The 139,796-nt window shown below is 39.3% G+C and overlaps 1 protein-coding gene and 1 long non-coding RNA gene across 10 annotated transcripts in view; one reads left to right on the forward strand and one right to left on the reverse strand.

Annotated features, from left to right (window-relative positions):
* The window catches only part of LOC110389401, a 13,928-nt gene extending 1,037 nt beyond the window's left edge, over positions 1 to 12,891 (reverse strand). The window contains exons 1-5 of one of the 2 annotated variants that reach the window (XR_002433198.1): positions 12,820 to 12,891; positions 11,762 to 11,801; positions 9,264 to 9,317; positions 2,585 to 2,624; positions 1 to 1,810 (exon numbers count right to left, since the gene is read on the reverse strand). The exon at positions 1 to 1,810 is cut by the window's left edge and continues 1,037 nt beyond it. This is a non-coding gene — a long non-coding RNA (uncharacterized LOC110389401). Of the gene's footprint in view, positions 1,811 to 2,584; positions 2,625 to 9,263; positions 9,318 to 11,761; positions 12,729 to 12,819 lie in introns of those variants that run through there. The other variant, XR_002433197.1, reaches the window with a different exon arrangement.
* PJA2 (praja ring finger ubiquitin ligase 2) lies at positions 65,860 to 106,496 on the forward strand. Of its 8 annotated transcripts, none has more exons than XM_021379741.1 (9): positions 65,863 to 66,129; positions 84,081 to 84,293; positions 85,705 to 86,752; positions 89,377 to 89,559; positions 91,023 to 91,208; positions 92,831 to 92,939; positions 101,759 to 101,873; positions 102,170 to 102,285; positions 103,621 to 106,496. In XM_021379741.1, exons 2-9 carry the CDS (start codon positions 84,095 to 84,097, stop codon positions 103,726 to 103,728), a joined length of 2,064 nt encoding a protein of 687 aa, XP_021235416.1. In that variant the 5' UTR covers positions 65,863 to 66,129; positions 84,081 to 84,094; the 3' UTR covers positions 103,729 to 106,496. The 8 variants fall into 8 exon arrangements, 6 of the variants coding, with proteins under 6 accessions (XP_021235421.1, XP_021235416.1, XP_021235419.1 ...); XM_021379744.1 differs by lacking the exon at positions 65,863 to 66,129 and adding an exon at positions 66,136 to 66,219; XM_021379743.1 differs by lacking the exon at positions 65,863 to 66,129 and adding an exon at positions 67,633 to 67,770.

Genomic DNA, 139,796 nt, shown 5'->3' on the forward strand with positions numbered 1-139,796 from the left:
CGGGATCAGGTCAGAGAACTAGTACTATACTCCTGTTTGTTATCCAGCATCAGGAATCTTCAGCTAAAATATGGTAGTACATTCCTACCTGTCTTTAACACTTACTTCTGAAGCAGTTAAATACTTAAAATTAAATGACAAATTTGTAAGAATTTGAATGTGCCACAGATGTATTGTATGTTAGGAAATGAGCTTTGCTTGGACTTTACAAAAGATACTTCTAATTTTTTAAAAGTCTTATGTTGTCTGTACTATTTGACATGTTTTACAGCTGTGAGGGATCTTTCATTGAAATGAAAATCTTTCGATCTTGGCCAAACAAATGCAAATTCCCATGGGATGGTATGAAGACTGGAGCATCCTGGTTACGTGCATCTGGTAACATAAGGATAATGTTATTCTCTTTGGGAATATATATATTTTTAGCTTTTATTCTTTGGAAAAAGATTTATTTTTACAGCTTTATTACTCCAAAGAATGATTCGTTTTCTTCCCTGACTATTTTTACCACATTTCACTGCCTTTACGTAAACCAAAATATTTAAAATGCCTTCCATTAACATCAGGAGTAGCAAATAAGAAGACTTTTTTTTTTTAATTAACTTAAATACAGGATGGTTGAAGTCAGATCATCTGAAAGAATCAACCACATCTAATATTTTTCAGTTTCAGCCTGCTTGTAAAACAGAAGGCTTTTATTCTTCTGCCCTTTAAGGCTAGTCCTCCAAGCAGCAGAAAGACCAGACAGTATTGTTTTAATGAAGATAAGATTGTATTTCTATTCGTTTAAATTTCTGCTACCCTGCCATTTAAATTAAGGAGTACCTGCTGACAAGGAACATTTCTCATATTTAAAAATATCTGAGTTAGATGATACCAAAGCAGATGAGCAACTCAGAGAGAAGAAGGACAGACTGAGCTTTTCTTTCACGGATTAGCAGAAATGGATCAACTTTTTTGTCTGACTCAACACTTCAAATAATGACTTGTAAGCAGGCCAACAAAACACTGACGATTGGCTCCATGAGTGAGCAAAGGTTTGTTTGTCTGTCTAGAAGAGCAAAGTTGCCGGCAGACAATGCAAGGTGTAGGCTGGGTGCCTGTGGAGGGAGCTGAGAGGGGTGGTTTCTTTCCCCCTTGCCCCTGACAGGCCAGCCTTGTTGTCCAAAACTCCAGCAAATGGATTAATGGAGAGCTGGGCCCTTTGCAGCAGGGCCAGTGAGCTGAGGCAGCCTGGGAGAGGGACAAGAGCCTTTGTGAGGGCCAGGGAAGAGACGCAGAGCACGGGAGCAGGAGGAGGCTGTAAGACCTGCCTTAAATTGTGGTAGCTGGCCTGTGTCACTTTGTCCTAGGACATGGAACACTGGCTGCGTAGCAGCAGTGTTTGTCACGAGGATGAGTTATCTTCATGTTTGTCAAGAGGTCTTCAGACTTTCTTTGTCATTGGAAGGTACTCACATAAATCAAATATTCTTTAATAGGTTAACTGGAGTTGACACAGATGATTATCTAGTGCATAGCAAAGTTAGACTTGGTTCAACAGAGGACTCTAAAAGTTATCATACAAACAATACAACTGCTGAGTGCAGTGGCTTTCTTCTAGCTCACCAGCAAATATGAAGATTGCAGATTCAGGAGTTACTTAGAAATTATGGTGAGCACACCAGAAATATTCCAACCTTTTGCTAGATCAAGCTATTTAATCATCTTCGTAAAATCAAGTCCTTTGTGGAGGTTTGAGAGCAAATCAATCACTTGGTGCTGCTGGAAGAGGTTGTGCAGTTTCAAACAAATCCAGAAATTGCTTGAACTGGTAAAAAAAAACAAAATAGATACTTAAGCTCCTCAGTTCCAGTTTTCTGAAACTCAGTTTTCTGTTTATACCTAGCTTTAATGTTGTAGGTGGGACATGACTTTGACCCATGTTCTTCCTGTGTTTTCAGAAGAACTATGGAGACCAGAAAGCAAGCATGTGAAACTGCAAAAGTACAGTCTTAATTACCATCAATCTCTTCTAAAGTGTCCATTCCAAGTCCTGAAACTTGTATTATTTTAGTCCATACAAACTAGGATTGTTCTGAGGACCTTTTTTGTTTCATTATCTTACGTGTCTCCATGCTAAGCTGAATGAGACACTTTATCAGCCTCCAAGCCTAATCCATCCGATAATTTTTGAACGGTTGGGTCTCTCTATTTTACTGGTCTAGCCTAATTTAGCATTAGCAGCAAACTTAGGTACATTACTACCTTCAAGGCTATTTATGTCCACAAAGAAACCGGCAATAAAATAATAATGAGATAGAATAAAAGCAATGAAATTCATTTACAGCTGAAGTGTACCTTGTATATTCTACAAAAAAAAGAAGTAAAATACAATATTTTATAAAGCTGCTCAAGTGGCACTTTGTGGTGGTTAATTTAAAAAGGCATGTGGTACATTTCAATCTTGTTTGTGGTACTCCTTACTCTTATTTTTTTCTCTCACGTGTCTGGAAAGCCATGTTTTCCTAACAGACTGTATAGCTTTTTTATGATGACATCTAAGAGGTCCAGTTAAAAAAAAAATAAAAAAGACTATATCCACCTCTTCACAGCATTTATTTTCCTTTGCCTGCATGGTAGACCTGAAAGGAAAAAGCAGTGGAAATTAGACAAGATGCAGAGAGAAAAGGTCAAAATGAAAGAGCATTCAGGGAGATAAATGTTATTAAAGATGAATATGTTTTCATCTTGAAGAATGGATCCCAAACTGAGCCATGTTTCTATGAAAAAGGAAACCTTCCAGGTAGGGGATGGGTATTCAGAGAAATAGCTGTAACACCTCACACCTGAAGTGACTGACCTCTTGTGTTATAAATGCCTTAGTCTCTGTACACTCTTTAGGAAAAAAAAAAAGTGTGTAGAAATATTCTTCCGTGAGAATAAATTTTATGCCTAAGCATCTTCTGTCAAAAGCAGCTTTTCACACAGTTTCTTTTAAAATAGATGTCATAAAACAAGCAAACAAGTTAAACTTGAATTTAACCATCTATCTTTTGACTTTTTTGATTCCTTTTTTTAAAATGTTTATGATGACTGAAAATGAACTCCTCAGCACACTGCTTCTTGCCCAGTACATCATTTTCCATAGTATCTCTGTGCCAGATGATATTTATGACTGCTCTCCCTCACTTTTCTGTCTGCCAGTGGAAGTGGGGATGCCCCCACAGCTGCACCCTTGCTACAGCTTTTCTTCACTTCTCCTCAGCTTGAGACATTGCAGGGGTGAGTGGCCTTACTTTGAAATCAACAGGCAAGATTGGCAAGACCTAATTCAGCTTTTTCTTCCTTTCTGTGTTGTGTTCTAATTTTTGTTGACTATGATGATGCTCTTAAGTACAGAAACAAGTGCCTTAATGAAGTACAGATAGACATTTTTCACTAAATCGGAAAGATAATTAAAGTATTCAAGCACAACTGTGATACATCTTTTTTCCCCTTCAGGAATTTGTAATGAGTGTTCATTAATAAATTACTGCCTAGTGGTACATGAACAGATGTGCCAGTGCGGACTGCTGTATCTGCATAGAATATAATCACATTCCACACAGATTTCAAAATCCACATTAGTACATCCCTGCTCAGATCTGAAGCTTTTTTTTTATGTTGGGTGTTTAGACTATGTTATTGTTTCTATTATTTTCCAAAAACTGTAGTCAAGTCCCCAGGCTTGTTGTTTTCTTGGCTTTCACAGTTTTAATTAAATGAAGTAACTACTGTAGCCCACCTATAGCTCTTTGTAATGGATCGTTTTCACCATACTCCACCTTGCATTTGGGGAGTGTCCTATGCTACAACCTTCCTAACTGTTTGTCTTTGCTCTTTCCTAAAATTAAGCTCATAAAAAATCCATGCTGTTGCCTCCACAGAATAATACAAAACTGTAAATGATTATTCAATTTGATTTTCTCCTCTCTCTGTTTGGTGGACAGAAGAGAGGATTTAAACTTTAATATGTTATGTAGTGAGATACAAAACAAACAAACAAAAACAAACAAGAAACCCCTCACTGAATTAGCTGTTTGAGTACAGAAGTAAAAATATATATACATTTCCAAGTTTCTGTGAGCGTGTGCTACAGCACTTCTTTCTAAGTGGAATCCTAAGGAATTAATATTAAAAATAGAAATCAGAAATATAAATCATTTGCCAATATGAAGTTGGGACCCAAATACCACTTTGCAATAGTGAACCATAGTTTTTATATCTTTTCTAAAACCCCAAATAATCTACAATTAAATGTTTTCCTAAGTATGACAGATATATTTTCACCGCCTGTAGAAATAAAGGAATATTTATATTAAATGAGTCTCATTCTGTTGTTGTTGTTTTATCCTACAATCCACAATATCCACAAATAAATTCTTTTTTTTTTGAAAAAAATCCAACAAGTGAGTGCATTCATTGTTTAAATTTATGTTTGTACATCTTTTCTACTAAATGATGCTAGTACTTGCTCTGAGTCCAATAGATAAAAAATTCAGATAAACTTACATTTTGAGGGTGATGTTCTGGGAAATTTAAAGGTCTTATTTACAAAGGTCCTTTTATTGCACAGAAACAGCATGAAAAGTAGTAAGGGACATAAATTTTGCAGGCATTGTTCTGCAAAAATTTATTCCTGATATTAGCACTGTATAATGCATTTTTCAGACTGCTAGCAAGATGGCAATTATCTACCTCTGTTTCTTAACTTCCCTTATCTCGTATACCTTAAAATTATCTGATATTCATATTTTAAATCAGCAATTGTTACTTCAAGATAGCCGCTAAACAGATGTGCAATAAACATTAACCTATGCAACAATTTTCTTCTGTACTCTCCAATTACTCAAATTATTCATATTGATTTTTTAAGTTATTCAGCTTGTTCTTACGTGTGGTAATTTGTTGAATCAATTTTGGTTTAATTTCCTATTAAAGCCACATAAATCTTCTATGTGCTTCTTTGCCTCAATGATATTGACTCCGTGCAAACAGTTCAGGGGCTTTAGACATTTTTCAATATTCATCAATTTAAATATAATCCATTTTTTTTCTTTGGATCTGTATTTCTGGGACATGAAATTGAGGAGAAAACCTATTTAAGATTCAGGATATTTCTTTCATTTCAAGTATTGATGGAACTGATTTAGGCACTTGAACAAATGAGAAAGCATGAAGTTCATTGTTCTCAGTATATTGGATGTCATGCTTCTGTTGTTCTTGCACTAAATTTAATCTCACTAGAAAAACAGTGAGAAAGCCATTTTTTGCATCCTTTTAACTTTACAGTGGAGTGCTGTTAATCTTTCATCTTGACGGATTACAAAAGGACTGGCTAAACTGTTTCAGTTCTCAAATACAGTCTATTACTTGATCCCTCAAATTTCAGGCTGTTTGATATCCCTCATAAATTCCACGTTCTTTTCCTTTGGTTGTATGTCTCTCCTCCATGGCAAGCTCTAGGAAGACAGAAGTAGCATCCTTTGTAGGCTGATAGAGTCATCAGAAATGCACAAACAGATTTGTTCATTTCCCCGTAGATCTCCATAATCTGTAAGTGCTGACGGAAGGCAAGGACGTATCTCCTTGTTATGTGCAAAGACAGGCTGTGGAAATTCCTGGAGTTTGACCACATCATCATGAGCATGGCATGTACAGTGTCATTAAACTATGAGAGCAGCCTGTGCTTCCTAAATCATTTTCTCTAAGAAGACCATGAGCTGGTTAGCAATCTTACTTGGGCGGCATCCATCCTACAATTCAAAACAGTGAGTGACTCCTAGTTCTTTCACTGAGCTTGAGCCTGACACCTACATACTTCAGTGCGTACAGTGAGAAAGCAGAACTGCATTCAGACAGATCAGGATTGATTCTGCTTCACTACAGCTCGCTGATTCTCTGAAACTTTCCTTTGATTTTTTGTAAGTTATTACTTATCCTCTGCAGCTTCCTTTGAAGATCATGGAATATCAGCAATAAAAAAATTGGTTGAGTATGAATTCTCAAGAAAAAAAATGATCTTTCAGAAAGTTGAGGTGCTACTCCTGACTTCACAGAGATGCAAAAATTTAATCGGTGATTTTGATGGCTCAGGGAAGATGTTCCTCTAATTATATCTGAATTTCCCTGAATTATATCTCAATAAAGGTGAAAACTGATTTAAAAGATATAAAGAATTCATAGTTATTAATAAAAAGATCATATGGAGCTCAGCTTTTGTGGGTTTTTTTTTTCTTCTTCTGAGCACTTAAAATCTTCTAAGCACTATGTAAACAACTGATACTCGTATACTTCATTTCCCTGAACTATGCCGCCTCCCCAAAGGATGTAGAAAGTCCTATCCATGTGAAGACAAGAATTTTTGAAAACTGAACACTTTTCTTATTATTTACATTTCAAAAACAAGGGACTTAATTTAAATAGCTAGTACTCCTAATTATTAAAGATTTTTTGAATTCCTTTTTAAATTCATGGAAAGTTTTTTTCTGCATGATATTGTGTTGAAGTGCTACAAGCTGAAGTTCGTGCTGTATGAAGGAGGTCTTTCAAACATTTGTTCTGTAGGTCTGAAAATTGAGCACATAAACCAACCTTTCTTTTTCTACCTTTTAAATGTGTGCAATCCCACATTGTTTGTAATGACAGGTTGCTTCCAGAACTTCCATATTGCTGTGATCCTTGATTCACAGAATGGTGGAGGTTGGTGGGAAGCTCAGGGTCCATACAGCCCTTCCCCTGCTCCACCAGGGACACTCAGAGCACGGTGACCAGGACCATATCCAGGAGGCTGTTGGAGATCCCCACAACCTCTCTGGGCGGCCTGTGCCAGTGCTCCATTACCCACACAGCACAGAAGTGCTTCCTGGTGCTCAAAGGAAACCTCCTGTGTCCATGTTTGTGCCCACAGTGTCTTGTCCTGGCCCGGCTGTTGCTGAACAGGGCCTGGCTCCATCCTCTTTGCACCTTCCCTTAAGGCACTGATAAACATTGATGAGGTTCCCCCCAAACCTTATTTGTTCCAGGCTGAACAACCCCATATCTCTCAGCCTCTCCTCACAGGAGACACACTCAGGTTCCTTCATCCAAAGATGATGATCTTTGTAGCCCTCTGTTGAAATCTTCCTCATATGTCCATGTGTCTCCTGTACTGGGGGGCCCAGAACTGAACACAGTACACAAAGCTGAATGGAGTGGATTCCCTCAGTGAATCCCAGTAGCAGTGTGAGGTGTGGCTTCCTTTTACAGAGTTCTGTTGATTCTTCCTCAATTTGTTGGATACATTCACGCAGCAATTTTACTCTTTAGATATATTTTTATCATTTGTCCCCTATAAGTAATGCTGTTTAGGTCTATAGCTCACCAGCTCTCTGCTAGAATCTTAAAGTTTGCAGAACATTAACTACTGTTCAGTCCTTCAGTACACAGGCAGTTTTAATCAAGATACTACACTTACATGTCTGGCAAATACTTGTGCCCCTATCAAACCCAGTGGGTGAATACAACCTAGTCCTAGCAGTTGGTTATTGTTCAGTGTAGTCCACTTTTCCTATATGTTCTGTAACGTCATCTACCAGCCAATGCCCATTGCTAGTTTTGCCTATTGTTTCTCAACTTCATTTACAACCTGTCTTATGTTCTCATCCTGAACTCGAGTAATCACAATTCTTTTTTTTTTTTTAATCCATTATTGGATTATTAAATCTATTTGCCATTCAGGCATGCAAAATTTTCTATTGTTTTGTTTTGTATTTGTGGTTGCATTGCACCTTCATTATGGAGTTTTTAATTTTTATCTCGCAAAGATTTTTCTTCCTATTTTGTCCTAACAAATCTCATTTTTATGTAACTGTCACTTTGAAAAAAATGTAAGATTTTTTTGCCTTTGTAGATTCTGCAATGGACATCAAGTGCAAGAATCCTATTATCATTGTGATGTCGTGCAGTCACATAAACTTGGTTTTGCATGCTGCTCAGGACCAACTGAGGTGTTGCTTTGCCTGATGATGTTCCCCATCTAACTCCTCTGCAAAGCAGTTGTTTGTTGTTTTCAGCCTCAGCTTCATAATCTGATAGGCCATCCATTCAAACTACATAGGAGTAATTGCAGTCTGCTGTTTCCCTTGTGTTTCCTGGCCTCCCAGTCTCTTTGCTGTCACTCAGGATGTCAGTCATCTATCAAGCTTATTGTCACGTCCTCTTTTCCACTCTACCTCTGGGCAGGCTTATCAAGACCTATGAGATGGACTGATGCCAGATTGTTGGCAGCAGTGTTGATAGCCTAGGTGCAGCTAAATAGGGGCTGTCAGTAGATGTTCTCACAGCACTACTTATTGTTGTCTGTTAAATTTAAACAAAACAAATGCTCTTTTGAGGGGACAAGGAACAGATAAATGAGAGGGTAAACAGTGTAGAAAAGGAGTAATTTTCTGTCAAATAGGTGCTGTGCTAACGCCCATGGACTACTTTGATCACATACTCTTAAGATGATTATTTTTAAGAGGCACATAATATGGGGACTGTCCTGGTTGCTTGTTCATTATGTTTCAGTAGTTTCACATGACTACTTCATGACTAAATTTATATTACCCTGTTTCATAACTAACCACATTTATAGAAAGCCCAAGGAGGACAAAATTTTTACAAACATTAGCACCTGTTTCCCCACAACAAGTCTGCAGCTGGTTAACAAAGTTTCAATTCTTAGCTGGATTGTCAACTCTGTCTATTTCAGAAAGGATGTCTTTTAATTCCTGGAGCTAAAGAATTAGTGCACTGTAAATTAGTCAATTGCTTTCATAACTCTTGGTATATGATGTTCAGAGTAAGAATATACCCAAGATGTCACGTGATAAATCTCTTACAAAATGTTAATACCTGTATACAAAAAAATTAGACTAGCCTTCTTGCTCTCTCTCTCTGTACATAAATGGATACATTGCCCACATACGCCATGTGGTATTGTTTGAATTAAAAATTAGTATCTGAATTTCATAAACTCTGATTTTGCCTACATATACCTGCTGATAGTCATAATTGATCACAGAAATAAAATGGCTGAAAATGAGACTAAATTAAATTCATTTTATGTTTGACAAAAAATAAGCATGAAATAATCTCTTCAATTCTATTATGTTTTAATATGATTTTTTTCCACATTAAAATAAACACGAATGAGAACCTAGTCTTCATGTCAGAGTCAGCTATATTTCTATGCCTGAACAACTGATTAATAATATTACCTGATTAACAGCATCCGACAAATATACAGCTGATAGATACAGATAGGTAGATGCCTAAATAAATAATAAGTAAAATACAATGTTTTATTTATTAAAAAATGACTATACTCAACATCCACTTTAAACTCTTATTTTTAACTGGAGGCATAACAAAAAAAAATCTTAATAAGCATTATTGACATTCTTTAACTTTGGAATAAGTGAATTATTTTGACATACGGATTTGCTTTCATTCTTTTTCAGTGTTATCTATATGGATATTATGCTGAAATAACCAGATCTTTTCAATTTTGTAAATTAAAAACAAAGCATTTGAGAGTAGAATTGCTTATTACAAAAAGTGAAGACCTGTAGGATAAAATGTAACATAAGAGTAAATTTCCAGATGAAATTTGAGACAAATTTGCCAAAGTTTTACCTCTCTGCCAAGTTTGCTAATCTAGAAAATTTCTCCAGAAAACTGAAAAAGAGAAATCAAATAAAATCAAACAAAAGACTAAGATAAAACTTGTAACATTAGTGGATATGTTGTCTTATCAACTGTTTTTGCATGGAGAAAAAAAATGTTGTGTTTCTTTCAGACTACATAAAATCTGTTATGTTGCAATACAAAGCAATTGTCCACTTTTCCATTTTGATTGTTAATATATTACAGCACTGACATTTACAAATAAATTGTTTAGTAATTCTGTGAAATAAGTGTGTTTTTCTTATGTTTTATATCATGCTTTGTACTGGATACAGGGATTTATGATTTCAACCCTTGTAAAAAGAAAAATCATGTCAAAAAACATTTTGTAGTTGAGACTGTAATGCCATAGTTACATTTCTCCACTTAATTTACAAATTCAGTGAAATTAAATAACTTGTTCATCAGCTTGTCCACCTAAATATCCACTCTGCATTTAAATGTTAATTTAATGTAATGTTACGGATAGCTGGAGTTATCTCAGTATGCTTTAGGGACTGCTTGTACTATTTTCTCAGTTGGAGTTACCTAGAATAATGTGCTGTAGAGCAGCATTTTTTGTTGCAGTAAGGGACTACTGCACGTGCAATGGCCACACAATCAAACACTAAACATAATGATAATGAACATCCATGGGTAAGGACAATGTACATTCAAAATGCTCCGACTAATCAGATGCCAAAGAGACATGACACAGTGGGAAATTAAGCACATAATGAAAATTCTATCTATCTAGTTCTCTGTGCAATAAATAAAAGAGGCAAATAGATTCCTGAACTTATTTGATGTATTTTGCAAGCAAATTATTGAAGTCTACATACAGCTATGTAGATTTTGTTGGGGGCGGAGGAATCAGAGTTTTTAATGCAACCAAAGTTTGAAGTTTAAATTAGTACTTCCGTTCCTTTTCAGTTTGTAAGATTTGACTCAGGAGAAAAAAATCAAATGCAAAAATATCCGAAACTGTCTATGACACAGAATTTCCACCATGATCTTGAGCACGTGTAAGAAAATTTAAAAATGTTTTATGGTTCTTTACTTGGTCTACGCAGGAGTTACATGAGAATATACGTAAATAAATATTATTTAAACATTTTAAAATCCATATATGAAGTAGATGTAAATAAGTGCCAAACTGAGAGGTTAGGCAAAATGTAGGGGTGGACATTAAAATCAGAGAAATTGCAAGACCAATTGTTCTCATTGCTTATAACACAGTTTCACAGCTTCAGGTTAAAAGAGCGGCGCTTTCCTTCTGCTCAGCTAAACATCAGCCACTGCAGACTGGCATGTATAAAGTAAATGTTACGGGTTAACACCTTGCCTTAACTACACTGAAGATTTTTAATGGATCTCTAGCCCAGTGAAGAAATAGCTAGCTAAAGGCAAAGTACCCAAATAGCACACAGTTAATAATAGCCTACAGTAAATTTACTCTGAGAAACTAAATGTATACTCCAACACAGTTACTTAATCAATGCCAGGGAAAGTAAACCACCTCTGACAAGTCAAACGCCCATGGGTATTTTCACCACACTCTGAAATGGAAGTAGAAGGCGGATAGGGTCTTATGCCCCATTGTCTGACACCTTTGCAATAAGTATTTTGGAGGGATTTCTCTGGGATTGGGCTGGAGTTGCAAAGAGCTGAGCCTGTGTTTCCCAGAGCTATTCTGGAGTTTTCTGTGCCTCCAAATGTCTCTGCTCACACTGAAGCCTATCCTGTTTGCTCCACTTCCTTTCTTTGTCATTCCTCAGAAAATGTCTTCTCCTTAAGTCAGACATCTCAGTAATTGCTGGTACCTGAAACACATCCAGCTCCACACATTGTGTGTCTAACATTACTAATTCCTAGGGAGGCCTGTAGCCTCAATGCTGAAGCCTCTGCAGAAGCCACCTGTTAAATATATTTATTATAAATATAATAGATATATAATATATAAATATTTATATAATATATATAATACAATAGATATATAATAATAATATATATTAGATATATTTCTTTCTCTCTATATATATATATATACCTGTAGTTGGCTTATTCCATTCACATTCTGCTGTAAGTTGCTATGCAAGACAAAAAAATGCATCTGTTACTTCTTGCTTAGAGGAAGTCAGGACACTGTATTTACCCAGAGGGAAAGCAAAGACCTAGCTCGCCATCTGTAATGAAAATCACATCCAAGGGGAGTTTAATTCTAATAAATGCAGTCATTAGCTGTTTTGATGATGTTTTGATGGGATCTGGTCACCTTGCAAATGGGAAAGTTCAGTAGGCTGCTTACCAGAGTAAATAAAAGTAACATTAGAATTTCCCAGAGAGTAGGATGGAATTTTTGAGAATATCTGTAACGCAACGATGAAGCAAGACTTCTTTTAAAGAGCTAGATTGAGCTGTCAGCCAAAATCTAACAGTCTAACAGCAAGGGATTTGACTGAAACAAATAACAGAAGAAAAAAGAAAAAAAAAAAGGTGTTCAAGAAATGATGAAATTCCATGAAATTCTGTTATTGCACAATGAGGCAAAAGGGCAAGATCTGGTAACACAACTGTGCTGCTGCATGATGTTGATCTTTTTCTTACTTCTTCAGCGTGTGCTGAGTCCATAATCACAGAATCATGGAATCACAGGAGACAAAGCATTTTCTCTATCTGTGTTTTCCCTTGGTTACAACTATAATCAGCCATTTTAAATCTGAAATATATTAGGATTTTTGGGGGTCTTCAGAAAGCCTTGCAAAAGTAAGACATGACATGTATTCAGTATATATTTCTCTGCATAATTCTAATGGCAGGAACAAAATCTTACAGCGAAAGAACCAGAGTGGAAGAATTTACATCATTTTAATCATGATTTAAATCAGTAAGCAGGAAATCTTGCTTTAATGAACATTATTATCTTGTTTTTCATGAGTAATTTTTGGTTTCTTTTACAAAGGAAAACTGATTCTCATTAGCTGGAAAAATTATCGTACAGATTGTTTACAGATAATATGGACTTCACAGTTAATATGAAAATTTATACTACTGAAAAGGATCTGTAATGTTTGTCAAAGCAACTCCACAATTTAACATGAATTTTACCTGCTTTTATATGTTCTACTTCTCTGCTTTCCTGATGAAGTACTTAACTTTTCTTTGCTTATGTCTATTTCTGTAGAAATTACAGAAACACTGTAAATGAGGTGGAATTTTTCTTTTTTCTTTTTTTTAAAAGAAGCATTAAGTGAATTAATTAATCATTGGAAAGACAATTTTAAACAATCTGTGCAGCATAACACAGGTACCTAATAGTTCATATTTTGAATTGATGTGATGAAAATAAATTATTAAGTATATTTAGGGAACTGAAACTGTCATTATTCCCACTCAGTTTTTTCAAACCAGCTTGCCTTATCTTTTTCTGCTTTCATCATATAGGTGAGGAAAGGAAAAAGATCCGCCTGCTTTTTAAATTCCCAGTAGCTTTCATAATTGTGGAACTAGTCTTAAGGCTGAACTGTATGAATAAATTAAAATGAGAAAAGTATTTTCTCAGCATCTTCAGAAGAAGCTATTTATAACCAGAAAGGTCTGGAAAGATATACATATTTTGTAACTCTCAGGTTAGAATCAGTGGAAAGGATACTTTTTGCCTTGTTTCTTGCTTGACTTTGTGACTAATTTAAGAAATAACTTTCTGATTTACCATTTTCTGATAAGACAGTCTATGTCAAATTCTACAAAGATTTGCATGAATCAGAAACCTGAATTATTCAACAGCATTGAGAGCTGTATTCCTGCTATTCTGAAAATGTTCTTACTAATGTTAGAGAAAATAGTGGCTGATATGCCATCACGAATGCCATATTATAAAGCACAGCATGTTCTGCATCATGTTCTTTTTCCTCTAATGCTGTGTATTTACCTGAAACCTGCAAGATGGTGGTATTGTAAAATAATTTCCTGTTCACATTTGTTTCAGTTTAATAACAACTGTAGACTGCCTGGTTTAACCAGCTGATTTTAGACAACTAGACAACCACTAAATATATAGCTGTGGCTGTAGCACATAGAACGGTGCATTAAAATGATTTACTTATTTTAAAGCCATAATAAATGAATTAACAAAGAAAATGATTCAAGGAGTTGACCAGTGGCCCATGCATCAGGCTGTACTGCAGCATTCATGCAAGATATAGCTTTGGTAATGTGTCTCTGCAGCTGACTCCAACCACTTTTTTTATTTTAAGAGTATTGTGATCTGACTGCTGTGACTAGCACACACTTTGCTACATTATGAACGTAAGGTGTTTTCACACAGTTCAAAGATCAGTTGCAAAGTTCAGTAGTCAGTCTTCATGGCTGGCTTCCAAGTAACTGTAGAAATGCTCTTATCTCTGGGAACACCTGATACAGTGCAGCAATTTTTCATTGGAAAATGGGTTCTACTCTCATCTCTCACAAACTGAAAGCTGATATGGTCATCAGAAAATGTCTTTTTGAGTCACTGTTTAATCAAAAAGTAAAAGTTTATTCTATAAATTTAGTTTGACAAGGACAAGAAGGCAATCAGAAAAAGTCAATATGGATTTGCCAAGGGAAAATCAAGCTTGATCGGGCTGATTGTTTCTTACAATGAACTGACCGACCATATGAGAGAGTGGAGAGTGATAGTTATAATGCGGCTTTAATTTGGTAAGACTTTTGATCCTGCCTTCCACAGCATTCCCATTCAGAAGCTGAGATAAGATAGACTGGGTATACAGGTTGTCAGATAGACAAGAATCTTAAGGAAGTAACGTGACATCCAGCTGGAACACCTACTCAGCCTTGTATAGTGAGGTGTATATTGTTCAACACCTTAATCTTTGATGTGGGTAACACAAGAGAACTCATCCACAGAAAATTTGTGGATCATTCTATATCAGACAGAGTGTTTGGCACAACAAATAGTAGTGCTTCAGTCCAGAGGGACCTAAGAAATGTAAAGACTGGATGAACAATAGATTGGTTCTACCACAAGAAGGTCAAAATCTGGAACAGAAAAATCCCTTCCATCCATCAAGACTGGAACAAACCGGATGAGTAGAAATCCAGCTGGAAAAGACAGCAGAGTATGTGCCAACAGTGTACTTTAATCACAAAGGAAGGAAAATGCAGCCACAATCTAGAAGAGCCTGATACAGTATCACAGAGTCATAAAATCATAGAACAGCTTGGGTTGGAAGGGAAGTATCCAATCTCAATCTCCCCTCTTTTTAGTTTAAAACCATTCCCTCTTGACCTATATCTATCAGACCATCTAAGTCACTCTCCCATTCGTAAGCTCCTTTAAGCACTGAAAGTGAGTTCTCCACAGATCCTTCTCCAGGCTGAACAAACTGGCCTCCTTCAACCTTTCTTTACAAGAGAGGTGCTGTAGCCCTCTGATAATCTTTGAGAGCCTTCTCTGGACCTACTCCATAAGTTCTATCTCTCCCTTGTGCTGGGGACCCCAGAGCTGGTTACAGTATTCCAGAGGAGGCCTTATGAGGGTAGAGGATAGGGGAACAGTTATATTTGTCTCCCTGATGGCCATTCCTCTTTTGATGTAGCCCAGACAGCTGGCCTTCTGGGCTGCAAGTGGCCTGACCATTCGTGTCCAGCTTTTCATTCACCAGAACCCCCAAGTCCTTCTCCACAGGGCTGTTTTCAATGAGTTCTTCTCTCAGCCTGTTTACATACCTGAGATTGGGCTTGACCCAATTGCAGTACCTTGCATTTGGCTTTGCTGACTCTCATTATGTTCACATGGGCCCATTTTTCAAGCTTGTGAAGGCCCCTTTGGATGGCATCCCTTCCTTCTACTGTAACAACTTCACCACTCAGCTTAGTGCTATCAGCAAACTTCCTGAGGATGCACTCTATCCCATTATCCAGGTCATTAGAATAAGTTATCTTCTTCAACCTGGGTAAGGGAAGGCTGTTCCTAGAATACGGTGTCCAGTTTTCAGCCCTGTGTACAATCAAGCTGTTGAGAAACTGGAAGAAATCTGTCAGAGGGCTACCAAGATGGATAACATCTTGTGGCATTTGAGGAGCAGTAGTGATAACAGGGCTTGTTTAGCCTAGCAAGGACGGTAAGAGGCTATTTAATATATTCCTATAACTACCTGAGCAGATGCTTTCAAGATGAGAGAGCCAAATTCTTCTTGTAGAAACGAGGAGAAACATGGGGTAACAATCCTGTTTTCATTAGGAAGTTCAGATTGGGCATGAGGTTTAACTTCAGTAATACCCAGTGAGACTGTGGAAAGCTCATTCTCAAAGTTTTCAAAATTTACCTGGGAAAAGCCACAGATGGCACAACTCTTGTATTCCCATGATCCTGCTTCAAGCAGAAGAGGAGGCCAGATGACATCCGTAAGTCCCTTTCTTTGAGTCTGTGATTCCCCCAAACTCTGCTTTCAGAACAGGCTCTTTAAAAGCTGATAAGGGATACAATCTTCTTCAGTTATCTCTCTGCTTCTGTACCAACCTGGTGGGCACTATTACCATTTTCAATCTGTTTTTCATGAAATTTTCAAACTGAAAGTTTTACGTACTTACAGATTAAACAACTGGAAGTACCAAACCAGTTATATTAAAAGGTGTTATATTTAGTCTCCCAGAATTAAACATTGCATAATGTCAGGTTAAAAAAACAACAACAACAAACAACCAACAACAAAAAAACACAGGAATATGAAAAAATATATCTATTTGTAATTATTGGGACAGTATTTTATTTGGAAGAGTTAATGAAAACCATACCATAATATGCTCATAAGTATTATCTTAAGAATGTAGTTGAACAGAAGACACAAAATCTTGGATGTAATGGTAGGAAGAAATTTGTATCACTTGTAACTAGCCAGAAATAATTTGGAGTTGTTTTGAAATTTGAAGTTTTAATCACAATATCTAAAATACATTCATTATCACTCAATTGATGATATTGCGAGACTTGGAAAATATTGAGTTGCTTTTTCAAAATTTGGATAAAGCCAAGATTCCTCCTGCAAACAATGATTTCTGAATATACAGTGATTATCTTTTTGAAATAAGTGTCTCTCTGGAGAGTCGATATCATTTTCGTAATATTTTGTACTTTTTAATAGGATACAATGTAAACTAACAAAAACATAGTATATAAGGAGGCCCCACCTCAAGTACTGTATCAAGTACTGTACAGTATTGGGCCCTTCACTGCAAGAAAGACACTGAGGCCCTGGAGCGCGTTCAGAGGAAGGCGACGAAGCTGGTGAGGGGTCTGGAGCACAGGCCTTATGAGGAGCGGCTGAAGGAGCTGGGGTTGTTCAGTCTGGAGAAGAGGAGGCTCAGGGGAGACCTCATTGCTCTCTACAACTACCTGAAGGGAGGTTGTAGTGAGCTGGGGGTCAGCCTCTTCTCTCCTGTAACTAGTGACAGGACGAGAGGGAATGTCCTCAAGCTGTGCCAGGGGAGATTTAGGCTGGACATTAGGAAGTACTACTTTTCTGAAAGAGTGGTCAGGCGCTGGAATGGGCTGCCCAGGGAGGTGGTGGAGTCACCGTCCCTGGAGGTGTTCAAGAAACATTTAGATATAGCGTTGGGAGACATAGTTTAGTGGGGTTGTTGGTGGTAGGTGGATGGTTGGACTAGGTGATCTTGTAGGTCTTTTCCAACCTAGCTAATTCTATGATTCTATGATAATACTCATAAAAAAAATAAATTAAAAATAACATCCTGTGCCTGGGATCTTATAGGGTAAGAAACATAAATTCTGTTCCAGTAAGTTCTATTTTTCTGATCACAGGAAATCTTAAAAAAAATCCTGTTGAGGGAATGCTGCTGTAGATCCTAAGGAAAGGAAAGCACTCAATTTGTAATTCTGACCTTATTAATCAACAGTGCACTGGAGCTGCCCAGTGCAGTGGCATTCATACATAATGAGAAATGGGGAAATCATTCTCAGCAGACACACAGTGTGAAGAGTTCTGGACTATTTTAAAAGCTCCCTAATGAGGATCAGGGACTTTTGAGTCCCCTTGCAGAGCTTCTATTCTCCTTTGTTTAATTGTGCTAGTTCAGAGTACAGTTAACTTCCTTCCTCAGCCACTGTTTTACAAAGGCATGGGTAAATCCGACTGAAGTAACTTCTAATTTGGTCTGTTTCACTGGTGTGTTCTCTGGAACTGAGCTAGCAAGGGACAAATCCTGCTTTAGGATCACTAGCATTTGTACCTGGATACTCATCTCTGAGTAAACTCCACAGAATACTTCAGTATGAAGAGATACACTCTCCTAATGATATTTTCAGGAATAAATCTGGACAGATTTGCGGATTTTTCATTCAAAGTATTAACCATCTCAGCATAAGATGATGTAATATGTTGCATGATACTTTTACATGGGGAAATGCTAATTGCTACCATCATTCACAGCTGGATACAGCTGATGGGTAGGCAGAATGGAATAAGAAAGAGCAGAAATTCATTTTTATGTACTGATGACCTCTGGGCCACGTGAATAAACTGGATACATGTTCAGCATGTGATTGGGAATGCTTATTTGGGGAGAATTACAACCAGAAGAATTCAGACAGAAGGGTTCCTGGTAAAGCTGCAGTTATTCAAATTAAGTATATCTGACTACAACCAAATTGCATTAATTTTTACAAGTAGCTAATCCCAGCTAATTGAAAATATACATGAAGTATAGATAAATAACTTTAAGTGTTACTTAAATGTTTGTGAAGTTCTACAGAAAAACTCTTTTCGCACATACAGATATACATACAAGTACATATAAATCTGACAGCATAAATTGGTTCTAAAGCTAGGATCTGCATTCATTTTGAATGATGAGTTTAGTCAAGTAATAAAGTAAGTAACCGCATCATTCAGGCCCGGAAGAACAGCCAGTACTGGCCTTTTTCGCGAGGTACGCGGCTCTGGCTCGGACAGGGAACGACCACGGCCGGCGAACGGGAACGCTGTCACGGAGTAACTGCCGCGTGCCGCTGTCCTCCGCGTAGCAGCGGCATTCTGACGTCAGAGGGGCGGAGCCAGAGGCAGCAGCGGGACCACCCTCAGTATAAGTCCTGCAACTAGGGGGCGGAGCGACCCAGGAGCGGCGCGAGCAGGAGGGGCAAACAGGGCGTGGGGCGGGTGAACAGGGAGAGCGAAGTGGGCAGGGTATCTCTGTCCACGCGGGAAACCGACTCACCTACCAGCTGCCTCCCAGACAACAAATCTAGCCGCGGTCTCCAGTAGGCAGAAAGATCTGGTAAGAAAGAATGAGGCAGCTCAGATGGAGTGCCCACCTAAAAATGTGGTTGTTCAAGTCTCTGGCAGAGAGTGCCTGAGTCTGTGGATTGCCGGTGAAGGGTGGCAGGGATTCCACCTGCGTGAGGTGTGGGCAGGTGGATGATCTGCTCAGCCTCATGGTAGAGCTCAAGGAGGAGGTAGAGAGATTAAGGAGTGTCAGAGAGTGCAAGCAGGAGGTAGGTTGGTGGAGTAACTCTCTGTTAAACTTGCAAGAAAGACACACCACACCACACAACCACCACCACCACCACCATCTCACAAGTGGAGAGGTCCCAGAGGATTGGAGGCTTGCCAGTGTGACTCCCATCCACAAGAAGGGTCAGAAAGAGAATCCAGGAAACTGCAGGACTGTCAGCCTGACCTCGGTGCCAGGAAAGGTTACGGAGCAGATCATCTTGAGTGAGATCATATGGCATATGCAGGACAACCAGGGAATCAAGTCTAGCCAGCATGGGATCGTGAAAGGTAGGTCCCACTTGACTGCTCTGATCTCCACCTATGATCAAGACTTCAGCGAACCCTTCAACACTGTCTCCCACAGTGTTCTCCTGGAAATGCTGGCAGCTCATGTCTGGGACAGATACATTCCTTGCTGGCTGAAGAACTGTATGGATGCCTGGGCCAGAGAGTGGTGGGGAATGGAGTTAAATCCAGCCTGCAACTGGTCATGAGTCGTGTTCCTCAGGGGTTGGTATTGAGGCCTGTCCTGTTTGATGACCTGGAAGAAGGCACTGAGAACACCCTCAGTAAGTTTGCAGACAACACCAAGTTGGCAGGAAGAAGGCCCTACAGAGTGATCTGGACAGGCTGGGTGAAGTTCAACAAGACCAAGTCAGGGTCCTGCACTTTGGCCGCAACAACCCCAGGCAGCACTATAGGCTTCAGGAAACAGACGTGGGGGTACTGGTTGATGCTTGGCTGAACATGAGCCAGCAGTGTGCCCAGGTGGCCAAGAAGGCTAGTGGCATCCTAGCTTGTATCAGAAATGGTATTGCCAGCAGGAGCAGGGAAGTGATCATCCCTCTGTACTCAGCCCTGGCGAGGCCACAGCTGGAGTACTGTGTTCAGTTTTAGGCCTCTCACTACCAGAAAGACATTGAAGTCCTGGAGAATGTTCAGAGAAGGGCAACAAAGCTGGTGAAGGATCTGGAGCACAGGTCTTATGAAGAGCGGCTGAAGGAGCTGGGATTGTTCAGTCTGGAGAAGAGGACCCTGAAGGGTGACCTTATCACTCTCTACAACTACCTGAAGGGAGGCTGTGGTGAGGTGGGAATCAACCTCTTCTCCCATGTAACTAACGATAGAACTAGAGGGAATGGCCTCAAGAACTAGGGGAGATTCAGGTTGGATGTTACAAAATATTTCTTCTCTGAGAGAGTCGTCAGGTGCTGGAACTGGCTGCCCAGGGAGGTGATGGAGTCACTGTCCCTGGAGGTGTTCAAGAAACATTTAGACGTTATACTGAGGGACATGGTGTAGTGGGAAATACTGGTGATACGTGCACGGTTGGACTGGATGATCATCGGTGTCTTTTCCAACCTTGGTGATTCTATGATTCTATGTCCAAGTGTGGTGTGTTGACCAGACCCACCACAGCTGAGAATACGTGAACAATAGCACTCAGTCCTTTTGGACAACACCAAGATGTGTTGTGTTGTCGACACATAGGAGGGAAGGGATGCCATCCAGGGGGACTTGTCAGGCTTGAAATGTCTGTTGGCACAAACCTCATGAAGCTCTACAAGGCCAAGTGCAAGGTCCTGCACGTGGATCAGGGCAATCCCAAGCACAAATACACTCTGGGCAGGGAATGGTTTGAGAGCAGCTCTGTGAATAAAGACTCGGGCGTTTGTTGATGAAAAACTCAACATAAGCCAGCAATGTGTGTACTCGCAGCCCAGAAAGCCAGTCATATCCTGGACTGCAACAAGAGAGGACTGGCCAGTAGGGAGAGGGAGGTAAATTTCTTTCTCTGCTCTGCCCTCATGAGGCTCCACCTGATGTACTGTGTTCAGCTCTGGGGCCCTCAGTGTAAGAAGGAAATAGACCTGCATAATATATGCATAATACATGCATAATAATGAAGTAACATTAGAAACAAAGTTAATCTCTGGTCAAGATACAAAAATCATGCTTGTGCGTAGGTAAGTAGTACATAGGCAGGAGGTAAATGGCTTTAAAAAAAATTGAAGAACAGGATATAAGAAAGGCAGTAAGATGGTGTTATTAGTATAAATTAATTACTGGCTGGGATTTTTCAGCAATCTTCTGAAACCAAAAAGTGTATTAAAAATGAATTAAAAAAAAAGAAGAAGCCTGGTAATGAACTGAACTTTAAAAAAGTAAATTTAGGAGATCTTTCACAAGCAGATATTAAAAAAAAAGTAGGAGATAAAAGATTAGTTGCTATCTTGGACAAAAGCTAGGAAGGAAAATGACTATGAATTGACAAAGTAACTACGACAAAAAGATAAAAACAAATGTATATGTATTTATGGTTTTGTTTGGTATATAGACAATGAAGTAACTAATTAATTTAGCTACAGCAGAAAAGGCCACAAGGAACTTTACAGGGACTCATGAAGTGGACTGGAAATAATGGAGGGAATTCAGTGATGATAAATGCTGCAGTAATGCACACTGAAGGGGAAAAATGAGCCGCTTGTACATCTTAGGTATAAATTAACTGCATTAGCTCACAAGGACATGGTAATTACTCTGGACAACATTACAATGAGAAGCTGCAAATGGAGAAATGAAAAGATGGAAACAAACACAAGAAGAGGTGGTAAATAAAATTATGGAGAAATTATCTTCAGCTAAAAAGACTGGGAAAGATGTTCACTTGAAATGGTTTATTGTAAGCTGATTGATAACCACAAACAAAAAAACCCTTTTATTTACATCATGTACTTCAGTAATTTTCCTGAATATTTGGTCATTCTTATTAAATCGTACAAACATTAAAACATGCTGATTTGAAGAAAGATCTTTTATGTTAGCCTCTTTCTTTTCTAAAAATGACACCTTATACTTATTTAATTAAGTAATCTATAGCTTCATTTATATTTGTTTACACTTATTTTTTACTATAGAAAATGTTCAACAGTTTATTCATTTCTATTACATTTGTATGTTCTTCATTATTTCCTTTTTTTAAATTACATTCACTGATTTGGATCACAATGCATTTTGACAGAAATAGGAGTTCAGTTGGAATGTACAAAGGGACACTTAAAGTCATTCTAAGAAAAACTGCTGGAAATTGGTACATTCTAAAAATGTAATTTTTTCTAAAAATGTAATTGGTACATTCTAAAAATTCTAAAATCCTTCAAAAGGATTGAAGAAGGGGCAACCACTGAATTCCTGCTTCTTTTTTGAAGGGAAAACTATGATAGTGCTGATTTCTAAATGGGAATTTGTGCCTTACGAGTTTGATTGCCTCTCATGATGAAATGGCCAGTGCTGTGTAAAGGTGGAGAGCCATGGATGTCATTTATCCTGGCTTTTTGTCCTGTTTCCCATAGAATTTTCCTAGCCGAACTGTAGTCTAGGGAGGCCATCAATGAAGAAAATCACAAAGTTTTGCACTTAAATTGGAATAACCCAGTGCAAAACCACTTGGGGCTGGCTAGAGAGCAGCTTTCAGAAGGATTTGGTGGGCAAATTGAGTAGGAGTTAGCAGTGTGCCCTCACAGCTAGTGTGTGAACAGCACATCCTATAGTCTTTTATTCATTCATCATCTATTAGCAAAAAACTAGAAGTCTGGGCTTCTTCAATTTCCAATCTATTTTAAGGTTTTGAAAAACTACTCAAGGTGAGGGAAAAAAAAAAAAAAAAGAGAATTCACTATTACCTATGAATTAGTTCACTGCAGCAAAGGTCTGGGCAAAATATTTTCCTCATACAAAAGATTTGATTTTTGTCAAATATCCACATACGCAGCAATGGAAAGACTGAGAAGAAATGTAGGTACTTGAGCAAGGTATTAAACTGGGATACATTCATACGTCTTGCTGTGATTTCAGAAACTGTTTCCCAGCTTTCTGATTCTGTACATAGTTATGCAGCCTTTTCTATCTGAGGAAGGTCATAGAGGTAGCATATAACTTGATTATTAAAATAAATCATCAAGGTTGTAGTCATTCCAGGCCTTAATTTTGTCATATTTTTGCATTTTGTTTTGAATTCTCATTCTTTTAGAATGTATCCATTTATTTTAAATAAACATATTGGCAGCTATTTGGTTTACTTTCAGTGCATTTACTATGAAACAGGATGCTGGGAAATTAGAAGAGAGTCGGCAGAGGGGGAAGGTGAATTAGTATTGGTATGTAAAATCCTAGATGTGAGCAGAAATGCAAATTTTATCTGCAAGGAAGGCAGGGGGAGCTGTGGGGGGGGGAGGGGGGGGGAGCATCAATGGACTCCACAGTCTTCTCTGCTCCTACCTTCACTGACAAAGAGAGTCCAATGTACTCCTTCCTTCTCTTATCCACCAGTCCTGCCCATGCACCCACGATCAGCCAAGATCCTGTCGTTTGCACTGTTCTGCTGTCATGACAGGGAGAGTACCCTGTGTCCTTCTCAGTACAGGGATAAAATTCATTTGATAGTTTTGCTGTTATTTGCATTTTCTTTTAAATATTAGGTCTGTATCTCTTGTCAAGCGTACGTACTGTAGGAGAAGCCCATTCTGAGTCTATGGCTGAAGGTGCTCAGCATTTGCTAGTGCATCGTGCTGTTAGTCTGCTGATCTTTTTCTTTCATCAGGAAGCTTTAAATTCGATTAAGTAAACTCGTGATCTCTGCAACTGTATTTCCATTATCATCCATCTGTGAAGGAAAGGATGAATGACACCAGTAGCCAGCAGTCAAATTATCAGTTTTGTGGTTGTATGTTAGCAATCATATAATTGATTATACTGTTTTGTTCATATCTTTTTACTCTTAACAGTGTCAGTGGCAGACTGTGATTGTATGCAGTTTGACTCAGACAGGGTGATAGGCTCTCTGTTTTTGCCTAGCCATTAAATGTGAGTTAAAACTGCAGTTCGTACGTCTAATATTGCCTCCAAGACTGGCAAGCATGAGGTATTTCAGTGCAGAAGAGCCTTCTTCTGAGCCTGTATGAAATAAATTACCTTCCCAAGGGTTTCATGCTAATGTCTTGCAGTCAGATACTAATTTAAATCTCAAAAAAGCAATTTTTTTAACCTTTCCAATGTTTGTTAGCAATCATTTGTACAACTGTGTTATAGACATGATTTGTGTAGAAGTGCCTAAAACTTCTACATAACCTTCCCATCTCATGGCAATGACTCCTAATCCCTATTTACAGCATGCTGTCTTATCTGCAACCTTGTGTCATTGTATTGTCTACATCTTGTGATACAACATTACATGGACATTCACCTTTGAAGTATTTTCATGATGCATACTCTCTCATTCTCTGTGCATCTTCATGCTTTGTCACTTCATGTTCCCATCACAGAATGGAGAAGATAGACAGAGAAAGGGAAAAATGCCAAAAACTAGAGAAAAACGCAGAATATTAAAAAGGTCACAACAATATGGCACACTATTTTAATTCACAAAATCTTAGGCAGTCCAAGTGCTTCCTGACACCTAAATCTAATGACAAATACTGTAATAAGAAACATAAATGGTAAAATTACTCCATTCACTTGACAAAGATTATGAAATCAGGAAGAGGTGCAAAAATAATCAGTACTTTTTGTCTAATTTTATTGATGTAGTGGTCTTTAGACATATTGTTTAGAATGAATAAAAAACAGATCTAAGTCAGCCATTAACTATAGTGAAAGAAAATGGAGAGAGATCTTCCTTAAATTGATTATTCTATTTTTAAAATAAAAATCATTCAGGAGCTGGATTACTGCTAAATCATTTTCTGCTTATTTCAGTATAACTTTCTTTCTGGCGTATCATATTGTATTAACTTCCTTCTTTCCAGGAACTGCTCCACTGGTGCAAGAATCACATTTAACTTAAGAAGGCAAAATATATCAGAAGTTATTAAAAGTTTTTTACGCTGCCTCCTAGTCTACTGCCAGACTGTTCTTTACTCTCCTAAATACACTAGAGAGTACATTTTTATTTGTACCAATCATTTTTACCCACTTTTGAAAACTGCATCAAGCAAGATTTTTGTTAATAACAATGACAACATCAACACAATCTATTTGTTGGAATGGAACTTTGCTAGTATAGTATATCATAAGTAGAAATTGTGTGATCTTTCAAGCAATCCGAGTGCAGTAGTTGCTGGCACTGAGCTGGTTAAGAACTCTTCAGAAATGTAGCTAAGCCTTGCCATAGGCCTACCATAATCACTTCTTTGACTTTGTTAGCTCCTGGATGCATGAATTTTGCCATTGTTTTAAGTGACGTTCATAATCCTTGCTTATAAGGCAAAACTCTGTTGACAGTGAAGAGTCCATCCATGTACGTTCCATATTTTCAGGTGCTCCAGACACATGCCTGTAGCATTTGGCCAGTCATGCTCTCTGAAGAGCATGCTGAGTTCTTGGAGTCCTTGGGTCTCCTTTCACAGAACGTAACAGGACAGGACTACTTCTGCCTGAAAATAGAGCATACAAGTTTTGAAATGTATGCATCTGCTCAGTGAAGTGCATAGATATAGGTAGATTCCCTTCCAAGGGAGACTGGAATCTTTATGTAATGTTGGGAAGATAGAGCAGTAACCTTCATTTCTCAGCTGCCCTTTAAAATAGCTTTCATTGTAACAGCACATATTAAAATGTGTCAGAAGGATTTGTCATCTTCTTCCTGGTTGTGGTTCTCTGTGTACTTAGTAAGTAAGCATTGCTGGGCATTTGAAATGTGATTTTAATTTTTCTAGTTGTAACCTTCCTCTTACAACTCAAATAATCGTCCTATCTTCAAGTCTTTTTTTTCCTTTTTTTTTTTTTTTTTGGAAGATCCTCGGGGTAGTCCCGTTGTTCAAGACAAACTGGATACCAGATCCAATAGCCAAGAGTTAAGTGATGTGGACAAGAACCAGGAAGAAACATCAGCTGCTAAAAGTAAATACTTGTGCCTTCTCAAGCCATTTGTTCTACAGCTATATTATGAGATGTTGCTTCTTTCAGTACTGTGGTGTGTCCATTGAGCACCAATTTTCCATGGCAAAGTGTGTGGACTTTGCCGTGCCATTCTTCCGAGCCGGCAAGAAAGCCCCCAAAATACAGGCGTATGACATCGAAGAATCAGAACACTGGTGTAGGGTACATATAACCCAGGATCATATTTCAAGAGTGCCCAGTCACTGTAAGCTTAGCGATTCCAAAATTACTTTCTGATCTCTTGTTTTATGTAAATTTTCCTGTTACAGTGGTCTTTTCAAATTACTGTCATCCTACCTGTGTCTTCACCTACTTCTCTGTGCACTGCACAGAGTAGATGGTATCAAAATAAAAAGGAGTCATGTGGGTCTGGGTCACTATTTTATTAAAACAACAGCAACAAAAACAACAGCAAACACTGAATCTTTTTTTTTTGCAGTTAGTTATTTGTGTCCTGGAGCTGGCTGTATGAGAGGAAATCAGCCTAGTCCTGATGACTGGATTATTATTAGAAGAACACGAGGTGCATCTTTTGTTTGCTGGGGCCCACGCTTGTTTTATCAGCACTGTCATAACTGCTGGTTTCTGATTGAGGAAATAAAATTATGATTCTATGGCCACCCCCAGGACCAAAAGACAGAGAATCCAGCATGGGTAGGGATAGCAAGCCCAGCTGTCTTCTCAATAATAGAGACTTTTTATTTTCTCTCAGAAGCAGAATGAGAGGTTGCTGTTGGCCTCCAGCCCCCTGAGCTGCACTCTGGCTGTCAGTGGGGTGTCGGTCTAGTGCTGCACTGGGGCTGCCTCTTGCAGGGTGTGGGCAAGTCCTGGAAGTGCTGTGGGCCTTCCTTTTCAATGCGTTCTGGGGACCCCCAGGCTAGCAGTCTCTGCCCTGAGCAGAGGGGTCTCCCCAGCAACATTGTCCCAACTTTGTCCATAGATGGGCAGGTCCAGTCTGATGCCTGCTCTGTGGCCCCAGGAGAGCTGAGTTCGGAAAGCTGCTCCCCTCACTGGTGCTACAGTGAGCAGGTGGTGTCACAAAATGCAAAAGAGAGAGAGAGGCCACAGTCACTCACTGTCCCCTAGGCAGGCAGCAGAGATAACCCAGACTCTCACAAAAACCCTCCCAACACCTGCTCCCCACTGGCTGCACTGGGGCCAAGTCCCTGAACTGCCCACTTCTGCTGCTACAAGTACACCCTGCATGGCTCCAGCTGCCTGAGCCAGGCAGGGCAGGGGAAACGCTGGTGTTGCTGTAGGATGGGCAACAAGAACTGCAGCACCAAGCCCCATAGCACAGCCTAATCAAGGCTTCATTCAGTGGTCCAAGTCTTGCAGGGATTCTCAAATGGAGTTCAAGCATGAGTCCACATTTGACTGTGCCAGAGTCCAAATTTACACAGCAAGGGTCTGTGAGGTCACAGCCATCTCTCACTGATGTAGCAACCCCTTGGTCAGTGACCTCAGTCCTTGGCTGCATGTATTCAGACACCAGCCTGGGCCTCCCTCACCTTCTATCATACAGTGATTTTTCTTTGCAAATATGATATATTTGGGAAAATAAAAATTGCACATCTACCAACTCCACAATAATCCATACTCCATGAACTGTTAACACTTTCTGAAACTTAGAGACATAACTTTTTTGAATATTCTTGTTTGGATGCAACACAAATTGGTGGCAATCTCTATGTCAGGTGTTCTTTTTGAATACCAAGCGCTCATATCACTCTATGGGACTTGCAGGGGGTCGGACTAGATGTTCTCCAAAGGTTCTTTCTAACCCCTATGATCCTGTGATCATACTGTGATCCTGTGAACCTGTTAAAAGGAAATAAGGACACAAATTGCTTTCATATCACTGGTTGAAGTTTTACAAGCTTGGACTGAGAATGCTTATGATCTTTTCCCTAGCCTTGCTGATTCCTCTGTTTTAAATGTTTCTCAAGCTGAGTGACAAGGCTGACTCTCCTTGATTCTTATATAACTTAAGAAGTTTTTGAGAGATAGTGTCCCCCTCTGCTTTTACACTGGAAATGCACAGGGCTTTCCACCTCATAAAACAGTTTTTCTTCTTTTTATGTATTTAGCTGTAACACAAACATAGCAATGCTGTGACTTCTAACCAATTGATGTGTTGATGTCTCTCACACCTTGTCTCTCACATATGACAATCAATGGAATAAAGTCACTAGGTAATCTATATCCTCTTCATCTGAAAAAGGAAGCAAGAAAAATCTGCTGCTGCTAATTTATCTCACAGGGATTCCCTGGCATGAAGGTACACACCTTGTTCAACTCTCATTCTTAACAGGCCATTGGCCACATGGGAGCCATCAATAATCACAAAATAAAAAATAATTGGGGCAGTATGAGAGTACAGGAGATCTCCAGTCCAGTTGCTCACAGTAGGTTCAGCTCTGAAGTCAAAACTGTTGCCCCTGACTTCTGCCCGCTGGATATTGACAGTCTGTAAGGATAGACTGCATAACCTCTCTGGGTGATCTGTGCCACTACTTGAATGTGTTTATGAGGAAAAATCATTTCCCTTACGTGCAGGCTGAACCTCTATTGTTCTAATTTATGTTCACTGTCTTGTCTTCCCACCGTGCTTTTGCTGCTCCATCTTCTCAACTATCTCTTTGCAGGTGTTGGTTGTTGTTTAGTCCCCCCCTGAAAGCCTTCTATTCTTGATGCTGAATGAACCCAGTTTCTTTTGCCTCTTTACATGGGGCATGTGCTCCAGCTTCTGTTTATCTTGGTGGCTCTCTGTTGGAATGACTGTATTTGATTAAATTTTTTCTTAAATTTAGGGGCACAGAATTACTGAATTTCACGAGGTTTGTGTTCGCCAGTTCCTCCAGGCTGTCTGCTCAGGTCTCTATTCAATGGCAGCTCTGCAGTCCTATCTATCTCCCCAACTCTCCAAAGCAAAGGCTATGAAAAACACAGCCAGGAAAGCTGGCCATTTTTATTACTGCAAATAGCAGCGCTTTATAGAGAAGCTCATAACTCATGTTCATTTCCACTTGATGAGGACTAATAAACTTGTTCAGTGCACTGCATCCCCCATACAGAATTGCATAAATTCTCCCTGGTCCTATACACACATGACATGGAACCCACTCTGTCATATTGTTATTAATCGGTACGCACTGCAATTTTGTCAATAAAGTAAACTTACTCCTAATTTGTCAGTAAGAATTTAATATCAAGCGCTTTGCCCTACCATAGCCTTAAAAAACTACAAGCTTGAATGTGAGCATGGGGAATAGATATGCATTGTTTAATGGTTATTTATGTGAAGCATCTCATATAAATCAGTGAAAGTATTAACATAATTGAAGAGATTACAATCTAGTTCTGGAATGTTATTATATTTGCAAAATATTGCGCACAACTTAAGAGTATGTTACAAGTACTAAGGAGTAATGGTCTAAGCTGGAATCACATATTCTGTTGTACTTTGAGATTTTGAAACAGAACGCTTGTTTGTTTTTCTATTTCTAATTCATATGATTCCATTTAAACAAATTCAGTCATTTGAAATGGACAGGCTGGACTTCAGTTATTCTGTTCTGCAAAGCAAGCCACAATCATTTTAGATAAGTGAACACATAAATATGCATGTACATTCAAGAACACAGTTTCATGAGCTGGAGACACCTAAACTCAGTTTTGACAAGAAAATCCACATACCAAAAAGCAAAGGCATATAAGATCTGTGAAGCACCAGTAGCAATATTTTAGGTAAAACAAAACCAAAACAACAAAAATAATCTAACTAAAATAAACAAATATTTATCACCTCCCTCCAAAATAAGTGACACGTAGAATAATCTTCCATCTCCACCTCCTCTTCTCATGCAGTTTCATGGTCAGGCATCAGCACTTGCTGCAACTCTCTCTTCACCATACATGAACAGTAAAGGCCTGGCCAGCTCCCCCAGCTGTGATAGTCTTGTTTTTTTTTGTTGGTTTTTTTTTTGTTTTGTTTTTTCTTTTTTTAAAATTCTGTAGCTCTTACCTCCAACATGGATGATGTTTCTCCTTCCCTTCTAACATACATTTCTACTGAGTTGCAATGATTCTTTTTCTCTTTCTGACCTTCACAAGGTTTAAAATTCTTCTTGCTATGTCCCTGTCCGTTTCTGATATATTTTTTGCCACTCTGTTATTACAGTAGTGTCACAATGCATGTAGTGGCCTCTTATCACCTGACCAGCTCTGACAGAAACCTCTGTGTGCTGTGTGAGGCAATCACAACAACCAGTTCAGCCTCAAGCTTTGGTCAGCAGGGTCCATGGAGAGGTGCACAGAGAGAGACAGACAGCTCTCGGTTCACCTCTTACCGTCTCAAAGAAGAAGACCACAGAGGATAAAGAGAGGACAAGAAAGCTGGCCTGGTGTCTTTGTGGAGCCAAGGGCAAAGGATAAGAGGAATGTCAGTATTTGCCCTCTGACAGCCTCTGACCAGAGCTGCCTCCCCTAAGGCAGAAACACACAGTATGGTGCAGGCTGCAGCTGTCAGCACAGACAGAATTTAGGAGAATTGGATACGTAGAGAACCTAGAGGAGAAACAGCATTAACCCCGTTTTCCTAATCCAGACAAGATTTTCTCAGACTTCCTTGTACAGTTTACAGCTGTGACTGTGTCCTTCCTCTGTCCCTCCTCTTCTTTCTCTGTCCCAAATGCTTGAACACAGTTTGCTTTAAGAATGACAATCCCTCCTTATCACAGGGCTAAACTGATACTTCAGTATTTTGTCAAATCCAGTCAAGACATTAATCCCTAATTTTACAGAGTTCATAATATTGAAGCCAGCTTCTCCTTCAGAGAATAATGTTGCATCAGTGGAGTCTTCCAGTCTTTACGGCAACAAACGCAAGCTTCCCTTCTTATTTATAAAGTTTCTCCTTCCTCTCCTGGCAACTGATAGACATATGCTACTACTGCCAAGCTGCTCAAAGAGATTGACTCAATGTTTTTGATATACAACACAGTGTGATTGTGTTGCATTGTTCTTAGAACATTTCATTTTGATGGATAGGCCATATCATTTTAGTTCTTCCCTTCAGCCTCCACACCAACAAAAACAGAAACTCTAGCTGGGCAAAAGTTTCTAGCTCCTTACAAACTACTGTAATGCAATAGAAATAGCAGCAATGACAGCACAGTACCAAAGTCCTAGGCTGCTGCAAGTGAGGACTTGCTCAAATGCAACATCCATGGGCACAGAAACAAAGAAAAGACTCTGCACACCTTCAGAAGACCTCAAGTACAGAGAAATCTCCAGCAAGATGCCCTTGCCTCCACTGCCAACCCTTAAATGAGGTCTGGGAAGGAGTGGATCCTGGGTCCACCCCTTCCGGTCACTCACGTGCATTACTTGCACCTCATCTCCCCTGGTTGGCCCTGCCTTCCCACCAGGTGCTCAATCACTGGTTCAGGCCGTGACTTAGCATTTCCACTGCAACTACTGTGAGGAAAGAGAACTCATGAAGCAGAAATCTCTTCTGTGCAAGCAGAAGAACTGCAGAAATTGAGCAACTATCTAATAAGAAGCAGTTTGCATTTTGTCCTTTGCAAAGTTACAACATCCAAATTCTTTTCTTCTTTTTTAGTTTTACCTTAAATTGCGGAGTTTGTTTAGTTAACAAGGAGAAAAGGTAAATACAGCTTTAAATGTAAAAGTATTCTTAAGACGTTTTAGACTTGCAGGGAAGCAGGTGCCATAATCCTAAATTCTTCTAATGCCAATATAAGATAATGGTTAACAACTCAGAATAAGGTATTTGTCATCATCAGTGAGTGTGTTATGGAAATACCTGCATAATATACTCCATATCAAACAATGGATTACAGGTAGCTGCTACAGGACGGAGTTTCTTTCTATAAATAACTAGGGCCTTCAACAAATTGTTTTTAGAATAGTTCATGTTATGCTTTTTTGGAGTCCAGTCTTCATACAACATATCTGTTAGGAAACTCTAGTAAACTGCCTTTGAGATACAACAGAATAGCTTTTTATTTTTTTTAACAGCTTCAGAAAGGATTTATCAAGTAGTGAATGCTTCATTTAGTAGGGCAGAATTTACTCTCTGACTGAAATGACCAGTTGCTCAAATGTACTTACCAACTGATGCATAACAGCGAAAGAAAACAAGCAAAACAACTTCAAATGATCAAAAAGAAGCATGTTTATGTAAGAAATCATTATGTAACTACCTGTTTTCACTGTAATAGGAAGCAAAATACCATAGACCATCTGTATGCATAAAATATTTCCACCTACATGGCATAATGCTTTGATAATCCTTTGCACGCTCCTTTTTGGTTTGAAATGTAAGTATGATCTAACTGCTGTGCTTTTACTTTAATTTCAGTGAGGTTTTTGTCTTGAGCAATTTGACTTCACTGTCATTTCTTCTAAGGAAACACATTTAAATAAATGTTCTCTTTGGGGATCACAAATATCCCAAATATGGGAGTAATGGCTTTTGTATGCTCTATCTGTTTTATCGATGAATTTAAGCCTATTCTTAGGATACTTCTTGTATAAGTCCACTAGAAAAGTTTGCGAGGAGGTGGTACTCGTTTTGACAGAGATACATGGTGAGATGCAATAACCCCTTCACATCTCAGGGTCCAAACATTAAGTATTTTACACATGCCTGCATTCTCCTCACAGGATAATAAAAGACTTGGTTCACTAGCTACTGTTTAAGTGTAGGAATGCATCACTTTTGAGATTTGGGAGTCCTCAGATTTGCCTAGTAACAGAACAAAGTGTTTCTTCCTTTTCCTCAGACTTCCTTCCTGCTTTGTGACAGTCAAATATTTCTTGAAAAAAGAAAAAGTTTCTAGCTATAATCTTGATAAGGCTGTCATCTGAATTCCATCATACAGAGGTGACAGCCCTCATGCGATGTCCATAAACCCAAACAGTCTTAAGGCATAGCAGCAGGAACATACAGCACAGATACAGACTTTGTCCTAAAGCTAGTCACTAGTCTCCAGCAGCACTTAGTCTTCTTTCCCTTTTTGGCAAAATGACAGGGTTCATTTTAAAGAAGGAAGTAATTTATGAGAAGTTTCCAGAAAAAATATAAGCAGAAGGTGGAGAGTAAAGGTGTGATTCTATGGGAAAAGGAATTGGATTTTGGTGTTGTTTTCTTTATTTTTCCCAAAGTAATCTTAAATAATCAATTTTCAGCAGGTACTCATATGATAAGAATTATAGAATTGAGCAATCAAATCAATGCATACCTAGTAGGCGCTTCAACATAAATGCCCACCTTGCACATGACATCTTCAGTTGCTTATTTTGCAAGAACAGTTCTTCGTGTGGTTTTGTACATACATCTGCTGCTGACAGACTCCAAGACTGACCAGTGCTTTGTTTCTATTTGTGCAAGCATACGAATAGTAATCCCCACTCCAAATAATCTTTGCATTTTATCAAAAGCCAAATGAAAGGCTTTAATTTGAGTTTACAATTACTGCAAAATGTGTATCATCCAGTTTAAAACAGCAGATCAGGAAGTAAAATCTTTATCTTATTTTAATAATCATTTTTAATAATCTTCAAAAAATGCAGTTTACTTGCGTTCCTATTTTTATTAATGGTATGGTCAGATCTGTGCTTCTCTTCACAGTGAGCAGTACATTAATCCACAAGCAGCTTCAGTGATATCAGTGTGATTTCTCATCCTATCTAGCTTCAGTGCAGCAAAGCAAAAACATCATAGGTTTTTCCTGTGCCTAGAGTTATGAAGCTGTGATGTGAGCCTCTGAAAGTAATTGTAAACAAATAAAAGTTATCACTCATAGTAACTAACATCTGGAAAATGTTTTCAAGACATTTACTTTACTAGTCCAGAGTAAGGAAGTATGGGTAGAATTTGAGAAGACTTTCAGCAGTTAGGGGCATACATACTAAACTGGACCCTTTGACTCATAAGATCCAGTCTTCTGAACAAGACCAAAGAGACATCAGTGGTAAAAATCTTTCCCAAATGCAGCCAAATACCTTTTCAAAAGGATGTGGCCCTTGTAACATGACCATGCATCTAACTTTGAGGATGACTATGGAGGTGCGACAATGTAATGAGGAACTGAGGTCTCCTAATACCTTTTGTTGCAGTAATTTAAACTATCTTCAGAAAGTCTAGCTTTCCCAAGATTGAGTTAAAATAGACTAATTAACTGCAGCACACTCTGAAGTGCTGTGTTTGGGCTGAGGTGAGTTCAAACAGACTATGAGAACATAAAATGAGTCATAATGAATTAGACCAAGTATCATGTCCTTTTGACCCAGGATTCTGTCCCAGGGCTGAATCCTAGACTCCGATATGTAGGGAAGAACACAACAAGATAGTGATAATTTCCAAGAACAGGTCCCTGCCTCCAGTGCTTTGAAGGTCAGGAAAGGCTTCCAGGGCATGAGATCCTCCCATGCAGAATCAAACATCTGAAGGTTAGGTCCAAACCTAAATAATTAAACAGCACTGTTGAACTGAATTTTAATATTTTTTATAAAATAAGATAAAAAACTAGTGGAAAGCATCTTTCCACCTATCAAGAAAAGAGTTTTGTTGTCTGCAGATTTACCCTTACATAAGGTGATATCCTTGGGTAACAATCATCAGAAACACAGTTGAAAGATTCTGAACTTTAAAATTTTAGTAGGAGTCTTTAGATTGTAAGTGTAGGGTAAATCACATGTTTAGATATACTGAGTCATATTCAACTCAGTGTTATGTTCTTGAAATCCCATGGATTAATTTAGCACAGACTTAGTGTGATTTTTAGAAAAGTTCACCAAGAGAGAAATTGCTTCAAGTTGGATGACATGTTTAAGGCCTTTATTGTTTCTGATAAATCACTTTACTGCCAAAGCATTTGAAAAGTTCACAGCTCTTCTGTCTCCAAGGTGCAGTATATTTATCCTTCAATCCTTCGTTGGACTTTGAGATACAAAAGTTTTTCAGGGTCATACTCAAAAACATGGTTATAAAATTACTCATGTTCTAAAAAGTTTATAGGATTATTTCTGAAGGGGTTTTTTTTTGTGTAAACTAAAAATAAACACATTAACTGAATCGAGACTCAGAAGCCTTATACCATGTTACTGTTGACGGAGCAGACAAAACACTTGAGTGTGAATGAGCACTGCAGACCCATACATACCAAGCAAACATTTGTGCTTCTGTATGATTCTCTCTTGGTATGCAGACATACGTATACAAATATTTAAACATACGTAGTTTGGCATCTATATGCATCAATATCCACATATGTAGTAATATTGAGTATATGTATCATTTCAATAGAAAAAACATTTCTATTATTACCTGGCCTGTTCATAAAACAAGAAATGATAAAAAGCCGTGGCTGACTGTCATCCAAACTTCACTTTTATTTCCCTCACTTTTTTATGAGCTCTCAAGAAATACATTCCATAATATGCATTACTATAAATACACATGGCACATCTAGATGTTTCATATCTTTATTAAAATAATCTGTGGTATTTACCTAAAGCAGTTACTCTTCCATAAGCGTATCAGAAGCTAAGGAGAAAAAAATATATTTTAGCAATGTCTTTAATTTCAGATACAGTTGTTAATCTTGTCTGCTTTCCAATCAGATTTGAAAACTGTTACAAGCAAGTTTAAATACCTTTGTAATAAACGTGATTAATTTTCTTCAGAGACTTACCCATAAGAATTCAAAACAGTACTGTGAGCCTATAGCACATAACAATCACTGGGACTTACTTGGTAGTAGGGCTATTCAAAGCACAGCATAATAAAGGACTTAATGAATAATGGAGAACTGCTAAACACATGAGTCTTCATCTTTACTTGGAAGTATTTCTAATATTATGGTCTACAAATATAATAGCAGAAAAGTATAACAAGTACACTGGAGCACTTTTTATTATGCTTGAGAAAACCATTTTTTCAAACAGAGAACACCTCAACAACTAAATCGCCTCTTCAGAAAACAAGAAAAGCAAGTTTTTCCATTGCTGTTTACATCCAGTATTCATGCATTGTTGGTTACAGAAATTTTCATACCCTTTATGAAAAACGTTGTGTTTTACAGAATTTGAACATATGAGTATTTTCCAGTGACCAAAGTTATCTCTGTGGATACAGTCATGTGTGCATACACACACTTTTGTGTGCACACCCCCAGGCATACATACATACATAAACATGCAAAGCACCACCTTTGTTCTCCCTTTTGTATTCTCTCCACCCACCCACCCCAGAAAGGAACTCCTCCCATGGTCATTGATGCTTACGCTAGTGTAGGGAGTAGTTACTATCTAGCTGCCAGAAATTCATGACTCACAGCAGCAACTTCTTCTATCTACTGGAAAGAAAACTGGTTACATCATTTGTTGAGACTATCACTGGAAGAGACTTCACTCAGAGGAATTGCAGATGTTCAAAATGTGCCATTCCTCATTACTGCAGTGTTGCCAGTCTGATGAATGTAAAATACCCTGTCACATTTATCACCCCAAACCCATACTCTGTATCCAGAATGGCTCTCAAGTCTTGCGTGGCACACTGTTTCAGAACATGGTGCTTTCCACACCTTTCCACATGGTGCTTCAGGAGTTCCAGTATCTGTACAACACTGAAAGAACTAAGAGAACTTGGCTACAAGTTTAAAGCCTGATAAACATGTGATACATATTGATCTATCAGTCATGCAGTGATACTGTCTTCATTTCTTCCTTGCACACAAAGCTCTTAAAATATCCAGCACAAGTACCCAAAGTACCTGGTAAAGGGAAAAAAAAAAAAAAAAAAAAAAAAAAAAACTGGCTAGTGCAGATTCCATATGGTAAAAGAAGAAGAGAGAGGTGAGGCTGGAGAGAAGAAAGGAGGGTATGAGAGAGGGCAGACAAGAAAGGAAGGGGTAAATATTTGCATGGAAATTGGCAGGTGCAGTCTTGAACTTCTACACTTTTCTCTCTTCTCTTCTGTAAATGGAAGGAGAATCAAAAGGTAGCTGAAGTGTATCTTAGGAAAAGAGAAAAAAAATTCAGGACAACAAGGCTCAGTGCAGCTGGAGAAGAAGTACAGATGGATTAGAGGTAGGGATAGGAGAAGAGCAATGTAAGACTCATGGGGTGTGCCTGTGCACTAGAAAGACATAATACAATACATAAATGTATAATAAAGAAGGTGTGTTAAACATATAATAAATAGTACAGTGGCAAATACTTAATACCCATTTATTTAGCCTTTGAGTGTGAAAATGTTGTTTTTTTCATTTTCATGGAATTTGAGTACTTTGTAAAGTAAAGTGAGACTTGGATTAGAATCTTTCAGCAGATTTTCTAAAAAAACATTCCAGGTAGTTTCAATAGTGTGCTCATGTTTGCTCAGACAGCTGCTAGATTTACTAGATTTGCATGTGCAAATATTTGAGTTATGTGCACATTCATGGAAAAGTAGTCATTCAAACTGGTATTAAATTATGGTAGAGAATTATAACTGTCAGCCAACTGGTTAGAGGGCTGGGCAATCACCAACAGCATGAATTTTCACAAGTGCTGGATTCTACATGTGGGATGGGACTGCCCTGGCTATATGTACAGACTGGAAGAAAAGAGGCTGGAGAGCAGCCCCCTGGAAAGAGATCTGCGGGTCTTGGTCAGCAGTAAGTTGAACATGAGCCAGCAGAGTGCCCTGGCAGCCCAAAGATCCAACCATAACCTGGGGTGCTCCAGGCCCAGCACTGCCACTAGGCAACGGGAGGGGTGGTCCGCTCTGCTTTGTGCTGTGCAGCCTCACCTCCAGCACTGCATGCAGGCTTGGGTGTCACAGTACAAAAAGGATATAAAATTACCAGAGTCTCTAAAGGAGGGCTACAAAGATGGAGAAGTGTCTAGAGGGGAAAATATATTAGGTCCCTGGGTCTGTTCAGCCCAGAGCAGTGCAGGCAGTGGAGGCCTCATGGCTGCTGCAGCTCCTCACAGGGAGCGGAGGGACAGCGCTGAGCTCTGCTCTCCGGCGACAGCGACAGAGCCCGAGGGAATGGCATGGAGCTGTGTCAGGGGAGGGGCAGGTGGGGGTCAGGGAAAGGTTCTTCATCAGAGGACGGTGGGCATGGAACAGGCTGCCCAGGGCAGTGGGCACAGCCCAGGTGCCAGAGTTCAGGGAACATCTGAACAGTGTTCCAAGATACAGGTTTCAAAATTTGAGTATTGCTGTGTGGAGCCAGGAGCTAAACTCAACGATCTCAAGCTCTTCTTTCAGAACATGACTTAAATACCTAGTTTGCTAGCAAAAATCCTTAAGATTTATAGATATATTGCTTTGACTATCTAACAGTAAAAGTGGGGGGCCTTTTTAATCTGCTATATGTTTTTTAACCATTTTTTTTTGTCTAACAATAAATCCATATCAAGATATTTATTGATGTGGTTTGGGAGGGTATTTTGAAAAAATAGAAGAACACCAAACAACCAACCAAAAAATAATGACAAAAAAGAACAACTTTACCTAAAGTACAGGATTTGTAATATTGCAAATAAAAAAATAGAGAACTAGTTTTGGCACTACACATAAAAGCATAAGCTATGATGTGCAAATAATACTGTGTTAACTAACCACATAGGAGATCTCTATGTTTTACAACACCTATGTGACTAATAGACAGTTTGTGCTGGTTTATCTCTGATTTAAATGGCCAAATGGCTTTATGATACCAATGTTGGTTAGTTTTTAGGAACATGTCTGCAAGTACAGTAAAGTGACAGGCTCTCACTGCTCATGACATCATTAATGTCAATACAGTTTTTTTCAGCCTTTTCATCCATCAGTCCAGATAGTGCCTGCACAGTAATTGACTGCAGTTAGACACAGCAATAATTCTACAGACAAACAGTGCAAGTGTCCATCTGTGTTTTACAGGCACAATGCTCATAATTCAGCAAGAATATCTGAATAAATTTTAAGTCTCCTAGGACTTTATGAGGAAAGGAGTATAGGGAGATCTTACATCCCATATTATACTAACAGTTAACATTGAAAAAGTAAAAATAAAACAGGCTACCAGACACACAATCCATTCTTCAAGTCCAAAAGAGAAACAGTATGCTTCTTTTCAGGCTGGGAGACTGCTATAAATTCTTTCAACTAATTATGCCAGTTGTAAAACCAGAGAAGAAAGGAAAAAAAAAATGGAAAGGGAAAATAAAAAAAGAAAAAGAAAAAGGAAAAAGAAAAAGAGGAAAGGGAAAAGGTAAAGGAGAATGGAAAAGGAAGAAGAAAAAGAAAAAAAGAAGAAGAAGGATGAGCTTGCAAAAAAAGTTTATTATTAACAAGGGAAAAGATGCAATGGTCATTAGTATTTGGAGATGGCAGGAGAGAGATGTCTCTTTTACCTGGGCCCTGATAAGAGTGAGCAATCAGCTGCTGATGACTTGGAGGAGACATTCTAAGGTATGACAAAGCAAAGGGTTCCACTGAGTTGGTAATTTTCAGCCTGATATAATTAGAATATTTTATTTTCCAGGCTACAGTGACTCACTGGTTTCAGCACAGTGTCATAGTTGAGTTACCCATGACAGAAGTGTATTCCAGTACAGTTTTCTTTTCAACTTGTGAGTGGTAAATTACTGTTTCAGCTTCCCCTCATGAAGCAGATCATCTTCCACAGACACATCCAGTAAGCTGTTTTCCTTAGGTATAATGTAACCAGAGATTTGCCCACACCTACCTCTTTCTTTTCTCTATACCCATTATTTCAGTCCAGATGGAAAACTTTCAAAAAACAATCCCACTGCTTTCCTCCCAGGACCATCACTGACATCCGATCTATCCCTTATTCAGCAAATGTGAGTAAGGAGACAAAAGACTTCACTACGTTTACTCAGTTAAATGACCCTTGGAGCAAGTGTTGATCTGCATGCTTATCAGTCATGATTGCTAATGCCATTTAGAAAAGTTTATTATCACCGTAATCATCATCATTTTCTTTAAATATTTTGGACTCTGTCAGCGACATCTGTCCACACAGAAAATGCCCAAACTCAGTGGCAATTTTCTTTCTTTTAATTTAGTTTTCACAATGTTCAGTCAATATTGCAAAGTTTTCTAAATAGCACTTCTGCTTTTCAGAGTGGATGATATGTGTAGCTCTTGTTCTTTACTGTCCCCAGTGCTTGTATTGTTACTTGAACAACCATTCAAAAGCAAGTTCTTAATTACTTTTTTTTCTACAGAAGGAGGATAAGCAATATAGTGAATAAATATACTTCTTGTGTAAGCAGAAGTAGCTGGAATTAACTGCTTATCAGCAACACTGTACCTGAGTCCTATTTCCACAAAATCTTGGTTCTTGGCAAAGCACTTAAACAGATTTTAATCCTGCTGTCTCAGTTTAGCACTTGCGTAAGTACTTTGTTGGTTCATGGCCACTATTTAATGTACTTTGCAGGAACTAGCTTTTAGATAGATCTATTGGGTGAAAGAGGTGTGGGAGGGGAATGGGGGTGTTAAAATGTAGGATGTTGGCACACACATCTGTTTTTTTCCAGATGCAAAGAAGCAAACCTCAAGAAATGTAATATTGAAAGTGAGAAAACTTCAAAGTCTTTAAAAAAAGTTGTGGGCTTTTTTTTTTCATATTATCCCTATGAGACAGCACTGGTAAGAAAAAATAACTTTTAATCTTTTTAAATAGTATATCACCAGATGTCTGTCCTTTCTCAACTGTTCAGTATCCATATGGTAGACTTTCTTATGTGTATTTGTCCATATACAAAAGCAATCTCATTGCATATTCTGGACTATCAAAACATGACAAAAAAATGAATGTGCCCTTTTCTGTGCTCTCTTCCCTTTAAATCTTTCTCCTCGAAATAACATAAGATAATTCCAACTGTATATTCATGGACTGGCTCCACAAGTTAATCACCAGCATTCTGGATCATTGTAAATGAAACTTAAAGGCCAGACCAATCTACTGAGCCACAAGAGGAGTCATTTATTTTATAATGTATGAGATACCTAAATATACAGTCCTTCCTGTGTAATAGCAGAAAGTTTTCTGATGCAATTTAGCTTCAGCAGGCTCTGTAGTTGTTGAAAAACTTATGTAATATAATGATGAAGTACATTTAGTATATGTATGTAATTTGCAGAATATCCAGAAAAGATGGACTATTTTGTCTGAAGATAATGATGCCCAGTATAATCACTCTACATTCAGGAATATAAAGGGAATACTAAACTAAAAATGGATTATCATATCCATACATATATTTCACAGAATGGATAAAAGCTCAGGGAATCAGTGCAAGTTTTGATATTATTCTTGCTATGATAAATATCTGTCTATAACTCAAATTAATCTGTATCTCTTTCCTACAGCTGACATGGTCCAAATTGTTGCTTGCACTTATCATATTCTGCAGCCCAATGCAATTCTGAGATGGTACATTTTGAGTTATGTTTACAAATTGGAGGCAGAAGCTGACACCCTGACTTTGAACAGTTTGACATTCCTTTGGAAAATGAGAAAAAGCTCTTCGTGCTGTGATACAGCCAAGACAGATTTTGAAATGCTGACTGACAGCTTTTGTGACTCACTGGGAAGTCTGCAGAGCCAGTGCGGAGATTATGCCACACAACACTGGTCTTAACTGTGCTTTCACCTCAATCTGGCAAGCAATGCAAGATTAAGCAGAACAAGTGGCATCCAAAAAGAAACGCGCACAGAAAATTATGCAAAGCCAAATCTCACTCAGCAGTGGTAATACCGCTGTTCTCCAGAGATTGCTGCTTCTCCATTGTGCACAGAAAGTACACAATATAAATAGCCATTCTCCAGGAATTTGTGGGTTGAAGACAGTGTGTAATGCTTTGTTCAAACTAACAATCAAGGCAGCGGCTAAGGCACCTAGTCAAAAGTATCTTCCCAAGAATATCTACTATCTTGATTCTCACAAACTGTTCCAAAAAGATACATTCCAAAATATGAAGTAGTGTTGAGCCAGTGATTACTGGCTTCTATCACCTAATCATAATGTGCAGCTGCACAGAATAACAGTGAAATTATCCATGCAATAACATATTTCCTGGAAAATGTATGCATAATCCTTCACAACAAATCTGTGCATGACTGGTCAGTCTCCAAACAGGCAAGTTTTACAGGAGCAGAAACAATTGTTTATACCTTAATATCTGATAAAATATAATGTCTTCTTTCAAAGGAAAGGACTACACTGACATATTCTGTTTAACAAGGCAGAGAGGCTATGGCAGCACTGACTAAAGAAATAAAGATCAATAAAAGTGACACTACTACTCAAAAACGAATGTGACTTCCTAGTAGTACAAAATGGTTTGCAATAGGCACTATAAAATATAATTGAAAGTTCTGTGTATGCCTATATTAGAGGTTTAATTCTTTGGAAAATGCTATAGTGATTCTAAATGGCAATTCATGTTTCAAAGGTGCCTAAGTTAATAATTGTTCAGTGGTGATTATATAAAAATTCATACTATATTTAAGAAGATTTAAGAAGTAATGAGTATTGGTTTAAGAGAAACAGAAAGTAACAGTTATGGAAATCCTCATTACAAGTTATCCTGTGCACAGCTTTGAAAGCATATGCCACCGCACACTGATTATATGCAAGGTGATTTTCCTATTCTTATTAAGTAAGTACACCTACTTTTACAATGTTTACTACTACTGCTCCACAGCTACAACTACCACTGAAAATAATAACACCAGGTAAGAAGGCGAGTTTAATTTAAATAAACATTTTTTTGTTTTCTGTCATGGTACTTCTATCATTCTAGCAATTTATTGAAAGAAATAGCATAGCTAATTGATCCCATCACAATCCAATCCTGTTAGCCTCTGATCTTAATTGTATATATCAGTGCAACAAAGAGCAGGAATCCTATTTGAAATGTTGACTTCTGAGAATCTGAAGGCAGAACAAGAGCTGATAAATAATGCAAATTCCTCAAAAAACATTAGGTGTTATTATGAATGGAAATCTGTTCCATCTACTGTAATGAAGTGATCACGTATGGTCTTATTTTAAAAAAGATAATTGTCAAACAGTGAATCTAGAAAGTGCGCTCTTTGTGCTATTTCTACTGTCAGAAGAATTTAGCAAGTGGGAACTCAAAATGAGATAATGAAAGCATTAGTTAAAATTACATTACTTAAATAAGAAATGAGGCTAGTTCTCTTGTGTATGGCCAGAGCTTACAATGAGATGAAAAAAAGCCCTGAGGGATCAAGCTTATGGCTGGCTTTTGCTTCCAAAGGGACCAGAAGCACATCTAGCACAGTGCCATGCCCTGGTGGCCCTTGGTGCCCTGCAGCAGGGATGCTGCTCAGACACTTTGGCCCCTTCCCAATCTCATCTCCATCCCCTCTTCGTTCAGCAGCCTGTGGGATTTTGGAGATCAGAGGATAAGAATGGAAAGCCAGCAAAAAATGCCTAGGAGGCAGGCAGTCTCTTCACAGACTAATTATCTCTAGTGAAAAATATTTGCTTTATTTTATTAGAAGAAGATTAAAGACCAGGGCTTTAATTTTATGATTCAGATGTCTGAAGTACATTCAATGTTTATTCTGAAAATGTGAGGAAGCTCACAGATTTTGTAGAATGCTTTCTCCTTTCTAGGAAAAAATGCAGTGAGGATGGTGAATATTATATGGTGTTGAGGGTCTCAGACTCCTGGATGTCTTTACCAAGATTCAGAAAGCCATGGATTTGTCCACAGTTCCTCAGCTAACCTGTAGGTCTTTATCATTGCATAATAACACTAGCAGTGGTTCTAATCCTGGTTAATAATACATACCTGCTGTGAACACTAACATGGTATCTCAATGATAATTCACTTTAAAAGGAAGATTTTGCAGGAGGTCTGCAGTATACAATTTAATTATATTAAGATTAGTTTACAGTCAGCCTTACTGATACTACTGACAGTCTCGCTATGTCAGCAAAGTGTTTGAATATCTGCTTCAATTAACTTGTAGTCACAGGCCAAAATAATCAAGAACTTTCTAGATAAATTGCATGTTCCCAGTGGAATAATGGTTAATACATTTACTTGATAGCATAATTAAGAGGAAATGCAGGGAAAGGGAGGTTATCTGCTGGGAACTTTGGTTTCACCTAATTTTCATCTACATCAAGTTTATGGTTTACTATCGTACGACTGCTCTTTGACAAACCATTACAACAAGAGCTTTATGCTGGTGTCTTCACATCCTTTCCTTCTTTCTTTGTAAGATAGCATTTTGCTCTAAAAACACATGCCTGTCCTACATCCCTTTGTGATATACAAAAAACGGAAATGGAAGGGGAAAAGGAAAGGAAGTGGAGGGGAGAAAAGTTGTGCAGGAGTGGAGTAGAACTCCCTTTACTGCTAGTAACACAAACAAGTAAAAGCTGAGCCCATTGTTTGCCCCCAGGAATGAGCCCAGAATCCATCATTATGCATGAACATCCTATATTGCACATGGGACAATGTGGGACAAATGGATGAGGCCCTGATCAGGGTACCACCACCAGCTGCTCTATAGGCAACCCTGTGTCACTAATGCAAATGAAATCTTGTCCTTCAGAGGTGTTACCTCCTGCTACAGCTAGCTCCTGAAGGAGCCTGAAGATCCTTTTTGAAATCTCTTAGCAGAGCTTTCATCTTTTCTAAGCACAGCCTTATGACACACATGTCATTGCATGCTCATGCTGTGTATGTGTAGATGTGTGTGCTGAGAGAGGATTTTGCTATGGGCCTTTTATAGGACCACCACTGGCAGAGTTTATCCTACACATTTGTCCATTACAAAAGAAGGAGCATAGGAGAAACCCTCTTGAGAGAAAACACCTGAGGACATGTTTCCATCCAAGGTCTCCAAACACTTCATTCACAGGACAGTGCACATTCTGTCTCCTTTTCTTGTGCATGAGGGCACAACTTAAGCAGCTTACTGTTCTAACCACAGGAGTCTGTACATGGCAAGCTCTTAAGAAAGGCATAAAATGTGTGTTTATATCCTTTGTGGCAGAGAACAAAAATTAATATGAAAACAGAAGGGAACATGATGGCTTATTTCAAAACAGTACTCTGAAACAGGCTCTGAGCATTTGTCCTGGCTCAGCTGTGTAAAGGGTAGCCCCAAGTATGTCATGGCACAGCTTTGGGCATTGGTGAAACAGTCTGAATGGCATTTTGACTCATCCAGGATCAGGTGGCAAGTTAGGATCAGTTTTCAAAATCCGTACTGTAGATCAAGGTACTTATAACCCCCTCTAAGTGTTACTTTAGGCACACAAATCTCCTGAATCCACCCTGCCTCAAGGCCCAGCTGGTTCTCTGTTGTCCACCACAGCTCCACAAGGGTTTTGGAATCTCGGTTCACTAGGTGGAGCAGCAAAGAAGTTAAATTGATCGGTGACATTTCTTACCCACACAGAGCCTGCTCACAGCACTGTTTTGTGGAAACCTTCAAGAATGAGTGTTTCAACTCCAAGTTTCATCATATAGAGCTTTGCTGGCCTGAGGAAAGTGTATACATAGTCAATGGTAGGGTGAATTTTCTTAGTAGTGCAGAAGAGCAAGTCCATGTAGTTAGATAAAACAGCTGTTCAGCTGGAAAATCAAGTGAAAAAATACTAGTCTCTAGGCCCAACTAATTTGATGAAATGTACAGCTGAGAAAGATGGGAGACATTTTGAAGGTACAAACATTGTAATCTGAGCTTAATACATTCCCCAAGAGTTTGAGACAGTGATTCTGACATAACTGTTTTCAAGCTTTTAATATGATACATTATTTATAAGATATCATTGAAATGTTTTTAAATGGCTGTTTGGAAACCTTGGTGATGTCACATATTTGATAATGACAGTGCAGTAATTACAAGTGATTCTCTTCCCATCAGAGATTATGAATGATCAAAACGTACAAAGAAAAGCAATTTCTCAAAATTCAAAAGGAAAAAAGATTTATTTTCAAACTGCATTACTTCTTCAGATTCTTTCAGACAAGACTCTAGTGCTTTATGACTGCCAGAGTGGAATTACTGAAATATTGCAGGTTTTGAAATATATTTCCCTGAATGTTTCAGAAACAACTTATAAAAGAAACTGGCAACCTTTCTTGAAGCAATAAAGTGAAGCTATGAAGTTCTGGGCCCAAACTACTGTTTTGTGAAAATCATGATCTAAAAACCTTATCCTGTTCAAGGTCTCCCTAAATCAGCCACTCCCTCTGACATAGAAAACCATCATTTTACCTAATAGGCAGTATAAGGAGGGGAAAAATTATCTCTGTTATTGCATGCATACAATTATATGATATCATCCATGTATATTAATAAAATAATAAAGTTAAAGCAAAACATAGTTTTGAAACAATCATTGAAGTCTAGCAGAAATATTGAGAAACAGATTAAATCCAAGTTTCCCGTGCATGTTCAGATGCTTTTATAAAATTAACTTTATATAAACACAAATCAGTTTTTAAGTGACAGATAGTTAATGAAGGCCAGCCAGACAACTTCTATAATTCACAATAACGAGTATGGTAATGAGCTTGCCTTACAGTCTGAACAGCTGAGTGATGCATAGTACCTACCTGAAGTAACAATGCATTTGGAATGTTTGGTATTTATGAAAAACGTTGTGTTTCCACAAAATAATAATAATAATGTGATAGATTTGATTAAGCTGAATGAAAAGATCCTCAATGTTTTTTGCAAATATTATAAATAAATATAACCTCAATTAATAGGAAGCAAATAGAATTAAAATGAATTTACAGAAATTGAAACATGAAGTTAGTCCCATTAATGCTTCCAATACTGAACAGATTTTCCTTAACTGAATTTTTTGACTGGCTTTGCTAGTAGCTACAGACTGCTACTGATTATGTGAGGCTTCACTCTCATGGAAGTTAGATTTGGCACAACCATGATTATTGCTCTTGTAGTACTTGCCTGTGATGGAGGATAAATAAAATGATTTATTTGCACGTGCCACTATGAGATGACGCTTGCCGATCAGCCCTATAGATAGTTAAAGCAAACAGGTGCCAGTGTGGCCTCTGTATATCTATGTTTTCTTAAAGAATACAAGGTGGTATTTATTTCTCCATAACTGAAACAAACAAGTTTGGATCAGACTGTGTCTCATGTATGTAGCAAGTGGCAGGGTAACAGACAATGCTGAGCCACTGTTACTTACTGACACAGGTAAGAAAAGCAAAATTCTGTGTATTTTACCTGAAAGTTGAATATTTGTGAAGGTGGTTCCATTTCTTTCATTCACGGTTTGCCTTCCATAGGAACTGCATGCTTTCCAGATGTGAGAATGCTATTGCCCTTCCTTAGACACAGACTTCTTCCTTCAGACTATGCCTGAACAGCTGCCTTTATCTTTGTAATAGAGTCCTTCATCTTGACCTTTTTTTTTTTTTTTCCTCAGATAGCCTTTTAGCATTCTGTAGTATTCAAGTGATCTGGCACATCACTTTTTGCTTTTCTTTCAGAGTAATCTCCATTTTTTTCCAAACTGTAAAAAGGCTTCCTCTGTCTTTCCCTAATTGTCATCAAGATTTTAACATCTCTTTTAACAGTACTCACTTCTTCATTTACTGGCTAGCTGTTCATGCTAGATACCCCTCTAAGAATATGTTAATAAACACAGGCTAAGCAGATCCTTACTGCTACCAGTTCTACCATCATTATTCTGGAGAAAGTCTTCTACTGGGGCAACAGAAATAGGGACTAAAGTGTAAAAGTTTAACTGCAGGCAGTAACTCATTGAAATTCTTAATTTTTCCCCAGAGTTCTTGCCCTGTATCTTCTTGATCTCTCAGAGCTATTATTCTGTAACTAAACTGTTTAATATCTTCATGCTAACAACATACAAACTTTCAGGGTTTGTCTGGTCACTTCCTTAAGCCTTTACAGCCATCATTCTGTAGGTATCTGCAGTCTGGGCTGGTGAGAAATGTGGTTGACACCATTTTACTACGAGTCAGTTTGGAAATGAAAATGCTGTTGAAAATAGACAAGTGACACTTTGCTTCTCCCAACAAGTCTGTAATCTGCCCTCTTTTACTATCCTACATCCTTCTTCCACCCTTCTGTTCTGTCAGACGGATGCTGTGATGCTGCATTGACAACAGAAAGCAGTTTAAAAAAAAAAGCCAGAACAAAACCACTATACCTCTACAAAGTGCATGCTCTCGAAATGAGAGTTCAATATTCCATTTGGATTTCTTTCACAGATTACCAGGGTGCAGAGGTTCTGTTTTCTTATCCTTATGTCTAGGATTAGACCCCTAGGCAAAAACTCCACTGTTTTAAAGAAGTGTCAAGGAAAAAATGTTTGCTTTAGCCAGTGTTCTTCCATTTCCTTCACCCTTCTCATTGCTATTATTAGGCACTTCAGAACCCTATTTTTCTGCCTGCCTCATTAATTCTTTTCTTGTGTTTCATATCTTATTTCAGTCATATCTGTACATTACCATATGCTGTTTGTATTTGCTTGTTCTGCACAGCATGCCTTCCATTACCCAGTTTGTTTTCCTTTTGTTTCAAGCCACGTGGTTTCTCTAGATTCCTTTCTGGATGTTGGTTGCTTTGTTGTTTCCCAGCATTTATACATGACTCATTTCATTTTGGCTTTTGATTCTGTTCATCTTGCTTAGTATATATTTTAGATGCATTGTATCACAAAATGTTCATAATTCTACTTCAAAAGTGATGACTACCATTATGATATTAATTGATTTACTTTTAATCTAGAAGTACCAAGGCAATTTTGAATATTAGTAATATGAATTCAAGCACAATTTGATGGAGAGAAGATATTATAGTGCCAGTGCTGTTAACAGACTCTGTGAATGTCTTTTTCAATGTCTTCCACATACAAACAATTCAAATAGAATAAATCAGATTTGATAACTGTAAGCTTTCTATGTAAGCTAAAGAAAAATAATAATCTTCTATGGGAGGAATAATGATTGGTTACAGGTAAGACACGAACCTCTATGACAAACCTGAGAGATGTTTAAAAAACCTAGCAGTAGCAATCTGCATGATTTCAGTAGCTGCCTAAGAAGAATGTCAGATAGGAAGGATAATACATTACTGACTAAAATAGTCTAAAAGCAACTTCAGACAGAAATCTTCATCCAAAACACTGGCGCTTTGGCTGTGCTTTCTTCCTTTACTGTGCATCTGCAATTCTAACTTTTTCCCACCTCTGCTTCTTCATACTCCTCTTTTTTTCCTCTATCATCTTCTCTGGAACGTTTCTCTATTTCTCATTTTATTTCTAGTTATTGATTGTTATCAGTCATTCTTAATATACCACAGGTCTTTTGTCTTATTCTGGTTTTACTATAAGAAGAAAAAAATAATATATTCTACAAGCATGGACATCTAAGACATCATCTCAAGTAAGTGTTTCAATAAGAGAAGCACTCAGATTCATACATCTATGAACAACTCTCAGCATCACTTTTCCTCTGATTTGATTTTTATACTGTCATAATAAATATGTGCTGTTTTCTGGTACACATGCATTTTTCTGTTTGAACGAAATGATAATCTATTGCATTGTAGTTCTAATATACTGATAGGAATTTATACTACTGCTGCTGCTACTGCTGCTATTACTAGATTACTAGATCACTAAATTTTACATTTATTATGTACATCATATGATACTTGGTAAAATATAAGATAAATGATGAAAGAATATAATTTACCACAAGGAATACAAAATGAATAGTGCTGTTGCTGCCGTTACTAAGGTTTAGTAATGTCCTGGTAATGCTGAGTTCTGTACAAATACAGGGAAAACAAACTGCCTATGTTTTAAAGAACTTATATTCATTTCATTCAGTTATACATATTCCACAAATAAAATTACATGGATTTTATATACTGTTATCTATAAATAAATGAAGTCCATTCAGAATGATTCAATAAAGACAATTCTTAAAGGGAAATCAATGAGTTTTATTCCCTACATTGGATTTTATACTGTCAATGGCATTTAGGCTCTCTTGAAATTCAAGTGTTGTGATTTGTAAAGCCATATTTTGTTAAATGTTTCAGAGTTATGAATCCAAAATGAGTTGCCATTATTGCCTTTCTGTGCTATTTTATAATCAACTTGCTGTGTTTCAGTGAAGTAAGGGATTAGCTATTTCTTCTTACTGTCTTCCTGAATCTTCTGACATAGTTTGATTGAACAAATGTGATTTTTACTTTACCTTTCATGGATTTTCACTCAGATTTTTTGTCAGATATAAAGGAATAAGAGATTGGTATAACTATCTCATAAAAGCAGTATTATTTTTTCAAGAGCATTAATTACTGTATTTATAATCTAATGTTTGAAATTAATTGTGAAGGACAGAAGGAAATAAAAATGGATTCAGAATACAGAGACTTTCTTGTGTGTAATTTGTGAAAGACACAGAAGCAGGAGAAAAGATTGTTTGCTGTCTTACAACGATTAGATGAAAAACAAGAATAATTACCAGCTCAGTGGGTAGGCTGGTACAAAGGAAGAAACACTCATCAAGCAGTTGTTTTTTCCAGCTTTGGCAGACTGTGCATATAAATACACACACATACACACACACTGCTGAGTTTTGCGATCCTGTAAACACTAAGGGATTATCTTCATGGCACATTTTGATGAATACTGTTCCATATTACTGGCTGATGTCATTTCAGCTTTTATATTGTCTCAGGCTTTACTAGTGGATGCCATTCAAATTAAGGTTAACAAGGTGGGCTCAGAAAAGATGAGCACATTTTCAGTCTTTTCAGATTAAGCTTGTTACCAGCAAGAAATACAACAATGACTCTATGAATAATTCTTAATGATCTTGAGTATAAAATGCAGATCAATCTGGAGAAACTGCAGTGAAATAAAACTTCAGCTTCTCCTGTTGTTCTTCTGGAGTTTGTTCACATAAGATATTACTTCTTTTGTCAACTGTTTATTCAACTAAATTTCAAAGTAAACCTAGGAGTTCTGTAAATAAGGTACAGAGTAAACGTATTAATATTAAACAGTACTGTTTTTTTTAACACAAATTCCTTGACGTATCTTACGTTCTTTGTCAAAATGATGCAAAGGGTATCACATACATTGTTCACTGCTAGAGGACCTTCAGAAAAGAAGATTACAGATATCCTGACTCGGTATCCAAGACAAGAAGGATCAGACTGACATCGGCCAACACAAAAGAGCAGATTATACGTGTAAACACTCAGAAAGATTGCTGAATTCAACTGTCACCATGGAGGAAAAAAAGAAGGCAGTACTGAATACAACCCATTGCTCTAAAAAAAACTCCTCAGCAGTCAGTAGCAACACAAATACAGAGTTAGGCTTTCAAAGTAAAATAGTTCAATGGCCACAGCCCAATTCAGTAACATGTGTCTGCTAGGAGTCAAATTCTCCCATAATGTTTGCACAGATTCCTGAGTATAAATTCACCAAAACATTAAGCTCCCTATCTCCCATAACAGCATGGCCTTCAAGGTTTCAAGTGGCTGCAAATATTGTTCATTCAGTGAAGATCATTACATGCAAGATGGCATTTGCAGAAATGAACTCTGGAATATACCAGCAAAGATTGGAGAGGAAGAGTAGGATTATAAAGCACCCATCTTCTAGTCATTTCCTCCCAGCAAGAGGCATGAGGACTGTAGATTCAAGTGTTAATGTAAGGAGAGAAGAAATACTAAAATCCATGGCTCACCTCACTTTGGTATCAGTGCAGGCTTAGAAGTTGTTTGGCCCATGTCCTCTGTTCTCTGTCACTTAAACCAATGCTTTATTCCCCTTGAAAAAGAGTACTGGGTGCGATATATGGCAAAAACTGCACATATCCTTTTTTTCCTTTTTTTTCTTTTCCTAGCTCCACAAAATCTTGCATGTCCTGTAATGGCTTAAGGAACAAATCTATTTGGACACTAAACTATATGGTGTAACACAAGTAATAGTCTGCCCATGCTTCTTTCAATGAAAGACCACAATTACATTTCTAATCCCTTTCCCACTGGGACCAATTTTAAACACATCAGGTGAGCATTATATGACATTTTAGTGCTATTCTAGTTTCTTCCTCTCAGGGAGCCACAGCCTGCACTCGAATTTAAACAAATCTTAGACACATTCTAACCCAGAGTTCCTTACAAGGAAACATCCATCAGCTGAATGATTTCTAGATACAACTTTTGTTTAATTCTCTCTCACTCACAGTCAGTGTTATGGTAGGGAAAAGAGGTGGATAAAAGCATGAGAAAATAATCCTTGAGCAGATGAAGAAAGCCAAAGATTCTTCCAAAACAGGAGTGTAATCTGTCTTCTATACACTCACCTATGCAAATTTGCACTGTTCAGCAAATCAGTAAACGTGGACACAGTTAAAATGGACATTCTGTATAAGGGAAAGGCAATGCTTATCCAAATGCTGCAAAGCTATCTTAATTTTTAGCTCCTCTAGACCAAGAACAACACAGATTACCTGCAACTGTAGCTCCTAGTTGAAATATCAAACTTCTGTCTGAAATGTATTACATAGGTTTCAGCAGCTGACAGGCAATCCAAGTGTAGAGGATAAGCAGATAATGGAAATTCCAGGAGAGATCATTTGCAACAGTTGAGGAAAGCCAAAGATGAAAAGAAAAGCCAAAGTCCCTTGGGTGAGAAGGTCTGTGAATATCAATCTTACTATGCTGTAAATAGCGCAAATTCAGAATTGTTTCTCTCATCTTGCTGTTCCCCTGCCAGCCCTGGAATACAAGATTCTTTTTCATTTTTTTCCTACATTACTGGAAATGTAGACTACTTCAGTATCAAGTGAACATATGATTCCCTCAGCAAAAATAAAAAAAGTAGCCATGGATTTCCAGTTACCATCGCATGCCTAAGTGCACATAAATTCTGCAGTTTGCCCAGAAAGCTGTAAGATCACTTTTACTCACGGTGGTCTTGCACAAACACTGTCCTTCAAGAGCCAGCACCAAGGCCTGCTGGGCTTACTGGGGCAGGTGGCAGAACACAGCATGTCCTAAGCTCTAACTTGTGCTGAGTTCTATGACACTTTTGGATGCAGTAATACCAATGGAGAGATCTGACATCACATGGCTTCTGGAAGTCATTCCAATTTCTACAACTCATTGTTGAGGAAGGGAGTGAAGATTTATTTACTTTTCCTTTTAGACATGAGAGCAGAGGAAATTTTTAGAGAAGTCTCACTGCAAAGTATAGGTGTAGGACAGAATAGCTCAGCTAGGACAAGATCATTTCTAAAATAATTTCTTTGTTTACTGTGTTTTAACCATTGTCACACTGGCAGCTGGGGTGCTGAATAAGCTTGTTTGTGATATGAACTTGCATTTGCATGTATATATGCTTGTTATGTTTGTGTGTAATTTATACAGGGTTTGGGTTTTTTAAAGATATATCACAATTTGCATCACGTTTTGTAAAGTGCTTGCAACACACCAGGTGTAATAATTGTGTTTCTTGTCTGAAGAATCCAGTAAAGTGCTATATTTATAACAACAGAAAAATAAGAGGCAAGAAGGATCTATAAGAAATACTATTGTATTTTATCACAGCTCTTACATGACATCTGACCTCTGTGAATAATTCCTGCTCACCTTCTCCTTGGGCCAAAAAACTCTTCTCCATATCCCAGGCTGCATTATAACAAATTCAAATGTCCTCTGTATAGACAAAAAAATTAAAATGGTCACTGGAACTGCTATGATCTGACAGCAGTAACAGCTGTTTAAGAAATCAGAGACCACCTCAAACAGACTTCAGGAAGAGAAAATAAACCATATGAAGATTGGCTTCAGCCACCTTCCTTCAGATTCCAAGCTGCCTCACAAAAAGCTGGTCTGTGAGTATTTACAACACATTACATCAAAAGTATACCCCAGTTTTGTTCAGAGTGTACTGATCCGAAGACAGACTGATATGACTGACACACAGAAAGGAAACTAACAAAGAAATCTCACACCACCACCTAATCTTCTTGCAAATCTGTGCAAGGTTAGCCACATGTCTAAATTCCAAGTGTTATTATTACATTTTCCCCCATGTCTTCTGACGGCCTGAACAGTTATGTACACCTACACACACCTCTTTCTGGCTTTGGTATGCATAAGCTTTCTCCTCAGTTGAAAAGAAATAAGTCAAGCTTTGCAGAATGTCACATAACTAAAATGATGACAGTACTCTATGTGTTTTACGGATTCTTTGGGGGAGGTTCCACATTCAAGATGTGCATAATCTGCAGGAAAAACAAGGGCAATTAATCCTTTAGAACCTGTTTTGCTAGACTATCCTGACAAAAGGAATGGAATTACTTAAAACCATTCAAAGAACTTTCAGAAGAGGTAATATCTTTATAAAGTATTATATCACCTAGCTCTTTTACCCATTTGAATGGTAACTTTTGAAAATATTTTTTCTTTGACTACAAATGAATCTTTATGTAATTAAAATTTACAGTACATTCGGGACAAGGTAGAGTTTGTATCTGTTGTTGGTTTAAATAAATCTCTGTCTTATTTCCGGTGAACATAACTGTTGCACATATGCTCCTTAAAATTACATAGTAATTTCCTGTAGAGCAGTGCTGAGTCACAAGGACATCACTATTCATGGATACAAGCACTAAAAATGATATGCTGTTTTCCCACAGCAAGTAGCAGATCATGCCTTTTTCATCACTTCTCTCTCCTTAGTTTCTACCTACACTGCAAGCAAAATTTTCATAAGAAACCAAATACAAAGTCCTAAAGCAAGTCCTATTAAAAAACCCACACTATTAAAAGACATAATGTTAAATCTGCAGAAATGATGTCAAAAGCAACAGCTGTAAAAATCTATTATTCTTCACTTTTTTGTGAATATGGATAGACTATTAGTCTGAGCTGCCACTGTTCCTGAATACAGCAGTACTATTCAGAGGGAATTAGCTGTAACTATACCAGAGTATTTGCATGACGAAAGGAGAACAGATGTTCGAAAAGACTTCTTAATGCTTTGGGAACTGAGAATTTGTTAGACCAAATCAATAGCAAAGCACATGTGCAAGAACTGCTACTGGTGTTCTTCCTTTAAAAGGCAGTACTGCACCTAGCATCTGGATACCATGCAAAATATAACATCATCAAAATACAGGAAAAGCATAATTGATGGTGCTATTTTATTTTGAGCAGTATTGTTTAAAGCAGTATTCCATTTTCGAGGAATGCCATTGTTTCATTTTGTTCCTGACTGTAACGTTCAGAAAATAGCTTATTCTTAGACTAAATGTCCATTGTTGAGAATCAGGAAAAAACTGTTTGGATCTTAGGATCCTAACACTTAGCATTCTGCTCCCTTCTTAGCTTAGTTTCTAACTCTTACCCATTTGGAGACAGTAAAGTAAGACCTTCATAACCACGTCAGCACTAGCTACCACAGCTGTAACCTGAGCTCTGCTCCCAGTAAACTTTCCAGTCAACTTTCCAAAGATATGAGTGGTACAGAAGAGCTTTGATAATTATAAAATAAACAGATTACTGTGCAGACCCACTGTGGTAAAATGTTTCTGAGTCTCAATGCCTCATTGCTTGCGGTTAACATACTTTGCAACTCTCTAAATCCATCAGCTGTAAGGAGAAAGCTATGCACTGAGCATAACAATGAAAGATATAGATTGCATTAAACTTCTAATACATAGTTTAGTGAACAAATTATTCTGTTCTAGATAAAACTGAGATAGAAACCAACTAGAGGCACTGACAGGGGAAAAGAGGATATGTTATACAATGTGTCTGAAAGAAGGGGGGATGTGTTAACCAAGCAAGTTACAGATGGCAGGAAATTCAGAGTAGAAAATGCTGATACTAAGTGCTGCAGAGTCTGCAAAGGAAAAAAAAAAAAGATAGGAAGCAGGTTAAGAAAAGAAGCAAAGAAGGAAAGGAAGGAGGAAAGGAAGGAGGGAGGGAGGAAAAGCTGGGGGTTATATCCAAGATGTAAATGGCTGAGAATCTGTATAGATTATTGAAAGGACAAGGCGGCTTTGAACTGGCTTTTTAAAGGTCTGAGGAGTCATTTCAAGGTGATCTGCTTCTATTCTTAGTCTGAGTGATAAGATTGGTTCTAGCGTTCTGCAAGATGATGACAGAGGACTTAGACAAAAAGGCAACAAAAGGGAATTAAAGGGAAAGTAAAGACAAACAGGCCTGAGGACTTCACACTGTTGCACACTGCAGGGGACCAGAAATACATGCTGACAATGGGAAAAGAAACACGGTTTGGCAGCCTGGTCTCCATGGTTGAACCAAGTCAAAGACATGTAAAGAAGCAGCAGTCTCCCCAGAATTCTCTTTACTTTTATATATTATATATATAATACATATTTTCTATATTTTATCTACAGCATTTTCTGGCATTAGGTCCAAAATGAAGCCAGCAAACCAGGAGCAGAATAAATTATCAAACCAAATAAATTTTGCCTGCTATCCACACTACCTGCTAATTGTGAATGGTTTTTTTAACTGACGGAAAGAACTCTGATCAAATTGCAACATTATTTAACAACTTCTGGGTTTAACAACCTATCTCTAGTTTAAAAATACATCTTGAGTTTGTAATAGCACAGTAAAGTTAAAAATGTCCTGAATACCAAATGCTGGTGTACATATGTATTTAATACAGTAGCTTCAGCATTTCTGAATATTGATGTTTTCACAATGTATATTCTTGCAACCTGTAAAGTCAAACATTTTGAAGAATGCAGAAGTCAGTGAGTGAGAAACATCCAAATAGTATTCACTGGGCTAACAGTCAATATATGACTGGTACACAAACTGTTTCTAGCTCTCCCTCACCTTTTAGAAGACCAAAGTGGTGTTCTGTTGTTTTAATGAAATTTACTCAGCTAAAGAATTGCATACAAACTCTGTTCTGCATTTAATTTAAAAAAAAAAAAAAAAAGAAAATCTGAAAAAAAACATTTTTGAAGTACACTTCTCACCAGCCTTTGAAATGTAGCCTTTTTCCCTGCTTGGAAAAAGTTATACTTACTTTGTTTTCAGCTTCCTGCTTCACAGAGCTCTCAGCACATTAACTCTTTCACCTTTCAGACATATGTCTTTTGACCTTATGGACTGTTGCCTTTATGAGCTCTAACCATATATCTAGATCCCATGGCAACTGCAGCTGTGGATTACCGCAAAGGTACTGGAGATAAGTGACATCACAGACTATTGTTGCTGCCCTCGCTAGCTCAGCAGCACAAACATCCATGCAATCTGGCACTCAATAGATTTCCTCTTCATGTTCTGCTCCAGTTGTGGCAGACATGACCTGTATGACGGTCACAGAATTATCCAAACAGTTCTTTGGTAGCCGTTCTGAGATGAACTGTCTGTGAGATATCTCTGTGGTACGCTGGCAGCTGTAATCTGCACGTGTAATCTTCTTCATGCTGTGATGCAGTGTTTGAGTTAGCCATGCAACAGTGCTCCTCTCCTCCCTGGACAAAAGGCAGCCGCATCACCGTGGTGTCCTGAAATTACTGTGTATTAGGCCATTCGTATTCCAATAGTAATTACCTTACAGAAACTCCCACGTGCCTCACAAAGCGCATGGCTCGGACCCTCTTCTCTTATCCCACCAGCCGGGGCTCTGAGCTCACACCAGAAATCGATGAGGGACACCCCGCCCTTCGGCTGCCGGGGCCTGGCCGGGCCGGGCCGCTTTACTGCGGCCAGTCCCGCTCTTACAAAATGGCGCCTCCGCCCCCCAGGCTTTCCGGAGGCGCCCAGGAGGGCGGCAGGAGGCCAGGGCGCTCGGGTTCGAGGGCCGCCAGGCGCCCGAGGCACCACAGCAGCGGCGCGGCGTCACCTGGCGGCCGGGTGCGGGAGAGCGGGCAGAGCCACGGGGCTGCTCCCCGGTCAGTGCCTGCGCTGCGCTCCGCCGTCCTGGTGCGTCGTTCTGGAGCTGAAGGTGTCCAGTTTACTCTGGCCACGCTGCCTGCTTAAAGAATGTTAAGAGGCACCAGCTGCTGTTACCCTGCACCTCTAAAACCTGTGCCCCAAGGTCTCTGGTGAAAACCTCTCCGTTTCATCCCATTTAGTAGCTGGATGCTTTGGAGCATCATGACAATCCATCAGCTGTGACAGATGTTTAACTTTATCCTTTGGTACTCCTGGAAGTAGCAGGGGTCAAGTTGCATGTAGGCTCTGTTGGAAGACATGGCGGGGCAGCCCCTGCAGAGCTTCACTGCAGCACACGAGGAACTGTCCTGTGGCACCACAGCAGCTCTGTAGGGAGCAAGCATGTCCAGTCACAAGCTGTCATTCTTCTCTTTTGCTGTAAGAATTCCCTTGACCTTTATCCACCATGAGCTCTTCCAGACATCTATGTGGGCTTTTTTTTCCCCCCTAAGAAAATAGAAAACATGCAGAAGATCATAATAGATAATAAATATCAGCATGGTACTATTATATGTAAGTATTTATACAGGCTAAGGAGGTGCTCCAGGTCTGCATATGTTTTCACATTAAAATGTCACATTTTCACAGTGAAAATCCATACAGAAATGTCTTCATTCAAGAAAAAAGAGAACAAAAAAATAGAAAGAAGAACAGAAAAAGAAACATAGAAAAGGGAAAAAGAGAAAGAAAAAAAGAAAGGGGGAAAAAGGAGAAAAGGAATAAGAAAAAGAGAACAGGGAAAAGAAAAAGAAGAAAAAGAAAAAAGAAAGAAAGAAAAAGAAAAGAAAGAAAAGTACGAATAAAGAATGAAAAGAAAGAAAGGAGGGAAGAGAGAAAGAGGGGAAACAAGGAAGGAAGGAAGGACTTAACAAATAAAACAACATTTTCATAAAGTGAAATTTTGAAACTTCAATCATTTTGGAAAGCAATGTTTAATTTTTTTCTGTATAGTATTATTTAATTTTGTATAATAAAAACTCTAAATGCTGGGAATATGCTTTGGTTTACAAACGATTCTGAAACTTCATTTGCTCTCGTCCCCCTGTCTCCCCCCCCCCCCCCCCCCCCCCTTTTCTTTTTTGTCTGTATGAAGTATTACTGAAAGGACCTACAGACAGGCTCACAATAGATTTATTATTTTGCCAAAATTAATTGTGAAGATCTACAAATATTGTGAGATATCTTCTATTTTATTATCTTTGTCATAATAGGCTTTATTTTTTCTACATTCACTAAGATCAGTGGGCTTCTAAATATGCAAATTATCTACATATAACAATTTTACGTGTTGTAATATTTCCCATGATTTATTTTAATATAAGCAGTAAGATATGGGAAATTATGAAAGTCAGATTCTGTCTGATTTGTTGGTTAGTTACTCTATAAAGCCTTTTTCTGAGGGCAGATAGGCAAGAATACTGCCACCATATTTATTTTCTATTCTGATTTGTGCATGGAAAACTGTACTGGATCTCATATTTTATGTTATCTCTGGAACACACAGGACTGACTGCTGTCTCTTCAAATCTGCCCAGTGGTGCAGCTTCTTAATCAGAGCTGACTGGTAAATTTTCCACATACTTGGTAGGTGGAAAATACCTGAACTTTCATGCTTATAAAGGTAGAATTGTTACTGGTAGACTTTTCTCCACTGAAATTAGACGAGATATTGCTGCAGCAAAAATGTTCTTCCCTACCTAGTTTCTAGATGATACATTAAAATATTGTCACTGGAAAATATTCACATTTTGTTTGAAAGTGTTGGGAAGCAGTAAAAAGAGAAAAGTTCAGCATTAATTTTGCATGTTACAGCAATTGTTTTAAGTGAGATAATTGTGTTTTGTATCCTTATTAACTGGTTCTATTTGAATAAGCAATCCAACTGGCCAGGGAAGATTAAGAGCTCAATAAATAAAAAACTATTCAGGCTATGTATGTATTCCCCCTTCTTTGCCAAAAAACAAATTAGCTTTAAACATGTAATAGAGTTAATAAAATAAGCTTGGCTTCTGCAGTAGGATCTGCGAGACTTGTAGGAATTACACAGAACTTTCAGATTCTGCCAACAATTTCCTGAAGTTTTGCACATAAAAGATATGGTGACAGCCAGTAGTTCCTGGAAGACAGGTAGTATCTAGTAAACAGTAGGATAGTAGATTATCAACACACATAACAAGATGGCTTGATTGGGTCAATATGTTTATCCAGCTCAAAATTTTCTAGTTGTCATACACAATGACTGTATAAAAATAAATTATTTTTTTCTCCAAGATTTAGTAAAATTGCCATCTGGTTTTCTAGTTACATCAATAAGATATTACAGATGCTGTTTCTGAAACAGAATGAAGATAAGTAGCAAGATAATTCCTATAATAACTCCAAGACAGATTTTTGTTGGCAAAAAATCAATCTCCTGCAGATGAATTATACCACCCTATTTATTTTGGAAAGTTTATATTCTGAATTTTCAACCCCTCTGTTGATTAGGATGCTTGTATCATTTTAAAATCAGTTGTTCTATGAAGAGAGTACTGGCAGGTCTGGTCTCCTGTGGATGAAAAAAAATTGAACTAACATGGGAGTTACCTGATGCAGTGGACAATGCTGTTCTTTTCTCAGTGCAGTCTGTACTGCTCACTGCCTTTGAAACACAGAAATTTAAAACTGGAGGAGACAGACAAACAGTTGGATGTATTGGGAAATCAAACTGCAGGTATGACATATTGAACCATTGAATTTGGATATTTAAATTTTCTACTAAGCATCAATTTTTGGATCAGTTCACTTTTTAATGAAGCAATATCTGAGAACAGTCAGATTTTACCTTCTTCCTAAATTAGTTTACTTTACAAAAATATTTGCCTTCCTTAGACTTATTTTAATAAAAGGGATAAAAATGCCAGTGAAAAAGCATAAAGTTTGTTTCTATTTCCAGTACAAGTGCAGAGTTTGTAAATTCAGCCAGAACGCTCCTGTTCTGTGGTGCTAAGCAAGGAGGACCCTTCTCTGTGCAGCAAGATTATCAGTGTTAGGCAGTCATCTTAAGTTCTCTAGGGTAGCAGAATTAGCGACTTTGTAATTACAGGGTGGATATCTATAGGGAGACATCAGAATTCCTCCTTAGCTGTTCATGTGAAAACTTGCAATAGGACTACCGACTATAGTGCTATAGCACTATGCACATAAAACAACTTGTAAAGATGCAAGTGGTCTTGATTTTGAGAACAACTGCTTGCTAAAGATGACAAGATACCAGAAACTATTAAATGTAAACTGCTTATTTGAATGCTGAAGGAACTACAGTATCTACAGCTAAGAACACCATTGGTGGTGAGATAATCATCATCTAAAATAAGTTTATCCCTCTTTGTTAAGCCAGATGACCATGGAGAAAAAAAAAAAAAACAAAAAACCTTCAGAGTATCCAAATTCATCACAGAAAACAAGCTGAAATACTGAGAAAATTGATTAAAAGCCCTACACAGTGGTGTCACTACACAGGCTGGGATTTGTTTAACTTGAGTAGGGTAAGACAGGAAACAGAAAAATCAGTTCGCTTTATCTAGAAAAAAATAAAAACCTCCTGTTGACATGTATGAGTGCCCTAACCCATTAGATCTGCCTTTTGTCAGATCAATTTTTTCATTATTTCAAGAAGGAAAAAGAAGTATCTTGAGTAACTGTGTATTCAAGAGTGTCAATAAAAAGGCTGAAAGAATCATTTGGAAAAATACAAAGTCCAACCTTTACTGTCGGTGACAGTAAAGTCAACAACTTCCAAGATCATACCGTTTTTGCCAAAAATACAGTCAGAAGTAAAAATGTATCAACACTGTCTAATTTTGAACTCGCATCTCCCCACCTCAGAGCACAGTTAGGCTTGGTATTTATAAATACATTCAACAGATCACCAGTACATTAAGACAAACTCCCCTTCCATGATGGTTTAAGCTAAAATACCTGGCTGTGGGCTGGAGTTCTGAGACACAGGCACATTTTCCATTACCTCTGCTCAGGAAAAGTAATCCTTATCTTCTCAGAGCTTGGGCATGGTAATCTTTATCTTCTCAGAGCAGCTAAAATCCTTGCACTGTGCTAATTCAGAAGACACTTTCACTGAGCTTTTGAGGAGATAGAAAGCTTTCCAAAATGTTTGCTCTTTCTCCTTGACTAGGCCAGGTTTTATTTTTTAATTTAGTAATTTCCATGATATCAACAATGATAACATAGCATACCTCTTAACTCATTTTGCTCCTAACAGATTAAAACTCATTTATCTCTAGAGAGCTCTTGGCGAGGGTAGAGTGGTAGAGGTGCAGGACTGGCCTCAGCCCCAGCTGCTGCACAGCTGCAGTGTTGGACAGAATAAGGCCACTTGTACAGCCATGGTGGAAGGCTTACCCAGGAGAATGGAGGAGCAAGTCCTTGCTTCCAGCTTTGTTTGCTCTTACCAGTGAAGGAGCCCACCTTGGACATGGGTCCAGGTCTTGACTAAAAGCCTTGACTTTACTAACCAAGCACCAGAAGGGGGGGGCATGCTTGCAGCCTTGACAAAGTAGAATTTTGTACCAAAATTTGGATATGTAATGCTGTACTTTAGTTAGTACATGCACACTCTACTTCAGTCAGGTCCAGTAAACACTGACTCAATTACTTCGGCTTCTCTGGGATTTGGTATCTGAAATATTTTGTATTCTATTCCAAAGAGCAAACCTTAACCATTTTTGAAAAATTGTTAGGTGTTTTCCAGTTCTGCTGGTTAACTTACTCTAATGACCAAAAGCACAAACTCCTGAAATGAGCAAACAAAATATTTTTGCATGTATTTAAAAGCTAATCCAAGGGTCTGCTCTTTGAGGTGACAAACCTCATCAATTATTGTGACCATTTCAGTTACAAATCATATTACTTCTAAGTAATACCACTTTTCAGCAGTAGCCCTTGGCTGTTCTGCAATGCTTCAGCAAAATTATTTTAACTAACTTAAAATATTCTGTCTTCATTTTATTATCTGAATCTTTTTCTCAAGATTTACCTGTTTTCTTTTGTTGTTGTTGTTTTGTTTGTTTTCTAACTGAAACACACAATGCTTTCCTTAATTTATAGCCGCATGAATAGAGGGTAAGGGGGTACCTGCAGCAGCCCCTGCACACAGACAGCATCCACACCCACAGGGCACAGCCCATCCCCTCCTGCCCTGGGGCTGGCAGAGCCAGCAGCACGTGATGCAGGCCCACATGCGATCTCCTCTGGTCACCCACCACCCCCAGCATGACATAGCCCCTCTACCTGCCCAGCCCTTCTGTCTGCACCCAAGACCCCTCACACCTGCTCACTGGCTGCTCCCACTCATGGCTAGCAGCACACACCTGTGCCTACCTCCTCCACCCACAGACACCCATACTTGCAGCCCCTAAGCACCAGCACCACCCCCCTGCTCTGCTCACAGTTTGCCAATGGATGCAGACCTCCCACATGTACCCCCTTTTTCCACTTACTTTCCCAACAGATCAGGGCCCCAACCAGACAACCAAGCTCGAATAAACCTTCACACCCTCTCCCATGCCCTTATCAATCCATGCGTCTGACCACGTTTGGGTCCCAATACTACCTCCTTTATCCATTGTCAGGTCCATGTCCTCATGTGTTTTTATTTATGGCTTCCTTCCTTTGTCATTATCCTTTGTTGCACTAAAAAAGGCCTGTGACCAGATACCCATCAAGGAACAGGTGCTCTCCCTCCACACACACTTATAATTTGCAATAGAATTTTGTTACAGGAACATATCATCCTGTTGTTTTTCATGTCTGCCTTTTACTGTTCTGTCATATTTTTATTTGATTAACTCTATGAAGGAGGATGAACTTGATGGATGACCATAACATTCCTCTCTTGCTATAAAACCTAATAATTTGGAGTTGTGAAAAGGGATGATGGTCCTGGATGTGGTGGTATTTTCTGTGTTTGTACTGGGCACAGCATCAATATGTGCATCTACAACACAGCTTCCTGAGAAAAAAGCTTGGTTTGAAGACTATCAAGATTAAAAACATCACAAAATTCTACATGCCTCTCACTTAGATGTATTAAACACAGCTCAAATGGCAAATCTTTCCATTTATGCATTTATTTACTGTTTTAAATACAATATGGATGCTTCAGCAGTGTGGAGATGTCTCATTCAACTAATGAACTAAAATTCATTAGAAACTGTTAGGCTTAATCAATTTCTAGATTAATTCTTCACTGAAATATAATAATCCATCAGCAAAGAAAGGTTTCAGGAAGAGTTCACTCTTGCTCCTCAGCTGAGGACACAAGCTCTAGACATTCGCATGGGAGATGTGTCCTCCAATTAGATGGACAGTTCCTGCCAAAACTCTTTCTATGGATTACTGGGTTGATGTACCAAGAGGAGTACTCACAGAGGCTAATTATAACCCACATGATTACTTTCTCCTGCTCCTTGTATGCTCATTTATGCTGGGCTCTGCAAAGGGACAATTTACAACACAAACATAACTTGAAGTTCTATATCCTCTGCTGCTGAGGGATTTAAGCTCTACTGTTTGTAGAGGCAGTCTACCAACATTAGCCTATCTTCGTCCTTCACATAACTGCAAAATATCTGTTTGGTTTGTCTGTCATCAGTCTGTCTGCCTATGTATCCACCAGCATACTTCATTAATTGCTTTGAACTCTAGTTGATTTTAGTAAAATTTGACAAAAGGAAGGAACACTGCAATAATTAGAATTCTGCATGTTCTGCAAAAATCAGAAGCCATATAGAGGAGAAAGCAAACAAAGTTAGGACTTCTCTGGAGCATGAACTCATCAGCTTGCTGTTTTACAGGGCTTCCTGGCTTTCAGTACATATGTAAATACTGGCAAAGCAATTAGCACTCTGAGGTGCAGTAACCAGCCACAGCACATCCCGTCTCTTGTCTTACTTAATACGGGAGGAAACATGGAAGGAGCAAGAACTGAGCTGATAAGAGATGAGTGGAAGGGCTGTAAGAAAATGGGTGACTGGTGATGGTTGCTGTCAGGCAGCAGCTGGAACATGGGACACATTCATGAAAATCCAGTTTCATTAGACCTCCTGTTGAGATAAACTTGCTTCCCTCTTTGGCAAAAAAAATTTATTCTCAATCTTGGCTGCTATGTGTCAACAAGCAGGTATCACCTCCCAAGTGGATGTGCTGCCTACACAGCATGTACAAAACACAGTGAGAAGTAGTGGACAACACTTGAACACTTTTGTAGCAGTTGGAAGCAGGCTGCTTCCATCATCCAATACTTCCCGTTTCAGTCCTGTTTGAGCAGGAATTTCACCCGTTACTGGAGCACAGGGACACCTGAGACTGTGAAATGACACAGAACTACATTAGCTGAAATACCCTGGACAAAGCAGATGAGAGAGGAACTGAGGAACTAACTCATCATTGCAATTAAAAAAAAAAAAAAAAAAAAAAAAAAAAAAAAAAAACCCATTTTTAAAAAAAAAAAAAAAAAAAAAAAAAAAAAAAAAAAAGAACATCCAAAATGTACAAAAATAATAGCTGAAAGCAGGTTGAACTTCACCAGCGCAGGCCCCACCCTTCTTTGTTCGCGTCACAGCCGGCCCCCTCAGCACGGGGCCTCCACCCCGAGGGCAGGGATACCTGCGGGGGCGGCGCGGTCCTTAACGGGCCTTCCTCCCTACTTGCGATACAGCCATTGCCCTCTGTGGGAGGAACGGACACGCCTGTAACTCCCGCCCCTCCGCAGGAATTGGTTTTTTCCCCTTCTCCCTGGCCAGATATTGGCTGCCGTTCGCTGGCACCGAGAGACAGGATTGGCTGCGCTGAGGGCGGCGGGCAGGCTGTGGTGGCCGCTGGGAGGCGTGCAGCCGGGCCCGGAAGGGGTGAGTGCGGACCCGGCTTGGGCCGGGGGTTCCGGCGGGGACAGCGGCTTCGCGGAGGAGGAGGAGCCGAGCAGGGCCGCGCTGGGCCTTGTAAAGACCCCAGGGCTGCAGGCGCTTCTTGGAGGCCGCTAGGGGCTCCCTCGGGAGCGAGCGGCCTGTGGGCTGGGGCAAGGCCGAGGGGCGTCGGGGCCGCGGGTGGGAGTCGAGGGGCCGCGGCGAGCCGGAGCTTGAGGCGCGAGTATGCTGGCAGGGTTGTCGGCAGAGCTCCGGGCTGACGCCCCGGGGCCGGTGCCTCTCGGGGGCGGGCAGTGCGGGCCAAGTTTTGCTGCTACCTGGACCGAGCGAGAGTCGCCAGGCGAGCTGCCCGTGGAGTGGGGGGAGGGCACTACTGCGCTCCGTAAGGAACTGCCTCGCTCAAACGCGAGCCAGTTGGTAACCAGCCATCTGGTAATGCGTCGTTGCACTGCTCGGAATGGGCCTCGCCCTCGCGTGGAGCACCTGGGGGACGTGTGCGTGCGCTCTGGCGTCGCCGCCAGAGTGGTCGCCGGAGCCGTCCCGGTTGGGGATGTCGCGCGGAGCGGCTGGGTGCCCCGGCGTCAGCTGGTTTATGGGTGGTGAATCCACGTCATGTATGAATAATGCATGTCTGTTATATAGCACGGTAGTTCTCGTGATCAAAACGGATAGAGTTAGTACTGCAGTTCTAACCGCAAGTGTTGGTGTATAGCAGAAACGTCACCGGATGTTTATGGGCTCAGAGACTGCAGTTAGGCCCCTTTCCCTTGCTCTCTTAATGTCAGACACTTCTTTCAGTGTGGCTCTTGATTTACACTGACATGTATACATACATTTTGACGGTCTTAGGAAAGCCATTTTCTTGATAAAGTTCTTTTAGATTGTGTCTAGAAAAGAAAAGTCCTGTAACAATAAAGAACGCTGTCAGACTGTTTTCTGTTAATAGACAAATCATGAATGCATGCTTTTTAGATGTAAAGCTAACTTAGGAAAAGTATGTATATTTAAATTTGTCTAAGCAAATGCAAATAGTTGATTTATTGTTGAGTCATACTTGCCCAGAATTGATTTCCTGTTCTTTCTCACCGTCTAAAGAAAGAAAATTTTGGAACCATTTTTTCCAGACAAAATTATGATTTTGAAGTGGCATTAAAATGCAGGATCAGGGCAATAGTAAGAAATATGACAGTTGCTTATTTCCATTGCCAATACAATGAATTGCAGTGCAGTGTTGATAGCATGCATGGGTTTCTGACAGGTGAAGGCCCCATCTGAAAAGAGATTTATAGATTACTGCCTTAGGTTAACTGCTCTTATGAAACTGTTTGCTTCTGTTAAAACAACTTAACATAGTAAGTAAGGAATGTTGATGCAATGTACTAGATTAATTCACCAAATACAGAGATGGATATTTGTAGCAAAAAATTAAACTATTTTGGCTGCCATTTTTACATAGCAATATCCATGGTGATCTGTAGTACTTGCTGGGTTACATATGTTTTGATTCTTGGTCTCTCAGGTCTCAGAAGGCTTGTTTTAAAATAAAAAAAAATATGACCATTCTGCAGAGGCAGAGGCCGGAATGCCATTGTGCTGAGGGCAGTGTGTAAGGCAGTCTCTAGCAATGTAAGTAGTGTTTGGTATCTGTGGGATTGAGAGCTGTGGATTCAGTTGAAGTTCCAAGCATAAAATCTGCATTTTGATAAATGTTTATGGTAGCATTTCTGAATATTTTGAATAAAGTATGTGGAGTAAACTTGTTCTAACTCATTTATTCACTGATATGTCAATGATTCCCCCGCATTTTCATGGAAAGGGCTGTAGAAGTCTGATAGTGTCCACTGCAGTGTTGTAAAGAAGCTTCAGCAGTCTTTTGTTTCTGTGGAAGTTGATCTGAAAGTAATGCCATGGAAATAAATATTGCCATGGAAACTACAGTGGATACAACGAGCACAATAACACTGTTTGATAGAGGAAATTCTCATCTACGAAACACTACTTTTCAGCATAGTCACTACCATTAGCTATGCTTTTTCACCAGTCAAGAACAAAGGCCTGTATGCCATGCTTGTAAGTTCTGCACCAGTGGAGGTGACCCGCTGTTTCACAGTGGCAGCATTGTTGTTTGGAAATTGTTGTACACACAGTCCAGCTTTCAGCGTGCACATCCATTGTTTGGTCACTATAACCGTTCAGCAAACAACTGTGTATGTCAGTGGATGAAATTTATTCCGCATGGAGAAATTCATTGACACACATGCTTCATATGCCTGTTGATGTCAGATGCCACTTTGTCATATTGCCCTCCATTGCCATCTGTCACATGGCAACAAAATGGAATGGAATATTGGTGTGAAGGTTCAACCTCTACTGCCATACCACTGATACTGCCATACTATCAGAAAAATAGGAGGCATTGCTTTTAGAGTAGCCTTGTGTATTTGGTGGTGTATTTGTACAGGTCCCTAAAGCCTACTTTGCATTAATTTTGGTTGACAAATGCATTTTAAAAACTTAGCTCACTTGAATATTGTTGCAGGATATAAGGACAACTTTGAATATGTCATAAATATAAACTCAAATCACTGGAAGGTGGAGCAGCAACTCCAGCATTCTGGTCAGAGCATCAGTGGAGGAGGGGTGCTTTGCATACCCTTAATACATCCTAATTTGAGTGATACTTTGGGCAGTACTTTCTATCCGTGTTTGAAGTTTCAGCTCCTGTGATTTTTGATAAGACATATGGATGAAACATGCTTAATGCTGTTAATCACAGGAACATCCTGAAGTGTTTGGGAGTAATGCTGTACTTATTTTATACAAGGGTACTTCTTAGACCTCGTGACTAAGAAGTTGTTCTTAAGTTGCTGAAGTATGAAATATAGTCCTTGCAAGAACCTTTGTTCTTCCCTTAAAGGCTGTGACTGGCTGGCCATTTTTGTGGTACTTGTGGAGCTGGTTATAACTTACTTACGCTGGAAACAGGTAATTATTAGCAAGCTTGTGGTAATGAGTAGAATACTCGGTGAGAGTGACAGAGTGTACAACCATGTGAATTGCTAATTGCTTATGTGTCACCGTAGAGGAAGATATCTAGAGAATATGCTGCCAGTAGTATTAATCATAAAACAGCTTTTCAAATTAGATTAATTTCATGCATGATGTTTCACTACTAGACCCGTGCAGAGCATTTTGGGTAGGTAGTGCATGACTGGAAGCAGAAAGAACTTCGGTTGGCACATACATCTGTTCTTTGATATGTATTTAGTTATTAAAACGTGATCTAAAAATTTTTCAGTTGTTCAGATGCTAAGTTCTCCTGTGGTTTTCTAGGTGTTGCTCTAACATCTTCAGCATGTTTCTCCTAGATGCTGCAAGAAGAAAAAACCCCAGGGAATAACTGAATGAGTATGAAATGATACTTGATAACACAGAAAAGTGAAATATAGAAAAATGATTCTGATCCTGATGGTGGATTGTGGATGATTGCTCACGAGATTAGTGGTAATCAGTTGCACCAAAATGTCCTTCCCCATCAGATTAGTATCAGAAGTTAGATAAATCTGAAATGATCAAGAGATGTTTCTGTAACTCAAGTGATGTTAAAACATTTTCAAATGACTAAACAAGCATTCTATTTCAATTTCTCTATAACTAATACTGCATTATAAACAGGTGAATGTCCGTGATGTGTTTGAACAAGATATTTGTGACTTGACAATAGCTTCAGAAAAGTTGTCCAGTAACAATTCTAAGCAGTTCTTAGGGCCAGAAATCAACAAGATTGTTTTTGACCCCCTGAAAACTCACTCCTGCCTAACACGTCTGTAATGTACCTCTAAGACTGGCAGAAGAGGCTTCGGGTAAAAGGTAGCTGTGTTTTAAAAGGAGATGACAAGAAAATCAAGCATTTGTACCTCACCCAGTGAAACCAGTGTCATGTCATAGAACGCTTCAACTGTAATCTTCTAGAAGTTTTTTTTTTAAAAAAAAAAGAGAAGATGATCAGTAGAAAAATGGTGATGTGTCATCTGGGTTTTGTGAAAGCAAACAAGAAGTAGTTGTAAGTAACACTATTGGTCCTATCTTACTCTACCCACCAAGGACTGAAAAAAAAGTGATGATCTGCTTCTCACCCCAGCATAGTTAAGAATGATGTGAAACCCATTTCTGTGTTTGTGATCCCAGCCCCTGGGAGAAGAGTACATGCCTGAAATTCAGGTGGGCTTAGAGCTGTGAGTGTGGGAGGTACCTTGGGAAGGCCTTAAGTCTGACTTTTCCCTTCCCAACCCTGCCTTCCAGAAGCTCTCACTTTTGGTACTGCTATGCTGTTAGTCCTTGGCACCCCTGGCAGTCTTAAGTTGTATGGAATTGCTACAGATAGAAACATTTCCCTTAGATCGTTTCCACGTGTTCTTTCTGAATGTCAGGAAAGTCTTGCTGCCATTTCATCTTTTTTAAGTATGGTGTTAAAAACTATTTGCAGAATACTAGATCCAGTTTTGACATTGTTCAGGATAGAAGGCATTAACTCTGCACATCCTGTAGCCTTCACTCTACTACAACTCGATATGTTGCTGTTTGCTACAGTGCAGCAGAAGTATTGACTCTGGCAATGTGGGGACTTCTATTACCTTGTGCTGTATTTCACATAGCTGCACACCAGCAATTACTCCCAATCTGGTAATTTGCTCAGTTGTTTATTTCTACCTGACAGGAATTTCCTGCTCTTCTCTTCTTAAGAACTCTCTTTTTCTTCCCAGGTCTATGAGAATCCTTTCTCATTCCATGTCTAAACTTCCAAATTTTATCTTGAGGGCTGACTTCAGATATGTTCTATCTGTCACCTGGATCAAATGCTTTTGTTACTCCTACATCCAAGAAGGGGTGTTTGTGGAAAAAAAAAATGTTTAAAGATGTAAGATTTTGCTGCTCCTCACAGGGAAAAAAGAAGCACTTTTGAGAATGACTTTCATTACTTTTGATAGTAGGTAAGAGTTTGTTCAGTTTGGGGTTATCTGGACTTTCATCTTCTGTAACTGTCTCTATTAGAGACAACAATGCAAAAATACATCTTTGGGCATGATCTGAATTCTATCTTTTCTGAGAGTGTCTAGTACTTCCACCCTGGGATTCTGCTGTCATCTTGTGTTTGCTGTGTTTATCAGCAACAAAGGAAGTGATTGTTCTGACTTCTTAAAGTATGTTGAGGTCATCTGCACTGACAAAAGAAAAACCAAACCTAGTCTACTTAAACTATGAAAGTTTTGGCATTTTGCTTAGTACTGGCTTCTGTTTGTGACCTTTCAGTCAAAAGAAATGCATCCTTATCTAGAAAGTTTGTAATGGGAACTGAAGCTGAAAAAAGAATGTGAAGTCATAGGCAAAGGGGAAAGAGAGGACAGATAAAGGGAGTGTTCTTTGAGTAGTTTTTAGTGCAAAAGAGAAAAGGAATCAGACTACTAGTACTTGGTTTATTTAAAAATAATAAAAAAAACTTGGAGATTTTTTTAAATGCATGAGAGAAACTAGTACTTCATGTCTTTAAATGTGTACTGAACTAAAGACAGAGTGCAAAAAATCATGGTGTTGGGGAAGGCAGAAGAGTTGGGTGAGCTCAGCTGAGCGCTGCAGACCAGAGGTGAGCTGTGTTGGGAGAATGTTTCATGCTGGCTCTGGCTCCCCCTCCCCATGCACCAGGCTCTGCACCTATACATGGAGCAGCCTTGATATTGCAGCATGTTTTGGTAGCTGGTGCTGGCACAGCTTCAAGGCTTTCTCCAGCTCCCCCAGAACCAGCAGGCAGCAGGGAGCAAGAGGTGAGTAGGGGGCATGGCTAGAGCAACTGGCCCACACCATCCAGAGGGATGTCCTGCAGCCTCTGATAGCTGGCTCAGCAATAAAAGTGGGACAGAGGGGGCTCTGGTTGTGAAAGCATGTTGTCCTTCCCAAATCTGCATCTGTCGAGGCTCTGTATCCTGGGATGTGGGTGAATATTGCTTTCTGATGAGAAGTAGAGAATTATTATTTTATACTTTTGCTTCTACACAGTCTTTGATATTTTACTTTTCCTTTAACTAAGCAACTCCTTATCTTAACTTCGAGCTCTTTTTTTCTTTATATTTTCTCCCCCTGCCCCAGGAAGGGAGGTAAAGAGAGATGTGTTGGAGCCCAGCAGCCTTTCAGTTAAAGCACAGATCACATCACTGTAAGGGCTGCTGCCAAAGTCAGGCTTCTTGTTTTTCCAAGCTGTAATGCTCTTTTCTAAGGGAGGTTGAGCCTTGTTCTTAATTGGTTAGGGCATACAATACATATGCTGTCCTTATCTTTAAAAGCTCTTAGTGCTTCAGTTGCTTAATCTTTTCTGTCTCTTGAGTTGAGTTTTAATGTAGAATTTCTGCTGAAGCTATTCCTCAGGATAAAAATTGGAAAAGTAGTTATTATGGTAAGCCAGTGCTGGCAGTTGGCAAGGCAGATTTGCATGTCCTACCAAAATCAGGGCGAAGTCAAGGTAGAGGAAAGTTATTCAAACTATTTCTAGTCCTCGCCTAAAATCTGAGCGAGGCAGTGCAGATAAACTCAACACCATGTTGAATATGAACTAGTACTGGTTAAATGTTAGGAGGATGGTGAAACATCTGCTGGATGGACATGTGGAGGAAGAAAACTTTTTTTTTTTTGCTAGTAGTTATTTGTTTTTTAATATATTTTTATTATATGTTTTACATATATTTATTACCTTTTTTTAGGAAATTCCAAGGGATGTCTACTGTGTTACCATAGTCTAACACTTGAGCATTTGTATGATATTGTGCTATCTAACACTAATTGTATTTACTGGTAACAAAAATAGGAACATAAAACCTCCCTCAAATTCATGTTCTTCTGTTGAAATCAAAAGTTTTTTTTCTCAAATCACATTTTAGAATTTCTATCCTTCGAATTTTTGTTTTGTGCTTAAAGGCAAATGGTTAGTCATGTGCTTCATCCATTACCACCAAACTTCAGACAGGGTAACAAAGCAGTACACTGATGTTCTATCTCTGATAGGTGGCATGTTTTTGGAGGCCTCTTCTTCCTTCTGTCTTTTCCTTTGTCTTCCCAAAAAACAATCTCGTACTGCTCTTCCAAAAAACAGCCGTGGTTTCCAGTTGCTGCTATTGCAAGGAGAGGAACAAGCACTGTCTGGCCCTAATCTCTCTGCCCTTCTCCTGCTGGAGTGAGAAGGCTGTGCAAAAAGCCTTCCTCTGGGCAGGATGTGTGCATGAGGACAGCACAGAGCAGCGATGGAGTAATACCTCTTCAGAGAAATACCTCTGAAGTGTCAGAACCTGATTCTGGTACTGTGTATTCTTAGGGTCGTATAATCACTTGATGATATTATTTTACTGTTACTGGCATTCATTCTATCAAAATTGATAGGGGTTAGACTGGTAGCACAGTGGATATCAACATGCTGGCGTCAAGTGTGCGTAAATACTTTCAAGAGTTTAATTTGAAGTGACATAATAAATAACTGTGAAGAGTCCAGCAGTGTTCTTGGAGTTCACAGCGTGTAAATCTGATGTAGTTAATGTTTTTCTTCACTCTCTAAGTGGTGTTAAATGCAGAATTACTTTGCCATTAAAGTGGACGAGGTGACAATAACCATCTTTTTTTTCCTCACAAAGATGTTCAAGTATCTTTAATTGCCTTTACTGTGTTTCTGAAGTTAGGCCCACAGTGGGAAAAAGTATGTGGTTATGTTTGCAAAAGGGATTCTTTGCGCTACTGAGATTCCAGAGACCTAAATTGGTCAGTCTGTTTGAAGATACAACCAGCTGATGTTCCAGTCATGAACAAAATAATCAGTTTATGTAATTCAAGAGGTAAACAAAAAAAATTTATTTTAATTTAGTGTGAATTCAGTAGAAAGACTGACGGCTTATTGAACGGGGACTGCAGGCTAGTTTCAGCCGCAGGCAAAGATAAGGAGCTGTGCAAGTAAAAACATTGACTTAGTGGAATTCCTCTGCTCGAAAGAGTGCAAAATGACCTGGAAGGTTAATGAAAAGACAGTAACTAATGCCTGAAAAATAAATCCCTAAAGCATATTCCATTTGTTAACATCAGCTCAACTACGTGTATATTGCTTATGGAAATAACACTGTTCTGTTCTCAAATATCCTAATGAGCAGTATAAAGTCACTGCTAAACCAAAGACTTTGAAGAAGGAACTTTTGGATTAGCTAATCAGATTGTTTAGTGAAATATTTAGTTTTTATTTCTGGTATGGTTTTCCAAGGTGTAGATAAATCCCAATCAAAGAAGCGAAATTCTCTCTGAACGTTGTTATGAAAATAAATGTGCTAGTTTTTTTTTTTTTTTTAATTTGGAGTTTGTGAGCATAATAAGGTATTTCAAGAATTTCAGTGCTAACCTGGTTGTAGTGGGAGGAGAGGTGGGAATTGCTACTATAGCATGTTGTTTTAAATTATTTACATTTTTGTCATTTTTATTCTGTGACTTCCTTCTGTGAATGGAAATGAAGAAATCTCTCTTGTCCAGAGTGCTGCTGCTTGTCAAAATGAAAGTTCTTTTGTTGTTGTTGTTGTTTAAATCCAAGTTGAATAACTGGAATCTCCATCTAGGTAATTTTGGATGTAGAAGTAAGCCTAAGTTCAGGGGCATATGGCTAATAGCTTTTGGAATAAAATGGCTTACCTGGGCTAACAGCTTTCAGAAATAACTGCTAAGGAAAAGGTCCTTATTCTGCCTTTTCAAGGTAAAGCTAGCTAATGCTAGAGTTTGATTTTAGATTTTTATTAAGTAGCTGAAAACAAGCTTTTTTTCCTCACAGCTTTTTATTTGCAGATAATATAGTTGAATAAATGTGTTGTGAAGCGAAGGATGGGGGGATGGTTAGCAGCTTTGGCAGTTTTACTATTAAATGCTGTGAATCGATAAAGAAGCATAACATTGGTTTTTTTTCCTGCTCAACATAAATTTAGTTCCAGATCTTCAAGGAGACGTGTTCTATTTCGTCCTGGTCAATTGTAGTGGTCACTTCTGGGAGTTGTCAGAGCAACAAATATTTCATGACAAATTCCCCATGTAAGTAGACTGGGAAGAGGAAGCGTGGTGAAAAGTGATATATATATATATTTTTTTTTTCCCTCTCCATGGACTTTAATATGATAAGCCCATCAGTGTAGCAGGTCTCTACATTTTTAGTTTAAACAGAACAGCAGGTACAATTTGTTCATGATGTAGTTTCCTCTCTGGCTTGCTTTGTTAAAGAAGCCTTCTTTGTTTCTTTGTCTTATTGAATGTATTTGGAGAGACTCTTAATGTCTTTCCAGTTCTTAAGAGAGCCAAAACTTTCTGCTAAAAAAAGATGCTGCCACAGAAGGCCTTATGTACTATTGCATGGTCAACAGTTTACAAATGTGTTTTGTGCTCTGAACATGCAGATTCTGTAAAGAAGCCCACAATTTTCAGCTGAAATAATGCATAAATATCTTCAACAGTATTACATTTCTGTGCAGCTTTTTACAAATAGCATGCGCCGGTTTTCATACCATTGCTCATTAATGTCAGTAATGGAAAGGCAAATGCTAATGGCTAGTGGGAAGGCAGGCTCCTCCTTTGAAGTTGAAAATCTGTATCAATTTATGTTTAAATTTGTCTGAGCACAAATTTAAATGTATTTGTGCTCAAATATATTTGTATCAGCTAGTTCGAAGAGTGAAACTTAAGTATCTTTATCCCCTTTTTTTTCTTGTTACTTATCTATGCAGTCATTACTGCAGACTGTTTCATAGCAATCATAATATTGCCTGAATTTAAAAAAAAAAAAAATTCACATTCTTTTGGTCAGTGCTGTTACATACTTTGAAAAATGTACAGCTGGAGCAAATGGAGATTAATGAAAGTAACAAAATGCTGAATTGATGAAGGCTGTAGGTGAGATGCAAGTGCAATTAGGTGAATGTGTCAAAGTCAGTGATTATAGGGTACAGGCTGGAATTTGGCATATATGGATTCTTGGCTGCTCTTTCCATTTAATTGTTAGTGAACAGACTCTTCAGGAGGTTCAGAGGTTTGCTTGGCTGGTTTTTATAAAGTAATAGGGAATAAAATACTCCAAATTGTTAACTTCATAAATGAGAGTTAATCTAATTTATAGGATATCACATTCATGATGGGCCGAGATTATCCCTGAGGACAGTCAGTGCAGATCATGTTGTGTACTCAAGTTGTTCTGTTGTTTCTCTGTTTAAAAGCATGCAAACCAAGTTAGGAAACTCAACTGTCTTCTCTTCAAACTACAGAAATTCCTAGATGCAGAAAGAAGGTCATTCCGTATTACAGCTTTTGAAGAAAAGCAGGATTTTATTAAGGTGGCTTAGATAGGCCTTAATTCCAGGAGACTGCTTCTCTTCTTTCTAGAGTACAGGATGTGAGAGGGTCAAGAGGATAATGAAGAATGAAAGGCAGTGCAGAGTGAATGGAGCTGCTGGGGATTGTAGTGCTAAGGTCTAGAGTCCTGCTGGGAGCTCATCGAGTCACAGGACAGCAGGATCCAGCCTGATCAAGTCCGGCTCCATAAACCTCACTGCTTTGATTTTAGGACTGTGGTCAAGGTGGATTATTTCTGAATGTCTGTGACATTGTACTGGGCTGTTAACAGATGTTTATCTTGTCCAAGTGGCCAAGAAGGCCAATGGTATCCCGGCTTGTATCAGAAATAGTGCTGCCAGCAGGAGCAAGGAAGTGATCATCCCTCTGTACTCTGCCCTGGTGAGGCTGCACCTCGAGTACTGTGTTCAGTTTTGGGCCCCTCACTACAAGAAGGACATCGAGGCCTTGGAGTATACTCAGAGGAGGGCAATGAAGTTGGTGAAGGGAATGGAGCACAAGTCTTATGAGGAGCTGCTGGGGGATCCAGGATTGTTTAGTCTAGAGGAGTATTGGGGAGACTTTTATCTAACTCCCTGAAAGGAGGTTGTGGCAAGTTTGGGGTTGGCCTCTTCTCCCACATAACTAGCAATAGGACGAGAGGGAATGGCCTCAAGTTGCACCAGTGGAGATTCAGGCTGGACGTTAGGAAAAGTTTCTTCTTCAAAAGAGCAGTTAGGTGCTGGAACAGGCTGCCCAGGGAGGTGGTGGAGTCACTGTCCCTGGAGGTGTTCAAAAAATGTTTAGATGTTGTACTGAGAGACAGGTTTAGTGGAGAAATATTGGTGGTAAGTAGATGGTTGGACTGTATGATCTGGGAGGTCTTTTCTAACCTTGGTGATTTTATGCATCTACAACTAACCTTTAACACAGTGTTCCTTCTAGGAAATGAGTGTTTTGTGTAGTTGTTCTTTTGCTTTGTTGTTGTTGTTGTTGTTTTGGAGGTGGAGGTGTGAAGGGGGGAACACAATGACCCAGATTTGCTGGGGAAGTCAGATGGATTGAGTCCAGATGCTCAGGCTTTCTGTGCTGTAGCCTGTAGTCAGCTGGTTCTAGGGAGTGGAGTCCTCAGTGCAGCAGTCACAGATGCAAAATAGTCTGCTGCTTTGCTTTTTTTGGTTAAAGGCAGTACCTTGGAGAGCCCACCCGTCTGTTTTTTCACTTTGCATTTTAGGAACTACTCTCCTGGGTTTTGTTTTTAAATCCAGCTCTGGTAACCGGAAATAATTTTCTGGTTCATTTTCTGCTTCATGACTGTTGCTAATGAACCTTTGAGGAATTCAGGCATCCTTCTCAAACAATGGAGGTGTGGCTATAACCATCTTTAGCCTAACACACTAATAATGTCTTTAGCCAGCTTCCCAGACTTCAGTTACAGGTGTGTGGCATCAGGAGGGAAGCACATCCCTTCATCTAGGCCTTGGCTTTTGTGAGGATGCATCCATCACTCATCTTTCTAGCAGAAGTCTGTCTTGTCAGCAGGTGCTGGTGGTGCTTTGTGCAGGCTGAGTAAACTGAGCTTCTGTGTGCCAGGCAGAGTGATGCCCACTGCCGAGGATGGGTTTGCCAGAAAAAGTGGAGAGAAGGTATTCTATGTTTTGAGAACTTGTTTGGCCAAGGGGTTGCTTGTAGACTGATCTCTGGATTTAGATGCCTAATTGCTGCCCATCTCAGGCATGCGGGTGAGTAAATGTGCAGCATCTACTTGTATTTGTTATCTAGGTAGAAGTCAACTCTTCCCTTAATCCAAATGTGAAATCCAAACCTTCAGTAAAAGTTTTCACTAGTTTGATCTAATAAACCCCTCCCAGAGCAGAATAACAGCATCTTTTAAGAGTAATTGAACACAAGATGAATACTCCTTATGTGAAAGAATTATTTGGAACAAAAAAGGCATTGCATACAACTTTAAAGATCTTACCAGCTGTGAACATCAATTTAAAACAAAAAAAAATCCAAATGTTTGTATTCAGAGAGTTCGACTCTCCTGAGTGGACATCTGTTCATGAAGAGTACTGATGAATTAAGCAGTTATGTTGTGTTTTTATCTTCTCTTTCAACAAGTTTTATTAGCGTGTTTGAGGGCTGACTTCTGTCTTGCTATGCTGATTTAGTAATCTGACTGTTGGGTTTTGCTCTGCAAGTTGTCTGGATGTGGCTGCTTACTGTCACCTCCCTGTGGCACTCTGCTTACCAGTCATGTTATAATTGGTGGAAATTGAACAATTCAGAGCTTGCTTCAATAAACACGACTTGCTGATTGACTGAGTAAGGTTATTAACTGGTTGACTAATTAAGAAAATTGTCAGCTCCTCCCCTCCCACTTTTTTTTTTATTGTTGCATTAGTTGCAGAGATTGTTTTGGCAAAGATGGTAAAGACTTGTTTTCACACTTCTAGTGGCAGCATTTGAAAAGGATTGAACAAATACTTGCAATTAAAAAAAAAAAAAGATTTTCTCATTTACCTATGTAGTTTGATTACATACAATCTATCTGCTCATTTTTAAATTCTTTTCTACAGAGGTTCAGTTGGGTTGAATCCCAGGTCTGTAGAAATAAGCAGCTTTGCCACACTGCCGCTGGTGATAGATATGTTTGAACTTATACAGTGTTCATGGAACTAGGCCATAGTTGTGGAGACATTTCATGTGTGGGGGGGAGAGTGGAAAGGAGAGATAAGTAGGATTATACATTCTAGAGGAGATTTAGTGCTATAGATTTAGTGCTATGAGTTATAGCAACATCACTGTAGTAAATGCTTTTTAGAATTGGCTAAAGATCACAAAAAGTAAAGCTGACAACATTAACTCCTTATGTTATTCTTGAGTTAAACATTGGAGTTTTAAGTAACTGAACTGCAACTATCTTCAATGTCTTTATTGATGACCTGGATGAGGGCATTGAGAGTACCCTCAGTAAGTTTGCAGACGACACCAAGCTGGCAGGAAGTGTCGATCTGCCTGGGGGTAGAGAGGCCCTACAGAGGGATCTGGACAGGCTGGATCTCTGGGCTGAAGCCAACGGGATGAGGTTCAACAAGACCAAGTGCCGGGTCCTGCACTTTGCCCACAACAACCCCAGGCAACGCTACAGGCTTGGGGCAGAGTGGCTCGAAAGTTGTATGGAGGAAACGGACCTAGGGGTATTAGTCGACGCTCGGCTGAGCATGAGCCAGCAGTGTGCCCAGGTGGCCAAGAAGGCCAATGGCATCCTGGCTTGTATCAGAAATAGTGTTGCCAGTAGGAGTAGGGAAGTCGTTCTCCCTCTGTACTCAGCCCTAGTGAGGCCCCACCTCGAGTACTGTGTCCAGTTTTGGGCCCCTCACTGCAAGAAAGACATTGAGGCCCTGGAGTGTGTTCAGAGGAGGGCGACAAAGCTGGTGAGGGGTCTGGAGCACAGGCCTTATGAGGAGCGGCTGAGGGAGCTGGGATTGTTGAGTCCGGAGAAGAGGAGGCTCAGGGGAGACCTCATCGCTCTCTATAACTACCTGAAGGGAGGTTGTAGTGAGCTGGGGGTCAGCCTCTTCTCTCTTGTAACTAGTGACAGGACGAGGGGGAATGGCTTCAAGTTGCGCCAGGGGAGATTTAGGCTGGACATTAGGAAATACTACTTTTCTGAAAGAGTGGTCAGACGCTGGAACAGGCTGCCCAGGGAGGTGGTGGAGTCACCGTCCCTGGAGATGTTCAAGAAACGTTTAGATATAGCGTTGGGAGACATGGTTTAGTGGGGTTGTTGGTGGTAGGTGGATGGTTGGACTAGGTGATCTTGTAGGTCTTTTCCAACCTAGCTAATTCTATGATTCTATTTGCTTTCCAATTTTGAGCACTGAAAATATCTATATTATTTCTGTAAATTCACCTGGGAATCAAATGCATAGACTTCAGACTCTTGTGAGAGACATTTTAGTGTATGTAATTTTGTTTCATTTACTTCACCCTTAACTTTTTTCCTGCTTCTCAAGCACAAAAAAAAATATATATATTTCTTGTTTTCTAGAAGGTTGCCTATTTTTTGAGGCCCTACATTCTCCACCATTGTTCTCCTTCTCATGGTTGTTTTTTTTTGTTTGTTTTTCCTATGGGGAAAATCAGACAGGAAGCATTTGAACTTTCTTCACAGAACTTCTGAAGTGCAGTTGCTGGGAAAAGTTTTTGGAGTTGCCAGGCTGGCAATTATAGACAAATTCTTGTAGGAGGCTGTACCTGAACTTCTTAAAACTGTAGCTTCTACTAGAAGTTGTATGTTGTAATAGGTAGATACTTGTATTTTCTGTTTCATCTAAAGGATTTTTTTTTTTTTTAGCTAGGTTGGAAAAGACCTAGAAGATCATCCAGTCCAACCATCCACCTACCACCAATAACCCCACTAAACTATGTCTCCCAACGCTATATCTAAACGTTTCTTGAACATCTCCAGGGACGGTGACTCCACCACCTCCCCGGGCAGCCCACTCCAGCGCCTGACCCCTCGTTCAGAAAAGTAGCATTTCCTAACGTACAGCCTGAATCTCCCCTGGCGCAACTTGAGGCCATTCCCTCTTGTCCTATTGCTAGTTACATGGGAGACGAGGCAGACTCCCACCTCACCACAGCCTCCCTTCAGGTAGTTGTAGAGGGTGATAAGGTCACCCCTGAGCCTTCTCTTCTCCAGACTGAACAATCCCAGCTCCCTCAGCCGCTCGTCATAAGGCCTGTGCTCCAGACCCCTCACCAGCTTTGTTGCCCTCCTCTGAACGTGCTCGAGGGCCTCAGTGTCTTTTTTGCAGTGAGGGCCCAAAACTGAACACAGTACTTGAGGTGCGGCCTCACCAGTGCTGAGTACAGAGGTACAGTTACTTCCCTGCTCCTGCTGGCGTAGTTGGCATATACAGGCTGCGGGCCAGGATAACCAGAAAATTATTTCCGGTTACCAGAGCTGGATTTAAAAACAAAACCCAGGAGAGTAGTTCCTAAAATGCAAAGTGAAAAAACAGATGTGTGGGCTCTCCAAGGTACTGCCCTTAACCAATAAAAGCCAGGCTACTTCCCAGCCCATCCTGTGGCCACCCCCTGCCCCGCACCATCATGGTGGCAGTTCTGCCCCACTGAGCAGCCCTGCCTGGCCCTGGGCATGCACCCATTGCTCACAGCAACTTCAAATCGGCGTGTGGTCAGCACTGTCTGGCCTGAAACTGGGACACAGAGAAGGCAGAGTGCAGTGCTAACTCAAGTTATGGCAAATAATTGTGATACTTTTGCTTTTCATAGGACTGTGAAAAGCAAAAGAATATGCAGCCGTGCTTTCTATTTCGGTAAAAAGAATTTGAGAACAGGTTTCAAGATTACCAAAAAAAAAAAAAAAAAATCGGCAATTTTTTTGTTTATTTGGCACTCCATTTTCAGTCAACATAAATACATTACCTGCAGATTTTCAAATGGAGTGTATGGAGTTGCAATCCAAAATGTGATCATGTCTCTTTGTTGGACTTCCATAAGCCCCCTCTTACCAGAGAGAAATAGCACTGGCTTCATCATCACGCCTTATTCACATCACCACTTTCTGGCAGTATGTACATTTGTAAGCAACTATTTTCAGGGATGAAGCACAGGAAGAGTAAAATTTCATTGAAAATCGCTCACAAACAATTTGAGAACGCATTAAGAGTTGCAACTGCTGACATTGAACCAGACTGATGCATTAGTTTCAAAGTATGAAATATACCACTGTTTTTGTGTTTTTGTTGCTCTGTTTTTATTTTAATAAGAAATATTAAAATTTAAAGTAAGTTTTGTTACTTATACATATTAACTGCATTATATATTTTTCAAGGGATGCTCTGAAAGTAATGCCTCCTATTTTATTATGTTGGTCCAAAACACTAGAGGCAGGTGTTGGTGGTATGGCAGTAGAGTTGAACCTTCCCACCAATATTCCATTGCATTTTGTTGCCATGCATCAGGTGGCAGAAGAGAAGCAATCTGACAAAATGGTGTCTGACATGGAACTGTGTATGAAGCAAAGGTGTGTAATTAAATTCCTCTGTGCGGAAAAAATGGCACCCATTGGTGTTCAGTGACACTTTCTGAACATTTATGGAGACGAAGTAGTGGATGTGAGCTCAGTGAGTCAGTAGGTGGTGTGTTTGAGGTGGGGAGAGCAACAGTGGTTCACCTTCACTTCGCAGATTTTTGCTAGCGTAGCGTGCAGGCTGGTTCACTGCTGATGAAAATGGACATTTAATGGATGTGACTATGTTGAAAAATAGTGTTTTGTAGCTGAGGATATCCTCTATCAAATACTGGTTATTGTGCTCTTTGTATCTATTGATGTTTCCATGGAAATATATAGGAGGCATTAGTTTTCAAGCAACCTACGTATGTTTGGTCCGAGATAATTCCTCTTCACTCAGTGCAGCCCAGGCAAGCCAAAAGGTTGGACACTGATGAATTAAAGCTCCTGAGGAATTACATGACTTTTGTAAGCAAAGTTCTCCCCCTCAAAATACTTTATTCTTTTCTTACATTTTATTTTTTGATTTATGTTAAGTAGGTGGCACTAAGAATAGCTTCCTGTATGTCAGAACCAGCAAAATGACAACATAAGTGATGCTATTTTAAAAAGAAAAAAGAAAAACTTAAAGTCTTGGATAGTTAGTATGGATGTGGTTGCGTCTTTTGATCAGAAACTATGTTAATAGTTGCAGAGTTTATTCCCTTTAGATTTAATGTCTCCATTTCAATTTGTTGACTTTCAGTAATAGAGAAGCTAATATGTTACCTCGGTACGTAGTGCAGATTGAAAGTGACACAGAGGAACATGTGAAAGCCATTGAACATCTGAAATCTGGACTTCTAATTGTATTTGTACAAACCTTTGGACATGAGCACTTGTGTTAGATTATTTATAGATGATGCTACTATTGTATTAGAAACTCTTTTCACTGGAATGTTGGCAGCTTTCCCATATTGTTTTTCTAGTTCCTGTGTAGCTCTTAATCCATATTTTCTTGTTAAGTGTTATGATCCATCAATATTGAATATTCCTGCAATAATAGCAACCATGCATGGGCTGTAGCCTTGTATGTCATGAAGGCTTTTCTGTTACAGTTTTTGAAAATGTCTTATGTGAGATGACATAGGTATCAGGCGCAGGAATAAGTTGCTTTCAAAGAAGAAAGGAGGTCTTGTGGCATCTGGACTTAGTTTCAGTTGTTTTTATAAAGTCTGTTATTTATCACAAGCTTGTTAAGGTGAGGGCAAGATTGGCCTTGTTTATATTTAGTGTAGATCAAAATTGTAACTGCTACGTGCTTTCATTTATGTGCAGAACACATGAAGTTCTTAACAGTATGTTTGTGAATTTCAAAACTTTGTAGACAAGAAATGGGAATTTCCTTGCTTTAAAAAAAAAAATCAAAGTTTTGGGGAGGATTAAAACTATAGGAGATGTATTGTTATCTAATACAATCTTCTTTTTGTTTGCTTATTCCTTGTTTTTTTTTGTTTTCTTCCTCCAGAATCTCATGCAGGAATGGGTCAAGAAGCTGGCAAACCTGCATGGCCAAAATCAACAGGAGGATATCAGACTATTACTGGTAGAAGATATGGAAGAAGGCATGCTTATGTCAGTTTCAGACCATCTTTGAATAGCCAAGATGGAAATCAACGCCAACACAATGGAGAACATGGAGGATTAGAATTGGGTGATGTTCAGGAGCAGATTTCTTTATGTATGTACATATCTCTGTGTATATTCCATTGCAAGCTGTGGTGTTTAGGGGTTGGGGAGGGAAGGCGCATAGGTAAATGTAGAGAAGGGAAGAGGGTATACACGTAAGTAATACATATGTGTAAACTACACTTTAGATGATCTCATGTAATCAAAGCAAACTGAAGTATTCTTTTAGATTTCAGTTTTGCTTGAAGAGGTTACTGCGTCCTAACCAATTATATAATCATAAGGTAGAATCCCGTTATTTTGCCTTTCTTGAAAGACCTATGTTGAAAGTCACATTTAGAAGAAAATTTGTTCTAACCTTCTAGTAGAACAAAGCTATGAAATATTTGACTTACCATTGACGAAATAATATGTATTTGACCTCAGTGTATTTACAGTGAAAATTATTTTCAGCTTCTATAAGATCTTAAAAATTTTCTTCTGTTTATACAACTTGAACAATTTCCCTTTTTGTGGTTCAGTGATTAGCAAACTGCTGATTTTTTTCCTTTTTTTTTTTATACCATGGAAAACTTATTTTATGTGTTTTCCTAGCTCTGCCTGTGTTTGAAATAACATGTTATGGATTCCCTACTTTTGACTGTGCATGTGTCATTTTTTTCTCTTTTAATGAAGTTTCTAAGTTCCTTAACACCAACATAAAATTTTTAAGTACTTGCATCGAGGTTTGCAAGCCAGTTTTGTATTCAGAAACAGCATGGAGCTTACAGATAACTCAAACTAAGCATTAATTTTGTGGTAGTACCAGAATGTATATTTTTACTTTCTTTAACACTTGCTGAGCTCAATATTTATTGTCCCTTTGTGCAAGAGGAGTCCAATATAACCAAATGGAATCTGTGGTTATGGTGACTACCAACTGTAATTCTGTGTTCATCCCTGCTATTATTTTCTCCTTATGTAGAGTAGCATTCACAGCTGTGTGTACAAAATACAGTGTTGTTAGTACATAATTTATGGTAGCAATAAGTGGCTTTATTTGAGTGTGGCAGGAGGCACAATTCAGCCAGTTAATGAATGAGTAGTCCAGTTTTAACATATGGAAAGAGATGTTGCAGCTTTTTAAAGTTTCTAGTGTCTTTCAGGTTACCCGTTCTCATCTTAAAACCCCTTTTTAACTGAACAAAGTAAAGGTGCTTCTTATGAGCATGCTTCTTCTTTAATACTTGGTTTGTGCTGTCAAAGGCTGAGCAGAACGTGTGTTTCTTTAGCCTTAGTTTATATAAATGAGAATGTAACTATATTAATGAAGAATGACTACATCTCTGCTAAATGTTTCTCCATAACAAGCTGCATTGCATTTGCAATTAACTACCCTTCTTTTTTCATGAGCAGGTTTTGTAAATGAGATTACTCATTGATTTCAATTATTCAATTGTACTTTCTTACAACTTTCTGTGAAGGTTCTGGACCATTGGTTCAAGTTTCTCCAGGTTTATTGGATGAGCCTCTGTTAGAAAATATTGGAACTGGAGAACCCATTTCCCAAGCTGTGTTCAGACAAACTTCTGAGGCAAACCCTTCACCATTTTCTTATGGTGTAGAAGGCAGCCAAATCTCAGGGAACATTGTGAGCCCTGATAAAAGTTCAGAGGACCTTGCAAAATATGCTTCTGGAGAGTGTGATGATTTGAATGGTTGCAATGGAATTGCTTTTGTAAACATTGACTCTTATGAGCCAGATAGCAGTGATGGAGAAGATGATTGTCAAGACCAACTTTGCTTGGTGAGAGATGAAGCAGGTGTACTTCAGGAAACACTGGATAACATAGTTACTGAGTTAGAAAAAGATGTGGAATCTCTTACACATTTACGGTCCCAATTATCTACTCTTAATGGCAGAGTTTCTAGTGAATGTTGTGAGGAAACAGGACCAGTGCCTTTAACGAGATATTTTAGCACAGATTCAGACTTGACCTATCCAAATAACGGGACATATAAAAAATCTACTGAAGATCAAGCCATTCTGAAAAGTAAGCTGAGTGGTGCCAGCCATGAAACACTACAGGTAAACACGGTGAATATTGAAAACAGGACCTGTGTAACAACTTGTAATGAATTAAATATCAATGATGGGGAGACTGAACAAGGAAATTCACCTGAACTAATAGTGAGACCTAAAATGAGAAAATTTAACCCCACAAGCCATTTGGACAGAGAGAAGCTTCCAAGTAATAATGAAGAAGAAAGCAAATCTGGGAGGGAAGGTGAAATTGCTGAAATCCAGCAAGGCTGTGCTGAGTTTCCCTTCAGAAATGACAAAGAAAAATTGAGCTCCAGTACGTTCTTTGGTTCCAAGTGGTACAATGGTCCTCAAAGCAACACAGAAGTAGACCTAAGGAGCGATACATCAACTCAACAACAAAAAGATATGCTAGATGATAGCAGTTTCTGGGATGAGTTTGAAGAATGCAGCAGACACCTATCAGTGTCCCACAGAGATGAAGACAGGTAAAGTTCCATTTTTGTATCTGTATTGGGTTGAATTGGATGTGTAAGTAATGTGCAAATCTGCATAATTTGTTAGCAGATGGAACACAGTAGTGAAATTTCAGAATATGATCATATAGCAAAATGCCAACTTCTCCTTTCAGTTCTCCTTCATCTCTCTCCAAGATAATCTAAATAAATGACACTTTACATTACTGCACTATAATGTGATGACTTTGGTATTTTTCCAAATATTGAACTTAGTTCATAAGAATTGGGTAAGGAAAGTTTTTTTTTTGAATTATTTTTAACTGGAATTATGCTTTTGATGGTGGAATGAGGAGCCTGTCCTTTAGTTCCCACAATGTGGTGTTGGATAGCATGGCAAGCAGAGACCACTGCAGATAGGTGACAGTCTTTGCTAAGCTGATGTCTCATGTCTTGGCAAGTGACAAGTATATAACTCAGTAATCATTAAATGAAGTTCTTCATCTCTGGAGAATTTGGCTTCGTTAAATCCTAAATTTTGAAATTTATGCATGTGATGTTCTTTGTTTGCTATTAATGACTATAGCATTTCTCCTTTCCTTTTATGAGGAAATATCTCATTTATATCTCCTTTCCTTTTAATGAGAACTTTAAGATGTATGTACATACAAATTCAAAACAGAAGAGTATTGGAACAACTTTGACTACCAATATAGTAATAGGTAGGTGACTCCGAAAATAATGCCTCCTATTTATTTCCATGAAGACTACTACAGATAGAGCACAATAACACTATTTGATAGAGGAAATTCTCAGCTACAAAACGCTATTTTTTCAGCATATTTATCCCTATTAGCAGAGCCTGCATGCTGTACTCACTATTTTGTAGCTGCTATGATGGCACTGTTACTAGGAAAGTGTTGCCCATGAAGTCCCTCTTTCATCAGCAGGAACCGATGGAAGTCAGAAGGTCCCAAGGTGGGTGTGGTAGGATAGTCCAGCCAAGATTGACATTGTGCTCCACCATCTTCAGGCTGGTATTAAGACTGGTTATTGTGTTGCAAGAGAAAGACTGTCTTCTTTTCAGGCCTCACTCTGGAAATTTGAGCCTTCAGCTTAGTCAGCATCTTGATGTAGCAGTCAGAGTGGATGTTTTTTCCTAGTTTTCAGGAAATCCAGAAGGATCACCCCTTTCCTACCCAAAATACAGTGCAGTGCTTTTTACCCACTGAGGGCTGCATCTTGAATTTTTTCTTTGATGAGGAATTCACATATCGCCACTCCATAGACTTCCATTTTGTCTCCAGCTCATACTGGTGATGCCACATCCCATCACTGGTAATGATGTGGTCCAGGAAGCTGTCACCTTCAGTTTTGTATTGGTTCAGTACATCCTGACACTCCTGTGTGAGCATTTGTGGGACCCGTGTTTTGGGCATCCATTATTAATGAATTAAAACATTATTATGAATTAAAAGTGCCGTTTAGCTCTGTATATAGTTTGCTGGTTGTAATCCCCTGATTTGTTTGGGTGAGTTGACTGAGATATTCATCATTTCATAGTATGATAGCTGTGCATGGCTGTCCAGAAATTGGCTTGTCTTTCACATCACTATTGCCGCTGCTGAAGCACACTGCCCACCACTTCACTGTGCTCATGTCCGCTGTTTTACTCAATAAATCTTCAGCGAGCATCAGTGAATGACAGTGAGTGGCATTTCTTCTGCATGGAGAAATTCAGTGGTGCACCTTTGCTTCATGTGCACTGCCGTGTCAGGTGCCATTTTGTCAGGCTGCCTCTCTGCTGCCTTCTGTCACACAGCAGCAAAATTCGATGGAATATTGGTGGGAGAGTTCAACCTCCTGCTGAAATACCACCAACATCCACTTCTGATGTCATGGACCAACGTAATAAAATAGGAGGCATTACTTTCAGAACATCCCTCCTATTACTATAATCTGTGTTCATAATCATTATTGGATTGTGAAATAGAAAACACTGAAGGAATAGTTCTGAGACTCTGTGTTTGTCTTACAGTATACTTAACTAACCTTTAGGTGTCAGGAGGGGAAGTACTAGAATCTTAAACGTTAGTTGGTACAACATAGAATGTATTGTCTTTTCAAAAACTCCGTATCACTCATCTGTTAAGGCCACTGGCTTAAGTGGTTTTCAGTAATCTATCAACTGTACCTTTGTACGGTTTAAAGGAGAGAGCAGAGGAGGGACTGTTGTGAATGGCTTAGAGATTGTCAGAACTTCTTAGTGTTTGATGTGCTAAGATGTGAGGCTGACATTTCTGCACATTTGCTAAGCAAACACTGGTTTTTTATGCATCAGGATGCTGTTAGGAGAAAGTGCATGTGGAGTTCTATTTCTGAGATATTGCACGTGGTTTGCAAATGTCTAGAGAGAACGAGAAAACACTATCACTAAGTAGGATGGGCAGATTTTTTTCTTTCCTTGTGAGAGAGAGATGTGAATCAACTCTACACATATATATAATCTATTTATAGGTAGCACAAAATTGTCCCTGAAAACTTTTCTACGCTGGGGAGAAATCTTCATACAAAAAGCAAGAGGACATGTTTGTAAGCTTGTTTTCTTTGCCCTAAAGCAGTTCTTAAATCCACATTCTGCCTTGTTTACATTGCAGCTCAGAATGTAGTGATGGAGAATGGCCTGCAACTGGGCCAATCTATTTTGCTGCTGCAGAGAAAGACCAGTCCTCAAGCGATGAGAGCTGGGAGACTGTCCCAGGCAAGGAGGAACACGAACCAGAAGTGCTGAGCAGCAGCAGTGGTGTAGAAGTGAACGCAGACCCTTGTTTCCAAGGAGGGTACATCTTTATTTTCATTGAGTAATTTGTTCCTGTAAATTCTGACAGCAGTAACACAGTAGCCACATGACACTATGCAGAATAAAATAAATTCTAAAAATAGTTACTGTCTTGGCAATAATAATTTATGGGCAACTATGTGATTGATTTGATGTATACATTTAAAATAGGGGAAAATGATGTGTCATATAAATGCTGGCTATTTTGTGAAAGGTATGGAAATAATGAAAGGGCATTCACACTCTAAGAAAAATTAGCAACAGCAGGTATAACAAGGTGGGTGAACTGACTCAAAAAAGACAGATTAGTCAAGGTAATTATATAGCGCATGTCTCTTTACACACATCTTCTGAACTGTGTAGTACTCCATGCAAAGCTGTTGTTTGTCATTGCTTTTCATGTTCCAGTGAATGGAACAGCTGTTCTTTATTTCTTCATTTCTCCTTTATTTTCCTGTAAGTGATTAAAGTAAATTTGAAACATTTGCTTGATGAGAGCTTACTTTTTAACTTTTTTTTTTTTTATCAGAAGTCTGTTTTTCTTGCAAGGAAAAATTTGTACCTATAAATGGCCAAGGAATTTTTTTTAAGTATCTAATATTGACCTTAGATTATTAGTTGGGATCTTTATAAAGCAACAAGTCATGGCTAAGTATTCTTCCTGCTGCTTCTGCTCGCAGACATACAGCAGCTAGCACCAAGCAGTCTTAATCTGTTGCTGCTTTATTAGCATCATTGTCTCTTGAGATCTTAAGAATTAGAGTGGCTTTATGAAAACATTATGAAAACCAATCTGTTTCAGAACAGCAGCAATGGAACTCTGTATCCTTTAGTTTTCTATGATGTGGATAGCCTGCAAATGTGCTAATTTCTAACACGATTCCTATTTATTTGCTCTTTGATAAGAAAAACAGTATTCCTAATCCCTGTGACTTTTGATCCTCTAGAGAATCTAGGAGTAAGAATCATCTTTCTCCTCATGCACATGGCTTCTCTTACAAATAATCTCTTGGCAATTAGGTCAAGCTTCTCCATGGCAGGCTGCTCCAGGGCATTGAGAGCCTTTAACTTTTAGATTTTGGAGCTTAGATTAATAAGAAAATCTTTAGCACTAAATTTGTTAGCTGTGACAGGGATACTGTGTACTGGGGAAAATGCAAAGGAAGCTGCTTACTGTATGACTGACCTGGAGCTCTATGAAAAACAGTTTTGTGGCAGCATCATTGGTTTTAGTAGGTTCAGAGTCTGGATGGACCAGCTGATGACACTGAGAAATTCTATTATTTTTTTCCCAAAGCAAGTTAAATTTCTAGTCTGGGACTCTGGGAAACACATAGGTGCAGCCCTTGATGTAGTATTTGTATTCTCTCTTGCTTGCAAATGCTTAGAAGTTGCCTTAGCTTAGTTTTACCTGCTCTTTTATTTATCTGAAGGCAACAAACATTTTCATTTATTAATTCGAAGGGTGCAAACGTTTTTGGAGGAAGGAGAAATTCCTTGGTTACAGTATCATGAAGAAATAGAAAGTAGCAGTGATGAGGAAAACGATCCAGCTAGTGGTTTTGTGCATCCTGGATTTTTTATGTTGGATGGAAACAACAACCTTGAGGATGACTCCAGTATGAGTGAGGACCTCGATGTGGAGTGGAGGTGCGTATGCCTCTGATAGTTTTCTGCGTTTGTTTGAGTGAGTTTATAGTGACTGTTTTCTTTTGTTATGTAAGATGTCTAAACACATACAGCTGTTGGTATGTACATGCTTCAAAGACTGATAATCTGAGTTGTTTGGTTTAAGGTACTGCAAGTTATGGGTTTCCTTTTATGCTAGAAGGTAGATGTAGATCTGTTAAATCAGATTGTGATCTGGGAATGTTCTGGGGCACTGAATATTTTGGGAATGTGTTTAATTTTTCAATTGATTTTTCAAGACAGCAAGTATAGCACGAGTATAAAAAACAAAAAACAAGGCAGTATGAATGCAGTCAACCTTCCAGTCAGTACCACTTTCTAACTGGTCTTTTCTTTCTTTGCAGCTGGAGTAAGTTAGATGTTGTAAAACATACCTTATTGCTCTTAGAAATGCCATGTGCTTACCTAATGTTATTGTAATTTTGAATACTTCACTCGATTTTTTTGTCCTTAAATTGCTGAAGAATAGTGTAATATATTTATCAGAAAAATCCTGCAAATAGCAGGTAGAAAGTTACCAGAGCCACTTGCACAACATAATCCTAGAGTAATATATTGCATTTGTTGTAAATTGCAAGTATGCTAGACTGAACACTTTTTAGTGAAAGACTTAAAGCTTTTTCTCTTCTTATTACTAATAGTATTAAAAATTTGCTGTGTAGACGTGTCTTCATAAGAAGACAGTGTAAGTACTGTCATATTGACAAAAAGCTCAGTAGAGACTAACATGTGGAAGTCCAAGTTGAAGTAAGGTACATCTTATTACAGGGACAAGCAAGTAGTTACTGCAGCAAGCTAACAAGAAAATTGTAGTATATGGACATAAACTGATTTTTGAGTTTTGGAGATCAGCTTTGGTAAGCTGCTTAACTAATCAGAATAGAAAGAAGGGTGTTTCTCTAATAGTATGGTTTTTTTCTGTTCATCATATGCAGAGAGTAACAATTCTGCTGGTGGTCATTTTAAAATTTGATCCCTGATTGTTAAGCTGTGAAACATGACACATGATGGAAGTACAATCTGAACAATTTTAAAAGTGGCCTATTAGAATACACATGAAATTTATTTGCTGAACTTTTGCCCTTTTACTTTGAAGTGGTCAACAATAAAAGCTCACCTCAAGGTCTTCAGATGTCTGTATCACTGTGACTGTACCATTGTGCTGGGCATAGGTGTTGTTAGTGGGTTCTGCCCAGTGCCAGACCCAACTGTTCAGCTGGCTCTGGCAGAGCCCAGCGAGAGCTTGGGAAGAAAGGAGGTTTGTCTTACCATCTAATTCTGTTAACTGATATTAAACTGAATTAACGTTCGCCAAGTTGAGTCCATTTTGCCCATGGAGAATAATTGGCATGTAATCTCCCTGTCTTAATCTCAACTTAGGAGCATTTGCCTGTTTCTCCTTCCTCTGTCCTATGAAGCTGGGCGAGCGGGAGAGTGGTGGGCACCTGGCAGCCAGCCGAAGTCAGGACTGCTGCAGTAATCACCTAGTGAGAGTGTTATTGATGTGCAACAAGTAAATGTATCCGGTCTTCATGTTGTCGGTACTAGGAAACATTGTCTACTTTCAAACTCATCTTTTTCAGGCTGCTGGATGAGTTTGACGGACTGGGAGTTGCTCAAGTCATTTCATATGTGGATCCTCAGTTTTTCACTTATATGGCACTAGAGGAGCGCTTAGCACAAGCTATGGAGGTATTAAAATATAGCTGTTAATTTTTGTATGAATTAAAACCAAAGCACATAGTGTGTTATTTTAATACACAGATATACAGATTACTGAGTTAGATTCATTTTTCAATTCAGAGGGTACTCTTTTGTGTGTTAATATTACATATGGAAATATTTCATTAGATAGGAAACATATTTTATCAATATTGCAAAAAATATATGAGAATGGTACAGGTGTTCTAACCATGGTGGTGTTATATCCATGTTGTGACAAGAGCTTTTCTTAGTCAACTTATTAACAAAGATTCAATGAAGATTAGATAAATACTTTCTTGGTCTGTCTTGACCTTTTAGGTTTGCATGTTTGAAAATAAATGTTCAAGTTCTTCAAAATGGTATAGAGCAAGAAGTAATTGATCAGCACTGGTTTTAGAACTAGTTTTAGAACATGTATTTATTTTCTCTTAAAGGAAAAATGAGGATATTGCCATTTCTACAATGTGTTTCAAAACACATCACTTAAACGTTGACAGATTTTGTACATACCAAAAGAAAATTCATACCTAGATCCGTGTGTATAGATTATCCCAGTTTTTTTAAGAGTAGTGGTGGAAGTTTCTTATTTTTATTTCTCAGAACTAGTCTTCATTGGATTTGTTTGTCTTCAGTACACTGTGGATAAACCACCATGGTTATGATCATTGTTTTTTTGTTTGTTTGTTTTAGTTATATGATGTTGGTCACTGTCAGAATGAATATAGAGCTAGTTGGCTGAAATTCAGTTTCATGCAACATGACAATTTCTGCTCTGTCAGAAATCTTCTCTGCAGAATATTCTCTGCCAAAACAAGAGTCACAAGATGTGTAGATATTTAGTATTGCATTGCAACAATTAAATTGAATGTTTTGTGTGTGAAGTTTAGGGGATAGCAAGAGGGAGCTTGACAGGTAGCTCTTAGTTAAAAGGGGTGAACAGGGCAAATTGTGTCATGGTATGCTTGCAGACGCAATACCAAGGACATTTTAAAATGCTTTCTAAAGCTGACAGTCAGTAGAACAATCATACAGCTTTTTATCCTTACAGATAGTGATAAAGGCAACATTTTTTGAATAAGCTTAATTGTGATTTTCCAACGAGGTCAAGGGGCCACACCTGACATTAGCAATCTGACTTGAAGTGCGCATCACTTAAACCATATGGAGGCCAGAATTTTTTGTAGATAGAATATCACAGGGTTTTCTCCAGTTTTGTAGGATCTTGTTAGATTTCCTTGTCTAGAGATGCATCAAAACTGCTTCTTGCTATGTAGAAGGTCTGCTGATATCCTTATTCTAAAAGCAATGTTGTGAAGTTGTATAGGGAAAAATCCATATTGAAAAATAGCTGCCAGTTCTTACTACATCAAACAAGACAGAATTACAGAAGCAAGTTGACCTCTTCCTTAGCAGTGAAGAAAGAGGAATTATGTACAAAGGGAGAACAAATCCCATCCATTTTTATCTATGTATTAATCTGTTAAGAGGAAATTTGAGGTTATTACAGTTCTCTTGAGACTTTTTTTCTCATTTCTAGGCAGGAGCATTGTTGAGTTCTGTCAGAAGAAACGTGTAAACTTCTTTCAAGCTGGCCTGTAAACACAGTCCTTGGTGACTGTATGCGTGGCTGACAGAGAAGCTGCTGTAATTATGTTAGTGTCATCAGGAACTGAGTGTCACTGAACTTGCTTGGCAAGCAGGAAGATGAGTACAAAGGAAGGTAGTTGTTCTCTGGAGCCTGTGGTACAGGTCACTGTGGGTGCTGGATGAGAGGGAGCTCCAATTCTCTTAAATAGTATTACTGCTTGAAATTAGCACTTGGGTACCTGAAACTTGATGGTGGACACAGGAGCCTGGCATAGTTGGAATAGTAGGAATCCTCCATAAGAATTTTCAAGTCTTTGTTTACAAGGGAATACGTTAGCATCATACTTGTATAGATACTTCTTAAATTTGTAATTGATTTAATGTTCTCAATTCTATCATTTAGGAGCACACTTATGATGTGTGGATGTTAATTTCTGTATTGTTGGTACAAAATGAGTACCCTGTAAGAAATTCTAAAGTATCTGTGTTGCCTGAAACAGCAAGATGTCTTGCAATAGCTGATGACTCCATTTACTCCCTGCCCTTCCAAGTACCGCAATGCAGAGTATCATTTTAGTTCGTATTTGTTACTGTTCTTCTTGCTTTGAAAATCTAACTTAGGAAGCAACTTTTAAAGGTGATACTCTCCATGTTAATTCGATTAAGTGGAATTAAAATCCTTTCTCTTGAGGTTTATTACCCTCAAGCAACTTGTAAAACACCTTTCTTCCCAGTGTGAAGGGTCATTATTCAAGTAGTTCAGAAAATAAGTGCAAGGATTACCCTAAACTGTTCAACATTTCTCCTAGGCAATATTAAATTTCTGGAAGTTGAGAGAAACTGAGCAAAAAATGTCTATCTGTCCAGAATTATTTTTGATTAATTAAAACAAAGACTTATGGACATATGGAAAACAAGATATATGAATCACTAGTCCTGTATAAACCATGTTAATAAGATAGGATGCAACCCTACCTCTCACTGGGTCTACAAAGACTAGAAATTTGTTTCTGCAGGAACAGCTTTCAGAACAGCATAAAAGCAAACTTTCCTCGTAGTCATATAGTTGTAGATGTACATAGGTCTCTCCAAAAGTAATGTAAGTTTTTCTGCATGGAGAAATTCAGTGGCGCACCTTTGCTTCATGTGCACTGCTGTGTCAGATGCCATTTTGTCAGTCTGCATCTCTGCTGCCATCTCTCACTCAGCAACAAAATGTGATGGAATATCAGCCTCCTGCTGACATACCACCACCATCTGCCTCTGATGTTGTGGGTCAACATCATAAAATACAGGACATTACTTTCAGAGCAGCTGTAATAGAACTCTTCAGCAAATTTAGAAATGTGAAATCTTTCACCGGAACAGTGAACGATCTAAGTATGTCATGATGTTACAAAGCCTCTTCTTTACCTTTTCTACTCTGGTCATAGTAGCTGGTCAGAAGTCTCTGAAATGTGGAATACAGAAATTTCACTGGAGGGACTGAAACTATTTATAAAACATATTTCATGATACGAAAAAATAAACTGAATGAAGACTTTTAAAGTTTGGATAAGAGACTCTTAAAAATGTCTAGCAGTTTTTATTATGATATTTTTAATGCAGTTTTTGTATAAAGTATGTGAAAAATCTAATATGACCATTTTTGTTTTGTAGTTTCAATTAAATGCATGTGTGTGTCAAGTAGAGAGATCATGACAATGGGTATCTTAGTATGTAAGTTCAAGATGATGAGACTTGAAAGCTCTTTTAGGGAAATAAGGATTAAAGCAGCCATGAGGAAGAATGAAGACATCTAATTTTATGCTCCTCATCTCTCCGCAAAAGTAAAGGGAATGATTTAATATATTCTTGCCATGGTCCGTCTTATTTTAGAGATGGATCTGTTTTGGCTTTTTTAGGAGTTTCTCTTGTTTTTTTTCTACAGTGATATGGTTCCTATTCATTAGATACGTTTCCTGCTTGTTCTCTGTCTTTTGTTCTCACTTTGCAGATTTCACTGCCTGCATATATTTTTTTATTTTGGCCTTTGAACAACTTTCCATGTTTGAACCGAAGCATGCCTGTCCTGCAATTACATATTATCTACGTATTTATCTCAATTTATAACAACTTTCTAAGGGAATATTTGTTAATTCTTAGGCTACTAGGCATCTTACAGTGTTTAAAAATAATGTCAGTAGTACTACTTTAGTTTTACTTAGATATGGAATCGTGGAATTAGCAAGGTTGGAAAAGACCTACAAGATCATCCAGTCCAACCATCCACCTACCACCAATAACCCCACTAAACCATGTCTCCCAACGCTATATCTAAACGTTTCTTGAACATCTCCAGGGACGGTGACTCCACCACCTCCCCGGGCAGCCCACTCCAGCGCCTGACCCCTCGTTCAGAAAAGTAGCATTTCCTAACGTACAGCCTGAATCTCCCCTGGCGCAACTTGAGGCCATTCCCTCTTGTCCTATTGCTAGTTACATGGGAGACGAGGCAGACTCCCACCTCACCACAGCCTCCCTTCAGGTAGTTGTAGAGGGTGATAAGGTCACCCCTGAGCCTTCTCTTCTCCAGACTGAACAATCCCAGCTCCCTCAGCCGCTCGTCATAAGGCCTGTGCTCCAGACCCCTCACCAGCTTTGTTGCCCTCCTCTGAACGTGCTCGAGGGCCTCAGTGTCTTTTTTGCAGTGAGGGCCCAAAACTGAACACAGTACTTGAGGTGCGGCCTCACCAGTGCTGAGTACAGAGGTACAGTTACTTCCCTACTCCTACTGGCAACACTATTCCTGTTACAAGCCAGGATGCCATTGGCCTTCTTGGCCACCTGGGCACACTGCTGACTCATGCTCAGCCGAGCATCGACTAATACCCCCAGATCCGTTTCCTCCACACAACCATCCAGCCACTCTGCCCCAAGCCTGTAGCGTTGCCTGGGGTTGTTGTGGGCAAAGTGCAGGACCTGGGTCTTGGTCTTGTTGAACCTCATCCCATTGGCTTCAGCCCAGAGATCCAGCCTGTCCAGATTCCTCTGTAGGGCCTTGCTGCCCCCAGGCAGATCGACACTTCCTGCCAGCTTGGTGTCATCTGCAAACTTACTGAGGGTGTCCTCAGTGCCCTCATCCAGGTCGTCAATAAAGATATCAAAGAGGACAGGCCCCAGCACGGACCTCTGGGAAACACCACTGATGACCGGTCCCCAGCTGGATTTAACTCTCCACCACCACTCTCTGGGCCCAGCCCTCCAGGCAGCTCTTGTACCTTGAATGTACCTGTCCAAGCCATGGGCTGCCAGCTTCTCCAGGAGAATACCATGGGAGACAGTGTTGAAGGCTTTGCCAAAGTCTAGGTAGACCACATCAGCCTTTCCCTCATCCACCATGCGGGTCACTCAGTCATAGAAGGAGATCCGGTTGGTCAAGCAGGACCTGCCCTTCACAAACCCATGCTGGCTGGGCCTGATCCACTGGTTGTCCATATTGGTTTAAGGCGAACATGATGGTTAAGTCTTGCTTAGTCTATTCTATGTTAGTCTGATATACCTTTGCTTTTGCTGTAAGTTGAAAAAGTAACTCATTTTCTTCTTGGTAATCAAAAATGCTTTTGCACCGTAGGTTTCATAATGTAGAAATCTAAGCTTTGGCTATCTTTAAGTATCTTGCCTCTGGAAAATAGGAAATATAACACTCTTTTCATTATTTTTTTAAAATTGAAAGTCCAGGAGAACTATATGCCGATTAGTCTCGCCTCTGTGCACAGCAAGGTAATGGAGCAAATCCTCCTAAAAACTATGCTATGACACATAGAAAACAGAGTTCGTTGCTGACAGCTTAGGGAAAATTGTACCTGACAAATTTGGTGCCCTTCTGCAGCGGGGTTATAGCATTAGTAGGAGTGACTGATGTCATCTGCTTGGACTTGTGCAAAGTGCTTGATTCAGTACTGAACAAAATCTTCGTCTCTTAAGTAAGAAGATGTGGATTTGATTGATGGATTTCATGGTTGCATTCTAAAAGGTGTTATCAGTCGCTCAGTGTCCAGGTGGAGACAAGTGATGAGTGGTGTTCCTCAGTGGTCTGGATTAGGACCAGTATTACGTAATATTTGTCAACGGCATTGACAGTGGGATTGAGTGCACTCAGCAAGTTTGTGGATGACACCAAGCTGAAAGGTGGCTGACACAATAGAGGGAAGGGATGCCATCCAGAAGGAGCTTGACTGGCCCACGCAAACCTTATCAAGTTCAATGCAGCGAAGTGTAATTTTCTGCACCTTGTTTTGGACAGCCTCTAGTGTCAATACAGACTGGGTAAGGAATGGATTAAGTTCTTCTGTGGAGAAGGACTTGTGAATGAAAATCTCAGCATGAGTCATCAATGTCTTCATATAGCCTAGAAGGCCAGCTATATCCTGTTCAGCATCAAAATTGTACCTAATTAGCTGAAGATGGTGATTGTCACTCTGTGTTCCTATCTCATGAGACTCCTCCTGGAATACTGTGTCCAGGCCTGGGGCCCCCACCACTGGATCAGCGTGATGCTGTTGGAGCAGGTCCTAAGAAGGGTCATGAGGATGATCAGAGGGCTGGAGCAGCTCCCCTGTGTAGACAGGCTGAGGCAGTTGGGCTTGTTCAGCCTAGGGAGAAAAAGGCTCTGGGAAGACCTCATTGCAGCCTTCCATCACTATAGGAAAGATGAGGAGGGAATCTTTATCAGGGAATGTAGTGACAGAACAAGGGATAGGTTTCAATTAAATGTTAGAAAGAAATTCTTTACTCTGGAGGTGGTGAGACACTGGAACAGGTTGCCCAGAAAAGCTGTAGATGCTCCATCCCTGGGGTTGTTCAAGGCAGGTTGAATGGAGCTCTGGACGATCTCTCCTAATAGGAGTCCCTACACACAGCAGGGGATTTGGAACTAGATGATCTTTAAGGTCCCTTCCAACCCAAGACATGATATGCATGATACTATTCTATTACTCTGATTTGATCAACAGGTTAGGCTAAGTTTTCGATTATGACATCATTAAAAATTTATCCAAAAGCTGAGTTTGTTCAACCTGTTACTGGTTTACTTAATCCTCCTCGCTATCCTCCTTCTGTTAACTAAAATAGTAGACTCTTTAACAAGTTATGTTATCACAGGTGGCAATTATCATGGCTCAGGAAGTTTTCAGGGGGAAAAAAAATCAAGCAAAACTAATTTGTTATACCTTTGACTGATGGGAACAGAGAGGGGTCTGTCACAACTTTGACATTTGGAGGAGGGAAAAATCAAATGTATATTAAAAACAATCAAGCTGTGTTCTGTGAGACTCTGGGATTCTACTAAAGCAGTTTGTCCTAAAATTTCTCTACCAATATGTGTGGGTTTTTTTTAGTTGTCATTTGTCACTTATTTGTGTTTGGTTTACTTCAGTAGCAGTGAAGAACAGGTTAGAAGTCTCCTCATTGTTATTGACTTCACTTATGGGTATTTCCAGTCATGATTCACAGATGTGAGAAGCTCAAATCCTTGTAGCTCATACCACTTTTGTCTTTGGCAGTGTCCAGCATATGGTTTGTGGAGCACGGAGTGGTGAGCAGTCGTATGTTTAATAGGAGGAAGAAAACTAGAGTGTCTATGAAGCCTTGAAAGCAAAGTTATACGAGTTACATAATGGACCTTCCTTCAGTCTGCTTTGTTTTTGAAGATGTAGTTTAAGCATCAGAGTCATTGTGAGGCTTATTGTCTGTGATGTTTCTTTTATGTAGCTTTCAAAAAGCAAATAATGCTTCTGTAAATTATTTTCTGTTTTATAATGCTAATATTGGACATAGACACAGAGACTTGACGTAAGCAATATTGCATCTGCCTTGGATCTCATTTAGCTTTCCCAGCTTTAGTTGTTAATCTTGTTAAACACAGTACTTTTACCTACAAAATATTCTCAGACCATCACAGCTGCAGCAAAATACCATTAGAAATACTAAAGTCAACTTTATGTTAGTAAGGAAGTATTGTTCATTGTAGCAGAATTGAATGATTTTAAGCTGTTAAGTCTGAGGAATTTGAGGATTGTAGTTGTTTTGCAAGTAGAGTTGTATATTGCACCACAAACAATTGTTTAAGGGTTTTCTTTAACTAGAATTTCTAGATGAGAATACTTACAGCAGTAGAGCCATGAGTCTTTGTCTGATAGCTCTTGCTGATCTTTATGCTACCACAAATATTTGACTGTAGGTGGAAAGCTGCTAGGTGGAATGGTTACCCGAGCTACCTTGCCACTGTGATAAGAGCAGACATATTCACGGTCTGTGACTGATAACTTTAAAGATCCAGAGAAAGGGCTACTGAAGGAGTCCACATACCATCCAGTGTTTCTCTAATTTGTTGGGTTTTTTTGTTGTTACTAGGTAAATGATAGACGCTATAAAAATGTCAGTTTATCTTAAAATTCTTAGCAGAAAATTTGATGGCCATTAGAATAAATAACTTTTCATCCTGATTAGAACAGTAAGTAGTTGTACTTGAAGGCTGAGGATTGTTAATTCAGGATATGCACTCAGTGCTTAAGTGTTCATGGCTCTTCAGTTTGTTCTGTTGTATTGTTGAACCAGGTGCATTTCTTAGAATTTGGATTGGCTATATTTGCTTTTTTGAAAGATTCCTCAGCAGAAAGAAAAAATTGTAGTGTGGTTGAATATAAGATGTAAACATCAAATCTGCCTGCTTTGGCATTGGTGTCATAATGGATTTCTATGGTGAAAAATTTAATTTTGTTTCAAGTAAGATGACTTCAAAGTGCAGATCATCCTAAGTCATTATACAGATGATAAATATCCATGTGGATCCTGCTTTTTCCTGAAATCATAGATTGATATTGTAGCCCAGGTACTTAATTTTTTTCTTCACACTTGAGTAATACTAGTTTTGAAGCCAAAAATTGCATTATTGGGGCTTTTCTTTTCAGACAGTTTTATATTGGCAAGGTTTACTGTATTTTTTACTTGCTCTCTTTTTATAACATGAACATTCATTAGAGAATAAGTTGTGCATCTGTGCTGAAATGCTGAGAAACCTGAATAACAACCTGATACTGTTTTGACCTTCAGTTTCAGATCTTTCATTACAAAAATAAAAATGATTTAATTGTTGGTCTGACAGGGATCCTTTTCTTGCTTATTTGTTTTTATATGAAATGTTGTATTTGTGAGTAAGAGAACTTGCTCACCTTTTTCAGAATGCTCTGGCACATTTGGAGTCTCTTGCAGTTGATGTTGAACAGGCTCATCCACCGGCTACTAAGGAAAGCATAGATTGTCTGCCACAGATTATCGTCACAGATGACCATGATGGTATGGAAAAAGCAATTAAGAATTAATTTGTGCTATGCTTATAAGAACAAATTTAGCTTTTTGTAATAGCATAGATACAGCCTTGTTAGCTGCACGGTATGTTTAAATACTGTACTAAGAGCTTCTGAATTTTGAACTGAACTGAATTTAACTTTTGTAACTTCTGGAAAATGAATCTTTACTAGGTGTGATTATATTTCTTAGTCATTAGTGATACTGCTGGTATATCAGTTTTAATTTCAGTTAATCTTAGACGTATAAAAGATATTAAAACTTTTTCTGCGTGTTGGCTGTAGGTCAAGAACAGTGCTGCACTATATGTTGCAGTGAATATGTAAAAGATGAAGTCATAACAGAGCTACCCTGCCATCATTTGTTTCACAAGCCTTGTGTCACCCTTTGGTTAGAGAAGGTAAGTGCAACAGTATGCTTTTTGGCTGGTTTTGGCAGGTTTTCTTTGTTTTCTTTGTTTTGCTTGAATATTTGCACTCTTACAGGAAGAACAGTTTCAACCTTTTGAAAACATGGGATGATGTTACATGAAATAACCGGCTGTTATTTTTATGCATTGTAGAAACAAATTTTAGTGCAAGTGAGAGTAGTTTATATCCATAATCACCTGAAGGGCAGTGACTTAGTCTTTATTGTTAGGTATGCGTATGTAAATATACATAAAATAAATAAATAAACTGAATCAATGAATGTTTATTTGTGTAAGAATTTGTAGTAGTTTTAGGTTAGAGTGTAGTGATGCCATTCTTGAATGGGAAAGGATTTTTGTGTGGAAAAACATGATTTGTTTTGGGTAAGAATGAAAAAAAACAAGTAAGTTACACTCTAGCTGGATAAGATAAGTTTACTGCACCCTCACCTGAAGTGAAGGTAACGCTTTGGTTTTCTCTGAGAACAGCCAAGTATCTGATCTGTCTTGCTGGAATGTTTCAGGCCCATTTGTGGTGACAACTAAGGTTCACAGAAGAAATAAACATCTGCAAGAATGCATGTAGATTAATCTACATCACCTTCCCTTGATAAATGTTGTATTAGATTTCTTTTTCATCATCCATAGTTACCTTTTCCTTCCATGGATCCAATCCTGGCTCATACTGAGGCGAGACTAAAAGAACTCTAATTGATTAACTAGTATTTCTGTAAATGCATTTGCACTCTGCTTTATGAACAATGTGAACTTGGACTTGATGATTCTCAAGTAGTTTTTAGAAGTAGTGCAGAGCCTATGGTGTAATGCATCCCTTCCTCAAGTGCTGTAAGAGGATGATTAGTTGATTCAGACCAGGGAGATAAGATCACCCCCAGAATGAGATCTTGGTGGTTTTATATTATTTTTGTATCCTAATCCTGTTAGTTTTGGTGTTAAAATCTTTGTATTTTGTCTTACCTTTTTCTACTGTCAGTAGTAAACTGCTGCTGCTGAGAACTATAATGAAACATTTCCTGTTGGATTTGGGCTTTAGGGAAAATTGAAGTGTTAAATATAAACTAGATAAAGTTCCCACTTCTCTTTGAAGAAGTCCACCTTGCAGGGTTCCTGCTGTATATACCTGGTTTCATCAGAGGTGATATCCTGTCTCTTAGCTTCAGTCAGCAGTCCAGTCTGATTTGACTTTGAGACAGTGCTGTTTGTCATCACGACATGAAATATGTTGTAAATTGAAAACTTCAGCTCTTCAGTAGAATTGGATTCAAACTGTGCAAATGACCTGTTCTTTTTTCTCTTTTCCTATAGTCAGGAACCTGTCCTGTTTGTCGCCATGTGCTTGCTCCCATGCTTCCTGAAGCAGCTGCTGCCACTGCTTCCTTTCTACCTGATGATGATTCCTCATCTTCTGTTTAGAATGTTACAGGAGCTCCCAAGCAGGGTCTGAAATAAACATTCTATTGCCAAAATAAATGTTAATTGTGTTTAATTTCAATGTGATAAAGTTATACATAAAATACTTTGTATACTATATATTTCAGTTTCAAAAGAAGATGGAACAATTTTTCAACTGTTTAGGTTTACAATAGTTTCTAGCTTTCAATTTGAAAATTTACAAATGTGCACCCTTTTTTCAGTTTTCAGAGTAATATTGCTGGTAACTATAATGTCTAAAGCTTGTATTATGATAAATTTGTCTAAAAAGATAATATGGCACTTTGTGTTTGCATTCCTACAACTGCAGTGCAGTTGCAGCTTACTGAAGTTATGCTTACAGTCTGTCTTACATAACTGAACTATTTGCCAATGAGTAACTGTAATTTATCTTTCATTTACATCAGATATAAGGACATTTTGTGATGACAGCAGTACAATTTGCTTTCACTGGAAATGCAACGGAACAATATCTCAGTTTTATTCCATATTAAATTTTTTCCTGGTATCAGAAATGCTGTTAAATTGCTGTTGTCTGGGCTTTTTTTTACAAATACTGTTACCAATTTTAAGTCTAAGTCCTGAATGAGTGTATGAACTTTGGAACTTCAACATTTGATATTTCCGAGTTTCTGTTCAGTAACATCTGGGCAGCTGGTTCTTTTGAGTTCTGTTTAAATACCATCCTACTAAATAGACCTCCTTTACTTTCTTCTCCTTGCATGTTCATTCTCTCTCTTCTAGATATATTTATTTTTATATATATGTTGGGGTGGAATTGCTTTCCTAACGCAAATATAATTAAAATATTTTTGTCTCTTGGAGTCTTGAAGTCTGAACAAGGTAGTAACAACCTTGTGCACTTAGTTGAAAAATACATTTGAATACATGGGTGTTAGGATAACTACTGTTATTTCAGAAATTTAAGAATGAATGTTTCTGGTGTTTGCACTTGTTGCAGTGGATTATGCTACACATAGTATTTTAAAGGAGAAAAGACTGTAATTTCTATAATGTATTTCTCTAATTAATACTCCATGTCCATTAAAGTTTTTTTGTGTACTGAAGTTAGTGTTAGAGCACAGAAAGTTAAGATTTGCATGTGCGTATCTGTACTAATGGTTGTGCAGTCCTGCACTGTTGGACCATGGGGATAATATGCAAGGAACCAAATCCAAGCGCTCTTAAAATTACTTTCTTCCAGTAATTACTAGTTAAGGTCATGGAAAGGAAGAGTGATTATTGAAAAAATAAGATTATAGTAGCACTCAGCTACTTGGTTATGGTTGTTGCTGCCATAATAGTGTCGTTCTTTACAAATATTAATATATTCTTTGAATAGCAGTATAAGATAGTAATGCTTGTTTTTGAGGGACATACCAAATAGTGTAAGTTACTTTACCATGTACTTTGTGGACAGGGGCAGAACAAGGAATTGCTGGCTGTTGCCATAGATCTATTCCTGAGGTTTTAGATTATGCAGTACTAAACATGGGGTACAGGGAAGTAAAAACAATAGGGTGTTGGTGAAAAGTGGTGAAAGTGTGGTTAGCACAGCTCCTTACAAGCTTATTTTTCTGCAGTAAAGTTCATCAAAGCTGACATCAGCAGGATTTTGAAAAATGTGACGTGGAACGTACACTACAGGTATACTCACTAGGACAATTCGTGGTAATCCAAGAAGCACTATAATTTTCCAAATATCAATTATAAATCAGTGCTGGGGAGAGTGCCCATTGATTGCTCCTGTCATGGCAAATGCTACGATAGCCTGTCTTATGTTTCTATCTAGAACTGCACAGTATGATGTCCCTCATTTAATCCCTTAAGAACAGTGTTTTATAAAGAGGATTACTTTAGATTCTGGGGCAAGATTTGGAAGCACTCTTGCTTGTAGCTTTTGATTCCATACTTAACAAGCAGTGTCAAGAGCTAAGACAGAAGCAGCTGTTGGGCTTTTTTCTTCCTTATATGTTACTGGCCTCAGTTCTGCTTACTATTTCTAAACAACTAATGAACAGCTGTCTAAGAAGAGTGCTAAAGCTTTCTTTCTTTTTCCCCTTTACCTTGAATGTTGGTGGGTTATCCATAGATCTTTCTTGGTGCCTCAGCTGAGGAAATAGCAAATGAAAGACCTTGAACAAGGTGTCTGCAAAAGTATACTCCAGGTCATACTCAGAAGAGTACCAGAATTGTTCAGCAACACCTCAGAAGAATCAAATGATAAGATTATTTGGATCATGCTCAAATCCTAGTTGTGATCTAGTTTTTTTGGTACATAAAATTGCATCAGATTGCTGTGCAGATTCAGTGATAAAATCAGTTCAAGTAGGCCTGGTCCTTGAAAACACCTTGCAAAATGTAATGTTTTCCTAGAGCAACAAAAATTAAAGAACAAAAATTTGCTCAAGGGGAATATTCTGGGCATTCTCTAGTAAAAACTTCTAACTACAACAAGAAAATCTTTTTCCCGCATTGGCTAAAAACAAGTATTCAACAAAAAGGAAGAGGAAAATGTGGAAAAATAAGCCTGCTACAACTGAGGGTTTGTATCATCTCTTCGTGTACTAGTAAACTGGATGTGTAAAAAATCTAAAGGAGATCATAAAAGGGGATAGACGAATTACTTACTCTGAGTAATGCTTAAGTAATGTAGAAGTCATTGTGAAAAATGTGTTTCTGGTAAACTACATAATGTAAAATGAATGCTTTTTAATATGTAATAAAACATTTTTGTTGTGAAGTTAAAATGTGAGGTATTTTGGATTTTTTTTTTTAAAAAAAAACTTCTTATTTATTCTATTCTACTTCTGGCAGATCTTGAAAAGGTGAATTATCTGTTTCAGCTGTGAGACACATAGCAACATATTTTTCTTAAATGCTTATAATAAGCAGCTTAACACAACAAGAAAAGAACCTCCCTAAAAGCTGTCTTGTGCATGCCTTCTGATCTCAGTTCAGGTTACCTGGGAAGCTGTCAACTAACATGCATGGCTCTGGAGATGCCTGGCTCCTTTTCTACCACCGTCCCACCGGCTTTTTGTTGAAAAGAGCTGTACGATACCTTTACCGTCTCTCCAAAAGCAATAGCTTACAAGCCGCATAAGCAGTTTCTATCTCCAGTGAATGCTTATGTATTTTCTGGTCCGGAACTGTCTGGTAGGTGATAAATGCTGTTCTGGATTTTTAACCTCTTGAATGAGGACAAGGAGACATCAACAGATCTGGGGGCCTCTTTTTGTCTGCATTTGTCTGCAGATGGGTGATTGTGAAACCAGGTTTGGGAGAAATTTGATTCCCAGCTTTCAATGTCATGTAGCAATAATGGTTTTCTTGCTTCTTAAGAGACTCAGTAGTTTGTGGAAATATGTATGTCACCATTCAAGTAAAAAGGAAATTCAAATATTAAATATTATATTTAATTCATATTGAAATTAATTCACTGGAAACAGTTTGACATCTTGTATGTGGAATTATTGTTTATAGGTTTCATTGTTAAAGATTGAGAAGATTTATTAATATTGTAACCTAATAACACACAGCTATCATCACTGAAGTATCTTTAGTACAGTTGTTTCAAAGGAAAGGCTCTGTATGAGCTCTTCAGCACATCCATTTCCTCACCTACACCATAACAAAACAATTAAGGACCAAATATTTTCTCTGGGTATGAGATTAATCATCTGTCAGAATATTTTTGGTGGCGGGAGAGGAGGATATTTTGCTGAGAAAATAATATATTAGTACAGATGTAATTTCAGTATATACTCCTACTTAAGACTTCTAGATCTTTTGCTTTGAAATTGAAAGAACATTGATCCTAAAAAGGTCCATTGAGTTTTAGTGAATGAATTTAAGACTGTGCTGTAAATGACACATTTTAAAGCAGTGGCATCAGTGTTACATATATTCTTTCGAAAAACAAGCGTGCACAGCCATAGGATTCTGTTTCACCTGCTTGTTCTAATAAGGCAGTCTTTCCATGGGATGGAGTATTGCTATGACCACATCTGAACTGATATTATTAATTTAGTTCTTGTTGCTGCACATATTGCTGGGAGAGAAATAAAACATGTCAGCCAATCGAGTTTTACTTTATCAGGGTGTTTTTCGAGACCAAGCTTTTACATGCTCTTCCTGCTTTTGTGTGCCTTAGGATATTCAGAATGGAAAAAAAAGAGGATAATACGTTGTCCATGCACAGTCCTTCAATCAATATGGTGTGTGCAGACAGCTCATACCCATTGTTGCTTTGGCAAGAGAAAGGATCTTACTATGAGGAGAATAAGTATTTATTCTTCATAGACTAATAAGCCAAATCTATACTTACAGATCTTCGTTCTCCTAATATTCCACATAATTGTGTTTTTTCTCAGAGTTAAGCCTCTCAGTAGATAAACAATTACCCTCCTCTGAGGCATATATCATAAGTAATGACAGACAAAACAACTAATGATGATTATTAATGAATAAGTATGAGGGTTTAATGATGTCTTAGGGCCAAAATGTGAAGAACGTGATTTTCATTTATACCAGAGTTACTCTGTGCTCTCAAGGCATAGAAAAACGTTATCAAAATTAAATACTTACTAGGTAATAAAACAGAATGATAGTGTAAGTGGGATTATAGTCCAGTGTTTCTTTTAGCAATGTTTAAACCAAAGCAAAAACAAGCTCTTTTCTTGGCTATGAAACAGATCTGTCGTCAGGTTGCCAGTCCAAAGACACAGAAACAATTTCAAAGAAGTCATTTACATTGACAGAGTGGGAAGGATTATATTCTCAAAGTAAGGCTGAGAATTCTATGTCTGATCTTCCAATTGAAAAGAAGCAAAGCTATTTTAGTGTTCCAACCATGCTGGTATTAATTAATAATATCTGGGATCTGGGGGTTGTTTTATAGCTTTGTGATATAGCGGGAAATCCTTCTGGATTAAAAATTGTGAGATGAAGTACTGCTTTATTGTATATTGAGTACTGTGACCTGCTAATGTGCAAGATCATCTCTGTCAGCATAGAAAAGCCTCACTGTATATGCAATGTATACGAAATTTTCTTACTGAAAACAGAAAAGCACAAAATGGCTTTCTAATGCTTCTTTAATGTTACGGTGAAATGATGTTAGCTGCAGAAATACTGACTCAGATTTAAACATACTGTTTGAATGCTGCAGCCTCTTTGCTAGTAGATGAATCCTTCTGTAAGGCATAATTCCTGAATCTCTAGTCAAGGATGTTGTTCTTGTTAGCAGAACTGTAAATAGGCTCCTCTTAGACTGTAGTAGTGAAATGCCCTGGTACTTGTTTAGAGCCAGTTCTGTGTATATACCTGCCTTTTTTGTTGCATTACATGCTTGAATGACAAGCCATATAGGAAAGGAGAATATTTTTTCCTTTTAAAATTAAGAAGCTTTTAAAATTATATTAAAGCTGTGTTGGTCCTTGAGAGTCTGTCAGACCTTTTTCATGTCAGTATGAAAGATAATGAAATGAACAACTGAAACACAAATGTAAAATCACACACAAAAATAGTACAAACTAAGGAGGTTGTTACTGAACAATGAGCATTTGCGACAAGAATTAACAGAGTCTTTTAAAAAGAAAATTGATGCAAAAGAATGGGCAATCTTCAGCAGTCCATGATATCCACAGTCCTTCTGCAGTTCTGTTTCTCCCAGTGAGACTCTAAGAACCTTGCTTGGAGATTTTTTTAACCAGTTTAAAATTTGTTTTTTTTTTTTTTTAACCTTTGTTCACCACTTTTAAATTTTCATTCAGCCAAGACCAAATCCAGATGTGAATGAGAGGGAGAGAAGCCAAAAGAGGAGCATGCTACATAGCCCTACTTTTTGCACTAAGTGTGCAAGGTTGCCAGCCATTGTTCTCAAGACCACAGCTCTTTCCCAGCTCTTCAGGAAAGCTGCAGCCCAATCAGTTCAATGCATTCAGAATGCTCTGCATCTGAATCTTAAATGTGAGGAGGTATACTTTGCATGTATTTGGTGACGGTGACACAGAGAGGGGTGGTTATGTGCCCTGTGGGATGATGCAAGCTACCATGTTCTTAGAGCACACATCACTTTCAGACTGGTCTTGAAGTATGACAGCTCTTTCAGGCTGTTTTAGTGTATATTCTACTACTTTGAATTATTTAGCAAGTCTAATCAGAAGAATGAAACATCGTTTAGTATCATGGAAACACTGATTCCTTGCAGTTGGATGGGACCCTTTAAGGTCATCTGGTCTAACTCCCCTGCAATGAACAGGGACATCCACATCTCAGTCAAGTCACTCAGAGCCCCTTCCAGGCTGACCTTGTGTATCACCAAGGATGGGATACCCACCACCTCTCTGTACAACCTGTTGTACAACCAGTGCCTCACGACCCTTATTGTAAAAAAAACTTCTTCCTTTTATCCAGCCTAAATCTCCCCTCTTTTAGTTTGAAACCATTTCCCTTTGTCCTGCCGCAACAGATCATGCTGAAGAGTCTTTCCGATAACACCCCTTTACATACTGAAAAGCCTCTATCAGGTCTTCCCACAGCCTTCTCTTCTCCAGGCTGAACAGCCCCAACTCTCTCAGCTTGTCCTCCTAGGAGAGGTGCTCCATCCCTTGGATCATTTTTGTGGCCCTCCTCTGCACATGCTCCAACAGCTCTATATCCCTCCTGCACTGAGGACTCTATATCTGGATGCAGTACTGCAGCTGAGGTCTCACCAGTGCAGAGTAGATGGGCAGGATCACCTCCCTTGCTCTGCTGGCCACGCTTCTTTTGATGCAGCCCCGGATACAGTTGGCTTTCTGGGCTGTGAGGACTCATCGTGGCTAATGTTCAACTTGCCATCCACCAGTACACCCATGTCCTTTTCAGCATGGCTGTGCTCTACCCTTACACCCCCCAGCTTGTACTGAGTGTGGAGATTGACACAACCCAGGTGCAAGACCTTGCACTTGGCATTGTTGAACTTCATTAGGTTCTCCTGGGACCACTGCTTGAGCCAGTCTAGGTCTCTTTGGATTGAATCTCATCCCTCAGGTGTACTGACCGCACTGCTCAACTTGGTATCATCTGCAAACTTGCTGAAGGTGCACTCAATCCCACTGTTGATGTCATTGATGAAGATGTTAAAAAAGTAATTACTGTTGTATTACTGAAAATGACTTGATGAAGACTACTTGTAAATGATCTATTACTAGTATACTCAATGCGTGTTTGTTGCAAAGTGTCTGAAGATGATATTTTCTCCTTCTGTGCATTATGGAATGAAGGTATTTTTGTGTATGCATAATTAAAGCACAAATTACAAAAGAAAACATCCGGATGTTTCATTTTCAGAATTAACAAATATTCAACTAGTAGTTTCTATTTCCAAATAATTATAAATTCTCTCTCTATATTTCTGAGTTTATAGTTGGCATGCTAGTATTTTTAGCAACTATTCCTTTCTGTCCTTTCTTATGCATGACATTGCACATCCAGGGCAGACTTCTATATTCCCACCCATCCACCTTCTGCATTTTGAGGTTATTGTCAGGTTCATACAATCTGCTATCTTGAATTAACATTCTGTTTGCCTTGTTACAACACAGTTTGTAGCACACTAGAGAGCACTAGCTTGCCCCATCTCCTCTAGAGGATCAGAAGAACAGGTGCAATCAGGGAACATACTGCAATGCAGCTTGTTAGAAAGATTTTGGACATTTTTTCCTCTAGGAAAAAAAGAGAAGCATGTCAGTGCTGATCATTTCCAGCTTTCCATAGTTTTTGCTGCATAATTTCAGTGCTCACTAGATAATCATCTGCATACTAAGATATAAAACCAAGGGTCTAAATTTAGGTAATCTATCTGAATAAAGCTGTGGGGGGTTTTTGTTTGTTTGTTTGTTTTCCATCATATCCTGCCTTTAAAACTGAAATTACAATTATGTACAATATGTGATGAAATTTCTAGTTCATATTAAATTTCAGAAGAGTTAGAAATACCTTCAGGATTTGCATTATTCAAGTGATAATACATGAAACTTTTTGAAACATTGTGAGCTGATGTTGGGTTAACAAAAAAGCAAACCAACCAAAAAAGCCCTTTTAAGTATTTTCATATAGAATCACAGAATCATTCAGATTGGAAAAGACTTCTAAGTCCATCTAGCCCAACTGTCAGCCCTGTCCCACCACGCCCACTAACTGTGTCCCTCCGTACCACATCCACACAGCTCTTCCACGCCTCCAGGGACAGAATCACAGAATCACAGAACTGTGGGGGCTGGAAGGAACCTCAGTGATTCAACCACCTCCCTGGGCAGCCTATTAAATATATATGCATATGTTGCCTATATACACATATATATATATAAATCTAGAAGTGATCTCATACAACTTTGAGCTATCATTCTTCATTAAGAAAAACAATTTAATCTTTCTATATCAAACAGACTAAGTTTTGATGAAGAACTAATACTTTGAAATCCTTGCTGCTCTTTCAATACATAAAATTCAAACACATTTGCAACTGTGGAATTAAAAAGGCCATTGCTTTTACCAGACACAAATCCTCATTAACAGTAAAACTGCTTTCTTTTTTTATTTTGATGTGGTGCACTGAGAGAGCAGGAAATCTGCTGAGCCTTTGTCTGCTTCCCTAAATCACTAAGTCTCTTCTCTTCTGCATATATGAAAAACTGTTACATGCAGTAATGACTGATTTTGCAAAATGTCAGAAAATGACATAGAATGGCAGAACTTGCTGAAAGATGCTGTGAAATTTAAGTTTGAAATCTTAAAATATGTACTCATTGCAAATATGTTCATATGTGGGCAAGTATTTACATCCTTTTCTGTGCTACTTAGAAAATTAATGAAGGAAATCTGGTGTTAGGTGCTCAAGTGTTAGCCTTCCAGCCTTTGTATAAATTCATCATGGGCGTATTATATTTTTTGAACCATGATCAGAATCATTATGAACTTTTTTTTTCCTGAGAATCCATCTAACGTAACTGGTAGTGATTTATAGCTCAGCATGGAGAAGCAGGAGGAGATTAAAAGCTGTCTTTCAGTAACTAAGTATGAAGACTACAGGAGGGAATGAAAAAGCTTGGTAATTTATTTTCCAGCAATTAAAATAACAATGCCACTACCAGTTTTGTGGCTCCGTTTAGGGCAATATTCCCTCAAAATCAGTGAATTAAAATCATATAAAATGCATTTTTTTTTAAGTAGCAGTAGTCAGTGCAGAATTCTAAAAGCATTTATTTGCTATTAAATTTTTTGTCTGTTTTCTTCAGTTACTCATAAAAATCTAGACTGTAAATTTTATAATTTTGACCTGGTTAAATTCTGAAATAGCTGGTAAAGCATTAGAGAACTCTGTGAGAAGTACTTTCAGGAGGAAAAAAAACACCATATTTCATCTCCTATTTCAAACAGACTAAGTTTTGATGAAGATCTAATACTTGTATAAGCTTGTATAAACTGACATGGGATTACAGAAAATGTTAGGCAAAGTTAGTGCAGCAGGGGTGGATGGGCTATGGGAGATGGAAATGCCCATAAAAAAAGAAACATCTTGCATAAAAATGGTCAGTCTTTACCTGCCAGCTGTGTCATCATTATGGGATTGCAATGCAGTAGAGACGTCTCTGGGGAGAGGTTCCAGGAAGGATGAGAAGGAAGAGGCAGAGGCTTCATGAAGTTTGACAGGTAGATTTGCAGAGGCATCTTGTTCTCTGGGACAGAAGTTTCCAGCACTGTCCAATGGTGTGCTTTACACATTCATTATTTCATTTTGTCTTGTTAAATATTTGATTTCAGAAGTCATACAACTTTAAGCCTGGTTTTAGTCACACAGCTGGGACTCTGTCTTATTCCCCTAGCAAACCTCTTTTCTCTGGTATCAACTGAAAGCAGATGATTTGTGCTCAAAGATTCTCAAAGGTGGCCTTTATGACTGTATGGAGCTACCGGGAACTTAGTGTGCATCACTATGGGGCAGTGTGCTCCTACAGATAATCACAATATGCTGCTCATTTGCACTGTCCAAACCACAGTCTCCTTGCGTCTGAGAATCCCTGAACCAGACTTTATCAGAGGGGATAAGGAGGTTTTTATGGAGCCCATCTAGCCATGTTACAAACGGGGAGAATTCCAACTGCTTTAGCTGGAGATGTCTCATGTGGAGCAGCAGCACCTGGCCTTATTCCTGAATGGCAGCAGGAAGGAGGTGCTGATGCTTGATGCTCAAAAAGAGCCAACGGCGATTTTGGTGAGTTATAAGTCAAAAACCTCAGTGTTCTTTTATAGCTCTAAAAGTAAAAAAAAGTTGAGTTTGAATCAGTGGTATATTGCAATATCTGAAAGGAGGAATAAACTCCAACCTGTTGATTTGGAAATAATTAAGTTGATGAATGAGTGTTGAGATTTGTGTATTTACAAACTGGTGCAATTCTGTCGTGATTGTATTAACAATATTATTTCAGAATAACTAAATTCAATTACATTTTTACAAGTGCAAGTGAGTCACAGCATCTGCTTTCACTGTTAGTAATGCACAGTGTGCATCCATGCATATATGTGCATAAGAGAGAACAGTAAAATGTTGCCATTATGATGAGAAAGCAGTGGAAACAGATGGCTTGTTCACTTAAACATGTACTTGTGTCAACTTCAGTAAAATAAATATTCCCGATACACTTTTCTATATATATTTTTATGTGGATATAAGTGTGTGTTTATGTATATGATTGCCCTTAAAATATTTCCAGTGTTTTGGTTAGCCTCAATTTCATCCTAGCAAAGCACATATAAAGTTTTATTTTTTTAAATGAGAGAAATGAATACAGTGCACTTTCAGGCAGCATCTATTTTATTTGTACTAAAATCTCAGGATACAGTGCCATTATATGTTCCTGTTTAAAATGTTGTAGCTAGGATATATACCTAAGTTTACGTCTACATGAATGTGTGTATAACCTGTATATGTAAATACTTAACTTACAATTAGAATGTAGTTGACATAACTTCATATTGCTGTATTTTAGAAATGTGTTTCACATGTGTTTGTCCTGTGACACCACCACTTCTGCTTTTTACCACAAGGGCTCCTCCGTTCCATTGTCAGTAGGATCCTGAAACTCAAACTTACAGCAGATGGAGGGCAAAATCAGGTACTCTTTTGATTACCCAATTTACTGGATAATTTACTTCCTATATATTCATACCAAAACCAATAGTAGGCCATCATTTCTCTGAGTGTCAGTCAAACATGGTTTTTACTGATCATCCTGCATCTGAAGATCACGTCTGCCAGCTAGATGTGTCTCAAATCGCACCTAATTCTTTTGTCCTCTGAAGAAGGTGACCTGGCTAGCAATTTTAATGTATTTTAATCTATATGATTTACCAAATGTGGAAAACATGCAATGGCCACAGATCTCATAACAGATCATCACAGATCATGAATGTTTACAAAAGCACAGCATCATCAATAATGGGAAGAGACTGAGATAACTCTTTCAAATCGTTCAACATCTGAAAAATAGAATTTTAAACATGAAAGTATGTATGGACAGTTGATGTTTCTTGCACAATAAATTTTACTTGGAAATGTCTGCTACCTGATATGCAGTTTGGGTAATAGAGTAAGTTACTGTTGTGGACTCACAGAGATCCTTACTAGTGCTTTTAAGTGAAAGCCTTTTTGCATATGTGGACTGAAAATAATGTAGTTCATAATAAATAATTGATAAGGTATGAATTTAACATTTGCTTGAAATAGGAGCGTGAGAGATTGAACTTAGGAAAATGCAAGCTTGAATTTTTCCTCTACAGTTCAAACTCCAGGCTCCAAACAGCACCACTCAAAATTCAAACCCTACGTCTGAGAGTGCTGTCCAAACACTCCCAGAACTCCATCACTGGGGCCATGCCCACTGCCCTGGGGAGCCTGTTCCATGTCCACCATGCTCTGGTGAAGACCTTTTTCCAGCACTTCCCTGAACCTCCCCTGACACAGCTCCATCCCATTCCCTCTCAAGCTCTGAAGTGTTTTGAAATATGGTACTGCTAGTGCCAGTTAGCTTTATACACGAAGATAATGCAATATCAGCAAGAATGAAAACAAACTGAAGGCTGTGTCACTGTGAGGTATGAACTTAAAATAGCTTTGAAAACAGAAATTTCTTCTGTTTGGGGCTTATTTTTGCCTTGAACCTCCTTTTTCTTGTTCTTCTCGGAAGAGGAAATTTGAGATTTGAAGTGGTAATGAAATATTGCCCAGAAATGAACATAGTTACAGGATGGTTAAGCCCTGGTTCCTTAAGACATCCTTCTTTCACCAGTTGCTCAATACAGAAGTTCAATAGCATATTCAGATTTCCCCTTTCCTTCCTGCATCCTTGGATTTTTGTCTCCACTCTTCACCTTCTCCTAACATCCTGGAGAAAAGCAAAAGGCTGTGATGGTTGTTGCTAGGAGGAAATATCAAGAAGGTTAAGGAAAAAAATAATCTCACATTAAGCTGCAACACAATTTCCCCTTGGTATGAGGCAGTTAAGGAACACTTTGTGGAACCTGAAGAACACGATAAGATACAAGTGCATACCACGCACCAGTGAGTTTATATGTCTCCAAATACTGCATCCAGTGAGAAGCATTTGTCTAAGTCTAATGGATCACAACGGTGTGTGTCAAATATAGCTGAAATCTTTAACAAATACACAGTTTTCCCATTTTAATATTATATTGCATATGACTGGAACATCCTGTTCATTGTACCTATGCCCATTTTTACTGCTTAGGTGTGGAAGTGTCTTCCTGAATAAATAATCATAATTGATAATTAAATGAAATATTGATTTAGTTGAAATAGAGCACATATGAAGACAGAATATATATATATTATTTTTATTTACTGTAGCTTTATTGTTGCCTCTGGTTTGGCTGGACATCTTAATAAGAATTTGAATAGATTGGTCTTATATTTGTAAAGAAAAAAATTGAACCAAATTCAGCCACGCACTAACTGAATTGTTTTCAGTCTGTTTATCTTAATTTTCTTTTGGTGTATTTTGTCCAAGTAACGCACTTTATGTGCTGGACAAATAAGTTTCTGCAGGTATTGTTATCAGTTCCGTGATGAGCTCCATCAAGGAAAGGAAGAAATCATTATGATGAAACTTGTAAAATGCTTTTGCTTTTGCTACAAGCAAAGAAAGGGAGAGATGGATGGCACATATCTATATTACATCTCTTGTAAAAGCACGGGGAAGTTAAATGGATTTTATTAACCCTTTGGTCGTTATCATGTCTCAGAGCTCTCAGACATGAATGTTGTGTGAGTATTTTCAAAAAGTAGGACACGAGGGAGTGGGAACATGGATATTTTTTTTTGTCTTTCACTGTCCTCTAACCTTTATATCTTTACACTGTGCAGTACAGTGCTGTAATTGTTAGCACCGGATTTACTTATAAATTCCCAGAAAATATATTCTGTGTTTAGAGAGTAGACATTATTGGTTTGGAGTGGATACAGTGTATTTCTCCAGAAATAATGAATACGAGCAGGGCTGCCCCTGGAGCATTGTGCCGGATGGAGAGCTGTCTGTGCTGTTGTGATATTAGACAACTACATTTCACCAGCTTAATAACAGAAACTCATTAGCAGAGAAGACCTTATAAGGCAAGTTAGAGCATATACCACACAGAACCATAATGTACACTTCGACAAATGTCAGTGAGCTGCAAACAAATCCTCGCTATTGGACCCCTCCTCAGCATGCACAGACGTACACATGTAAGCACATCCAAGCACACCTGGATTATGCAGTGGAATGACACAACACTGTGTTTTCCCTTCTTAAAGATGACATGCAGTTCAAGTGACTTGCTGAGTTCAGGCAGTTCTGCGTAGTGAAATGGTTACAGAGAGCTCTGCTTTCAATAACCAAAACAAATCTAGGAACCTTGGCTTTCCCCTTTTTTTTTCCATTATGTTTTCATAAAAGGTGCTTGAAAGTAAATTCATTCCCCTTGCAACGCTGAAGTTGCTACTTAATGCTGCTGCCTTGCAGTAATTTTACCTTAGGAAAAATAACATGAAACAAAACAAAACAAAACAAAACAAAACAAAACAAAACAAAACAAAAAAAAACCTCTCTCTGCTGTAATTCCAGAGGCTTTAGCTTATTAATTTAATCTCCAAGGACAAAAAGTGATTGCTATTGGAAAAAAAAATCCACTCCCAATTTAATTAAAACAGTCCAACAGTTTGAATTAAATATGAAATTATTTTCTCTAGCAAAACTTATAAAAAAATATTTCTAATGTGAATACCTAAAAGAGCAGGAAAAATGTTTTTATTTTGTCTAAAACTTCACTGAGGACTAGAAGGTGCCTCCTTTCCCATATCATTTACCATTGTTTTCAGTATGTAGCTGAGAGATACGGTAATGCAGTTCTACAACAAAGCTTTCTCTTAACCTCCTGTCACCACTGGCTGGGGATTTTTACTTCTTTTTTTTTCAGCTTTAGTTTGCAGAGGACACTAGATTTTGCCTTTGTTTTTGTTTTTTTTTTTGCTTTCAAGGAGACACTCAGCAAAATACCCAGCACAGCACCAGAGGTTTGGGATGCTGTTTACTATTCATGAAGGCTGACCATGGCTTGTGGTCTGGGAACGGCTCGGTCAGGAGCGCAGCCGCAGGGAGCTGCAGAGGCAGCCCACTGGCCTCCCAGCGACACCCGAGGCCAGCAGCTCGTTTGCCTCTTCAATCAAACTCCCCAGCAGCGACTGCAGTTCATTTTCTCCCAATAAGTGCCTGCTCCACATGGTGCCACAAGCGGCCAGCCAAGCCTGGGCCCGCAGGTGGTATCTTTATCACCAGCACCATGAATCCAGAGTGTGGTCACAGCCCGTTTCTTGTCTGCTGCTTCGCTGTGCTTGCCAAGAACTTGCCTGGCCCCAGGGTGCCTGGCTGCTCTCACCACTCCATTGGACAGAAAAGCATCTTCTGTGCAGGACAGGGAGAAGGGGAGATCACTGCTTCGTGTACATCAGGTCCAGAGCTGCATGGGAGATGTTATTTTTCTTGCTGGGAACTTGAAGACTGCAGGCACTGCATCCCCACTTGTCAGCTGCAAGCCCCAGTGTAAAGCTTGTGCACTTTTATCTGTTGTTAGCTTGCTACTAGCAGGAAGGCCAGTGGGATGCACAATCCAGCAGCAGAGCACACTTCTGAGGTGCTGCTATCTTGGTTTTGAACAGCAGAGAATTGAGACATGGGAGAAGCCATTTCCCCAAACCCATACTTCAAGTTGTGACAGAAACAGAATTAAAACATTCTGGTTTTTGTCCTCTCAAGTACAACTGCTGCCTTTTATCTGTGCCTTTTTCTCTTTATGCAGTGCTGCAGATTTCCTTGGCTTTGTCTTTGTGGTGTTTTCTAAACAGCGAAAAACTGTCATTTCTCCCTCCACTCATTACCTTCTTTTCCATCATGGATGCACTGATTCATTTCAGGGCTTAGCTGAAATGGAGGTATTACTGTACAAGTCTCTGTGTGTTTTGGACTTAAATCGTGACTAAATTGTAGACACTTAATAATGTCATCTGAACTGATGGAGCATACAAAAGTGCTCAACAAACAGGAGCATTATGTTTAACTATTAAACAGATCTCCTTTTTCTCCTATCCAGAATCTGCATTTTGTCCTATCCAGGCTGTCAAACATGGAATCTTGCTGGATTATATTCTTCTGTAATTAAATTTCCTAGCTGGAGTTACTCTCAGTCAAAGGCTCCTGGCCTGCTTCGTAGATTATTTTTCATTTCTATTTTTACAACAGATGATAAATAGTCAGTGAAAAAACTGATAAAAAACAATGATAAAGGATAGCCTGGTTCTCTTGACCAGCCATTGAAAATGTTACAAGATAAAATACTATCTTTTACACTGCTTGCAAATGATATTCCATCCTCTCTGCAACTGGGTAATGGCACTCTTCTGTAGTACAGAATAAAACTGCAGTCCTAGAAGAGCGTCACCTGGGCACTCCTAACTTTGAAACCGTACAACTTGCAAAATATTGAGAACAAACGTAATGTGTTTGTGTCCAAAACTTACATGTGAGATCAACCTCAGTGTAGCTTGTCCCACTATTGTGTAATAAAGTCTAAAATGACATCTTGTTTTAAACGACTCTGGAAGGCATGTCAGTGAGTGCTAAAAATAGTGCTGCCAGTGCACAGTTTGACCAAATACAGGAAATCTATAATCCATAGAACATTAAGCCTATGGTTTCTTAAGTGTCCACCAGAAACACACCTTGGATCAGTGAAAGATGTCTGTGTCTCTTAGGATACCAAACCAATGGCTTAAGGCAGAAAGTACTGGCTGCTCCTTTGGAAGTAGTTAAACTAGACTAATGACTTCATCTAATCTCTGATGGTTTAAATGGCAATTTTCACCTTAGCAGTTGGTCAGATCACTAGGAATATCTTCAACATAAGAGGAAATGTATGGAAACATTACACATCTTTTTTTTTCCTAACACTTGTTAAAAAATTGTATTTCAGCTTAAGAATAACACCCTGGCTTCAGAAGGAGGGGCTTGCTTTACCATAAGTGAAATGCAGCAAATCTGTCTTGTGCTTTGTTTTTTGGGTATGTTTGAGACCCTGAAGAGGGCACAGACCCAGACCTTTTCTAAGCCCTGTGATATCCATACCTGAAGCAGCCCATGGTGCCAGCTGGCTGCTGCAGTACAGGACCCCTTTTTGAGTGGTCACTGTGGCATGGGTGCAGCTGCTTCACAAGGAAACCTGTGGGGTTTCATGATCAAACCTTCCAGTACTTGAAGGGAGTGTATAAACAGGAAGGGGTACGACTGTTTACAGGGGTTGATAGTGATAAGACAAGGGGGAATGGTTTTAAACTGAGACAGGGAAGGTTTAGGTTAGATATTAGGAGGAAGTTTTTCACTCAGAGGGTGGTGATGCACTGGAACAGGTTGCCCAAGGAAGTTTTGGATGCCTCATCCCTGGAGGCATTCAAGGCCAGGCTGGATGTGGCTCTGGGCAGCCTGGTCTAGTGGCTGGCAACCCTGTACTCAGCAGGGGGGTTGAAACTAGATGATCATTACGGCCCTTTTCAACCCAGGCCATTCTGTGATTCTATGATTATAATTTCTCTTTTGTGGGGGGAATGAAAACAGAAGCTGGTCCTGAAATACGTAACGAGTATGGGCCTAACCTGCAAGGAGCAATAGTGCTATTTCTGCCTAACCTCTTCTCCTTGATCCCAGCCCAAAACAAAGCCTTTACCAAAGTGGACCAACGCTCGCCCTTGGTGACAAAGGTTGTTGTTCTTTGTTATGTACTGCTCATATTGTAGCAGAGGCATTTCTTACTGTGTATTTACACTTATTGCTTAGGTTTAAGCCCTGGCATACAGAGATTATTTCCACAGCAGAGATAATCTCCTCATACAGAGGAACTTCTGTTTCCCTCAGCGTTCCAGTCAGCATCAAAACTTTAATGAAGTTCATTGACTGAAATTAAGCTGCACCATCACAGCTTTGCCTGTCACTGCAGGCTGACTCAGAGAGGCATTTAGAGCAGAAATCCCTGAGTACAGCCTCCCTGTGCAGCGAGCTACCACAGGCCACCTGCCTGTTCTGACTAGTGATGGAATAGCATTCATTTGAGGATAAGTTGACAAAAGCAATTTTTAAGAAGTAAGAAAATGAACAACTGAGTTTTTTGGTGCACCCAGTTTCTAAATAGATAAGGCAAACCCTAGGCTACAAATAGAACCTGACACTTCAGGTATGTGTCACTGGATGATGTAAAGGTGGCAGAGGAGCTGTTTTACTATTCTTTTACAATTTAGGATCAATGGAAAACAAAAGCAGAGTATATCCATCAGAGTCAGAGAAACCAGTAATTCTTCATGACGACGGGGAAAAATTAATGCAGGAGTGATCTCTGTAAGTATCCTGTGCAGTACAGCCACCTTGTATCTGGATCAAATAATGATATAAGGAGACAATGGTAAAAAATGTCTGAGTCTGCTAAGTTGGCTGATCTTGCTCCTTAGGCAACTGAGTGCTTATGTATTTCCTCTGCCACCAAAATACGCAACTACTATCTTTAAAAGAGTATATTGACCTCTAGCATAGTCAGATCGTGCTGCTCTTTCTTAACGTTTTTCTCCTGCTGTAAGAGTAGTGGCACTGATGCGGGAAGAGCCAAAGACAGCAGGGATGTGGGGCAGCAAAGATCCTCAGAAATAACCTGTGCCAGTGTCCCTGCTCTACATCAAAGCTGTGCTATGGACACTGAAAGATAATGACACAGTACTAAACATAAATATTATTTAATGCTTGCTAAAGTTGATTTGTGGTTCTGGACACTCTTTAAGACATGTTGTGCTCCCACAAATGCAACCCACCTCTTCCAGCCTTTGTATTTCCAGGGAGGAGCTACTGTGCCTGCCTGCAGTACCCAGCTTTAGCTTTCAAGGTGGAAGGAACATTCTTTTTGGAATACTTTGTCATTAACAAGAGATTACTCTCTGGTCACTTTGCTCTGTTTATCCCGTTTTCAAGCAGCCAGCATTTTACTTAAGAGAATTTCTTTTCTCTACACACCAGCTCTGTCCCTGTTCAAACACATGAATGTGAGAATGCAGCCAGGAAGAACATGGACAGTAACAGACAAACAGCCTTGTCAGCCAGAATGCAGATAACTCGCTGAACACAATGGTTTTGTTGCCATTTGCTAAAGTGAGGAGGAGAGAACAGAAATGTTCAAGGTAGGCAGAGCTATCCTCTCCAACAGTAGTGGGGAGAAATGAAGTATGGTCTGAAAAACACACTGTGGGCTATAGATAAATGTTGGGGATGATTTAAAAATAGCAAGGGAAGTTTTTCCTCGAGTCAACTAGACAGAAAAAAAATCAGGTGCTTTGTTCTTTCTTCACATAGAGTAGACCTTTAGAAGATCAATCAGATCATACTTGACTGTAAAATCAATTTCAAGCCTTTGCTTTCAGGAAGTATTTTCTTATGTTCTTATAAGAATCATCCTAAAGAACTAAGCAAGAGTGTACAGAATTTATTTCACCTCACTTGTATTATGCATTTGACAATTTTTTGTATTTGTAGCTGTCCTCACTTCTTTTCATGTGTGGAATATTCTTTTCTTCCTACTGAAATACTTACTGTTGGTGTCCCTCTTCTCTGGACATTGTATGCAGTCACAGCCTCCCCAGTGAGGACACGGGCAGTGCTAGAGAGAATGAGGCTGGAGAAGGTCCCGGGCAGAATGCTGGGCTGGGAGGAGTTAATGTAAGAATAGTGTAGCATCATGAAAATAGGAAGTTATTTTCTGTAGCAAGGACAAAACTAGCATTCATTTATAAATGCATCGCTGCTATTTAACAGTGGTAGAGAACATCTGACAGCGCTGTTACGTTACATATGGAAATGAGCTGAGCTGCAGCCAATGGAGCTGTATCCTAATTCATTTATTTTTTCCTATGAAATTTCCGCTACCACCCTGCAGGAATTTTTTGCACTTTTCCTGGCTTAATCAAATTTTCTCAAAGATCCACCAGGCTGAAATGCTCTGTGCTCTCTCCCTGCCTTAAAGCATTCCACCATCTTCACTGGAAACCTCCCCTAACAAAGCCACTCACTGCCACTGTACCTGCAGGAGTCTGTGGGCCCCTGTGTCGTGAGACGAACACCTTCCTCATAACTTTGTCTTTCAGTGGAGATGTTCATTTTGGCAGTGACTGATCCAACATTGCAAATATACAACTGTATGGCCTGTTACAGTTAGGACATCTGCAAGCTTAATGCTTTCCACCTTGCTACCTGGAGTTTTCTGACTTTGGAGAGCTTGGTGTGTTGACCACACTGAAACATACCACCATGTACACACATGCTCCCATCTGAACTCCAGCAGAGTGTTCATTCTTTTGATTAAATTTCAGGTACACTCTCCAAGGCAAAGGTGGCAATTATAGGAAGCTCCACCATATTTATTTTCCTTTTCCTCCTTTCCTCTTCTTTTCATGTGTCTGCAAGATGCTCACTTACTTGGTTTTTCATTGTGCAAATCCAGCAGTAATTTTGTCTTGTAGCTTTGTGTCTCACACAAATCTTCTCTAGAGATGGTGGGGAGAAAAGATTGTGCAAGGATGATGAGTGCTGTGCTATTGCAGCTGGACTGTGAGGTATACCTGTGTGAATCAGCTAACATGGTTGTAGCTCAGTTATGTCTGCACAGCGGTGACTATACAGCAGTTTTTTTCTCTCTTTTCTCCATGTGACTTTCGATGCTAATTTCCCTCTTCTTTTCTTCCCCTTGGCTTTTGAGCTTCTGTTTTTATTCTGCCTCTCTCTTCTCCCTGCCCTACCTCCCATCCCTGCCTTGCTTTCTCCACAATTAGACATAATCTCCAGGGTTATGCTCCCTTTTCTTCTCTGAAAAAGCAGGCAGGGGGGCTTGGTACTGTGGGAAGCACACTGTATGTGTTGCTTTGCTGTCTGGTTCTGCATATAAACCCTTCTCTGTTTTCCAACATTGGGCAGCAAGTCTGGAGTTGCAGAAGCTTTTGTGGCTCCCAGGGTGCAGGGGTACCATGTCCAGAACAGGACAACATGGGCAGGAGTGTGGCTTGAGCTGGAGAGCTGAGTGACAAATTTCTTAGGTTAGGCTTTTCTCTGGTCTCTGCTTTCTCCTTTCTCCCACCAGACGTGCTAGCCCTCGTAACTCCAAATAGGAAAAAAAGCAATTAAGAGGTGTGAATCTAATTATTGTCTTGAATTAATGTGAACTGCAACAGGGGACAAAACTAACCTGGCAGAAATTGGGATTAGATGATTAAGGTAGAAGAAAGTCATTGTTGCTTTGTGTTTTGAAGAAGATGACAGTGCGCCTTTTTAGAGTACGAGTTGTGCACACTGGCATTTCAGATAAATCAACACTGTCATATGATAGTTTGCACCTTCAGAAGTGGCATTATGTGCCAGCGCACCTGAATATTTTTTCCTGTTCTATGCTGCCTGTCAATTGTCACCACAAATAAGGACTGAGCAGAAGCTGAGTGAACAGGAGCATATAATACTTTCCAGACAGTTTGTGTTTTATAATGCAAGAAACTAGAATTTCTCACAACTTTTCCCTGTCTTTCTTGTTTATTGTGGCCATTATGTTTCCTCTAACCTGCTACAGCAGAAGTCCAAGAAAAAACAGTATTCCAAATTTGTCAGCCAATCTGTGGCAGTGTATTGGTCATTGGTGCTGCTATTACTCGCAGTGCTTCAGAAGGACCTTTAGGTCACCAGGAAAGGTGACTGTGCAGTACCGTACCTTGTAGGTCAGATGGGGTTCCATTTGTCTCAGCACTTTTGAAGTGCTACATACATTTATAGCATACTTTCATGAGACTTTTGCATGATTCATCATCTCGTCTTTCAAAAAGTAGTTATTATTTTAATACCTGGGTGGTAGATCTTACCAAACAGATATACTGCAGTAATGCAGCACATTAAACTACCATTCCGTATGGCTGTGAATTCTGTGTGGTGAGGCTTAAAGGCCTATGCATTTTTATTTGCTTTGTTTTCAGTTTTTGCTTATGCTTTTAATGATTATTCTCTTGCGCAAATACTAGACAATTGGAACAGCAGTGTTCCACATTGGTCTAAATACAAATACTGTGAAAGTATTGTCCCTGCTTCGTATAACGTGTTCATATAAAGAGGTGCAAACAAGAGGAGAATGACCAGTTGTTATGGAATAAATATGGCAGATGAGAGTCACCTCTCTTCCCTATTACAAAACGCTGCTCCAGTGTTCTCACTGGGCTGCACCCTGAAGCCCTCTCCATGCCTACATGCCTCATTCCATCAAGGTGTTATAAAAATTGCCCTGTCCTAAATTCAAACCTAGTTGAACTGTGATGGCAGTTTTGTGGAATAGCTGTATCTTTAGCTTGCAGTGTTGGAGGGTGAACCTTGTTTCAGGGTGGGAACTAGTCCACATCTCAACTACTCCATATGGTGACACAAAAGCGATAAAAGCTCCTTCCCTCCCCCTGCACTTCTTTAACACATCTCTGAACTTCAGCTAAGAAATTCAAATGAAGTGCCTTTCTCAGACGAAATTTTGATCTTCATGAAAAAGAAATTAAAAAATGAAATGACACAGAGAACATCTTCTGTAATACTTCATTCTGGTTAGGGATTCTTTTCTGCTGCTCCTTCAGTATGCTTTGGAGTCCTTCTTTACTGCATCTGAAGTTAGGCTTCCATAAACTCTGTACCTACAAGGGACAAACGGGTGATGGGTGTGAGACTAAAGGCAATGAGAAAAGTGTGGCCTTCTGGAGAACAAGCAGCAGCCTCATTGCTTTGAGCTGGCATTGACTTGCCTTCAGGTGTGCTGGGCATGAGCTAGCTGCAGGCTAAGTCACCTGCTCTGAGTGCTGTCCTCTCCAAGGGCCTTTTCTGCACCCTCAGGAAAGGTGTTTCGCTAGCAGAGGACTGAACCATCCTGCCGAGGGCAACCTCAGTTAAAGACAAGCAGAATCACAGAATGGCTGAGGTTGGTGAGGAGCTCTGGCCCAGCCCCTGCTCCAGCAGGGAAACTCAGAGCAGGGTGCCCAGGACCCCATCCAGGTGGCTTTTGGAAATCTCCTAGGAGACCACTCTGAGCAGCCTGTGCCAGTGCTCCAACACCTGCACAGCACAGAAGACCTTCCTGGTGTTCAGAAGAAACCTCCTGTGCTCCAGTTTGTGCTCAAGGTCTCTTTTCCTGGCTTTGGGCACCACGGAAAAGAGCCCAGCTCCACCATCTCCCTTTAACAATTTGTAGATATTAACGAGATCCCCTTAAGTCTTCTCTGATCCAGGCTGAACAGTCCCAGCTCTCTCAGCATTTCCTCATAGGGGAGATGCTCCAGACTCCTCAGTCATCTTTGTGGCCCTTTTGCTGAACTCTCTCTTGTGCTGAGAATCCTAAAACTGGAACCCATACTACAGCCTCACTCACCAGTGCTGAGGAGAGAGGAGGAATCATCTCCCTTCACCTGCTGGCAATACTTCGCCTAATGCAATTCAGGAAATGGTTAGCCTTCTTAGCAAAAAAGGGCACATTGCTAACTCATGTTCAATTCAGTGGCCACCAAGATCCCCTCGGGCTTTTTCTACAGAGCTCCAGCTGGTAACCCTCAGCAATGCTCAGCAAGTTCTGGTGTCTGGGGCTGCTCCTCTCCAGTTGCAGGACTTGGCAGTTCCCCTGGCTGAACTTCTTGAGATTCCTGCCGGCTCCATTCTCCAGTCTGTCCAGGTCCATCTGGATGGCCCTCTGCTGCGTCAAGCATTACTCTTGGTTCTGGGTCATCTGCAGGCTGGTGATCGTGGCTCTGCCATTGGTTGCCCGGCTTTGGTGTGTGCTGCAGTTTCAGTTGCATTGAATTTTTGATGGATAATACTAGGAACAGAACTGTTCATACCTATCTTAATTAAGGCAAGAAGTACAATTTTACAGGAAAGATGATCCTTTTTCTTTTCTGTTTGTACTACTTGCTCTTGTATTATTTGTACCATTGTATTGTGTTGTATTGTTTCCTATTTCCTTTTACATTATTTGTAAATCATTTCACATTTCTTTCCCATCCATGTTCAGTGTCACTAAAGCACAGTCCAATCATCTGAGTTTGATTTAAAACATTGGAGTTTGGACAGGAGGGTATTAGAGAAGCTCTGTCTCCTCTTATTCACCTCTACTAATAATTTGCTCTATGCTTTTTTAAAAAACTGAATGTGGAGCAAGATGACAGCAGTGCTCTGTGTGAGTGGGATTTCTCTCAAACAGAAATACTAAGCTGTCACTGAGCTCAAGCACCATAGCAGACACTGAAAGAGGAGATTCAGGAAAAAATGCTGTAAAATAAACATTTTAGATAGAAGCGAAATCTCTTTCTGAGAAAATAAGAATCTACGTTTTGGGAAAGGAGAACAGACAGCATGTTGCATTTGTTTATTTCCTACTGGGTGATCATGTACATTTTGTAGTGGTAGGACAAACAAGGAGGAAGTGGAGATGGTGAGGATTTATGGAAGAGGGTTGGCACACGAATGTGACACTGCATGGTCACTTCTAGACTTGTTTTCTGTTAAAATAAAGAAATGAATAACCACTAATTTACAAAATGTGCTGAGCTTTTAAAGCAGAGGAGTAAAGTCAGGAAAGGGAGTCTACTTCCTGTGCATTGCTACTATTCCTGAGTGTCTGTGGGCTAAACAGCTAAATGCCGGGGCTGCATGTTTTGCTGAGTAAGAACATCTCACCTCTGAAATGAAATTTTAAAAAGAAAGTCCACTGCATTGTTACATTCATGGCTGCAGACTGGCCTGTGGAAAGAAAGCCACATTGGGAACAACGCGTGGTCACTCTACGCTTTTTTGGTCTGGCTGGAATTTCAGAGAGGATGGCAGCAGCATATGAAAAAAGAAGATGCACAAAACAAAAGCTGGGGTGTGTTTGAGAAAAAGGTTGCTTCTCTACTGGCATCCCAGGCACTGTCTGAGCCTTCTGCATTTCCCCTTCATGGCTTTCTGCGGCCCTGTCCTCTTCTTGCAGGCTTCCAGAAGGGCTGAACTCCAGGAGCCACACTCTGACACTGACGACCCCACCCATTCACCCCCCACTTATCCCCATGAACCTTAACTGTCTTCCTTTTCAGCTGCAGCAGTTACCGAGCTCGTAAGACAGCAATTAATAGCTTTGGATGTATTGCCTGCTATGTAATCAATAACTAGATAATTCAACCTGCATGGAGTGGGGTTGAGAGATGAGAAAGAAAGAGTTATAGGGAAGGCAATAGCTGTAACAGCCCTGGCCTCCATGTCCCTCCCAGCTCTGCTTGCCTATGGCAAGCCCACAGAAGAAAGATGTCTGACTGAATAATGTTTGGACAGAAACCAACTGTAAATCCCCTGGGAAGTCCAGTTAGGAAGCAGTTTGTCATGTGTGCCTCCTGTGATTGTAGTTCTAACAAGAACTCTGCTGAACTGGTTTTTTTAAGTCTAGAAAAATCTACGCTGTCTTGTATTCACTCTCTATTTGACGACTGACTGTGAGAATTGCACTGAATTGTGGAATAATCTTTTCTAATGCTTAATTAATACATGCTTGACAGTTGGTCCTATTTCTCACAAGAAGAAATAATTATAATAATAATAATTGCTATTTTATGTCCTCTCACCATCTAGATTGGTGACTGTGTTCTTAGGAAAAAAAAAAGTGTATGCATGCCATCCGACAAAAAGCTCTGTGAGGTAATTGCTGCTTACAGCTGGTGAGACATCTTGCTGATTAGGGAGGAAAAGATTTTGTTGTGGATACAGGGAAATATCTGTGAAGACCTAAGTATTAGCAAAAGTATCAGCCCCCAAAAGCACAGGGCCCACTCTGCCCTGCTGTCCCTGCATCAGGGTGAACTGTATGGCAGACACAAGTTGGGGCACACATGGCTCACATGCCCGCTCCTTTCCTTTAGAGCTGTGTTTATGTACAAGCTGTCTATCCATAGGTTTTTAGATTCACTCAAATAAAAGAAGGGCATTTAAAAGATATCCACACATTTGAAAGTGATTGGCTATTTTTTGCTTCTCAGAATCTCTACAAATTTGGAAACAAGCTACCATGGTCATGCCATGGATCATTCTTCAAGGCAAGTAAAACCAGAGGATGTCTCAAAAAACTGAAACTACAAACTCTTATTTTTTTGACACTGACTGTGATCAGAGAGCAATGGAAAAAAAGATGTTGTCAGATTTACTGAGAAGGTGAGGCTGGTGTCATGGTTCAGGTCTTGCATGATGCCTCTCACTCACTTGCACCATTTTGGTCCTTGAGTACTAAGGACTGGTGACGGCCATCTAGCCTTCTTGTTAACAAGAAATAAAAGCCATGCAAGAACTGCTTTTGCTCATCCAGCCAGCTGGAAGGGAGTCCTCAGGCATACCTAGCTGGTGAATAGCCCTGTCCCTTATCCCTAGGACTCAGTCTCCTCTCTCATTTGGCAAGGTCCTGGCTTTGCTAGTGAGCTGTGCCCTTGGCGGTGCTGCTGCAGCCAAGCCCTGCCATGCGACCTGATCCGACCAGTGCAGCACATCGGTCTCCTGTAATTTTTACACTTGACGTGCTGCGGTGTGTTGTCTATTCTCAGAGACAACAGTGAAAGAATAAGACTTGGAAATGTGTTTTCTGAAATACAGATTGGTCTCCCCTGGGAAAATAACTTTGCTTTCAAAAGGGAGGATGCGAATAACTGCCTGCTGCATATGGAGTGCCACTGCCACGTAAGTGCCATAATGCTCTCCTCAATCCTAGATTATGGAGCATTTCTCCAGGGGCTCAGTAGAAAACACAGCAAGAACAGAATCATTCCTAATGAGATTGTGGTATTATTTTTTGAGGGAAATAAAGCTTCCCACATGTAGAAAAATCTTTAAGCTTTAGCGACAGAGAGGTTCTTGTCTACAGCTCCTTTTAAAAATGTATTTTAAGACCAATTACTGAGTAGGCACAGAATAAGCTTGTTTAGAAAATTAAAAATAAAGTTCTTTGTGATGCTTTCATGACATTCAAGTGTTAAAAAAATTGTTACGTGAATAGAAATTAAGCATGGATGAACAGTCAAGAAGCAGGATGCAGACGCAAAGGGGGCATCCCCTGTGATGAGCATCTCTCTTTTGCAGCCAGCATGAAGAAGCTGAGATCCAAACATAACCTCAGATGTGCAGAACGTACCTCTAATGTCTTCTAGGGGGAGTAACTGCTTAGCACTATGCTCAGCTCTTGCATTCCTTCACTTCAGATCTAGGGCAACAAGAGGAGGAGAAGTGGTGTCCAGAGCTAAGAAGTGGGCACTTTTGCCCATGTTTGGCCATGCCATCCAGGATGGCTGCCAGCTGGAGGTCAGCACTGCAGTTATGGCCATCACCACTCCAGGAACCACCACTGCAACAGCTGCCATGTGGACTTCAGGATGAAGTTGTAGTGTGTTTCTAGCACAAGGCTCTGCTTTCCATGAAGGTTATTCTATGTTTTGCAAGAACAGGGATCCTTTACTACACCTCTGTGTGGCTGCCCAAGTGCAGTGAGACCCAAAAAAGGCAGTGCTACTCCATATGGTGTTCCCGTCTGTGGTCTTGGTGCTGAACCAATGTGAAGGGCCAAGATCTCTGTGTGGCTTTCCTCCATTTACACACAGATGCAGTGCTCCTGCTGTCTTCTTCACATAGCAAAAAGAGAGAAGCCATGAAAGTAATTGCAATGCAACAGGACTGTTGGGTGCTGCATTTAATTTTGCATTTCATTACTGTCAGGTGTCTAAAATGCCAAAAAAGGTGTTTGTGAGTTAAATCTGTGCAGATAGGATTATTGGTGTTTTTGCTGAACTCATTAAAAATTGCAGGGACTCAGCAGGCCTACAGCAAAGTCAGCAGGCTGAGGGCTGTGTGCTAAATTCCTGCAGCACACACAGAGCCCAAGGACCAGTAGTATTACCATGTACTCCCACAGGCACACTTTTTCTCCGACAGTTCACACTGCTGCTGAATGTAGCCCACAGCCTCTGCAACTACTGCCATAATACTCTCATGAATGATGCCAACACTGCAACAAACAAACTACCCAGGCCAGCTCTGAGCAGTGCCACCATCCTTGTTCCCTTCTTGCCATCTGCATCTGACCATGAGAGATCCAAATGTAAACACCGGTGGAATCTGCTCAGAGGCACCTGGGAGCTGCAGGAAAGGCTTTGTGGGGATGGACAGCAATTCCAAGGGGAAGGACGAGGAGGGACACTGAGATGGCCTCTATCCAGAGAAAGTGCCACCAGGAGAAAACATATCTGAGTGTAGATGTGCCTTTGTGCAGAGGGTGGTTGCTCTGCCCATCAGTGTTCACATTTTCTTTCATGCCTTTCTGCTTGCCCTATTTTTCCTTCTGAGGAATCATAAGAATTGTAGGCATGGTGTGCCTGCCCATTTGAAGCATTACAATAGGCTATCTGACCTCAGAAGACCTGTCACAGCGCAGCTTTTGCTGGAGGTGATGTAACGGATGGGTTATTCTCCATGGGAATATGAGAGTTACAAATCATTTCCACACAGAGACCTGAGAAATTTTATTATAGACTGAAAGGCCAGCAGAAAGTCAACAAAATGCCCTTGGGCCTCTGCAAACTTTTGTTCTGGATCACAGAGATCACTAAGTTTGAGAGAAATGGATATGGAATGGGAATTTTTTTCTGCTCCTGCTATGAAATACTTTTGTTCAATGTAAAAATAAATACTTGTCACTTTGATGAGAATATCCATTTGTTGGGCCCCTAAAGGATACAACACCAACCTCTGACTTCCTCACAGCTGTCACCACTCCACAGCACCCAGGCAGACTGAAATACACTTCTGTTTCTTGTCCCTGTGCCTTGCCATGGCTGTGGCCTGGGAGCTGCCCTCAGCCTACATGGCCCCGGTGCCACCCCGACATCACTCGTATTGGCAGTGCACAAAGCCGGGCACTAGTTGCTCTTGCAGCATGTGGAAGAAATGAGACTTAATCCAAACAGTTTCTAAGAGGAATGTCAATCTTCTTAATGCAGGGTATATGGAATTCATTATTCATTTTGGTGAATTGCAGAGTGCACCTTGCTGTGCAGGCCAGCTGCTCGTTTATAAAATTGATTACGCATTCTCTAAAGCCGTCTCTAGGGAGTAGCTAAATTGCATCCATCACTGCCAAAGATTTTGATATCCCAATGACTGAAGAATATTAATAATAACCAAGTGTAAAAGAAAGAACAGAATATGCTCTGATTTTTGAAGTTTGTCAAAATTTTCTTGCCTGAGAATGTTTTGTGGAAATGCGTTTCTAGCACATAAGCTGTTGTTAACCTCATGGCAAGAGCTCCCCATGATGCCTGGATAAGTCATGTCTACCACTGTTGAAAAAGAAGGTATGTAATTACTCTGCTTTAATTTTTTATCCCCATGGTAATCATGAGCTAGGTTCATCTAACAAAACTTTGGCTCTTCAGTTCTGTTGCTTCAGTATGACTTCATCACCAACCCCCTCAAGCATCAGAAGAAACAGACAGCAATGAACACTTGCCTCACTGTGTGTAAGGAACCTTCTTTGAGATGTTAGGTCCATGGGCAGTGGGGGTACTGTGGGCAGGTCTCGGGATGTCGGGAGCACCCAACCCCAGTTGTGGTAGCAGATCTGAGTTTCCCTTTTTGGGTGCAGGCGGCTCTCACTGGGTATGGAGTCTCACTTGTCAGCCAGCTGGGACCACAGCTGCTCAGTGCTTCATCCTTCTCCAAGGAAAAGAGGCCAAGAGGAAGGAGGAAAAGGTAGGGGAAGGTTCCTGCCTACCCACCAGGGGTGGGAGCAGCCCCTCCACAGGCCAGTCTCACCTTCTCCTTCCAGTCAACGTCAAGGTTAAGTATCAAAACTGGGCTTTGAGAGATAGATGGCATGTTACAGGTGACCATCAGGACTTGCAATGAGTTATGAATTTGTAGTGATACCCAGCAGTCTGTGTTCTCTCTATTGTATCACACAGCTGTTTGCAAAACTGCCTGAAGTTGATGTTTTCTGTATGACACAGGTTTTTTCTAAAATTTATTTTTAATGAACTTATTCTACAGCCTCTCTCCAACAAAAACTCCCAGCATAGAAGAACATCATGAATATTCAGCAAAGATCGTCAGCAAAGCAGATATTGCTGACAAATGGATCATGGATTTTCCTATATCTTAGTTTTAAATTCACTTAAATCTCATATTTCATGGTAATCACGTAATTAGAGGAGTTCCAGCAATAAACTTAGTAATTCCCGAGTGACAAATTATGGCAAATGTTACTTGTGTTTTCCAACACTGTCTGTGTTTGCTGCCTCTGGGAAGTGCTTTCAGGCAGTGTTCCTTTGTTCAGAAGAGAGCAGGACAGACCTGCAGTGGAGACTTGGGTCCTGGAGGGGTCTCTGCCAGCCAGGACAAGCAGAGGAAGTAGAGGCACATAGGCTGCTGACAGCCACAGGAGCCTGTTGGGTTGGCTGCAGTGAAGAAAAAATTCAAATCCATGGGGCCAGAGTGTGAAAGTGAAACTGTAGTTGTGAACTATGGCACTTTTTGTGCACTGCAACTTCTCCATGTGCCATGTATTGAATTTCCGGACGCCTGAGCCTGGTACATACTTTTGAAGATATACCAACTTCACAAAAGGTAAAAAAAAAAATAAAAAGGGGGTGAGATTTCAGTTTCTGTGTTTAGTTTGGATTATCTCAACATGTTTTAGAAGGTGAAATGATTTCAAAGGTTCCTTCTTCTGGGTTATCATTCTTTTAACTGGGCCCACTGAGATTGTTTTTCTGAACCCAGCCAGCTCTGCAGGCTCCTTCTGTGCAAGAGGAACTGCTGGGGCTGGGAGCTGGTGAGCTGGGGGCATCTGCAGATAGCAGTTCCCTACACAGCTCATTCAGGAAAACTAACAACTAGTTACTGTAATATGCTGAACACTTGTCAGAGAAATGTGTGTGCTGTCCCAGGTGTCCCATATAAATGGCTGTGTGAAGAGTGATTCTGATAGGATCAAAAAACAGGTGCTTAAGACATGAGTTGTATGGAAATTACTTTCTGTCCTGGAATGCAAGGCAAACCTATTTTCCTGTAAAATAAAAGTGGAAATGAAATATGTTAGCTTGTACAAATAACAACTGAAAATCTTTGTTTGGAACTGTTAAAAGCATCTCTTGTATTTGAAATTCCAGCTACCGTAGGGAAGGATAGTTATGGTTGACAGCCTCTTCAAAACTGGCCAAGTGCATCTAATAGAAGGCATTTTTCTTAGATCTCCTCCTCAAACCATATGCTGATTTAAAACAAGCAGAAAAAAATCCTAAAAATCCTCAGCGTAAATGTCACCTTGATAAAGGTGAGGAGACTTCAGTGAGCGAGGTGAAGCAGGTATAGAGTGGGAATCTTCTTGCATGCATCATAGCAAGAAGGCAGAAATGTCTGCCACTGCCATGCTGTGAGATACCCTAATAAGAAAACCATGTTATGGGGGAGCAGCTGAGAAGATATTTACTTTTTTTTAAAAAAGGAGATTTTGAGTTAGGCCTGTTGCTGCTTATTAAATATACCAGAAGTGTGTATTGCATGTTTGAAATGAAGTACTGTAAATGTCTTTTAAGTTAGAGCTGATGTAATCCAAGTTGTCACTGTCCTCCCCACTTTCTGCCAATGCCAAGTGAGAGCTTCACATTCATGAGAGTAGGAGGGCATTCCCCTCAGCAAAGGAATCACAGGAGAACATTTGGATGGTGTATTTTCTCTTGAGGGCAGAGATCTGGGTTGTGTGCTGTACGTGGGTCCTAACAACCCCATGGAGCTCCCATGGGCGTGGGGAAGAGCAGCTGGAAAGCTGTGCAACAGAAAAGAACCTGGGGGTGTTGGTTGACATCCATCTGAACATGAGTCAGCAGTGTACCCAGGTGGCCAAAAAGGCTGATGGTATCCTGGCCTGTGTCAGAAGTAGTGTGGCCAGAAGGACTGGGAAAGAGGTTTTCTCCTTGTATAGGGTACTGGTGAGACTGTATCACAAATCTTGTGTGCTGTTTCGGGTTTCTCACTTTAAGAAGGAAATTCGCTTTATGTGTGCCTAGAGAAGAGCAACAAAGATGGTGCAGGAACCAGAAAACCAGACTTAGGAGGAGTAGGTGAGAGAGCTGCTGTTGTTTAGTCTGGAGAAAGGAAGGCTGAGGGAAGACCTCATTGCTCCCTGTGACTATCTGAAGGGAGGCTGCAGCGCGGTGAATGTCAGACTCTTTTCTCAGGTGACAAAGTTGTTGATGTGAGTTAATAGCAACAGGTTGTGCAGGTAGATTGGATGTTAGGAAGGACTTATTCATGGAGAGGATGATCAAGCACTGGAAGGAGCTACCAGGGAAGAGGTGGAGTCCCCAGCCGTGGAGATACTGAAGAGAGATGTTGGGGACTTGGTTCAGTGATGGTACTTTGTATGTCAGGTTGTTGGTTGGACTCAATGGTCTTGAAGATGTTTTCCAGACTAAACAGTTCTATGAAACCACACCTAAGTCCCAGAGTTATTTTTATAAATATATATGTTTTTTATTTCAAACTCAGGCTTGTAAAGTATTGAAAAGGATTTTTGGACCCACAAGTTTGTGGGATCAGATGAGGGGGAGGCTTGGATGTAAGGACTTAGAGTAATGTGTTGGTCTAAGCAGTGGCTCTGAATTCTCTGTGTTAGTGTAAACATGATGGGCTTTCATAGCTACTGCTTGCAGAAACAACTTGAGAAACTACATTGTCCTCCTTACTTCTCTCTGTACCTCCTGTCATGAATTACACTTAGCAATGCAAGCTTTCAAGAGAGGAAGTAGAAAAATCTTTCAACATACTACAGCTGTACTTAATGCAATCTCATGTTTCCTTGAACTGTCAGAGAATTAATATATCATTAGCCTCAAATGTGTGTTGAAGATGATGCATGCTTCTTTCCATGACAGTATGGCCAAATCTCAGTCTGCTCTTTTGAGGATTCACAATTAACCAATAGTTTGATTTCATTCTTTCCTCATTTCTTTTTGGAGAATATTAGGTCATTGAAAGCTGTGGGATCTAAGTTATTAGAAAATCAGAGCACGGTGTGTCTAATTATTCTGTATGCTCAACACAGAGTTATTATTTCATTAGTCCAGATACTTTTCTGAATACCATTTAGTAGTAGTGCTTTAGCAGGGATGGAGGAGGAACTGAATACTGATGAAACTGTATTGAAGAATTCTGTGTATTCCAGGTTTAGCAATGTGTGCACAGGCTCGTGTTTTTTGTGGTTATCTGTATCATGTCCTTTGAGGTGAAAAAAGTACAGATGCAATTCAGACAGTACCAGTGATACTGCATTTTTGCATTTCTTATGACCAGAATGTGACTTGAAGGAGGGCTGAAATCCAGCTGCCTCACTGATTGCATTGATGGGGATGACACTGTCCTTCCTACAATTTTCATACTGGAATCATGTAATCATGGCACTACTGGAAAGTCATACTCATGGTACATCAGCTCTGTGCTAAGTGTGAGTTACTGCAAGTTTCCTCACATCTACCCTGGTTTGGGGTTTGGGGTGAGTGTGTGGGGTGGGTAATTGGGTAGATCCATCAAAGAAGTTAAAAATAGGAACAGCTCATGGTCCTTGGTCCAAGCTAAGCTCCCTGAGTGTGAAAGTGGTGGCAGGTTAGGGAGCCATGAGTGAAGTTCAAGGAAGTCAGCAAAGGAGGTGGGCCACTGAACTGAACATGCTGTAAGAGAAAAAATCCACTCCCCAAAACAAACATACTTCATTCCATTCCCCAAATCCCGATAGAACAGGCTGAAGGCAGACACATATATTTGCTGTGAGCCTTCTCTGTATCTCTGAACAAGATTAATAAGTATCTATCATTTAACAAAAACAGTATTTCTCCAAACTTGAGGGAAGATTTTGTACCTGAGTATCAAAACATCTTTAAACATGCAATATTTGGATGTCAAATGGAGGGAGGTATGCCTGTTGCTTGCAAACAGAATTAAATAATCTCACTTTGACGTGTCAGCTTTGGTCAATTAGATAGATAAAATGTGATGGATGCAAATGCTATAATATGTTATCAATATTGTTGTTGATAACATTTGATGTTGCCCAAATGTCTTCTGTGGATAGTTTTACCAGCTGAACAGTACCTGCTGGAGCAGGACTCACAGGTCAGATGTGCACAGACATGCCAAGTGGAAAATTCAGCTTGAACTGAAATATGAAACAAGGTGTCATTGTAGTGTTGGAATTGTGGCACATGTGCTCCTGCACAGGACTGTTTTGTCACTGCAGACTGTTGGTTAGGTCTGTTAGGGGAAAATGTGTTTGAATGTTTAAATCGGGCATCTTAAGAATATGGAAATGCTGCGACCTTCTATATAAAGTGGTATTTAGGTGTGCAGTGTCCTTCGGCATCTTCTGAGAAGACTCACCAACGTAATCCTTTATACTACAACTCCTTTAAATATATGTCCATATTGTACAAAAATGTAGAACTGCACAAAGGCTCTGATCACCTTGAAGGCTGCTCTCCTAATGAACTGCTGTGACACTTCAAACAAGAACATTTGATGACCCATCACTGCCTGGTGTTCGGCAGTAGCAGGTTTTCAAGCAACATGTCTTTGTAACTGAGAGGTGGGGCACTGCTGCTCAGAACAGACTTAATTGCAGCAACTTTTTCTAAAATTATCTTGCTAATAAATGTCTCAGCAGAAAAGTACCATGGCTACGTGGATTCCCATGCAGTGTTGTCTTCTCTTTCAATACCCATCAGTACATCGAAGGCATGAGCCTTGGATTTATATCTCTCTTAGGAATGGTTACTGGGAGATGGTGCACAAAAGTATCTCAAAGAGTTTGTAAGAGAACACAGTAATATTTTATCCCTTAAAGAAAGAAAGAAAGAAAGAAGTATGTATTATAAAAATACTAGGCTCCAGTTCAGAAATTTGGTTCTTTGCTAACTCCTTCTTCAGTCAGAAAAAAAAGTCTAGCAAGTCCCACTACTGTGCCAGCTCAGTGCTAATAGCACCATGCACACAAGGGTGTGGGTACACAAAGCCTGTCACTCCACTGGTGACGGATGTCTGAGCAAGGTGCAGCTGCGGGGAGCAGGAGGCAGCTGGAAAAGCTCTTTCAGTGATTTATTTCTAACCATGAGTTCTGAAAAGATGTGTTTAAATCTTTTTTATGGCATAATAGTTCTTATTTTTTACCTCAGCCATAATTTCTGTATGGCAGACTTTATATTAACATTAGAAAGAGATTATGGAAAAAAAAGAAACAGCATCAAAGCACAGCGAAAATGGAAATTATTACAGAGATTGGTTTCATTCAAAGTAAAACATAAAGTAGCTCTAAACAATCAAACAAAATATTTAAAATGTGAGTAATGTGAATAACAATTTTTTTTGTATCAAGTGAACAGAGCATGAAGTCATGCAAAATAAACAGTACAGAGCTCAGACATGCATTTACATTGCTGCATTGCTCTTAACTGGAAATGTGTGCAGAAAGAGGAAGGATTTTGCTTTGCGTGTTTTCAGTGCCTCACTTCTCAGCATAATTCTAGCTTGAATTAAAATGAGTGTGGTGTTTCGTCATCAGCACTGCAGAGCTCCAGCCCCAGCTTTCAAACCCCTTCCAACATTTCCTGCCACTTGTGCCCATTCAGTTACTCTTTCTTGTTTTATCTTCCCAATTACAAAAGGAGACAAGTTACAGGCAAACTGGGCATGAGGATGACATTGGTAACTCTAGAAACTGCCAAAGGAAACAACTAACCAACAAACAAACCCGAACATTTTATTTTCTTTCTCGGTGAAATACACAATATTTTGAATTGTAGTATTCCCCTGAGCACTGTTAGTCTTCCCTTGGCTGCAGAGCAAGTGAATAAATACATCCTCTCAACACCAAGTAAAATGAGACAGCTTGATACAAATATTTCACATTTATTGGAAGAGTACAGTAAAAAGGGGATGGCAGACTCATCAGTGATAACTGGTCCATAAGAAAAGACAGAGTATTATTCAAAAATGACCTGCAGTTTACAAGGATATTGAAATTCTGTTTTGTAGCAGCCTAGGAAAATAAAAACGTTAGCTGAAGTTCAAAAGTGTAACCTCAAAGTATATAAAAATGGCAAATAAATGGAGTTAGAATGCAGATTGTCATGGTTTTGTGATTTTCGGTTATTGGTATTCCACATCATAACATCATGTAGTGGACATACCTAGTTCTCAGAAGGACTACTACAGTCCCCACGGTACTTTGCTCCTCTGTTACCATTTCCAGCCGGAGGGAAAAGATAAAAGCTCGCAGTATAAAAACTTGCAGATCACGAGACCTCGTCCCTTTTTTTC

Source organism: Numida meleagris, chromosome Z, assembly GCF_002078875.1.
Source record: "Numida meleagris isolate 19003 breed g44 Domestic line chromosome Z, NumMel1.0, whole genome shotgun sequence".
Classification (NCBI taxonomy): domain Eukaryota; kingdom Metazoa; phylum Chordata; class Aves; order Galliformes; family Numididae; genus Numida; species Numida meleagris.

Excerpts from the sequence above, each read along its gene's own strand:
- PJA2 (XM_021379741.1), top strand. The coding sequence starts at position 84,095 with ATGGGTCAAGAAGCTGGCAAACCTGCATGGCCAAAATCAACAGGAGGA. Across the intron at positions 89,560-91,022 it reads GACCCTTGTTTCCAAGGAGG|GGTGCAAACGTTTTTGGAGG; the intron begins GTACATCTTTAT and ends ATTAATTCGAAG. Across the intron at positions 91,209-92,830 it reads GACCTCGATGTGGAGTGGAG|GCTGCTGGATGAGTTTGACG; the intron begins GTGCGTATGCCT and ends CATCTTTTTCAG.